General features: G+C 39.8%; 3 protein-coding genes across 5 annotated transcripts; 1 reads left to right on the top strand and 2 right to left on the bottom strand.

The window, feature by feature from the left end:
- Positions 1-1,734: 1,734 nt before the first annotated feature.
- On the bottom strand, positions 1,735-3,834 carry zmp:0000001268 (CYTL1 domain-containing protein). Its single transcript, XM_041052148.1, has 4 exons — positions 3,682-3,834; positions 3,307-3,351; positions 2,809-2,955; positions 1,735-1,848 (listed from the first exon to the last, which is right to left on the bottom strand). Exons 1-4 carry the CDS (start codon positions 3,832-3,834, stop codon positions 1,789-1,791), a joined length of 405 nt encoding a protein of 134 aa, XP_040908082.1. The 3' UTR covers positions 1,735-1,788.
- A 9,513-nt stretch (positions 3,835-13,347) lies between these two features.
- Positions 13,348-66,116, top strand: stk32a (serine/threonine kinase 32A). 2 transcript variants are annotated; one of them, XM_041051740.1, is made up of 11 exons: positions 13,348-13,400; positions 15,402-15,553; positions 28,278-28,451; positions 42,830-42,867; positions 48,558-48,647; positions 49,633-49,736; positions 52,228-52,344; positions 54,523-54,648; positions 56,494-56,622; positions 64,621-64,685; positions 65,682-66,116. In XM_041051740.1, the coding sequence occupies exons 2-11, from the start codon at positions 15,435-15,437 to the stop codon at positions 65,797-65,799; spliced, it is 1,080 nt and encodes a 359-aa protein (XP_040907674.1). In that variant the 5' UTR covers positions 13,348-13,400; positions 15,402-15,434; the 3' UTR covers positions 65,800-66,116. The 2 variants fall into 2 exon arrangements, with proteins under 2 accessions (XP_040907674.1, XP_040907675.1); XM_041051741.1 differs by having other exon boundaries at positions 65,664-66,116.
- A 5,670-nt stretch (positions 66,117-71,786) lies between these two features.
- dpysl3 (dihydropyrimidinase like 3) lies at positions 71,787-104,497 on the bottom strand. 2 transcript variants are annotated; one of them, XM_041051529.1, is made up of 14 exons: positions 104,343-104,497; positions 93,716-93,804; positions 92,121-92,305; positions 90,259-90,423; positions 89,871-89,932; positions 88,948-89,028; positions 86,512-86,580; positions 85,071-85,191; positions 84,003-84,159; positions 82,975-83,116; positions 81,727-81,897; positions 78,412-78,591; positions 76,546-76,717; positions 71,787-73,646 (listed from the first exon to the last, which is right to left on the bottom strand). In XM_041051529.1, exons 1-14 carry the CDS (start codon positions 104,379-104,381, stop codon positions 73,552-73,554), a joined length of 1,728 nt encoding a protein of 575 aa, XP_040907463.1. In that variant the 5' UTR covers positions 104,382-104,497; the 3' UTR covers positions 71,787-73,551. The 2 variants fall into 2 exon arrangements, with proteins under 2 accessions (XP_040907463.1, XP_040907464.1); XM_041051530.1 differs by having other exon boundaries at positions 76,564-76,717.
- Between the last annotated feature and the right edge of the window lie 9,996 nt (positions 104,498-114,493).

Here is a 114,493-nt window from a genome sequence, read left to right as displayed (position 1 = left end):
TGACAGATTCTTTGACTGTGGAATCATTGTTTAAGTCATTTATGAAACATATTTACATATTTATCAAACGTTTTCCTCAGGGCCCAGTGATCCAGGTCAGAACCTTTAGTGTGTGTTGATAATTGTTAGGTATCTATGCTGCTGTGATCTTATGTAATGTTACTGTTCGTCTGACACCTTAAGTTGATCATGTCAGCAGGCTCTTAAATGTCATCTTGACCAGCATCATTACCTGTCACGCAGCAAAGGCGTGTAAGTATAAAACAATCTAATCTAATCTAACTTGTGTTATTAACCTCAGGTGGACTCTGACTTGGTGTTTGAGGAAAATGTGAATGCTTTTAGGAGAAAGAGTAAAGTCTGAGGAGCCAGTTTCTGAAAAGTGACTGATCCATTGTTCCATGTCCAAATGATTGTTGTCATTGAAACAGAACTCAGATCTCATGACTACTGATCTATGACATAACACAATAACAGACACGCATTCATGAAGCATGTAAACACTGCTAATTCTGAAATGTTAGGCAGTGAACTTGAGGTAACATTTCCCCTCAGAATGTATAAAGCATTTCAGAGTGAAACTCACTGACCTTCATTTACCGTCTCATTTGCATGAGTGATTTTCTCCCTGAATTCTGTGGAACGATTAGCCAAACAATTAACTGCTGAATTACCACTTATGGACAGGAAGACTGCTGGAAGAGGGGTGATGTAATGCTTTGCTTGCTCATCAGATAGGCACTGAGCTGTTTAAATGGGCTGGAAAATGTAATTTCTCATGTTGTGTTTCAACCTCATTCTGTTTCAAGGTTTTGTTTTTTGTTTTTTTTATTGAAATGAGAGGTGGTTCCACATGTTTTATCCATTCCAGGGTAAATTAAGCATGATTATCTTGGTTGTCCAAACTTAATACAAAGCCAACAATTCTCTAATGAATCTTTGCATTCTCGATACATTGTGAAAGAGAGATCTGATGACATCTCCCCAAAGGACAATTAGCCTACAGTAAAGAGACAAGCTCATACAAGTCCATACAAGTCCACAGAGGTTTCTACTAACCCCATCACAATAATGACTTTTCGTAATTATGTGTTTATTTTGTACAGTTCCTATGACTACCAAACTCTCCAACTCAGTTTGAAAGCTCCAGCGTGTTGATTTTTAGCACTTTCACTCCATTCACACAACAACAAAAGATGGGTGCTGATGATTTGAAAATACCTAGAAATGCCTCAAATCCAAACAACAGGCCTTTTTCACAGGAGACATTTGGACATGTCACAGTAGAAAAAGCACAGGTGTAAATAATAAAATGAATGACGGCTGAATTTTAATTGATTTTAATGGAAGAGTGAAGAAGAATTTTAGTAAGATATTGCAATGTATGAAGTGTCTAACCATAATTCTTTGTACAGTCACCTATATTTGACTTAAATTACATTTCTTCTTTACAGGAAGAAAGAGTGACAAATGTGAATAACAAGTCCAATGGATTACATTTGTTTTTCCTCCATCATCACATTAAAACAGAACAGCAAAAAGCTTTTTAATATAGTTTATTATATGAAATGTTTCCTTAGTAAGAAAAATGTATTATTCAGTGGCGATAACATCCATTATATTCAGAAAACAGATGATTAAAGTACATTTTTGTAGTTTCACAACCATTTAGTTACCATAGATTTAAACTTAAAATGAGTCTTGTGTTTTTCAGACATTGCAGACTTGCACATAGGGACTATACTGCTGTGTCTCTTTGCTGTCTGATCAGATGGTAATATTGTGATTTCAGGATCCAGTGTGTTTTCGCTCCAGCGCACGGCAGTCATAGATCGTGAACACCAAGTCCTATACGAAACAAGAAAGGTGAAACAGACGTCTTTGGATAAAGCATGTGTGACTTTGATTAAGATTTACTCAAGATTTTAAATTACATGTTTTGTAAGCAGCACAATTTCATGTGCCCTTCATACATACCCCTTAAATACATCATTATTTGGATTGAACTGCATGTAGAAATAAAGCAGCAGCAAGCAGACAAGACTCTAGAGTCTATGACTGACCTTAATTAGAGCTCAATCTTTTTCTGTTATTGAAGCTTACTGAAATGACTTCACTGAAACTGAATGAACTCTTAACTCTCTGTCGAGACCAGGTCAGCACAGACAGGTTCTGTCAGTCTGTCATGGGATACAAACCGCAGACCCACATCTGTCTCATTCTCAGTTCAGGGCAGCAGAATCAAACATCCACTGAACACTTTATTTTTTTAATAATCTGCATCATAAACCCTGTTTAATCCTGTGAAATGACCCACTGAGTGACCCATTAAACAACAGTCAGTCTGAATGTGTCTCATCTGTTTTATTCCTTTTCCCATTTTCTGTTTCAAGTTTGGCTAAGTGGATATAGAGAATCCATAATGGGAGGTTAGTTGCAGACTCTCTGTACAGAACACTAGATAAACCTCAGTGCAGGATTACAACTGTATTTTGCAAACAACCTGTAGCTCAGTTTGTGAATGAAAACAATTGGGAACAGTCATTCAAAAAGTTGGTCACAATGCTGAATCTTGGCTGACATTAATGTACTGTACAATAGAGGGGGTTGGCTATGAAATGGTGAAACTATTATCTCAGTAAAAACAGTTTGTGGTCATCACACAACAAGTTTAGGGCCACTGGAACACATTGTGCTCCACCAAATTTAATTCTACTTAACCGCTTTCTGGCACAAATCGACATCCCTTCTTGATATAATTTGAATCTGATTGTGTTACACTTATTTAGACAGTTTGTCTTGTCTTACCCCATGACATTTCTCTGACATGATGATGAAGAGCTGCATCATAGTGACACCCAGCTTCCTCACTTCTCTGGTGTAAGCACAACGGCTCTCTCGCAGGCCTTCCACTAGGGAGATGTAGGTCCACATTTTGTGCATCACGCAACCATTCTGACGGCATGAGTAGCAATTAGTGTCCCTTTGCATAATTTACAGAAGCTGAGGTTTGCAGTCAAAATACCACAGAGGTAGCACTGAAAATGTTATGACAGCCAGATTACTCCAAACAGTGACAAAGATAAACAACAACTACATGCACGGATCAGAAAACAGGTTTTCTTTTGATAATGGTTCTTTAACTGAGGGGTTTAATTATGACTTTTATCTTTAAAAATAACTCTATTTACCTTTCAGATATGCCACTTAGATTATGGCAATTACAAACAAAAACAAAGTAAATCTAGTAACATTCAGATTCACAACAAATTAGTCTAATCATTGGGAGTTCAAAGTCATACTTACATGGACATCAAGGTAGAGATTTGGCATGTGTGCCATGCAATAACTCTGGATGAAAAGAACAATACAAATTTAATATAACATAATTTTTCAAAATTCAAAATTGGTACAATACACCCTTTATATCCACCCAAACACGTGTCCTTCATCACTAAATACAACCATGCTCACGTTTAGCCTGTTGGGCTCTGATGTCTGATGTTAAAGATGCTAAGTTAAAGATGCGTATCTATGTAAAGATAACAAAGGAATTAAATAGCTAAAATGTCTACCACACAGAGCATATGAAAAAAGCAAACACTAAATAATGTCACCAAAAAAAACCCATTCAAGAATTGTTAAAAAGCTCATTTCTATGTGGAGCAAAAACTGACTTACAGTAACAGGGTCCTCCTTCAGCTCTGCTGCCATCTGGGTGAGCTCTCGTGCCATGGTGAGAACTTTGGTGTAACATGTTGGTGGGTAGAAAGGGTAGCTCAGCACCAGCGGCAACAAAGATGAAACAAGCAACAAGTGGTTCAAGATCGCCATGACTCGCAGTCACCTACAGCACTCACGGAGCCTTTTGTTTGTTTGTGTCAATGCACACATGCAGCCACGTATGCATGTGGACAGTTTTTATCACACCCTTCTGTTTACTGTCTCCTCAAAATAATTATGCAGCCACAGAGCAATGACAGGCAATGACCCACTGGATCAGATAAGACAGCACTTTTCTTTACGGAAGGACCAAAGCAACGTCGAGAGGATCACTGTGATTTTTGTCTGAGACTTTATCTACTGAGATGACATAAATTAGAGTAGGGCAGCTGGGGATTAGGGGTTTTAGTCTGGTCTTTCTTAAGTCTTTCTTAATAAATTTCTTAAATCAAATTGATAAAAGTACATTTTGGACTTAAGTGGAAGTTTTTACGGTGGAAGAAGTAGTCACATCTTTTACTTAAGTTAGCGTAAGAATACCACAGTGTAGAAAAAAAATCTAATTTTACTTAAGTAAAGGTATTAGCAGCAAAAATATTTAATGTACCAAAAGTAAAGGTATATGCATAATGGATCATTTCAAAATCAGGCATATTACATGACAGGACTGATGCATTATTGTGTACATCGCAACGGGTCTTCATTACTTCAGTCTCATCTTTATAGCAAAAACAATGGCAAAATGTTTTGATTTACACAGAAAAAGAAAGCAAAGCAGTTACAATGAACTTTGCTGTCATGGTGTCGTCTTTTTTCCTCCACTAGATGGCGCTAACTTCACAGACAGCATCCGTAAGCTTTAAGTTTAAGTTCCGCAAAAAATTCCTTACTTCAAATCTAAATCTAATATAAACAGGATGTAAGTGTGACTGATTCTTTTTACAAGCACAAATCTAGGACAACACTGGTACATGCTGAGGTCTGCTGCATGTTAAGTAGCTTTACTTGGTCTCTGTCCAGGTGTGATATGATACTGTCATCACTCATCTCATCTAAAAAGAGCAGCACACTTCCTGATGCTGCCAAACGGCCGATCGGGGATTGTTCTGATTTTGAGTGATGCGCGTTACATCTCACTGAGCGTTGAGAGTTGGAGGTCTGTTCTCTCCCTCTGTATGAAGATGGATGGCCCACACTGAGTGTGTCTTGGCATGACGGACATAAAGAGGAAGAAAATGCGCAGTCTGCACTGTAAGCATATCTCTGGTCCCAAAGTCCCACCACTCAGCCATTCTCCTCTCGACCTTGGCCTTCTCAATTAACAGGGGACACAGGTGACCTGGCAGTCCTTATAATGGATGGATGTGTTTTACAGTTAGTAGTTAATGGCTGCAGAAGTTAATGTATGATGAGAGATTGCACTGGGTAAATCTACCCAAAAGGCAGCAAATTCTAATGCGGCAAACATATATTCTGGTTTTAAAGCCCTGGATATTCTCTGGATATGAGTCATAAAGCCGACATACATACTGTGAAGTATGATTTCACTCACTTGTGAGGACTTTGAGACCATCACAGACTGCATAAATTTGACAGTATTTTTATCCATTTTATTAATAAAAATGATTGATTTTTCCCCCCCTTTTTTTCCCAACTATTCTGCTGTCCTCAAACAAGCTTGGCTGAGGTCATCTCCTCCCCTGGACACAGAAATGTTAGCGGCTCCCCGTCCCTCCTACATACAATCAGGACACACACAGATTGAAAGGGATGCAAAAACACAACAAACCATTGCATAGCGTTATTTTTTTTTTTTTTAGCCATTTTTGTATTTGTTTTTCACCTTTTCACCCTCGTCTTTTTATGTCTTTATAGTTGTTTTACGCCTGGTTTTGCATTTCTTTGTGGTTGTTTTTTGGTTCTTTTTGGTTGTTTGACAGACTTATCAACAAGAAATGCTAAAAGTCACTTCACAAAAAGGTTCTTGTTCAGGGGACCTGGGTCTGTACCTGGTAGGTCTGTTCAGTTATCCATCTGTGATACTAACAAGCCAAGTATATAACTGCTCTCAGGCTACTCTAACAAAAAAAGCAGACCCATTCTCGGACCTATAAGATATACTGTGCATTTCACCATTTAAGAATATTAAACGGGACATTATATTGATACCTAAGGAGATTTTTTTTAAATCAGTGACATAAAACACAATAAGGTCAGTACAGACACAATGAAACACCAGAGAGACATTACATGCCCATTATTCTCCCTCTATAATAACGACTTCCATATAACATTAAAGGCTATTATGAGGCAACAGCCCCAGCTCGTCTATAAAGAGACTGTACACTGTCCCTCACCTGGGAGCCCCATGTTGAAATAGCACTGTCGACAACCTGCCTTACAGAAATGCCTTTAAGCAAGGTAGCAATCCAATTTCATCTCTGGGGGGCGCTGTTCTAAAGCTGACCATGACCTCTGACTCTACTGTGGCAACAAAGGGAAAAAAAAAAATTACCTGAAGGCATTAATAAAGCAGAGTATTCTAAGGCAGTTTTATAGTGATACTTTATAGTAAAAGGTCTGCATTAGGTCATTTTAACACTAGATACAAGTAAAGACACTTTGGTAATGGGCGATTAATATACTGAGACGATAACATTAACCTCATAATTTTGGACTAAACTTCTAAAGAACAGCTTAACAGGTGCTGTCTATTGAGTCTGCGGTGCTTAACCGACTTCACAGTGAACTTGTAATTATTACACAGCGCAATGGTCTCACTGCAATATTGCTGAAATACAATATGCCAGTAAAGATTTTAAGGTGTAATCTATTTGGTGTTTCTCTGAAAATGTATAAGGGGGACACATATTTAGTTGTTTATTTATTTTGTTTTTCTGAAGATGAGTGAATGGCAACGACAGGGAAACCTCGGTCCCACAGCGGATCAGCCTGACAGCCTATGAAACGTGCCTCTCCAGACGCACGGTGGTAGCCAGCCCATTACACAGTCGGCGATGTGGAGGTCAGTCGCTCATCAGAGCAACGCGCCGAGCAGTTTCCCCCCTTTACATCCCTTCTCTGTTCCCACTGTCCTCTGTCCTCTTGTCCTCTAGGAACAATTGTTGTTCTCCTGTCGCTCTCCGTCGGCGCATCCCGCAAGTCACGTCTCGCTGTGTGCTTCTTTTTTTTTTTTTTTTTTTTTTTTTTTTTGGGGTGGCAGGTGTCCCGCTGCGTCGTCGTCCGAACACCGGACAAGTGATGCTTTGAGCTGCGCTGTTGCTCCGCTGTCGCTTCACATCTCTGCAGCAAACCGGGCTGGAAATGATCCTATGCTCAACTAACCACCTTCGTTCAGAGGTAGGTGCCCACAACTGCCCTGCATGGATGCTGGAGCAATTGGGTGGGGGGGTTACTTTCTATTCAGCGCATGTTTCTCTCATTTGATCAGATAAGGACTCCGAGCACAATGTCCTCTGCGGGGAGCTCAGCAATGCGGCTTCCCGCACTAGTTTTTGAATATTTCATTCAACCCGAGAGGGATATTCAAATTCTCCTGTGGTGACCTTATCATGCAGTCTGGGAATGACATTCATGAAAGGGTTTCCCCTAGCGGATTGAATATTGCCTCAATGACTCGAAGTTTGCCTGTTTAGTCCACAAATGCATCTCATGACTCACTTCAGTCAGTCATTATCCTGAAAGATATTACTACGGGACGAGCTGACATTCAGTATTAAAGGACACCAGAGCAAAAGCACACTCCGGTAAAGCTGTAATATGAGGACTGTAGTGATGTGCCTTGAATAAACTTACTTTTTGACTCCTCATCCTATTTCCTGACACCAGGACGAGGCTATTGCAGAAATATCATGTTGTAAGATGCAAACATGATGTATTAACATGAATGTGCCTCAATAAAATTTCCATATTTGCATTTACTTGTTTCTTTTTTGTTGTTGTCTGCTGCTAGTGGAACAAAATGTAGTTAACTCATGAAAATCTCCTGTCCTGGGGAGGGCAGCCTGAGGGATTCCATTTACAGTACGTTCCACCAGCAAACTATAAATCAAAAGCCACCAATTTTTTGCTCTTAATGGGAAAATGGATCATACCATTTATCACACATGAATGGTAGATGGTGCTCCTGGTGGGTCGTGTTCTGATTAAAATATAAGGATTTAATAATTGATAATGGACAGATGAGGGAAAGATGGGCTTCTGCTCTACTGCTACTACTAAGTTTTCAAGCAATGTTTTTTTTTTCTTTTATTACCTAAGAGTCTTTAATCTTTAATGTGTCCATTGATCATTAGATGCTGCTTGTGTCTCAGAAGTTCTACCTTTTTAACTGTTTTTTCCTCCCTCTCTCTGTCTTTCCTCTCCTCACTGTGCTGGTGGTGTCCTGTTTTCCTGCCTCACCTCACAGGTTAGACTCTCAGTCAACAGAGGGCCACAGCCACAAACACATCACCCACCCTCTTTGTAGCTGCCAAGAGTCGTCAGTCTGCCTGCATTCATCTAAACAGCAGCGAGGACAGACAGGGCTGGTCCAGCACGTGAGACTGTATGTGTGTGTGTGTGTGCGTGCGTGTGTGTGTGTGAGGGGCTAGCGTTGACCAGGCTATGAGAGCGCCTCAGAGGGAGAGCCGTTCGATGCTGAGTTGAGCAAAGGCAGCAGAAGAGGAGAAACCGTAAGAGGAGCAGCCATGGGGCTTGGACAGTCCAGCAAGGCTCCGATCACTGATGACACAGATGAGGGTGAGTGCTAAAACATCCAAAATTCTTATTTGGCAACTCTTCTTTTTGTCTGTCAATATATCTAGCTCAAACAGGGAAGGTGGCTAAGACAAACCTGAAATTTCATAAGTTGTGAGAAGTATTTAACACCGCTGATTTAACCCAGGATGTCCACCTTTTCTACAGCCTTATTAATGGGTTAAATTATTCTTATTAAGTGCACTTAAAGTAAATGGTTCGACTGATGTAATGCTGATTAGGTCTGCCACTAGTCTTCCTCAGCAGAGGAAGCGAGGAATACCCCTTGCTGTGGCCACAGTTTGACTTTGCTGTTGATATGGTCACAGCTTTGAATATTTATGCAAAGATACACATAGTTAAGGGAATGGAAAAGAATAGAACAGCAAGTTGTTTTCTAAAACCAAAAGATAGTCACAGAAACCTTCTGGACATTTTTTTTCTAATTCTGTTAAAGTCATCACATCTATGATTATTTTAAAAAATTGCTTGAATCTTGCCAATCTATTAGCTTCAATTTTTTCAGACTGCTCACCATCAAGGTCAGTTCCGAAAGGAGTTATTACTTTGATTGGCAAAGCTCTCGGTTTGAATGTATTTCCCTTTTCCTTTGTGACCTGAGTAGATAATACAATGTGAATTTATTGATCTGAGTCGGTCTGAAATTAATTCCACCCTGGCTGTGCCCCAAGGACTTCAAATAAGTCAGAGTTACATGAGTCAGTGATTTAGTCAGAAGTGAAGTGGCTTTCCTGGGTTTTTCCTTACTGTAGAAGAAATAGGTGCTTCTGTATATCTGGTATCGGATGGTGCATTTGCTTCTTTTTATAAAGTTGCAAACTAGACATGTAATACCTGTTTTCAGTTAGAAGCCATTTGATGGGATAATACTCCATTAGTTGTCATTAGGATTTTTTTTAAAGAATTTGTTTGTGTGTTTTGGGATATGAATTTCATTACTGTGTGTCAAACCAAAATTATTTTTTCAACCTGACTGTGTCAAATTACCGCATCCCATCCTCTAATGAAATTCTCATCTGTGGCTTTCTCTTTTTCACTGGAGGGAACCTCTATCAAAGAGGAAATCATTATTCATGGTTAACCTTGCAGCTTAGTCATCTAGCTTACTGTTCTGGAAATGTCACTCACAACAGAGCGTCTCTGAACTCTTGAGTTAATGGAACAGTGCACCTTCTCTCTCACTAAACAGCGTGGGCGATTTCACTGAGGGCAGGAGAATAATAAACACAGATACACAGCGTTTTGAATTGGAAAAAAAAAAAAAAAAATCCCGGCTCACTGGAAACAAAGTAATCCCCTCGCTGATGAAACTCACGTCAGAGACAGGCAGGGTTCTCCTTTTGAGGTCGGAGTAACCAGATGGGTGTTCCTTGACTTTGTTGTTATTGCTTGACATTGTAGAATGGCTGTTAAACTCCCAAGATACCTGGGAAACACAGTGCATGATCAGGGGAGAGGGGGAGACAAGACGTGAGAGAAAAGGAGGGGGGATGAGGAGAGATAATTGGAGCTGGAGATAGAGAAGTAAAAAGTGCAAAAGTGGAGAGATGCAACAAATGAGTGGAAATACTGGACTGATGATTTATTTGTAGATTGTTGCACTTCACATGATTATAGCCATCAAATTAAAAAAAATCAAGACTCCTTACAAGGAAAAAAAAAAAAAACAAATTCTGAGGTGAAACCAAAACAAGGACCCTAAAGTTGTTATTTTGAACATGGATCGGTTGTTATGGAAAGCACTGGTCGCAGTGTTACTGTATCTCTCGCTGTTACGAGAATCTCCAGTTTTAATCTTATGATGAGGGTTAGTGGTCACTGCACGTTGAGTATGCATCATGCGCACACTCCTTTGAGTGGCAATAAAGATGCAAATTGAGTTTTCCACTTTACACTTCAGGAGCGTCAAAGGTCGCTGCAAGGCCACAAACGTGGAATTTATGTTTGTTTGTTAATTTAGCAGTGAACATTAATAAATGCTGGCATTTCAAAAATATATTATTAATGTACATAAAGGCTGTGAGGCTTGCTCATGCACGTGGAATTTATGTTTGCTTGTTAATTCAACAGTGACCATTAATAAATGGTGAAAAAAGCCCTTTTCAGCTTCAGTTAAGAATGTGTACTGTAAAAATATGTCCAATCACAGTCTGTCATCATCTGTGATGTCAGAGGGCAGACTGTGTTGCACACTATAGGCACAAACAATCCAGACATAAAATTTCTTTTACATCTAATGCAGCAGAAAATGTGAAAAATTGTGATTACATTTCAAAATAATGTTTCTGCATGGAAGTAGATTTTCAAAATTAATTTTCTCAATGCAAAGAATCAATTTATTTGCAGAATACATTCACAGACTGTTTTTCTTGCTGGCGTCAGTGCAGAGACAGATGCATATTTTATAGTTCATACTCAGCCCATATTAGTTGATTTACAGAGAGGTGTGTGCATGAAGGTGAACTCTGTCAAGACATGTTTATCTCCTCTGAGAATGATGTGGGTCCCTTATGTGCCACATACGTTTTCCACTTTGTGTAACTGGGAGACTCTAGTTAATGGACAGGCCTGGGTCTATTCACATTGCAGTGGCACGTGGACCCATGGGTTCTGTTTCAGACGTCAGAGCAACAGCGTGAGCACTGATGTACCCACGTTGATGGGTCCTTAAGTCATTTACAGGCTTCTGTGTGAGAGGTGGGAATCAGAAGAGGAGAGAGAGCGAGAGTGAGACAGTACGTCCACACAGAGCTGGCTAATTCTGAAATGTCATTCACATTTACTAAATGATAAAAGTCTGCATTACAGCCACCATCTGTTAAGAAGTGAAACAGACCTGTCCTGTTTGCCATTTTGCATCTTTGCTGGTTAAACTCTTCACTTCCCTCCTACCTACTGTCATCACCTATACTGAGTTTTAATGCAGCCTAACTCATGATGATTTAGTTGTTTTCATTTACATGTTTTTCTGTTTTAACTATCAGCTATTAAAAAAATTTGATTTGATTGATGGTCATACATAACCAGGTGTGAGTCTGCCTGAAGTAAAATTTGTCATCTGCCCATCTGAGTACAAAGGTCTGTTTGGGCATCTCTGGGGACATCCACCAAAGTCCCAAAGTCCATCCAAAATGTATGACTGCACGTGTGAACACGTCACCCAGTGTAGTAAAAATAGAACCACCTGCGTGTCCATTTTGGAGTACATGAGTGCGGAGAGGGTAAATGGATGGGGAAAACAAAGAGAGAAAGAGCTACTGTCAAATTTAGCCTACTTAGTGAGGACATACTCAGGGATGAAGACAAGTTCTGGCAGACAGAGAAAGAAAGGCACAGACATACTGTACAGTACAGTCATACAGAGAGCGCGAGAGACTCAAACTGAACAAGTGTGATTACTTCAGTCCAGACTGATTAGCATGTGCCAGTCAAATTCAAATTGACTAGCAGATGAGTTCCTCAGTCAGATGATTTCCTCACTTAGTCTAAGCCATGGAAAAGCTGTCAATGTGTGTCAATGTGTCAATTCCACTCATGCAGATTTTGATCATTACACGCTCTGTTACTGGTGTGTCCATCATTTCATACAGCGCATTAAACCATTCAAAGTTCTGCTGGTAAAGTATGACAACCCCCCCCTCTCTCTTTCTGTCTGTCTCTCTCTCTCCCTGCAATCACAGATCTCTCTGCCCTCTCATCCACAACCACAGCTGTCTCTCTGAAAAACCCATCAGAGCAGAATCTCCAAGTAGCTCAGCAGGAAAATGACCATGTTTATCTGAAATGTGTGTATGCTGAGTATATACACTGGCATCTTTAAGTCTGTGAATATGTGTGGGCGCATTATAAAGCGGGCCTCATATGGCCCCTATCACAGTTGGTCGTGTAAACACTCCAACACAGATAGTGTGAGAGGGGAAAGCGCCAGTGATATGTGACTAACAGAGCATAACATTAACTGTCACATCCAATAGATCTAGTGACTGCAGGCAAAATGTGTGAGTGTGTACGTATGTGCACACTGTGCCGTTGCAAGAGAGACAGGTAATGCTTTAAAGTCAGCACTATGTTTGTGTATTTTTGAGAAAGACTGAATTGCTTTGTGAATAAATGTGAGTGTGGTCAGACGAGTGCAGGGAGTGGGCAGCAGCTGTTCCATCCTCGGGGAAATGGCAGAGAGGGAAAACCTTATGTCCTGGTTGTCATGGCAGCAAGAAACAAACAGCTCCATCCGGTTCCAATTGGCGATAAATGTTGCTGATAGATGGAGGAGAGTGAGAAGGGTTAGTTCTCTGCTCTGGTCTAGGTTGCGTGTGTGTGTCTGTGTGCTCGTGTGTGAGTGAGATAGAAAGAGAGTGAGACCAAGTGTGCAGAGGAGAGAATGACACAAAGGCTGGGGAGGATACAAAAAAGACAGCTAAAAATATGTCTATTGTTGAGAGGAAAAAACATGCAACGCTCATAAAAGATGCCTTTGTGCTGAGGCTTATTTCAATTCTCTGCTATATAATGTCAGTGACCTCTGGTTGCCCTGGAGACCTCCATCTGCTTCAGCCTGACTGTCACATTGTTCAAATGAGCCCAAAGCAAACCTCACAGTGAAGCTACTGTAACTGTAGTCCTGATTTCCACGTTAAAAAAGGGTGAAAATGCCTTGTTTTGTGCCTATATACATTTCTATCTACCTGTAACACATTTTCATATAATGCATATTTTCTCCTTCAGAAGCAAGCATGTATACTTCATGTATTTAAAGTTGAAATCCAAAACTTTTAAGCTACAGCGAATGTGTTTTGCATTTCATATAAGGTAACAGTTTTTTTCTACTCTTCTTTCCCACAGTCAATTTCGACCACTTCCAGATCTTGAGGGCAATAGGGAAAGGAAGTTTCGGAAAGGTAAGTTCATATAAGTGTTTTCTGTTCAGGCTGGAGAAAAAAAAAGATGTACCCATGCTACTCAGGTATTAGTTCAGTTGGAATAAGGTTTTAGCCCATTTCAGTTTCATGACAGATAGATAGCATACTAACACAGCAAAACTAGCACTGCCACACAAACTAACCCATATTCCAAAAAAAAGACAAAACAATTCACAGTTCCTAAAGCCGAAGGTGACTCCACATTACTTGTTTAGTCTGACTCCAGAACCTAAAGATACTCAGTTTGCTATCCCATTAGACATTAAAAATACAGGAAATCCTCACAATCAAGTAGTCAGTCAACTACTTGTTTTAGCCCTACACAATCCCCTTTGATTTCCTTGCAGAGACCATGTCCTCTCTCTGACAGTACAATATTATCATATACAGTCTGGTAAAGCCTTCAGGTTTAATTTGATCGACACCAACCAGCAGCATCCGTGGAAACAAATCTGGGGTGACAGCAGTCATGTCTCCTCTTGCAGATAAGCCATATAGTGAAGAATAATTCACATCAGCACTTACAGTACATGTAAGCACATATAGACCCTCACATGTACATGTATACACACAACACACACTGCATCAACACTGTCCAGCAACAGATAAGCAGACTAATCACAGTAGATGGCAAGCTGTTCAATGGGAGGAGTGATGCGATCAGGGTTTGGCTGATTAACTGTGCCAGCTGGTCCACAGATCACTCTCTTAGATAGCAGTAATCACTGGCTTATTGACGCTTATAGCACAGACAAGCAAGACTACAAATAAATATGTGGCATTACACCGCTGCATATTGAAAATACTGACTATTCTAAGACACATTGTCAAAAGGGGGTAATCATGCACAGTTTTATGTATACATGCAACAGAGCTACCCATATTGCACCAGGTGTTATGGTCTGCATTTTGCTGCATCACATCAGAGTCATACTATTTATTTCCACTGATGTAAGTGCACTAAGTGGTGTTTGAAAGCTTTTTTTTTTTGAAAGAAACGACTACATTCCCTACTGACGTGCACTTTCAATTCTAATGAATGGTAGCATGATGTGTCACCTCATTGAAACGTAAAACATACTGGTGTGAAAAGTTTAACCTCTTAAGAGAGGATTAAATTCATGATCACAGAGATTAAAGAGAAATCCTGAAGTTTCCTTCCAACCTTGTTAGATGGCCAACATTTCTGGTTATTGCAGTGATGTTACTAACACTCCATGTGTGAATGTGTCACACGCAATAAAGCTTTAGACAAACATGGGTTAAAGATGGAAAAACGCACTACTGTGCAGAACAAAACTACACTGGTTTTCAGTATATCAAACAGAATATTCAGAATTCTGTTTTAATGTGGTGAAATAATGTCACGCACACACACATTTTTAAAAGTAAACTAATTAGCAAATGATAAGGGGGCATTACACTGTTGTTTTTTTTACGCTGTTCACCCCTGGTATCAACATGCATTTTGGGTGATCCATTCAAAAGTGGACAGCTCTATGTACAGGTGTGAATGCACCAGAGACACACTGAGAACGCATCGAGATCCGATCACTCAGACCACACTCGATGAACTCCTACACTGAAAGACCCTTTTATGTGTCTTGCAACATTATTAACCAATGGAAACACAGGCCCCAAGCTTGAAAAGTCCTATACAAAAAAATGATTACTATATGAAAAAACACAGAAACATGATGCATCTGACTACTTTGGGGCTAAATTTTAAAAATCTGAATATTTTGCTGAAAAGATATGGAAAGACATATTCATCATATTTGAGCAAGATGTTATCTATCATACTGGCAGTGGGGATTAGATCACCATTTGTATGGACAATATGGTTGCAGAAAGCAATATATGACTATTTTTTTACTGCCTTGAAAATACTGAAGTATAAGAGATACACAAGCACCAAAATATTCTGGCTGCTTTGACTACTTTGCCTACTACTGCTTTACCCTTCTGCGATCTTATCAGGTCTGCATTGTGCAGAAGAAGGACACTAAGAAGATGTACGCCATGAAGTACATGAACAAGCTCAAATGCGTGGAGCGGAACGAAGTGAGAAATGTCCTGAAAGAGCTGCAGATCATGCAGAACCTTGAACATCCATTCCTGGTCAACTTTTGGTAAGCCACCATGCTTTAGCATTTAACTGTTTGAATGTGTGGTTGCATATCTTGAGGTATAAATTAGGTCTGTAAAGTTTCCTGTGAATGATATAGCAAATAACACTGGGTCATTTCTTAAAAGAGAGTTTAAGAAATTACTTTTCTTACCGAATTCACAGTCAGAGTGCCTTAAACTTAGCACTGAGTGACTCTGACACAGTGCACTTCTCCATTCCTTAAATATGTACACAAAAAGCTGCCGTGTTAAATCTTCAGCACATTATGAATGATTTCCACTTCAGCAAGTCATCTCCACAAAGACTTGTGTTTCACACTGGTTATTACATCAGCCATAATAGCCATTTGAGTGGTCCTGTCATGCACTCTGTGTCACCCGTTTGATTTTTATGGTGATTATACCCTCTCCATTAAATCAGTGAATGCACAGACATAGAAAAAGAACATCACCCTTTCACGCAGTCTTGGCTTGAGTCTGCAGATGCATGCAGAAAGGTGTTGGCCAGTGAAGAACACCCACAAGTCTGGAGCTACATCTTCTCACCCTTTGAAGTTGCTAAAAGGAAAATGTAGTTTGCTCACTGATCCAAGCTCAGCTTTTATGGACACAACTCTCCTCTCTTGGCAGCTTCTTGTTTGCCTCACCACATCTGGGGGCTGATGAAGTCCTTTCCTCCACACATTATAAACTGATTCAAACTGAGTGCTAAACTAAGATGACTCATCAGGTACTTTTAAGAAACTCATTCATCATAATTTTAAAGCCCCAGCTTATTGAGCACCAGGAATCGTAGTTTGGAGAGGCCTGATAAGTATGGCTTGTTAACTTTCCATCTAAAAGGCATCATTAATTCTTGATAAGAAATCCCACTCTGCAGTGTTTGAGAGGAAGCCACCCTGATTTTCTGTCAAGCAGAACGGCAGAGAGGAGGGGAGGTCTGTCGTCCAAACACAGCCAAAGTCCCTGCAGTCCAGTTTTTAAATATAAAAGCATATTTATGTTATTTATTTATTAATAGCATTATGTATTATTCCACTCTTTGATTTACAGGTTTGGTTTCCCTTTTTGAGTTTTTTATTGTTCCCTATGAAAACACTGAAAATCTGAACAATTAAATTAGACAATTTGACTTGTGGCAGCAATGCTCTCCATTTAGGTTTTTTCTCCCTCTACCCTTGATCCTCTGTCCTACATTTCCTCTCTTCACCTCGTTCAATCTTTTTTCATTTCAATTCTACATATTTCTGAAAGCACTACTCTGGCAGAAGCTAGCTGTCTTTTAATTTCTAAAATTGAGAGAAACAAAACTAAATCCTCCCACGGTGGGAATGAATAAGTAGAGAGACAGAAGCACATTAAAAAAGGGAGGGGGGGTAGGGAAGGACAGAAAGGCGCAGGAAAAAGGGAGAATAGCCACAGAGTAGAGAGCAGAGGTAGAGAAGGAAAACAAGAGCTGAATAGAGAGAAGTGCAGCATACCGACTCATCAGACAAACAATGCCAGTGCTTGCTTTCTTGCTTGATTGCCTGCTGTGTTGGACAAAAAAAAAAGAGGTTGGAAGTTAATGCTTTTGGCAGCGTAAACCCCCCTGGGTGGGGGTGATTTCCTCTGGAGATGTGCTTCGGTCAGCGCTGTGCCCACTCGCCCACCCTCTCTCTCTTTCTGTCTCTCTCGCTGTTGTTGAGTTGGCGTAAGTTATGATTGTCCTGAGGTAAGCGCTCAAGGTCAGAGACGGGAGAGATTACCTGCAGGCATATGAACTGCTCTGAGCCAGCAACATGCAGAAAACCAAGCTTTATTTTTCCTCTGTCCCCTGCCCTGTCTTCTCATCTTCTTCTGTCCTCTTTTCATTCACCTCTTCTTCATCTTCTCTCACCTTCCTTTTTTTTTTGCCTCCTCTCCCCTCACCACCTGCTTCATCTCCTTTTCTTTCCTCTTGCTGTCACTGCACTTGCTACTGGGCATGACCTCAGGCGTCTGAGCACAGTGTGCAGCCAAGCAACAATGGAACACTTGGAAGACAGGAGCAAAAAAACATATCAACCCCTGAACCAATTACTTTCCTTCCATGCAAACTATTAAGGATAATAGTACTTATTTTGAAGAATCTTAACCTTGGGCATCAAGTCTATGGTACGGTCAGTTTAGTGATGTGCCAGCACTGATTGGGCAGTCTGTTGTGCCTGCACTGCACTAAGTCCTACTGTGTAAGGGGAGCCCTTACTGGCAATGCACTGCTTTGACACAAGGGCCAGGGATCCGCTCACACAGATTCAGAGACAGACAGAGAGGAGGGGAAGGGAGATGGCAGCCAGCATTAGATGCAGCTGTATTCACTTTTCAATCTTGCTGCCTCTTTAAAAGCAGATTTTGCAGTTGATTTGTTTGTTGATGGAGGAAATGTCACAGAGGAAGAACTTCTCCAAACTACCTGCTTGCTGTGCGGTGTGATGGATGTGTTGAGCACAGGCTGTGTAATGTGTTCCTTGTGAGCAATACGTTTGTTCAGGGCGTCAAGCAGAGGGAAAACAGGTGTGCAGCAAAATTTCCCCACACTGCAAATAATGTCCTTTGTTAACTTAGTGGCTTGTTTTTATGTTCCAGAAATGGTATTACAACATCACCTAGTAAAACTGTTTGCATCTTGAGGGAGACAACTGCATCTTTATACGTTCCCATACAATTTACAAAGATATTTTAGAACTGCAATCCTCTGTGGAGTGCTTTGAGTCCTTCAGTTCCTCAAAATTCAGTCTGTTGAGCTGCAAAATTTTTGGAAAGTGAAGGCTCAAAATGAAAAAAAAGATGAACTAGTGTTAGAACATGTTATTCAAAATAATTTCATGCAAATTTCAATGTTTGATACCACCTAAAAAGACTGGCTAGGATTTAAGAAGTTACATCATCACAAATCTTCAATATGTGTTCTGTTTTCCTTCACCAGCTTGGCCACAGAATGCTAATGTTCACTGGCAACTTTGTTTGACTGTATGGTTAAGATTTCACAACTAAACCAGCTTTAAACAAAGTCTATAGGACAGTTCATTCTATGACATCCTCCATGTCTAACCTCTATAACAAAAGGCAGCTATGATGTAACATACTAATGTAGAAATAAAGTAATTGCGTAACTGTCAAAGGAAAAGAAGCGGTACATTAGCAAAAGTCTGAAACATTGTGGAGTAAAAGCTTCACTTGCTTCAGGGAGACACTCTTTTGCTCTTTTGCTTTTTGTTATGTAATCTTACTAATGCATTTCATCTCAATGCAGAGCAAGATATCCTTCAGTGTTACTCCCCATTCATGTGCATTGTTTCCTTTACAAACCCAAACAGTGATGACATAATATCCCAAAAAAGGCAACGATGAGTATTCCTCCAAGCAACCTAATATAAAAGCCCTAGTGCACGAGATATATTGCATTGTACAGGCACAAGAGTCTGCTTAGATATAAGCTACATTTTGAATGAATGGAAGGAGCGAAGATAAGCTCAATTCCAGACTCAAACATTATAAGTAAGCAATAGTTAGATCTGCTTGCACCCAAGGTACAAATCCTTGCGTATGTGCAAAATGTGCACATTCTCATTTTACTTTTAACACTGCAGGCATTGCTGAACACTAGAAAGCGGCATGTCAAGTATCTGGCCTGATGTCAAGGTGACCTGGTGAAATGCAAGATTACAGAATCACGGGTGGTAAGAATAAAACAATATCCCGATCAAGTACTCAGCCTAAATGTTACTTTGTGGAAGTAAAAATTTAAGTGGAAAGATTTGTTTAAGTAAAAGCACAAAGTAGTTACATATATGCTCTCTTGCTAAGACTTCACTCAATAACAGTGGAATTTTAGCGTTATATTTAACATGTGACTACATTAAACTCCCATGTGCTTTGTTGTAAAGGATGTGTGTATGTATTTTCGCATGAGAATGCATGCAAGCATGTGTGCCCAGGGAGAATTAGACACATAATGATAGGAGCTGTCAGTCAAAAGGAGGTGTTTGGAGATGGGGTGGGAGGGAGGTCAGATGGCTGTCAGCATCGATCCAACATGTCACAGTCTGAGCGGCTGGCCGCCTGTGTCCATTTCAGCAAGGGGCTTTCGCCAGTTGGCGTGTATGTGTGTTTGTGTGTGTGTGTGTGCATGCGTGGATGGGCAGTATGTATGTCTAATCACTGTAATTGCAACACCTTGAGCTGAACAACAAAGTCATGATTAGCCTTTTTACCTCTGAGAGTCACTGATGTGGTTTTTATGCTGTGGGAATTTGATAGATAGATGTTGATTAACAAAAATGGCTTGACAGTTTAGACTGAAGAGGTTTCGTTCACTTACTTAAAGTAACTTACTTAAAGTAACTTACATAAAGACGTTCAGGTTATCCCTCTAGGAATATAGCCAATATTGCAATTACTTTTATAGAAGGAAAAGAAGTGTTTATTTAGGCACACACTGTAATATAATTAAACAATTTGATTTTTTTTGCTGAATGTTGCAGTATGAAGACCTGTCTCTCTTGATTTAAGGGCCATAATCTACTTGAAACAGGAATAATTTATTTTAAGAAACACAAATCTAACCAAATTTGGAAATTATAGCAGGTTTAGTACTGTTTTGTTTAACTGCATGGCTTCACATGTCAAAACTGTTACCTTTGAAAGAGAGAAAGGAAGACTATTTGTAAAGACACGTAACCATTAGCCTCTGAGCCCCCGTGGTTTCTGGAGACTTCCATTACTGATGTGGCCTGAGGTGCCTCTGCCTCTAAAAGCTCCATGCAAGATGCTCTCCCATCAGACCGACTGCCTGGAGGCCACCAAGGGGTCACATTGAAATGCATGTGTATCAGAGCAGAGACAGACACCAAAAGGAAGTCAGAATGAGAAGGAGAAAAAGACGGAGGGGGCGCGACAAAAGTACATGCAGGGAGAACATGCAGGCTAGGGAGAACGCAGGCTTGATGTCAGGAAGGCTGATGAAAAATCGGCACCATTTCAACATAATGTACAGGTGCTAATCTGCAGCCTGAATGCTGTTCTCTGCTCTCTACCAAAAATGCTGGTCGAGGCATCAAGCAACAGCTGCTAATGGATTCTTGAGAGCTTGTTCTTTCTATTCTGTCGCTGTCTTTTTCAGCCCACAGCAGCTGCAAAATACATAATAATAAATATTCTCACTGGTGCACAGTGAACAGTGATTATTTTCGACTCCATACTTGTAAATCTATTGCCAGTTCTTTCTTCCTTTTACTTTCTATGGTTATTATTTTTTGCTTGGATAATGTAGTGGATAATGTTCTTTATTAGTTATAAAGGCAATGAAACATTTCGTATGCTGCTAATAACAATGTAAAACACAGGCCATAAAACCCTCACAAAAGCTTGTATGTTTTTCATGTGCATAACGCGGCTGTGGAAAACTAGTATGCCACCATATGCTGGTAATCTGGGTATCAGTTGTTCATTCTTAATGCTTAATTATCATGTGTGTTCAAAGAAAAGTGAATGACACCAACAAAGTGTTAATTGGATCCCTTGGTCACAGCTGCTCAATGATGCCACTATTTTGCTGCCTTACTTTCTTTTTTGTCTTTTTTTAAACTTATTTCTCAGGAGGTGAGTTCTCAAATGATTATAAAAGACTGTTTTCAGTTACATTTTCAACATCTAACTATAAATGCCAATTCACACTTTAAATATGAAACAGGCTCTTTTAAATCATATTAGTCATACAAGTAGTCCCGTTAATGGTAACTTGGGTAACTTTTGTGACCCAGAGCATACCTGTGACGAACAACTTAATGAGTACCATTTCTAATTCATTTTGACAGCAGTGGCAGGAAGCCAGAGGAGACTTCATTCATATTCAAGCACCTTCTAAGTACCATGTCACCATGTCAGAGAGAGAGACAGAGAGAGAGCAGACTTGGTTCTAGAAGAAAGGTGCTTTTATTGTCATAGGAGACCAATTTACACTCTAAGTAGAGTGGAGATATTGCTGGAAAAGCGTAAAATAGAAAGCTCAATTAGCACCAGGTCAGTCAGCCCCAGAGGGATGTTGTTGATTTGCAGCTTTAATACCTAACACACTGGATGTATTGCAAAAGAAACATTTATCAAGTGCAATAATGTGCACTTATGCAGATAATCAAGTGCTGAAACAGTAAAAAAGAAAAAGTTGACTTTGTGCCATGTATCTGCAGAATACAAATTTCAGTGGAATCTGTACTATATATGTGTTTTTACTTGTGTACAAGTCATTGCATATGTGGAGGTTTATGCCTGTGAGTAAGTACGTTATTATTTGGGAATTCATTAAAACAAGATTTCAGCAGTTGTAATATTAAGAAAAAGGCTGCTGGGTGGCAGTAAGTATATTTGGGTGTGTCTGCACCTGTAACAACCATACCAGGCTATTGGCCTTCTTTATGGCACCTTTGTTCCAGACCAACCATGTGAGAGAATGCAGTGAGTCAGTCAGCCTTGTTTGCTTAGAAGACATAACGCACCCCCCCAGCTCTCCACCACCTTGGCTTTCTGAAGCAAAGACTTGTGGGACAGAAAACACGGGATCCTCAGCCAAGCATGACAGCTGGTTTTCTGCTCGATTAAACTGGTTTCATGGAGGTCTCGAGTGTAAAATCCATTGACTTGATGGACTTTGTGCCCCTCTTTAATACCGACCCAACCTCCTCACCTACGTTGTGAAAAGTCTGTCAATTAATATTCTAAAGAGAAGTTGATCCAAATGCTGTTAGATTACATTTCTTTTCTTACAACCCAATGAGGTGGGTTTTCCAAAGTGAAAAAATTTGTAGTTTACAGAAAGTGATCCATTAAGCACCAGCAGCAGTTTGGCATCGCTGAGAAGTGATTTTTGGTCAGTGCAGAGCAACAAAGAGCAAATGGCAATCAAATCATAGGTAAAGCTTAGGTGTGTCCTGATAAAGTTTTTTTGGCCCCAAATTTCAATCCAAATCTTTAATACAGGATATAAATACTGGCTGGATTTCTGGACCCTGCTTTATTTTAGCAGGTACCAATCCACTGAAATGATGAAATAACCAAATAATAACATGATTAAATTGTAAATAATCAATACCAATAATTAACAAAATAATAATTACCAAATCAATACAAGTAATTCATGAAGAAAGAGGAATAGTTGAACTAAGTATAAATAAACTAACCATGATAAAGTTGAAGATTAAAGCCCCGAAAATTCAATGAATTCACTACATGAGAGTAAATTGTCTCATTGTATCCATTACAAACAACAGTAATTAAATAAATGAACTGCTGTATCCTTGGAAGAAGCCAGTGTTTCTCTGCCAAGAAAAAGAGCAATTAAATTCAAGTTTGTGTCTCCTAAATGCTTGTGACAGCAGCCACTTGGATTCCTTATCACCTTAGCTAACTCTGCTGGATTCAAGGTATTCACTCTTAAAAGTGTAAATACCTTGAACCCATCAGATGTTTGAGTGTGTGTGTGTGTGTGTAACAGATTGAGGGTGTTAGAGAGACAATGAGGTAAATGAAAGGAGAGAAAAAGAGTGAGAGAAACAGGCCAGGAAAGAGAATGAGCGACAAAGACACTTAATCAGATGATGAATAGACTAGGGGTAAAATTGAGTCCATCCAGCAAACACAGACTGCTGTCTAGCTCATACTTTAAACCACTGAAAAGCTTGTTCCCCTTGTCTGTGTTTACAGTTTTTAGCTAGCCTCATTTTTAGCTTTGCTTAACACATTTTGGGTCATGAATATTTCACACACATTCTGCTTAGCTTTTTTTTTTTTTTTTAATGCACACTTTTTTGCATGCTTGGTCTCACAATATTGCACTTAATGAACTTGATGAATGTTTATTTCCTGTATCAAGCTTTTCCCCTTGACAGTATTTTTTATAATGTTTTCTCTACTGGCCATACAAGCACTTTACAGTTATTTCTATTCTACAATGAAAGCTTCAGTCATGTAACAAGAGTTTCCATTTGCGACTGAGGAGTTCTTCACGTACCCATGCACGTCCACAGAAACAGAGCAGGATGATTGTGGAGAAATATTTTGACCATCTGTGAACTCAGTCAGATTTGTGTCAGTCCCGAAACCTACAAATCCTCTATCAAAGTGAAGCTTTGCTTTGATATTTAAGAGAATGTGATGTTAATATGACGCCTGTTTGATCTGTGCTTCCTCTCTCTCTGTGCCGGACTCAAGTGTTGTATCATTTTCCAACACACACACACACACACTCTCTCTCTTTCATATGTATGCACACACCCAAGCACACACACGCTGATACCCACTCTCGTCACTTCAGTTATCAGTCCCTTACATCTAACGGCAGCAGCTGGAACTTTGATATTTTCCAGATTCAAGTCTTTGTAAACTCCCCACGGAAGCCCACTCTTCCCAGTATGTGTTTCTTTTAAGCAATTTTGTCTCCTTATTCATGAGGCTTCAGCTGACATTTTTGCTTTAAAAAATGCATAATTGATAGGATTTAACATATTACACAAGCAAGGATACAAAAATTGAAAATTTTATGAACACGCTTTTCAGTCCAGGCAATAAGTAATCATACTTAAGCACATGGATACATATACGGATACATATACAGACACAGACACAGACACACACACACACACACACACACACACACACACACATATCTCAATGTAGGAACTTTGGATATAAGAACATTAGAGTCACATGGGAATGGGAAGTCAAACACATGGACACGGACATTACTCTTGTATATGCACAGTTTTACGCAGTCATGTTCAGTTGATTTTTATGTGCTTCATACATGACTTGTGCAATGCTATAATCCATCAGATCATTACATTTTAGTGTTTGCAGTTTTATTATAATGGTATTCTTTAATGATCTGATCTGGTGATAATTCTTATGACTAAGCAGTACTTATACAGAGCAGTTGATTTTGATGCTTTTGATTTTGCTTTCTGGCATTCAGTAAATTCATCAAGAATGGCACCCATAGATGCTTCCAATGTCTTTATTATTTCCTCTTATTTTAACATCTGTAATAACTACACAATTTCACAAACTGTTTTACTTACACAGGGATAACTTACTGATTTCTTTACTAATTTCACTTCTCTTTTATCTGTACCCAGCACACTATTTAAAATCTCTGCTCCTGTTATGTGGTTCCCCACACACATACATACAAACTTTGCCAAAAACTCTGGAGAACTCTGGTGTCTGTAGGTGTATTAAGTCATTGCTGCTCATATGAGTGACTGATAACATTGCTGCTGATCCTCATCCATTGAGCTGTACTGTATTATACACTTTAAGTGGGCAGACCTGGCCTTTTCTCACTTCTTTTTATGCCTCTGCACCAGCAACAGTTGTGGCCAGAGGCATTATGTTGTCGGGTTGTCCATCCATCCGCCTGTCCATCCCATTCTCGAGAGCGCAATGAGGGAACGCCTTGAGGGAATTTCTTTAAATTTGGCACAGATGTACACTTGGACTCAAGGATGAATTGATGAGAATTTGGTGGTCAATGGTCAAAGGTCAAGGTCACTGTGACCAGACAAAACATATTGTTGACCATGACCCAAGAATTCATATGCAAATTATGGCAAAATTTCACACAAATGTCTCACAGGATAAAATGATGAAGTGATGACATTTTATATCCAAAAGTCAAAGGTCAACTTCACTGCACCTACATCATAAAGTTCTGCAAAAACACTTTTGCAGAACTTTAGGGCAGATTGTGACCATATTTATGCGCAGGCATACAACCACAAGGCAGTATTTCTTGTTTTCCTTAAAACTGATATTGATTAGTAGATAATTGTTTACTGATGTGCTGCAATGTAATTTTTGTTAGTGCAAATTTTTTTTATAACAGCACATAACATTTAATGATGCATGCACGTTTTCACTGAAATATGGAGTTGAGAAAGAAGGACAGTACTGTGCGAGTGTGTACGCGCGCACGCATCTTCATGCGACTCTTTGTGACTTTGGCAAATGTGTGTGCGTATTTAGGACGGGCATCTCGCAGATAGTCTTTCCACACTCTGAGGCAATCAGATGTTAAGTGGTCTCAGCATTATCTGAGCCTTAGCAGACAAGTTGGAGTCAGCTCAATCAATTCCCATCCATCCAGCGCAGAAAAGCACTAACTCCAGTTTATTGGAGAAGGGCCCCGAGGAAGGGACTTCACCAACGTGGCAAAAAACTGCACACGGTCATTTAGTTTGAGCCAAGATGATGGTCTTTACCTGCCAGTAGAAACCCCTAGGCAACAATCAAAATTCTCAGAAGTTCTTGGTGAAATTGTAGCCTCTTTGTCTCAGATCAGGAATATACTGAAGGACTTAAGAAGGGCGATAATGTTCTCCAAATTTATGGAAGATCTGAAGTTGCAGATGTAGAACATTGTGTTGCACAAAGTACACTGGGCAACGCTTTCGGCGAGCCAGGAAATTTGGGCTGCTGGAATCTTTTTCATATTATTTTTGCATAAATTTGTTTCTTGTGAGAGAGAAACTAATTAGCTCATTGTTTGAGGGGGGTGGGGGGTGGTTGCAGTAGCCCCAGTAGGATGCTCAACATGTAAAATCACTGATGATTTGTGCAACAGCTTCTTAAATGGCAATGCAGCAGGCGGCATGCTGATATAGGCTTGCTCTGCATGCCAGTGCTTGATTGATGGATGAATTGATGAATGACTACAAGTTGCATTTCCACAAAACATCCTTCTCATACAAATGCATACAAATGGAAGACTGAAGCATACACAAATAAAAGGAACAGTATGTACTAAACAAAACATAAAAAGCACGATTGAGCAAACACACAAAAACATGAAATAATTCATATCAGATGTTACTTCCCTCATTAAAAAGAAAGTAACCTTTTGTGTGACTTTGGAACTTTCCACATAAGCAGACAGTTTAGTTTTCCCTGCCAAATCTTTAGACTGCACACAGACATAAAGATTATTTAATAGGTGCTATAGTCTGCTTTAATGAAATGTCACCAGTCTGATGGAAAAACCTTCTCGCCCTAAAGAGAGAGACAGGCAGGACGGACAGAGCCATCTGAGAAGACAATGTTGCTGAGTAGGTGCAGATTTTTGCTAAATTATTGAGGCATAATTAAAGATTTTCATACTGCCAGAGTTGATGGGATAGGAAACATAGAATTGCTCAATGCCACTTCAAACTTCACTTCACATAATGTTAAAAAAAAAAAAAAAAGGCTGGAATAATCTGTTTGTTAGGGTTAGGGTTAGGATCACTAATGTAATCAGAGCAGAGATTATGTTCTCTGTGGTGACTGTCCTCATTTGCTTTTTGCTCTTTGGTACGCAACACAATATTTTGGTGCCAAATGTACAGTTTCGCTCCTCTGTCCTTCAAAATTTGCACTGATGAAATCATCATTAATATTATTATTATTATTATTATTGTTTTTGTTGGTGTTGTTGTTATTAATAATAATAAGGAGAATGTAATATTACTAATAATAAATGCAGGCATGAAACCTTACTTATGTAGTTCTAAAATTAAAAAAAATGTTTCTGCAGGCATAAAAATATTCATAATAAGTTTTTAAAAAGGAAAGTGGGAGAAAAAACCTACACAGAAAAAAAGAAGAGACAAATGGCGAAGAATAAAAGATTTTTTTTTCATTTTTACACACTTTGCAAAGACTACATCCTGTCAAGCTGTGGTTTTAGTCTTTTCAAGCTGTCAAAAATGTGTTCAATGGAACACTGATACCTGTCGCACCTGTGTTCAAACTATCATAACCACCTCTGTATAAGATAATAAAGGATTTTCTTAGTCTTCAATACATGATAATGAGCAATGCTTCAAGCATGACTCAGCCAATGTGTAGGAGCTCCCCCTGCAAATTGAAGGAGTGTGATGAGTGTTTTCCTTCTGCTTGGTTTATGTTATAAAGAGCAGAGCAGCATCTACCCTCAAAGACCCCAGCAGGCTCCAGAGATTGTGTTTTCAGACATCATGGGGTTGAAATGCTGATGGCTAATTTAGTGTCATTTGTTCTTCTCAAAACCTTTTGTACTGAGGTATTTACTGTCTTATAAAGGCTGATTTGCCTGAGGAGCACTAGGCTGACATGAGCTCAGTTTGCACTTATCATCCTCTTTTATTACTAATGGGTAAAAAAGTTGAATTGTCAATGTTACAGCAGTCCAGAGTCAGAGAAAAAAACTGCTCAGCTAGATAACCTACATTTCTCTAGTATGGTTTCCCACATCTTAAAATAAAAAGGGTTTTATGCTATTTTCATCATTTGGGATCCCTTCTTGTACACTGCTTTATGGTAAATATGTGATTCTTCTTTGTGGCTGTCACTCTTGGAATCTTCCCCTCCCTCTGTCACTTCTTATTCTCATCCCTCATTTCCCTCCTCTGCCGCTTCTCCTGCAACTTCCACATCTCCATATTTACCTTCCGTTCAAACCTCCCCCTCTGCTGACCAACTGTTTTTTCCTCATTTCTCATCCTTTCCATTACCACTGTTATTTCCACTTTCATCTCCGATTTCTTCTGCCCCCCAATTCTGATTGCATTACTCTCTCTTCCTTCTACCGCCCTTGTGTGCATCTACCCGAATCCCCTCCATCGTCTCTTTTCCAAATCTCCCTGCACCCCCAATCTGGCCTTGTCACTCCTCACTCCTGCCAACTTTCCTCTATAGGTATTCCTTCCAGGATGAGGAGGACATGTTTATGGTGGTGGACTTGCTCCTGGGCGGAGACCTGCGCTACCACCTCCAACAGAACGTCCACTTCTCAGAGAGCACCGTCAAACTCTACATCTGTGAATTGGCCCTGGCTCTGGGATACCTCCGCAGCAAGCGCATCATACACAGGTGAGACATTTTTTCATAATTTCCCTTCTCTGAACTTTTTTGTAGCTTAATATATTATTATTTATTTAATAACCTTTCACTAATGCAGCAAACGGCTCCCTGTTTTTAAACAAAGCATATGAGAGAAATAGTCTGTCTGCCCCATTATTTCTCTTCCTGCTACAGTATGTGTTCCCCTTCTCTCTCTCTCCTGTGTTTTTCCACCACCACCACCAGTTTCAACATCATGCACCCCTGTGTTCTTTTCTCCTTGCCTGTCCACTTACATATTATTTTCTAATATGACTGCTCCACCGCTGTGCAGAAAGGTCAAGCTGTCTTGACATGAAGGTCACACCTGACACAACAGTTTACCCTGAGCTGCAGACTATGGCCGTCACGGAATGCACCAGTTCATATGCTGCTGTGTCGATGCCTTATCTAATTTGTAAAATGCAGGTTAAGTGCTTTTTAGGCAGAAATATCTGCTGCTATGGCAGAGCCACAGACTTGCAAGGCCAAGAAAGACATGGCTACAGCCCAGTGTTATTATATTAAGTTGTTGAGTGACTCAAAGAGCTTGTTGAGTTGACTCAAAGAGCTTGGGATATCCTGTGAAAAGCCACTGGTGCTGTCAGTGAAAGTCAAAAACTGCTCCTCTTTTTGCTTTCATTCAACACATTCATTGCTTTTTTCCCCAGTCCAGGTGGTGCGTCATTGTTAGACTGCAAACAAGTGAAACAGAGGTCGTCAGTGATGGTGGTTGTGCAAAGCACTGGATTTTAACTCCAGAGTCTAGGATTTGGGTCTAATGTCCCATGTCATGTTAAAACAGCTTCTCAAGTAGTGGATTTATTTATTACAGTGGCCTTTATTTCAAACAGGCTTGCATCAGATAATTTTATTCCTAATGTCATCCTATTTTCTTGTTTGTGTAAACTTTTCCTTAATCTTAATGAAATGCTTTAGGTTTCCCCAACATAACCATAAAATCACGCCTTGTTTACCAGGGGTGTATTCTATGGAGAGGGGAAAAAAGCAAGCAAATGCACTGATACAAAACAGAACCTGGGTGGAGTTACGTTTCTTACAAAATGTATTTGCTGATGCAATTTGTGATCATTTATAGGACACTGTTAGACCAAAAACCACTTACTTCGACCACTGCAGGCTACCAAAACACAACATAATATCTATTTTTTGCCTTTTAATGACTCTTAAAGTACTGTGAGTGCATGCATTTTTAGCTTGGACAACCCGAGTAGTGCACGAGTAGTGCTTTTCTCCAATCTCTGAGGCACTGTCCATATTCCATCCGCTGCTTAGACTTACTCCTCCACTCTGGTGACTGAGCAAAGAGGAAAACATAGAAAGAGAGGTCTTACCAAATCGTGACTAACAAGATACATCACTGCAGAACACTAAGTTATCAACACCCCCTGATAACAAATTACACCATTTAACTTAAGGTTGACTACTTGTCCATGCTCTTAGACCTCCACAGGAAAGAGAAAGAGAAATAAATGGGATAGATTATTAATTTGCTTATTCACTCAGTCCATAGAGGGATATGAATATTTAAATTATGTTTTCTATTTTAGAGCTGGAGAGGACAGACTTGCCACTTGATGTGCAGGTGTTGGGGGCGTTTGTTTAGACGGAATCAACATCTTTTCAATCTGCATTCATTAGCTTCAAATAGGAAGAGGAGCTGAAAGTAACTCTCAGCTCATCTCTATGGAAATTGAATATATAATTTCCTTCCTCAGACACGGACGTGCTGACTTTGGTGCAGCTAGTGAATGCACTTAATGCCCTGAGAATGTGTGTGTGTGTGTGTATGCACCTGTATGCGTGTGTATATGCAGGATGTACATATTCTTGTTCCATTGGTCTTTCATGATTTTGATGATAATGAGGGGAGTAATGATAATAACATTAATCTCATGCAACCTGATGATGGTAATTATGTTATTTGCAAGTTTGATCATGGCTATGACAGAATATGGTTGACAGTCGTTTGGTTCAGGATGATGGCAAGATGTCCACATTAGTTGAGCTAGGCTTTACTTATTCAAGAAGTGTCAGTGAGATAAAGATCTCCTTTGAAAGAGAGACTTGAGAACAAATTCTTAAGTAGATCAATGCAGAACTGAATTGATTACATTTCTGCTGATGGCATGGGTTAGGATGAGGACCATCAGTCTGTGCTCTTGTGAAGTGCATGCATGTTGAGCATTTACAACAATCTTCAATCAAATTAATAATAAGACGTCAGGGGGTCATTAAAAGCAGACTGCAATCAGGAGAGGGGCTTGTTTGTGGTGGAGACCATGGCATAAATGACAGTATCATCGGCATAAAAACTGACATGGCTTCATTTATGTTAACAGTAAATAGCAGGGGCCCAAATATTTATCCCAGAGGGAAAGCTTTATCAACCATGTTTAGATATCATGGTTGAGAACAGGGTAAAGATATGGAAGTTTCCTGTAACTATATTGGGATCTATAATAACACAGCGGCAATGACAATAACAGACATCTCTGTGTTTAGCACTGTTAATTATTTTCAATAATTAGCTCTTGCACTGTATGCAACTGAATGACAAATATGAACAATCTCAGGGGAGTGAGAGGGGTTAACAACATGAGTTCAGCTCATCTTGAAGGAGTCTGGACGGAAAATAAAAGAGGGCAGCGTCATAATGGGATATACAGGAGCCTCTGAGCATATGATGCAAGAGGAAATTAATTTAATTCCTCCATGTAATCAAGTGGAAAGGGATTTCACATGAAACCTAAAAAGTAGGGAAAAAAAACTTTGAAAGTGTTTATAATGTCTGGGGCATGTTAATGTTGGAGATAAAGTTATACACCAAGATAATTAAAAAGTTAAATGATAATTTAGGTCTATTACAACTTGGGTCTAATTTTTATTGTTTTATCCATTATTTTTATTGGTTATGACACCATATTCTCAGCAAAGTAATTGTTGAGATTTGGGAGCACTGCAGAATCATTACAATGAAGTGTGAAAACTTATGTCAGACTATCTAAACGAATTCATTTAGAGGTACAACTGAAAGAGAGAGCATCTGAAATGTGGGTGGTCATCACTCATTTCACAAGAAAACTGTGCACACAGTTATAGCAAGCATGGGAAGCCACAATTAAAGCAGGTAGTCAGTCTGTAAACAGTTTGGATAAGAATTTCTAATAAATTGCCATGTTTTCTCTCTGGCTACGCTGGGGGTCAGTTCAAAACTTGTATAAATGTTTGACTGCTCATGTTTCATGCTCTCACAGATTTCTTTTTTAAACATTCTGCAATATTCAAAGATCTAAGCAATTAGTAGGGTTATGCTTTAAATTATATATATATTTTTTCTCTTACTTAACTAAGAAAGAAAAAGAGACTGTTAAACTTCTTATCACAAGTTGAAAACTTAACCCATTTTTCCATGGATACCTTCCACCACACACTATGTAACCATGAAATTACTTTTATACATAATAAGCTGCAGCATCAAATACATTTTGTAGGTAATGTAATCGTTCACTTTTAGAGGCAACTTTTTTCTTTTGTTTTTTCCATGAATGAAGCCACACAGTTATTAAAAGCAACAGATTCACATGGCAGTGGTTGGAGTGGATAGTGGGTGTACAAAGCGCACGACTGTCACACCAGGGACTGTACTTAGTTGCCCCACATGCACAGTGCTGTCCGTGGGACTGTGGATGCAACAAAAGCACTTGAGTCATGAGTTGGGTAAGACTGTAGTTTTGGATAAATTTAGATAAACACATTTTGTCTGAAATCATTGTGAACTTTTTTTCTGCATTAAACCAGACAACGATCTTTCCTTAACCTTAACCAAGTGCTGAGTGAGTAAACATAACCATAGGGAAGTTGAATAGCCAAATGGATATTATATTTATAAGACTGGATACTGTGGCAGAAAACAAATACGTCTGTCTGGGATTGCAGTTACATTTCCTATAAAACATATTTACTGCTGCAGTTTAGTTGTGCATAAAAGTAATTTCTAGGATTTGCATTTTATGTCAACCCAATCCTTTTCTAGTCTTGTCTAAATAAGCATTTTGTGGTGGGGAAAATATATTTTTGCGACTGGAGTATGTAATTGCATTTTGAGACATCATGCTCAGAATATGATCAACCTCAGGGGTGTCATATATCTGGTTCAATGCAATTCAGCGTTGGTTAGTCAGTGTTTTTAACCCTGAACTCTCTGAGGAGCTTGAATTACTAACAACAGAATGAGTCTCAATTAGATGACATCTTCAGAGACTTGATGAGTCTCTCCAAACAAGTGGAAAGATAAATGGCAAATGTGTGACACCGGAAGGTGTGTGTGTGTGTGTTTTGTGGTTGTGGGGGTTGTGCATAGGTTTACCTCACCACAGCCCCTTTGACATCAACACCACTTATCTCTGGCTGAATCCTCAGGTGCATTTTAGTGCCTCCTGGAATCCTCGTAATGGAAAGGCTTGCATGTTGTCAGCCAGACGCTCTTAACGAGTCAGTATGCCTCTGTGTTTCATTTAGGGAATATACTGCCCATTAAAGTGGTTAAGGGACTAACTGTTTTGCTTTTATCAGCTTGACAGAGATGGATAGTGATCCTGCTGACACACAGAGCTAAAGTTGCAATGTTGAACATCTTCATTTAAATAAATGTCTGTTAAGTCACTGTCGTTGAATGAGGTAACACAATGGTGACTGAGCCTAAAGACCACAGAGAGAAGTACTGCAGCATTTATATATCAGCAGTTTTACAAACTGAGTCTGTGGCGACATTCCCAGGAAAAAAAATGCTATTAACCTACTACTAATGCAAACTGAACATTTCCTACTGCTGCAGATTCACATTAAAAGCATTTAGCTGGCGAAAATAAGCTGACTTTTACTATGAAGTAGTCACAGGAAATGCAATGTGTCAGTTGTCAGTGAGCTTAGCACTTCCCGCGATCATTCATGAAAAATGCATCTACAAAACATGACAATGGTCATTTTCAGCGTTTTCAGACTGTGGATTGGTTTGAAATATTGCACTGAGTAACAGAACAAGAAGAAGCAGCCACCGTGAACTGCAGGCGACAGGTTGCACATCTCCAGCTTCTCAACGAGGTAACCAGCCCCTTTCCCCGTGCCCTGCTGTTCGCAGACTCATGCTGCATGTAGCATAAAATCAGATCACGGTTGCTCACAGAATGATGGAGAAAAAAAGAAAAAAGACAATAGTTTGTTTTGCTGCTCCCAGTCCCCGTCCCCCGTCCTTCCACCAGTGGCTACAAGTGAAATCAACCAGAACAGAAATCTTAGAGATTACCACTCGGCAACTCACCACAAGGTATAAGCTCATATTGTGAATCATAACTGTCACAGTGAAACATTTAAAGAATCTGATGATGGGCATTTATAAGCTACTTCGTCAAGAATATTATACTTAGTTGTCCTTTTAATCTGTTGCTAGGTGGCTGTGTCACTTTGACTCTTTGAAGTTGCTGCTGAATCTACATTTGCTAAATATAAGACTATATATGTGCGACACATTTTTAAAGGTATTTATCAGTTAAAAACAAATGGGCTTGAATGCCACAAACAGGATGAGGAAGTTCGGACTGAGACAGACGAACACATGGTTGGCTTGCCATTGTCCAGTCTATTTATTCAGATTCCTGTTTCTTATGAAATGAACTAAAGCATACTGAGACCCAGCTGTTGCAGCAGTTAAGCCTATTTCAACTGAGGAGGATTCTCTTTTGCGAGCTCTGATCTCTTTCCTCATCTATTCTCCTCTACCTCTTGCTCCCTCTCTCTCTTTCTATCTCACACACACACACACACACACACACACACACACACACACAGTATAAAGCACGTTTCCCTCATAATCTCACTCAGTATCACTCCCCCTTTTTTTCCCCTCTTGTGCTATTTTCTCTGCCTACTGTACTTTTATTTCTTTCCCATGCTCTTCTCTCCCTCGTCCTCATTTCTTAGTCTGAGGTGGTTCAGGGTCTGACTATTTCTCTGAGGGAGTGGCACAACACATATCTCTGCTTCAAATAATTTATTTGCTGCTTGATCCCCTTCTCCTCTAGAGGCCTTTTGCCAAGCTGCCAAAAGGGAGTATGGTCTTAATTCACCTATCTGGTTAATTGAAGGTGAAAGAACAGTCTCAGTGGGTCTTCTCATGGATGGTTCTTAAAATGAAGAGATATTATATAGTTCTGCAGATTGCATAGAGGCAGGCCAAGTCATTACTCTTACTCTCCATCAGCTCCTTGAAATGGCGAGCGTTTGTCATGTCTTCAAGTGAGGTATTCTTTATTCATGGAGTGTGTGTTAATGTTTTATTTCCCAGCAGAAGAAGAAAAAGAAGGACCATGAGGGAGCAGAGGGAGGGTTGGAGAAATTATACGCTCATATTTCAGAAATGCAGATTAAGGTGCCAGCTGGTGCCAGCTCTCTGATTTCCACTACGAAACGGTGAATTAAGCATTATCATTGTTGAAAATCTCCCACAGCTCAACCCAGCTCACAACAGCAGATTAGCTGATGGGAGGAGGTTTACGCTCTGAACATGATAGAATGTTTACCATCAACTCTGCTCCAAAAAAAAAAAAAGAAAAAGAGAAAAAAGAAAAGAAAATCACTAATTGCCTGCTTGCGGATCTAACTCACGTGCCTGCCTCCAGGAGAAAGGAGGAGAGAGATTTTGGCAGAAAGCAGCGTATTCAAGCAGTCAGAGAGGCAGACTGGTAGAACACAGAAAGAAGGAGATAAAGGGAGAGATACAGAGTCAAAGAGCCCGGCAAGGAGAGGGCGGAGAGAGCTGACATTTTTTTGTAAGGCTCCCTGAATGTTTCTGACGCCGTGAATTTTTAGTGCCGACCGGCTGCTTTCAGCGTCTGCTCGGCGCTCTCCGTCTCCCCTAAATCAGCTCCAAATGAGACTGGGGACTTGTCAAAGCCCAACTTTGTCAACCAGTCACACTTAGTATGTGTCAATGAATAAAGAATGAACATCCCTCAGCTCAAAAGCTGCTACTGTCTCTCTCTCTCTCTTTCACACACACACACACACACACACAGAATGATTACCCATGTGAGTAAACAAAGCGACACACACACACACGCCTGTACACCTGTGCCATTCTCACACTTGTCAGAGCTGCTTTTCTTTAACAGAGAGAAGAAAGTGTGAGTGAGAGACACAGCAGTTTGTTGGGTTGGAGCTGTTAGCCTCTGTGGATGTCGTTGGGCTTTCAATTCACGTTCAAAGGCAGTGGCTGTCTGACTCGCTCTTCAGTGGCTGGTGGGCGTGGGCACTTAGAACTGAGAGATTCTGACAGTGTTTCTATGTATATCTATGCACAAACTGTGTGTTACTGTGTTCATTTGTGTGTATGTGTGCACTGCTTGTTTTGAGTGTGTGATGTAGCTGAGCTTTGGGCTTTCTGGGGCTTCCAGAGTTCCTCCACTCTCCTTTGTGACAGAGAGGCAGAGGCACAAACTCCAACAGCTCTCTGCTTTTACTGTGGAGTGGAGAACAGAGCTACTAAAACAGCAGAGCCACAAAAGAGCCTCTGATTAAACTGCCAGCAATCTATGCCCAGAACACCAGCAACACCAATTTCACTGTAGCAGCTGTAGCAATTTTTTTTTTTATTTTGAAATGAAATTTAAGTGGAAAGCAACTAAATTAAAGATTTGATATGGCTGAGAACAACACATTATTTTTTCTATGTGCCCAAAGCCAGAAAAGAGAAAAATGTCAGATATAACATACACATAATATAACTATGTCCATAGCACAGAGTATCAAAAACAATCCAATAGATCTCAGACAATTAACTGATGAATAGTCAGATAAAACAAGTAATTTGATGACATAACATTGCCATTGGGGAACTTGTTACAGGCATTTTTCCATATTTGACATTTCAAAGACTAAACAATTATTTGAATAGAGGAAAAAACTAAATTTCATATAAATCAGTAATGAAAATAATGGTTAACTGCCGCCATACTATCAAGCTGCACCTAAAGCTGGCTATGGATGGCTGGTAAGATTTTGCAATTTTAAAAATTTTAGGCCAAATCTTTCTTGATTTAACTAAAATGTTCTTCTGCACTTGCTAGTGCAGAAAACATTTGAGAACTAAGGCTTCTTTTATTAAACGATTGGTGATGATGAATTCCTTAAATGGAACTAGGTAAAGGGAAACAGAATGTGCTCCACTGAAAACAACTGGGACAACAACTAACACAATGTGTCTTAGTGTTTTGATCATTAAATGTGATTAATTATCTGACACCATCATCAGAACAGGCTGCTCACGGTTTACACCTAACAGAAGGAAATGGTGCCTCACTTTACAGATATGTGTGTGTGTGTATGTGTGTGTTTGTGTGGTCTTATTTGGTCTCTGCATATGTGTGTGTGCGTATGTACGCTTTCGTGAGCTCTTTGAATGATCTGAGTATGTGGCTGTGTGGTTGTATGACCTGTGTGTGTAAGTATAAGCCTCCATTCTCAGGTGTGTTGGCCTGCTCCAGTATCAGTGCAGTATCATATGAGCAGGTACAGGGTTCAGTTACCCCTCTGCCTCTGATAGCAGGCTGTAATGAGGCCATTAGATCCTGCTAATAGCTTGTAGGGCCAGTCAACCGAGAGAAAAGCCGAGGGGATCAGCTTGCACCAAGCTCTCCCGGCCTTCATCTCTGTCTTCACTCAGAAAAGCCCCCACTTTTTTTTTTTAACCTCCATTCTTCCCTTTTTTCTATTGCTCACTTCATCCCTTTTACCCAGCTTGCTCAACTTGGTCTTTCTACTCTCTGTCTATCCCTCTTCATTTACTCTATGCTCTCTCTCTTTCTTTTTCAGGCCTAAGTCATCTCATTGGCTCTCCACTTCATTTTCTCAGTTTATCTGTGTAGAATAGCACAATACATTGTTTTCTCTAAACTTATCACTCTACCCCATCTCTCTCCCATTTCATTCCCATAACTCCTTATCTCTCTTATTCAATAAATGCATAACTCAGCTCACCTCCTCTCTCTCAGTCTGGCCTGTACATCTCCAAATATTTTATCCTATTCACCCATTTTATGTTTCAACCTTCTCTCGCTACCTTAGTTTATGTTTATATATTTTATACATGTACTTCATAGTTCCCTCCTAGCCACTCTGTCTCTCATCTATTTCTTTTGGTTTTTCTTTTGGCCAAGTGAGTCATACATATACAAGTGAGTCAATTCATATGTAAAGTGCTTTGGATTATCATGATGTTTCTTCGCTTTTTACTCCCAGAGGGAAAGAAAACTGGGGGAATAAAAAAAATCAGAAAATCAGTCTTGGAAATGTGCACCTAAACGAGCCACAATTTCATGTACGTCAGAGACAAAGAATGACTGATGATTACAAATTGCAACCTCTTAGTTTAGTGATTGTCAGTATATGATGCAGGTTCTGGCTTTAGAAGCTGCAGTAATACAGTTTGTCCAAACCTAGGTGACCACACAGTCACACACTCCTACAAGCTTACTGATTCAAGTATTTCCCAAAATTATTTTTTTCTTTTTTTGTCACATTTCATCTGAATCAGTTTATAGAGGAGTGTAACTGCTTCATCTCATAAGCCTTTTTGTTGTGTCACCTCTGAAAGCAAGCCATTCAAAGTGGCAAACGCTTGCAGATGGTTGAGGTGTCACCTAGCCAAGCAGTCCCGTCTTCACACAGCCCTGGTGTGACCGGGGCTGCAAGGGACCCATCTGGTTCTCAACACTAATATATGATACATAGCAGTTACCCAAGCTAATTCACAAACAGGGAAAAACTACCAGTTGCAATGAGCAATTGAGGACTTAAAGGTTTCTAGTTCATTTAAAAACATTTAAGTCACCAGATCTAAAACATACTGCATGAAAAGAAAGTGAGATTATTTCAGTGGTAATATGTATCAATGGAACTCCTCACTAAGATGAATGAACAGGTTTCTAATGTTTTCTAACAACTCGTATAATCTAAATCACAGCCTCCTGTGGCTACAGTGATGTAGTCTTAAAAAAACAGCAGTGGGTGGATAACAGGGTAAGTCTCATTCAATGCTGAGTTCAGGAAAAAAAATCCTGTGAATATTAGCAGGGCTCTTTCCCTAGACATCATAATTACAGAGGCGTCTGACCTACTTTTCATTATCACTTTATTTTTGAGAGGAAGACTTTAGTTGGTAATTGCTGGGTAATTCTTTTATGTCAGTATGTATGAAAGGGAAACAGAGTTTAATTCATGGATCATTAAACTGAATGCAACTGAGAAACTGTGAGTATTGATTGTGACTGTTAGAATAGGCATCATAAGTCTCTGAGGTTTATAAAATATTGACTATTTTAGTGAGGAACCCCTATTTATACAGAGTTGGGCTCATTGAGGATGGCTGACACTATTCATTTGTTCTGTTTTGTCTTAAACAAATCTCATTATTTCAGATTTTTTAAAATATATATCTTGAAAGAAAGTGCTCTTTTACTGTATTTAAGCTATTGGTGCCAAACCCTAGTTACAATATTACAGTTTAATAGTTTTAGAAAAGATGATGAGTATGCCGTATGTTGTCACTGTAATAATTTTCCAGAAAACAAATGTTAAATTTGACCTGTAATTATGGTTTATTTTCTTTAATGGTTTTATTAAGCTTATGTTGACAAGCAGCTTTCAAACACATACAAAGATAACCTATAAAAACAAATTATGTATTCTAAGGACATCATGCAACTCACATCTCACTTAAAAAGTAACACGAAATCCACTTTTTAGATTTAGTTACTTTAGTAATCTATCAATTGATTCTGGTCCCAGTTTAGTCCCAGTTTAGTGTTAATTTCAACAACAGGTATTTGATTAAAGAAAATCAAATATTGTGACCACACTGACAAAAAGAAAAAAAGAAAAAGAAACCTTTGGGTGTTATGTATGTGCCTTTGAACGCAATCTATTGAAGCCTTGCTAATGTTAGCTAGTGTTTCAAACAAGTACAGCTGTGGGCAGTATGTGAAAATGTGAAGGGGGGGTTAAGTTGCTCTTTAATGTCCACTGTCAGAGGAACAAGTCAGTCATGGTCATCATCATCACCTTTACCTCGACAGTTTGGCTTTTACCACGCGCCACACTCCTAATGAGGCTCGCTGCTTTGCTTTATCTCTTGAGCCAGCTGTCTCGGCCCCTTCTTGTCCTGTGGCTTCACAATGGCAGTGTGGCCTTTGGCTATGAAAGAGGCTTCCTTGTTCTCACTTACAGCCTGGTTTTTCAGCAGCCACACATGCCCCTCCTCTCTCCCTCAGTGCCAGCCTTTGAGGCAAATGTCAGCTAATTAAGGGTTACATGGTCGACCTTTCTCACCCCCACCTGAGCCTGCGCCACTCGATCCGAAAGCACCCAAGAGCCGAGTTCCATGCTACAGGTTGTCCTTGTCTAAAAGGGTGTGCTGCAGAAACACACATATGCACACAAAACACAGGTCAGCGTGGCCTTTGATATGCTAAATACTGCTGGGCTCCTACGGGGCAGTGGACTTAATTAGAGGAGACACTCACTGTCTAACACTGAGAATGTACGATGAGTTGGCTGACAGCTGAGACTACCACAAAGATTATGTGTGTGTGTTTCAGTCTTCATACTGATTCACCAAAACCCATGAATGTCTTCTTGTCTTCTTGTTTTTACTGCACATTTATTATCAGTATTAGCGATTTCTGTTGCTGCTATTACCCATGCTGTTTCTGTGTGGTGTCTCCAAAAAAAGGTCATCTAAAATGCAACACCCTCCTCACCTTGGTCAAATCAACCCATAAGTCACCTAAGAAAACCATTGTGACTTCAGCATCCCTGCTAATGTACACATAATAGGTGCCCTCTCAAATGTCTTCATTCGGTAACACTGATGTCAAATTCAGAGCGTGGAAATTCACTGATCATCAAGCACAAATGGAACATTTGAGAAGGGCGGTGAATATTGAATATCGTCTCTCCAGTTCAAAGCATTTTTAAAGCTGTGGGGATACATTCCAGAGATGAGAGAACAGAGAGAAGCTGAGAACGTTCTGTACCCTTCCACTCTTTTAGTTTTAGTCTGCAGCTGCCCTTAGTCTGTATCACAAAATGCACTGTTCAAATGAAAGGAAAAAAAACACTCGTACGTCTTAGGAGAAGGTGGTAATTATCAGAATCTGACACTGTCCAACAGTGCGTAAGGTTGTGCGTAAGGTTGTGCGTGTGTGTGTGTGTGTGTGTGAGAGAGAATCTATGTCGCTGTGATTGAACAGCCACGTTGGCGAAAAGGGCGAAATGCACAAAGTTATATTTCTGGGGTAATGGTTTAAGTGACACAGACAGTGTTATGGTATAAACGAGAGAGAGAGAGATAGTGGTGTCAAGGACAAATAAAGATAAGTGAAAATGAGGAGAATTATGTTGCTTTGAATTTAAAAAAATGGACAGCAGTGACGACATCGGGTACTGAACTGTTCTTTGAAGTAGCTGATTGTCATCAGGGGCCTTTGTATTGTTACTGCTGCCTTTACGTAATTGTGTAATAACTTGGGAATCCACAGTCTGTGTTCCTCTGAAATCTGCTGTTACAGTTCATTCTCCTCTACATAACATTAATTTTCTATGGTTGCAGAATATTCAGTGGACCATCCACAATGCATTACTTTCATGAGAAGGGTTGGTGATTTGGAAAAATGCATTTGAAGACAAATGTGTGTCATCAAAAAAAAAAAAAAGACATGAGAAGCTGAATGGAAAATGTCACTCTGTTGCAAAAATAAAGAAATACAGTGCATCAAAATACATTCTGGGCTGACTAATGGCTCAGTTTCCTGGCTAAAACCCCTTAAAAACATCATTGATTTGGTTAATGTTTGTAAAGAAACTGTTGTAGGAAAAACACAAAGAGAATCTATTATTCACTATACCCAATAATAAAGTATAATTTTGCTTGTGTGCTTTATTTCATGTAATAGATTCTCCTCTTGAATTTTATCTAGTTTAAACTTTTGTGGCCTTACGACCCCATTTGTCTTAAGGATACAAGTAGTTCTTTTTTTACTGCCAAGTACAGACTCAAGCTTCCAGCACAAGGTGGAGTAACTGTTTGCCTCTGGATGTCATTTGGATTTATGTGGCATCAAAGAGAAAGAAAAAAAAAGTAGTAGAGAAACAAACAGATGCTGGAAAATAAAAGAAAAACAGTAAACACAACAGAGGATGACAAACAAGCAGAATCTGTGGGAAGAGCTTCAGCTTACACCTGTTCCTCTTCTCAGGTGTCTCAGCTACTCCCACACCTTAACCTGCTGTCCCTTCTTCCCCCTCAAAAGTATTAGATATTCATTTGTTTTCATCACACACCTGGTATACACTGGTGCAATACAATGCCATTTTAAAGTGACGATCTGAGGTATTACATGTCCATTTTTTGTCACTCACTGAAGCGAAATGATTCAATGCAACAGTGAGTCAGCCCACTGTCTAGTCACCTATGGGTTTCACATTGGATGATCTGTGCACGCAATTTTACGTATTGCTGTGGCACACAGGAAATGTTTTAAGACTTCACTTGCAGAAAAAGCAGTTTGTTTACAATGAGTAGAAGAAGAAACAAGGTAATTAATATGAGAGATGCAGCCCTCCCTCATAGGGCAGACAAAGAGGAGAGTGCCACCTACAGAAACTTGAACGTCATCAGAAGCAAATATGACAGCAGAGTACCACCCACACTGTTTTATTTACAGGTGAACTGTGGGAAGTGCAATGCAGGAACATCAAAGCCAAGTTGGCTTATTACAACAAACCAAAGTCAAGCATTTTGTAGATTACTACTCTAAAGTAGACAGGGACAGTACATGTGACGATGTGATGAGAGTGGGGTGACTAATGTTCACAGGTAGAGGGATCATTTCAGCCTGACAGCACTGGTCTGATTGCATACATGATGATGCTGTGTTAAATATTTCCTCTCAGTAGTCTAATGAAGTCACTATAGTTGAAAGACAAATGTTATTTACTTGTCTAATGCGAACAAAAGTTCACATTAGATTGATGCATGATGAATAACGTAGGGACATTTCCTGTACCTAAACAATGAAGCAGGTTGTTTGGTAATGCATTCAGTGTGTTCATGATCTGCCTCTGAAGCTTTCCACATTTCCACATGTCCTACTTTAACTAACTGAGTTCCGATTTCCGATCTGTAGATTTTATATAAAGAACTTGCATGCAAATACGTGAATATGATTTTACAACACATATATATACAAAAAGCCATACTAATCCCACTGTACTGTTTGTGTTTTCCCTTCCAGAGACATCAAACCTGACAACATACTGCTGGATGAGCATGGTAAGACCCCTTTTCTAATTATATTTTTAAGTAATTCATATAAAAGGGTTGGAACTCAAAATCCAAAAACTGTACAGTAAGATTTTGTTTGGTTTTGTAATTTTTTAACATAATAACTTGGCACATAACTTGGTGACCTAACTTGACTTAGTGTCCTAACGTCACGACTTAGCTGCTTCTGACTAAGGACTTTACCAAACCTCCAACCTCTGGGATCACTGCTACACAGATCAAAGGAGTTGCAATGCTCAGAGGCAGGTTTCACAGTCATTGCCTAAATAGGCCTTGCAGCATAAAGACATAAAATACCTCATAGATTAATTTATTTTAACAAACAGCACAGAGAAGGAGAGCACAAGCTCATTTTCATTTTCTGGCCACATTGTAAGTCTGCGTTGGTCTAACATTGTTACATTTTTGTCTGAAGTGTGGGATAAAATAAAATAAAATAAAATCCTGTTCTGAATGATTGATTAAGTCTTATCATAGGTTTTAGTGCCTGTTTCAGGTTCACTCAAATAGGTATACACATACACGGACAGATATAATTAGACAGAAGGAGCCGTGTGTGTGTGTGTGTGTGTGTGTGTGTGTGTCAGAGGGAGGGGAACAATTGTAAATCAAGCCAACATGAAGAGAGACTGTAAATTTCTTCATCATTATGTTAATCAAAGGGAATATTAAAGTACTTCATCTTATGATTCATCCTAAAGAAACCCACAGACATCCTCAGATAGGCATGATGGTACATGACACATTACACTGATAAGACAAAGCCATGGGCTAAAACATCCTCCACTCTTCTAGGAGGGATTCCCAAAAGATTTTTGAACCTGGCATACACCCCCATCAGCATTACTGAAGTTGAGCACTGATGTTGCGTGATAGGATTTCTGAAAATGTTAGAATGTGATCATGTTGTGTAGTAATGTTACTTATGAGCTAACACAATTGCATTGTAAATGGAATATTGTGACATTTAAAGTCAATGAATAATTAACTAACGAACTATGCTGTAGCACTGAGATTTCCCTCAACGGGAAATAAGGTGTTTAGTCATAACCATGAAAAACAGCCAGAGACCAAAAGTGTCCATTTACTGTACACACATACACAAACAGAGACACACACACACACAAAAGTCCTGAATTTCAGAGGGCACTGGGCAGCTGCTCAAGGGAGCTGAGGGTATATGTGGGATGGCAGCCCGGCTGTCGCTACAAACTGGAAGCAGACAAAGAGGGGGAGGGGGCTGTGGTACAGCGGAAGAAAGAGCGAGACAAAAAGGGAGAGCCACAAGAAAAAGACAAGAAGGAGGGAAGTGATGAGCAAACATTTCTGGAAAGGAAGATTTGTCAAAGGAAAAAGAACCGTGTAGACAAAGGTAGAGGGAGATATGGGAAGAAGATAGTTAAGGAGAACAGAACAAACAGATTGAGGGAGGAGAAGGAAAGCGGCGGCTTTTTCATCCTCGGCCTGATTTCCACAGGACAACACACGTTCACCTGTGGTTTTTCTCTCTCTGTATTCATGCAAGTCCTTTCAAACTCAGTAAGCACTTCTCTACTCCTCATGTGTTCTACCCACACTCAGCCTTTTGCTGTGCAAACCTGTAGTTTACCTCTCCACTTAAGTCTAAAACAACATGAAGTATTAGACGGGGGCCAGCGGGCTGTTTGCTTCTGCACACCACGTCAATTTTGCAAAATGGAATTGCCCTGTGCTCCTCTGGGAGCTGTTTCATATACAGAAAAACAATTTACTCATGCATGTGAGATGGGGCTTTGTTAAACGGCATAGCCTCGGGATCCTGAGAGAACCTCCAGGAGGGTTGCTGTTTAGGTTATCCACTGTGAGCACGCACACATGCTACCTATGAAAGCAGACGGTACAGTAAATGGATATCGTGAGGGGAAACCACAGGTCTCTCCTCTTCCAAACAAACATACGTAAGCACTCAGACTCTTTAGCTTTCTGGATACCTGCAAGCTACTACGGTATTGATAGTATATTAAATTTTATGTCCTGCCTTGTAGTACACCTGTACTTGTAGTCATTATTCTGTCATGGTGGCGTCCGTTTGTCTGTGTCAGTGTCAACAAGCAATCTTGAAACACAATACATTCACAAAAGTTATTAAAATGACAGAAACTCAAGATTTACATAACAAGCATGTTTCCATGGAAATATCAGCTAAGTAATGCATTCATTCATTTAATTGATGACTTCATTAGCATAATTGAGAATGCTTAAATTTTAAGGTGATTATTTCATTATTATGATTCAGCAGCTCAAGTGCCTCTTGTTAACTGTGGCATCATGATATCTAAATCAAAACCCACAGTAGTGATTAGGTACTTACAGATGTTAACACATCATCTGTCTCCAGTATTTGTGAAGACTGAAGTAAAACCACCCAGATGCTCGTGTAACAAAGCAGGAACACTACATCAGCTACATAACTGTACTGAGTGACTACAACCTGGAGCCAGTTTTGTTACGTTACATGTTTTGGTTTTGTTGAGGTCAGTTAAACAATGAGAGATTTGCAAGATGATAAATAAATATTTATTTATAATTATATGATCATCAAAAATAAAGCTCTGTCATGGCTCAAATATTTTTTATGTAATAAGTGAAGTTATGCAGTTAAAATAAGTGTTAAATTAACTATAGAGCACCACTGTCAACTAACAGTTGGTAGCCATTGGTACCGTGCCTAAAGGGACATTTAGACTGAAAATGGAGGTGTAATTAAAAATGCAAGAGCATGATATTCCAGGTACCAGTGAAAGAATTAAGAAGGATCCAGCAAACGCAGTTTGAGTCACATATCCATCAGATGGCAAAACACTGCACAGTGGTTTACCCACATTACGAGGAGACTTTTTCAACTCCGGAAACTTGGCTATCATTTTATCTTTTTCACAAAGATCACACGGTAGAAATACAGGATTTACGTTACAACGTGATCTACCAGGAAAACGCATTGGCACCATGAGTAAACTCATTTGTATGTGTGCAGCATGTGTCATGTAGTTGTCATCAGTGGTGAGGGTGTTGTGAGGTAGTGGTAAGCAAACGGAAATAAAAAATAGAAGAGATGCGCAGCAGCGTGACATAATCTAAGGGTCAAACCACAACAGTTGTGGAGGTAATCCTAGCAAACAGCAACACATTAGACAACTAAGCCATCAGGAGACCTGCCACACCATTGTTCAGCCATCACACATTTCTACATTCACAGTGGCAGGGAACAGTTTAACTACAGACAAACAAGGGTTAATGTCATTTACCGACAACAGATTTTCGAGCAAGAGATTTTATTTGAATTCAAGGAAATAGTATTGTTCTGGACTACATGTATTATTTTAAATTCAAATTTGGCGTATTCTCTTCATTTAATGCACACACGTGAGCAGAGTGAAATGGCCATCTCACAAAAAGTGCAATAGCAGCTTAAAATCCAAAGGACAAAATGCAACGAGGAACCGTAATTAAGGCTTAAAAAAAAAAACAAAAAAACAATTACACTGAAAGCTTTGCAACAGCAGCTAATTCAGTCAAATTCAATGCAATTCAATGAATGAAAAATGAGAGGCAAAGTCATTTTCAAGCTAGATTGGCTTGTTATGTTTGGTAATTTAAACATATTACGTCACAAAGGCTGATTAGCTTCCTCTCCATCTCTTCAACAAGCAAACTCCTGCTCGTCTCTCTACAGTAGGACACAGTACTGAAAAGCACTCAGAAATACCCCTTTTTTTTCTCCCAAGCATCCACTTTTGATTCATTCACAGCAGACCTCACCAGGTGGGAACCACTTCTTTATAATACCCATTCAATGTATTCCGCAGACAGCAATGTGGTGACAAAGATCTATTACCCAAAAGCAACCTACTTTTCCATGCATGGATTTGAAAACCATGTAATAATTTACCTATTACCCCTCTAAGAATCAACTCTATGCAGTGTTTGACCAGTCTTACCTTTTTGACAGTTGTGATCAGCTGTCATATCTGCCCTACCACTGAAAAAACTGCACTCCAAATGACTTAGTTAATATCCAAAACATAACAATGAATAATGAAAACCCCTGAGTCTAAAAGCATGTGAGGCTGTACAGCTTCATACACCAGACTGAACCAAAGCAGTTTGACCTCACCAAGCGATGGACCACCACTGCCATCACTGGAGCTCATCTCTTTGGTTGAATTTTGACTCTTTTTTTGGCTAAAAGATACATTTGGCCCAGCAGCCATTATGATAATGGTTGATTTCTTCTTGCTGGCTACTGTGTAAAACTCCTGGCCTAGATCTGTCTTCTACAAAGCTATGAGAGAGGAAGACAGAAAAGAAAAAAAAAAGAGGTAAGTATGAGACAGAGACATGAGGCAACATTAAATATGAAAAAATGAAAGCTACAGTTTGTGTGTTTTTCCAACTGTGAAGGGCACTAAGGGATAAAGAAGTAAAAGCATAAAGTAGCAGGAAAAAAGACAGGAGTTTTGTGGAGGACAAAGAAAATTAAAACCTGCAAAAAAGGACAGGGAAAAGAAAAGGGGGATTTTTTTTTTTTAACGTGGACAGCTTTGTTCTGGCAGTTCTCTTATCTTTAAGGCCCAGTATCTTTGTGTAAATAAACTCTCTCTGGCCAGCTTCTGCCTGCTTTATATTCACATACAGTTATCCATTTGTGCATGATTTTATATATTTTATATAAATATATATATAATTTTTTTCAATTTTCTGTACAGTATAGCTATGTAGCCTTTGTGTATGTGGTCTTACTGTAGGTGTTCGTGGGGTTACTGGGGACATCCATTCATCCAAACAATCACTCTGCGGCAAAAACTCCCTTGCTCTGTCTTGCTCTCTCACTCACTATGACACGCACACACGAACACACACACACACACAAATTTCTACCCTACCCTAACCTTAACCATCACAACTAAGCTAAACCTAAATATAACCTGGACCCTAAAGCCAAGTCTTAACCCTCAAACAACCCTTTGAACATATGTCAGAAAATGAGGACAGGACAAAATGTCCTCACTCTATAGGTCTGTAACTCAAACTGGTCCTCACAAAGAGAGCATTACACACATGCAAGTACACACACACGCATATAGATTCAGCTCATTAGTGTGTGCTCAGTGTGCATGGCAAAGACTCTGGGCCATCTTGCAGCACAGTGAGACACAGGTCAATGGTTTGACTTTGGAAACCACTGAGTTTGCTCCTCCACCTCTGTCCCCATTTCAGAACATACAACTTTAATTCTATCAAGAAAGCCTCAGTTCATTTACAACTGATACCTTTAAATAATTTCAGTGTAAGAGCATTATGATCACAAGAGTACATAAAGAAAAAAAGGATTATTTTAGAGGGTTGTGTAGCATATTAAAATTCATTTGATCCTCATTTTTGCATATCTAACACTCACATAAGCAGCATACAAAGTAGAACACCTGCTATCTGTAAGCTGTGGTTAAATTTAATTCCAAATGAAAAAAGTTAAAACTTGAAAACAAAACACAGTCTGTGCTGATGCCGTAAACCGAGCTCTGCGGTCTTACAGCTCCGTGCCATTAGGATGTGCAGAGTTCACACAAGTAAGATACTGTAAATGTGTATCAAAAGCGTGCTGTGTCACTTTGATGTAATTCAGTTCTGATGTTCTACAGGGCACGTCCATCTAACAGACTTCAACATTGCAGCCATTGTAAAAGAAGACCTAAAAGCAACGTCCATCGCTGGGACCAAGCCATACATGGGTAAGACAGTACATGTCCGCCCAGTTCATTATAAAGAGGTTTTAACACTGAGGAGTTCAAGCAGACGCTCAAGAAAATAGTTTGAAACTATGAGCTTTAAATCACAGATACCATATATCACATACATACACACACAGACACACTCCAGACAGAATGTTCATGTTTTCTAACACCAATTAAGAGTGATAACTGATGAAGGGATTTTAAGAAAGTACATGAAGTAATCTTGAAGTGTTATTTTATTTTGATGCAAAACCTGAGAGTAGTTTTTATCTGTTTCAGTACAGCTACAGTCGTCCTCCTTATGACTCTTACGCACAGTAGTGATTAGACCGATGTGGATTCAGCAGCCGAGCTAACGATTTCAGGGGGAAATGAATGAAGAGACAGCACTTGTGTTGCTTGTGTATGAGTGTGTGTGTATGTTCTCAAGGTGGGTTTGTGTGTGTGTCTTTTTTTCCTTATAAAGTGTTATGTTTAAGATGGAGAATGATCTTGCAACCACATGTGACTAGATTCAGGCGAATACCTCAGTATAGCAGATAATTCACAGCTACTCTAGGAAAAAGATAAACCCATCCTCTCTCTCTCTGGGGCTCCAGTAGATAAACAGCACTTTCTCCTCCTCAGCAAGAAGGCAGAGGAAACCCGTTCTATGATGAGTGATGGAAATTCATCTTGACCATTTTGAACCAGATTACAGCTGAACAACCATTTCCCTAGAATAGATTATTAACTTCCACAGGAGCTGGGAAAAAAAAACATAACTAAGTGTTTAGTCAATTATTTATCACAAGATGTTGTGTGATGCAACAGAAGCACATTGCATTCCCAAAAGAAAACTGTCCCCGATCAAAATATAAAAACAAGAAAAAGGGATCAAAATACACCAACACACATGCCAGAAAAATTCTCTAATCTAGGAAAGATACAAGTGTGATCCCACACCATACCTCTATTTAATTTTGATTATTTCTTCTAACAGCTCCTGAGCTTTTTCAGAGCTTTGAGGGGTCTCACCCTGGCTACTCCTTCTCTGTGGACTGGTGGTCGCTGGGCATCACAGCCTATGAGCTACTAAGAGGACAGGTAATGTAGACACACACACACACACACACAGAGTACCGTCACCATGTCCACATCTCTACTCACTTCAGCGTGGCCTGGCACACTTTACTGCAGTGAATAATACATATGACACCTACAAGAGTGCGCTAGAAAAGTCCTGTCGGTGGGAAAGCAGATATACAGCAAGTCCTCAGCCTCCACAGAACAAAAGGAGGGTGAGGCTATAATTGAATTTTACATTTAGGCTGGCCTCACTGGGGAAGATGTTTAAATGTTTAGTCATGGTGCGAGACGAATCACTGCAGGCGAATGAAAAAAAAAAAGAATCTGAGTTATTTCAAGAGACACATAATTGGAATTGATTTTTAAAATATTATTTATTTAATTCTTTACTGGCCCCATCTGGAAGAGTTTGATTCTGATGTCATGGAAATAAACACGGGACATTATGTTTATACTCAATCTCCTTACTCTATCAGGCCAAGCCTTAGAGCTTACAGCAGTCTGTTCGCTGTTTGCTCTCAAGTCAGACTGCAGCTGCAGAATTTCCACTCATATTTCAGGATGATGATTACGCAAACTACAGTAACCTCTGTCTTCGCTGACAAGGACTCAAAACACCTGAAACTGATCTGGAGCTGTCATGAAGTGTTGCTGAAATCACTCCCTAACACTTAAGTGCTATCCTTCTGCATAAAAGGGTTAGGGTAAGGGTTAGCCATTTTATCTCATCACTTTTCCATTATGATCTCTGAATTTTTTTTTTTTTTTTACCTCAACACCTCCTTTAACCCCTTCTAAAATATGTTTTGTCCTCTGATCTCAAAGTGACATCTTACCTGTCCCAAAATACCTTAAGTCTTTTCTCATCCCTCACACCTGTGTCCTGTGATTTTTAAGTATTCTTCAACCTTCACTCATTCGGGAGAGGGTTGCTGAGCACACCCAGAAATTACTTTGAGTGACATACTGTAGACCTTTACCCATTTCTCTTTTCTCATACTCCACTTTTTGGAAGTTTCTCTATAATCCCTGTCCCAGACTTGTTTCCACCTCTCTTTCTTCACACCACCTTCACCCTCTCCCCGACAATTCATTTTCACATCATCTCTCTGTCTCTTAAGGGTTTTCTTCTACATTTTTCTCTGACTGCCACATTTCAAAACCATCTATAAAGCATAAATCACTCTCAGGGTGTTAAAAACTGGGCTGTTGGATGTGCAGAATTATTTGCCTTTTGGAAATGGAGAGCCAGCTCGCTATTATCCAGCTCCAGGCACCTTTCAATCCCTTCTCAGCCTTTGCTTCATCTTATCTCTCTCTTAACCTCTGACCACGTCTTACTTCATTCATGCTTCACTTTCAGACAAGGTCGGCCTGGCCATCAGGCATACTGGGACAAATCCCAGTGGGCCGCCGCGCCGGTGGGTTTGGTGAACCGTCAAAAAATCCATAAAGTTTTTACGGGCCCTGTCAATCTCTTTACCGGCCCCTCTCTGTATGCCTGTCATTCTAACCCCACCTCCAGGGGCCGGTCACAGTGGATCAGTCCAGGGCTGAATTTCCTTCACAGTTCAACTCTGCCTTCAGATCATTTAACTCCTCTCTCACTAAGCATGCTTTCCTGCTGGTCCTCACCACTGGTTGCAGGTACAGATCCAGGCAACTCAGCATCCCTCCACAACTACAAATCAATCACTGTCACTGAGTTTCTCCTCCTCCAGCTTCTGTTTCTTCTAAATTACACAAAACAGCTCCAAGCCCAAGGGACGAAACACTGAGACCACATTGTAAATTTACAAAAGAATGTAAATATATTGTAATACATGAGCCAATTTCACCCTCATCCACCATCTGACTTTGAACATCTGAGTCCAAAAGAATATATCACTGTTTATCTGACACCTCATATGTGCCCTGTATGGGGAACATCTGCAAAATTGGAATACAATTGCTATCATCCACCTACGTTGCGTGCTGCTCCCATTTCTCTTTCCTGTTTCTCTTTTCTCTAAACTGACAAAGCAGAAATAACATTAAAACTGTCAGTGCCCATCTATGCCTTTGCTCTTCTATAAACAAACAATCCGATAGAAAGAGGTAAAGGAGAGGACTGCCCACCTCTAAACAGCCTGATCCAACTGTCATTCTACAGCTCAAATGAAAGGAGACTCTCTGTCCTTGATGAAGCCCAGAGGGTGTACAAGGACAGGTGTAAAGAACTCTCAACAGGCTTTTCTTTGTTTTCTGACCCGCAGAAAGCACTCTCACACTGAGAGGCGGTTGTGTTTTGAGATTTGTCCCGTATTTTCTGTTTCCTCTGTCATTTGTCGCCATCAGCGCAGGAAATAGGTTCACAGAAGGTGAGCCTGAGAAGAGAAGGAGTGAGAGAGAGTAGAGAGGGCCAAACTTTAAGACACATACTTTATCAAAGAAACCGCAGGCAGTGCATGACTTTGAATACAAGCTGTTTGTTACATATTGCCTCCTCTCCTTTATCTGTTCTCCCCAGAGACCATATGTGATGAGATCCAGCACACCAGCTAATGAGATCCTTCAGACCTTCCACAAGGTCCATCCTAGCTACCCAGCAGGCTGGTCTTTGGAGATGAAGTCTCTCCTCAGAAAGGTAAATGAGTAGCATGTGCATAACACAGAATATACTGTAGGAGCAGAGGTATAGTGGGTATGCATTTACAGTATGTCACTTTTTCATGTAATACTATGCTCTATACCAGTGGCTCCCAAATATTTTTGGCTGGTGACCCCTTAAACTCAAAACAAATGAAAATTGTCACAGGTTGCAAATGTCCACCAGAGAGTGATTTCCCCTCTAAACGTCTTAGATTGTGTCATTTGAATAACTGTTGAGAGACCTGAAGGGGTTCAACTAATCCATATTTCACAAAAAGCAAAGATTAAAAAAAAAAAAAAAAAAAAACAATGTCTGTAGCACAACATTATTCCTTTCTATCCCATTAATCCTTTTGGGACCCTTCAGATTAATCTTGTGATGCACTGGAGGGGTCCGGAGCTCTCGGCTGGGTGCCACTGTCCTACATCACCACTGAGTGGCAAAACACATCAACTAAGCTTCGATGAAGTTTCATATTTGTAAAAACATTTTGGTTTTATTGAATTCTTCATTCATAAAACCGTGTTCTTTGTTTACTGACATTACACAATCCCTAGAAAGTATGGCCTCACAAAAACTTGTGAATCTACGTATAGGCAATCAACTCCACAACTACTCTACTACCATTTTAGAGCAGTGTTTTTGGTGGCAGATGCTGACTGTCGTATATGCCACTCCTGAGAAGTGAACATGACATCTTCAGTGTACAGTGACGCTCACGCTCACTCTATCTAACAGTGACACTCACTAGCACTAAGGATCTGAAACTACTATCCGCCTTGTAATTTTGAGTGTATGCCAAACCTCTCTCAAACGTGGTTGGGTGAGAGTGTCACCTTGAACAGTTCTAGCACACCAGAATGTACTGTAGTCATTTATTTAAGCCTGCACCTGCCAACTTCTCATAGCGGTGGAGGCTGTTGGCAAAATTGAACCATAACACCACAATACTCGGCTGTAACATGACATCAGTAAACACCATACACACACACTGGCAAGTTTGAATGCCAAGTGATTCTGTTGTTATACATAATTGATAATAGAAGCAAGGATCTAAAGTTTGTAAGTTTAGCTTTTTTTGATAGACCACTTCCAATTTTGTAAAAGTTTGGATTTTACTCTCATGTCTGAATTCTTTATTTCCTGTGGGAAGACAATTATCCATAACTGACATCAGCACTTCATTTGGGCAAACACGGTGCATGTAAAGAATCTTAATTATGGGGTTAGTTTTGTTGTTGCAGCCCTACTTTGTATACAAGCTGTTTGTTTGTTCATGAAAATCTTGCAGTGAGCAGTGTGCCTTTAGAATTATAATTTTTCAAACCAGGGAATTGTCTTGGTGGTGAAGAAAGGTGACTCAGTGTAACTGTTGCTCAGTACATAGGCAAATAAATCTAAAGGTACAAAGTCAACATGATCTTAACAAACTGTGCAAACTGTACATCAGAATTAAGACTACTCATATCATTTATTCGTTAAAACAATTTGTATGTGCATTTTTTCCCCATTTAGTGTAATTAGCCTATTCTTAAGTCTCAACAGTCTATCCATAATTAACTGTCAGACATCGTCTTACATCACAATTAAACCACTTGCAAAGCCAGCAGATACACTGTTGCTGTAGCATTTGGGTTTTGTCTTGGCAGCAATCCACTGCAGTCAAACTGTTGCATTGCTTCGTGCTCAGACTCCTTGTACCTCATTGGCATTCCAGTCGCATTTGTAAGTGTGTGTGTGTGTGTGTGTGTGTGTGTGTGTGTGTGTGTGTGTGTGTGTGTGTGTGAGGGAGAGAAATGGAGTGTGTGTGTGTGTGTGAGAGAGAGAGAATGTAAGAGCAGGATTCCATGCTCAGGATAATTGTTGTTCATATAACCTGCTGATTTCCCCTCACAATTTCTCATCACCATTTTCTTTGTATATATATGTCATTTTCTTTTCCTCTCCTTCTGTCCCCTCCCCCTTTCGCTCTTTATCTCCCTATCCCTCCACCCTCTCCTGTCCTTTCCTCAACATCTTCCACCTCCAACCTCATAGTCCCTGTATCCTCATTCTCAGACACATCCTTAAGGGCAAACATGTGCTCGTGTCTTAGTGGGACTCTGCTTCTAACTTTTCAGCCATGCCTCCCCATGGACAACTGTTTTATTCTAATTCTGTTGTCTCCTTCAGTTGCTGTGCATAGATGTCCAGAAGCGCATTTCCTGTCTAGCAGAGCTACAGGATCTGGACTACATGTCAGACGTCAACTGGGACGCTGTTCTCAGCAAACAGCTTCCTCCAGGCTTTATTCCCAACGTGAGTATCAGAAATAAACTGAGCACTGCTTTGGTATGCTACCCAACAAAATGCTCACATCTGAATAGAACAGAATAGAATATTTTTCTGACATTGTCCTGCTATATTGTATTGCTAATCAGATCCACCACGCTTTCTCCAATCAACCCTCTGTTTCCCTAAAACATTTGGCACAAAAATACAGCACCATCCAATGCTTTAAAAACAAACTGACAATCAGTAACAAAAATGAGCAAATACCATATGATGAATGAGCCATCTGTGGATGCCTTAATCCAAACTACCTTACAGCTTTGCCAGAGTATAATAGCAGGATTTTGAGATTTTAAAACATTTCAGAATAATACCATCTCTAGCCCTGAAATCTCTCCTCCCTTATGCCGCTTCCCAATACCAATCCTGATAGTCGTAATTCCCCTAAAGAGACAAAGATGTAAGGGAAAAAAGATCTAGCCAGAACTACCCAATCTTCATCCAATTTTTTCTTGTCAAGCTGTAGACACCGCCCCCTGCTGGGCTGAGCTGGATCTCCCACTGAGTGTGTAGATTACCAGATAAAATGGACAGAATGCAGAATGAGACTAAGCAATACACATGCATGTGCCTTAGGCGCCTTAGGTACAGACAATGGCTGAGAAAGTCTGAAGGTCTGCAGATGGGCTCTGGATCATTATAACTAGTTGGGTGGATATAGTGCTCTCGTGTAATAAAATCATCACACTTCTTGCCTCCAACCTGCTTGGTTGGTGAGCTGATATGCTGTGCTTCCTCTGTAGTGTCAGGTTCTTGAAGAAGCTGCTCTGCTTTACTGTACCCTGTTTCAAAGCTGGCAAATGTACAGCAGAAAAGACCACACAAGGTCTGAATGAGACCCTGCAGTGTTCACATTTTGCCTAACATTTTGATTCAGTCTCAGACAACTGCCAACAGAAAAAAAAACTGTAATTAACAATAGGTGTCATTGGAGTACTTTAATCAAACAACATCTATAACTCCTTTAAAAATGCTGTAACCACATAGCCAGTCTGCTAGCTTTTATGTGTACAGATTTGATGGATTGATTCAGGTGAAGTCATGACAAATTTCATAATTACAGCTGTCAGCTGTTTTGGTCAATCACTCCAACTCAGTGATGAAGAAGCACAAAAACCAACCTGTACTGTTTTAGTGAAGCACCAAGACGACAATACCTGTCACTGCTTAGTGCCAGAACTGAATAAATGCAGAATAATGACTGTTGCAAGTAAACAGATGACTACATGTCTTTATCTAACTCCAGTAAAAGTCTGCAGAACAGTGGGTATCCCAAGCAGCCAGGCTGGCACAGCAGAGGAAAAACACAGAGGATCGATGGGGAATTGACAGTGTCTCTCTATCTAATTATAAGCTCCACCTCTGTCTTTAGTCCCTTACACACTATTAATGTTTGAACATGAAGGGAGAATTCAGCCCTTATGTTTTGTTTTCTAACTCTACTTTCTGCTTTGTCTGTATTGGCTTGCTGCCATTCGAGCCTTGATCTTTTATGTAAAATCATATCATATCCTATCGTAGGATATGATAGGATATGATCAAATTTAATGACTGCATATTAATTTATGTAATGCAAATGTCAGACACATTAGCGGTGGGAGTTTTCCTCTTCTTCTTTTTATATTGCAAGTATTGTTTCCAACACTGATAGAGAAGCATACGTCGACAAATGTTCTGTACACACCACCACAACACAATAGCAGTTGAAACACAATGAATGAAAGTGCTTAAATTTTCTGAGGCATTAAGTGACTCAATATTTGATCTAGTGAATCTTTTTTATAATAGTTGCCTGTCTGTGTGTTTTTATAGAGACGGAGACTAAACTGTGACCCTACATTTGAGCTGGAGGAAATGATCCTGGAGTCTAAACCGCTTCACAAGAAGAAGAAAAGGCTTGCTAGAAAGACCAAGGACCAGGGGTCTGATGGTTCGCCACAGGTAAGGCTTTCTATTAGAAACATTAAACACAGTAATTACCCATTACATTAGAAGCATGAAAAGGGTTTGTTCCGAAATGAGACACCTACCACTTGAGAGAAATACTGGTCAAGAGACTTAACATAGGTTTGATTTTTATCAAATTAACTTTACAGATCATATTTAATTTTAGACCCTATGCACTTTTTAACTACCAGTGTTCCTCATAAAAGTAGGTTTAAACATATATCTCACTCATTTTTAGGTTGGTTTATCCTGTCCTTAGTAGATCACGCATGCCTCTTGGAAGTGTCTCTTCCTCTTAGGGCTCATCATTATTCATTAAAGAAAGCTGGTTTCATTTGGCCCATTTACAGGTGACAACTTGCTCCTTAGTTTGTCTTTTAAATGTGTCTGGAGTGCTATTAAGAACACTGAGGACACATTTCAGAGCTCTGTCCTCCCTCACCTTCATCAGAATAAATGTGCCACCTGCCAGAGCTGCGTGTACAGGGAAGGCAAAGAACACAATCACCTAGCTCTTTTTAAATTTTGTGTCCAGTCGTTCACTCCGTCCACATAAATCAACTGTTATCCTCTGGGTGTTTATACAAAAGAGAGAGGCAAGCACTGAAAGGTTAATTTGATCACCCAGTCAAGTGAGACGTGGGAGGAACACACACATATGCACACTCATAAACGCTTTTATTGTGAAAGCAGTTAGGCAGCTATGACCAACAGGAGTGATATTTATTTTTGGTCTAGTGCAGTGGTGGGAGCTGATCTGTGCCACTGTCTTTGTTTCAAGGCTGACTGTAGCTTAAAAGACCTCACGTCATTTGTGTTTACTTGCATCTCAAGTCCAAGCATGACCTACAATGTTAAAAAGCTTGGAGAAAACCTTAAAAACACAGTATGACAAGGAAGGTCAGGTAAACATGCTCTTCTGCAAGGTTTTCTTCTGGGTGTATGCACAAAACTGGTATTTCGAAGCAAAAAGATTTTGTTGTTAACAGTTCCAGTCTTTCTGAAAGAAAAAAAAATATGTGAAAACAGTTTCAGATGAATCTTTGGCCTGCTGCTTGTGGACAATGTTTTTCTGTGAGATGGATTTTGATATTTAAATCTCAACTTAAAATTGTCATTTGTCACAAGTGACACACGTGCAATTTCACTGTTTATTACCCTCTCTCTGCTCTCTAAACAACATAGGACATGCCTTTGTCACATACTATTTTTAATAAATCTGTTCTTATATGTGACCCTAAAGGTTAAAGAACTACATCATGTCAGTACCTGTCCTGAGTCACTCTTTACTGATATATCAGTGCATAAGAGATACAGTAAATGGCAGAATCACTGTTCCTCCAATAAAGACTGAGGCCAGTTTTCAACACTAAAACACTTTTCTGGCAGTTGTCCTGTCCCTAGTCGTAGTAAATCTACTTTAAAACACGTATCCAGGCCCATTTATCAGAAGAAATGTATTTACAGTAGAAGAGTCAATTGATCAGTACAACAGGGAAGTTCCACATTGAATTCTAGGCTTCTGTCCAATTTTGAATCCTTAGATTTTTTTCACTGAGATGGTGAAAGTTCAGAGAGACCAGGTAATGAGCACTCTAACATGAATCAAAAAGATCATGATTTTACTTTGTGTACTTTCATCAGCGATAGTGCAGTAGTGTGTGTTGGGTCAGACTCTATCCCCAAATAATGTGCCACACCACTGAAACATGCCCTCACACGTGCAGTATGCATACACACACACACATACAATCTATGCTATTGCACAGTCAGTAAGCTTGGCTCTTCCCCCAGTCTTTGGCAAATTAGAACAGTTTGTGGGACTCCTTTCTAATAGAAGTGAAGCAATTTGTTTGGTCTAGAGGCTGGAGCACATACCTTGGCAGCATGCAATAAGAAATCAGAGCTGGACCAAAGTGCACCATGTTTTATAAAAGCTGACAACTGCTTGTGGAGACCTGTCCATGTGTTGTATATATCAGTGATGTCTCACTGTGCTGCCAGACAACATTCATCATCCCCTGGCTCATGTAGACAAAGAGAAAGACTCCTATTCTAATGAAATAATGATAGTAGCCTTTCAGGGAAACATTTGTTATGTTTATGGAGACAGGTGAAATAACACTGTATGGTCCGACTAAGGGAAACTAACATGAAGTCAGTGAAATTGCTTTGAACTCTTGTAGTTTGCATTTCCTAATTAAATCACTTAATTTGTTCTTGTAACACGCAATATTTGATTAATGCGCCTTAACCAAATTCAGGGTTAATAATATTCAGCTGTATTTGTTTGACAGGTCTTTCACATGACAAGGAAGATGGTCATTCTAACATTATTTGAACAAACATCTACATACAATAAAATCAGTCTGGGGCAATTGTCTTTTCTCTTTTATCCTCTCATCCTATTTGGGCATCCTAGCATTATTTCCTGGCTTGTTGCTGAATTGACTTCAATGTACTTCAAATTTGACTTGATTTTAGCCAAGATGTAGGTGGAAACTTGGTGGAAGTGGCTTACATGTTAACAACAGTGAATGTTATCCAGCTAATCAGCTAAATACATCTCCTTCACACCTCAGCAGGAGTCTTGTAGTCAAAAAATCTTCTAAGAAGGATAGTTAACTCAAATATACACTGCAAAATACAATACTGACATTTTCCACCGGTCTCTCAAAGTGATTTATTCAATGTGTCATCTTTTATTCATTTCAAGTAGTGATATTTTGCAGCAGCATGTGCTGGTCTGTCTGTCAAGGAGAATACTGTCAATAAGTATTAGTTTGTGTTGGTGCAATGCTTTAGTATATCCTTTTACAATAGACCTATGGGGCCACTTATGATGGATGCACGTGAGACAGAGAGTAGGGAAGAAAGTGAGTGCTTTGTGTGTGTGTGTGTATGTGTGTGTGTGAGAGAGAGAGAGAGAGGAGATGCTCTGAGCAGCATTTCTGAAGCACAGCAGATCAATATTGAATGAAGAAAGCTGTCCCAACCTGCTTCTTACTCATTACCCTGAGGCTACTCCGTATTCTTTTTGCATATTTCTCTTCTTACCTCATTTTCTTCTTCTCCTCTCCTACCTGCTTTCACCTCCCTTGTCCTCAGACCCCCTTCTTGCTGTCTACATGTCACTCTCACTGCGCCCCCCCCCACCACCACCACCACCCATACAGTATGTCCCCTTGCTCATCCATTTTTCTAGCTCATTTTTTATCTCTCTGCCTCTGCCTCCCTGTAGCTGCTACGCTCATAATGTAGCATGGAATTATCTCAATTAATTCACTGATAATATACAGCAGAAAATTGGACTCGCTTTGAGAACAAAAAAAATGGCGTGCTCCCATCACACACAGACACACACATATCTCCTAATCAAAGATGTCACTCAAGTTTATTATTTACTGCATGTGTGTCTGGGTAGAATTCAGTGTCCAGATTAGCCATCTTAATGAGCCTACTGTGATAACAGTAGCAGTATTTGCGCTTTTTTAGTCTATAGTTAGTGATTACCGTAACAAAAAAATATTATCATTTCCAACTAGGGTACTGCCTGGTTGATAAGGCGTTGCAAAGCAGTTGCATCGTAATTGCTGGAGTTTTGCTCAGCACCAAACAGACACAGTTAGCGACTAGCTGGTGAATGTAGTGGAGCATTTTGCCGCTCAAGAGCCAAATATGTCCTTCACAAGTTGGTAGAGACCAAAATTAGAGCTAAAAGGTGAATCAGTATTGGACTTTAGATTTAGCAAATGGCCAAAATCACAATGAATAAATGTTACTGTTTCTTTATGCAGTAAGGGCTGAATGTGAACATAAGCAACTGCTTGCTAACAAGTTGGCTAAATGCAGTAACAAGAGGAATAATTTATGCCTACAGCAAGCCACTCTGTTTTATTGCACCTGCTAGTGAGGAGGATAAGGTAAAACAATAATAATAATATGAATTTGATGTTGATTCTTATTTTTGCATGAAAATTCCAATGCATAAAAAGAGCGGTGATGCTCAAAGTGGTTTAAAACATTTAGTTTAAAAAGTTTGTAGCTTTAAGCATGAAAAAGTTGTAGGACAGGGTTTTTGCATCTTTCCAACCCTTTCCAATTACTCACTACATGAAAAATTTAAATTTGATGAAAATGTATGTGTGCTTGCTACTGAGCAAACAGGTGCTGCATAGGAGTAATATCAAATCACCCAATTAGTATTAGAGTCAGGTAAATCAAAGGGCCACTAAAAGAGATGGAGAGAGCTGCATGTGCATCTGGAGTTACAGCTTCATGCCACTAATTAAAAGTGAGGACTCACTGTAGAGTATAAAGTCAAGCAGTAGTAGCTCAGAAAGTAAAACTTTATCCGCATAGTTTTATTTATTTATTTATTTATTTAACAATGACAAGCTAAGCAGAAAGTAAAATATGTCTCTGGACAATTCAAATTATGGTTTCATTACAATTCACAGTTTTTCACAAGAACAACATACGCCAGACTGCTCTTCTAAAATCTAAAATTGTATATATTTGGTGTCAGTACTCTGGTAAAACATACGATTTATATCACTCCTTCTAAAAGAGAGGTATACAAAAAGTGACCTGATTTTTTTGAAGCTGTGGGGTATATTTCACTTAGCGTCCATGCTCTCTCATTTCCACTCCATTTTGCTACATAATTCCTGTTTCAACTACTGTATACATTAGCAGTCACATTAAAAACAAAAGTCGGCCACAACTTCAAGCAAAAACACAGCAAGCCCATACAAGGATGTTGAGAAATGTCCCTAATTGGCTGTCATCCAGCAGAGCACTTCCTGTTGGCTTGTCTCATTAAATGGAAAGTTTAATCTAACAGTTGGAGCAATTAGCTTTGGAACTGTCTTTTTAAGCATCTAAAAAAAGAGAGGGAGAGGTAGAGGGAGAGAGAAACAAGTGGTGAACTGTTCACAGAAATGTTACTGTTAACTCTGTAAGGCCAAGCTTTTTTCGATCAGTCCATCTGTCCATCTAAACATCCTTACAATCCCAAAGGGAAGGAATCAACAAACTCCATCTGACCCTCAATAATCAAAGCACATCATAGCAAGGAGATGCAAAACACATGGATTCAGTAACTGTAGAAGCCCTGACAAGGTCTGTTTTACACAGTGGAGAGGTGGTGAAGGACAAAACAAGTGTGAGAGAGAAAAACAAGTATGATATCAAAACTTTTCACAGCCTGGGTTGAAAGCCAAAATGTAGATACACAAAGTTTGAATCAGAAGCCTTTCTGGCATCATAGTTAAATTAGCAGTGACATGTAGTTGCAGTCGCTTGCTTTGTATTCAAAGTACAGATAAAGAGTAACTGTAAAATCTTATTACAGTTAATCCAGTGTGTTTTGTAATTTTTCTAAGGCTCGTATTCTTGCATTTGGGGATGTTAGTTTGGGAAACTTGCTGTAAAGCTTTGTAAAGTATACAAAAATTAAGTGAGGTTACAAAAACCTTGGAAAAAAGTGCAGTGACGAGTATGTGACATTACTGTGGAGTTGTGCTTAAATATAACGTAAATTAGAGGACTGAACAACTTTGCTAAAAGAGCAGAGAGCTAAAGAGCAAAGTGATATTTTGACAGGTTTATAACAGACCTTATCTATTTACTTAGCCACCTCAGATGGTTTGAGACGCATTTCAGCAAGATGTGTTTTACAAATGTGGAAGCTTTACTGCTCTCAAGTGTAAATGACTAACTGTAAGATGATAAGCCTGTTGTACTGCTTGTAGTCAGTGCATGCCTGTCAGCTATAGTTGTTAGAATAGCTAAACTGCTATTGTTTACAGATGCACTGTACCATTCTTAAGATTGGAGAAGAACCTACACTGACTTATATGTAGCATGATGAAACCAAGCTTGAGTCAAACAGATTCATGTACTGGCCAATGCAGATGCAAATTTGAGGCCAAGAGTACATTTAGGTTTATTAAATCATATAGAGAGATTTTATCCAGACAGGGGACACTTGCAATGACAAGTGTAAATAGGGCCATAGATGCTCTGAAAAGAAAGGTGCACAACAAGATAACAGAACAAAAATAAGATAAAAGTCAGGCCTCAGGCAGCGAAGAGTCCAAAGTATGCCTTTAAATCACTAGTGTAAGTACCTCAAAAGTTTAGCTTGCATGAAGTTAGAAACCTCTAGCATATTTAGTACAGTTTAACAGGCACTGAACCCTGACTGCACTGGAGAGAAAATCCATTGCAAGCATTTCAGCAGTGTGGTTGGTGTTCAGCTTCCCCCTGCACCTAATGACCAATGCTACTGCTGTAAATAACAAAGTCTCTTTTTGGTCCTTTGAATCAAGGTTGAAAAGAGTGGCATGAGAAACCAGGGATTGCTTTGTAAATGAACTGGTATGTACGGAATGGGGAACAGTTATACAAAGGTGGTGTTTTTATTGTCAGGTTCTGTCATGCCTTCAGAGCTAAGAATATTTCATTATGACAGCATCAGAGAGACACTATATCATACCCCGTGCCTCATCTGTCTTATATCTTTTCTGGATCACATCTATCACTGATGTTTGACAAATGACGCACAGCATGGCTCCTCTGTCTCCGGCTGCCTGTTTGTTTCTTTGTCCTCTCTGTAGTCTGTATCACCCACACACTAGCACACCCTCTTCTGTTTGGTGGTTGTCTAGATACAGTCCTTCTGTGTTCATGAGAATCTGCTGTTTTGCTCTTTGATACTGCTGTGACAGGGTCCCTTAACCATAAACCCACAGGTAAAAGAAACTCTTAATTTTTAATTAAAATATGTGCTAATCACAGACCCGCTTCTTTTTTCTTCACCCTCTCCCCCTCTCTCTAGCATGCATGCAAAATCCTCACAAAACATACACTCTACACCTTTTGTTCTTTTTAAAAGTACATACACAGCCCCCTCTTCGCTCTCTTTCCTTTTCTATGTTCCTGCCCTAATTTAATTGATGGACTGCCAGTGGCTGCTCCCCCCACTGTGACAGCACCTGTACAGATCCTCTCTGCTGGGCTGTGTGACTGACAACTCTGGGCAGAAAGTCAGCCATTTCTCTCTTGAAGATGCTTCTAAGAGCCTGAGCTTGGGGTTTTGAGGGCCAATCTAATTGGTGGAGTTTGTGGGGAAGCAGCTTGTATGCGCATGTGGGACGTCATGTGTGGATGATGCACGCCCTTAGAGGCCATAATTTTAAAAGGTCGAGAAAGTCCTTTGAAGTGAAGAAATTTTGAAGATCCCCAGTGGCCAGTTATGGGTTAAGGCCTTTGTAAATGGTTAATACTGGAGTTTGAATAACATTTAGGTAAGAGTTAGCTGCACATATGTAGGAGTGCTACAGGTAAGACATAATGTCAACAACAGTACTCCTGTTACACAATCTGCAGAAGCAAATGAACACACACTTCTGAATGTGTTCTTTTCCTAGCTTTTGTGTTCTTGTGCCTCTGCTAGTTTGTGCCTGTATCACACAAACACACACATAGTGCAGTGTTGTAATGATGATGTATCTCTACGATCGCTCTCCTCGCTGTCTTCGTGGGAGATTGAGAAAGCACCTGTCTACTTGTCTTGGCACTACAGAAGTGTGAGGACAGCCCGGCATGGAAGATCGTGTTCTCACATGATTAAGTAGGCCAAATATGTATGAGTTCATGGCACAGGTGGAGACATCAGAGCATAAGAGTCCTCTAAAGTTAGGTCAGTTTCCCCTACTGGCATCTGATTAAAGGGGAAGTAACTGATATGAGGAAAGTAATGTGTACAGCAAACATGCACTATACTGTGTGTGAGGTCCTGTATGCCACCAGGTACTATTTTTTTTTTTTTTTTGTTGTTGCATCTCTAACCAGTGACTTGAAAACAATTTTAAGTGTATTTATAATAATGACTAATGACAGGCCTTGATTTTGATGTTGCTTTTTTTTAATAGAATTGCCAGTGGTTAAGTTGCTGATGTTGTTCTTTGTTTGCCTCTCCTCCAGAACGGTCAGTTGCAGCAGAGATTGGACAATGTTCAGAGAGACTTCATTGTCTTCAACAGAGAAAAGTAAGGAGCCGCCACTACCTGCCATACACATTCTGTACAATCAATACTGTACATCTTTCTGTGACATAACGGCCATGGCAGAGACATAACAACTGTCATTGTTGTGGAACTAATGATGTTTGAGATATAATGTCTCTTTTTCAAATCTGACGAAGTCTTTTTAAATATTTTATGTTCTTTTCTTCTGTTTATGTTCTTATCTTTAATTAATACTCTTTTTGGTTTACTGCATATACGGTTAATAAAATGTTCTGTAGTTTGTCGACTGTAGCCAGGCATAGTTTAAAAGTGAGGGGGAAAAGTAACTGTTTTCCTTGCTGGCTGGTGAAAGCATGTAGGATGGTGTGAAAGGACAGTAATGTGGCTATTTGTGGCAGAGGATCTGGTCCATAAATGTGGGTGTGTGATTAAGACAGAAACACAGTGACTGGTAAAGAAGAGTGTCCCCCCTGTGTTGACTCTATACTGTAAAATGAGAATCCAAAATTGAATAAATTAAAGACAAGTAAAGGAATAATATTCACCACTGATTTTCAGAAGTAAATGTGAGAAAAGATATGATCTTTACTTAAGCAATTGGGAGCCAAGACTAATAGGACTAAATAAAAAAGACTAGAACAGAAGATATTAATAAGTTGATTCACAAGAACAGAAACTGATGCTCCCATGGTCAGGCTGGTTATAGTCTAGTGTAATCTGTCTAAATCATTAATCAATCTTAGCCTTTTCAAAAGTAGTAACAAAAGATTTAGAACTCTCCAAGTAAAAGCTTTGGCCATCACACGGCTATGGGAAAGGTAAAATGATAGGATGTGTAAAATTAGTTGGTATCTTTAGCCATCGCAGGGCAAAAGTTAAAGTAAAATAAAATGTGCAAGCAGAGTAAAGAGTACACAAGCAGAATCACAAATAAATGTGAACTGTCTAGTTTTGTCATACTTTCTTTTGGTTCTGGCATCTGTTCAATATTAACGAGAGATGTTCTTTACTCAACAGGTCAAGGAAAGCAGTGGTGGACTCAGAGTCTTCTGAGCTTTCCATGAGTGAAAAGAACAAGGCAATAGAGGACGGACAGAATAACAATGTTGAGCCGGCGGCCTACTTATCAGGATAGATTTACGACCCAAGATCCCTACTTACTTATCACTTGCGCCTGCCCACAGCTTGTAGATCAGCAATTTACACATAGACACCTATTGTTCTATCAGCACAGGCACTCAGAACTGGTCTCCAGTGCCCTTGCACCACTATTTCATCTATACAAAAATAAATGCAACACTGTATGCACCTGTTCACCCACAAAAAAAGTCCCAGAGCTCCAGAACTGAGGGAGTGAAAAGGACTCATGGAGCAGCAGCCATTGCTACAACCGGGCTTTTTGCTTTCCTGTCACCGAGATGAATGACCCTCTGCAGACTGTCACTCATATCACGCTCCCTTACATCACTCTGGTGCTCTAAGGTCTGCTCAACCTCTACTCTAGGCTGTGTGCTGAAGTGAAAAGGAGGTCACTTCCCTGCCAAAAAGGAGACAGTGCCACACCTGCTCAGCTGTTACAGGAAATAAAGTCTGATGTGGTCAACTATGGCTGAAAGCCATTTCTGATGCTGCTGTCTTGGGCAGGCAATTTCTGGTTAATTACAGTCATTTAAATATAACATTGGCTCTCCAGTGCTACACTGAATGGCATGGCACATGGAGCTGGGTTGGTGACATACACTGAAAAACAAACAGTTGGGTGCATGGCTTTGTTCCATGTGATCTACAGGACTTGAGATTTGAGCATGACACTAAGAGTACAAAACATTACAATGGAGAGGTTAATAAGGTAAAACGAGGCCTTTGTTTTTACCACAGCAACCACAGATTCCTCTAAGATAGAAATTAAAGAGCTGAGCTTTATCATAGCAGCAGATACATGGTTGTAGTGGTCATAATGCTTAGCTTTGCTAGTTAAGCTAACAAAGATGGTAGGACTGCAACATTTGGTACAATGAACCAGCTCCACTGGCTGCAGATATAGGCAATACATGCTCCAAGTTTGACTTCTGTATGGTTTAAGTTGCTATTGAGCAAATATAGAATTTAGAAGTGCAGTTAACAAACAGCAGTTTGTTAACAGTAGTAAAATTAGGCTTGAAGGTCTATTCTTGACCTTGGACGTTTATATGGAGTTTTTTAGTTAAGGCCACCAGATGTGGCTGAAAGCTTTGACCACACCAAGTATGTGGACTTGCTAGTGAAAGGTTTTTGTCAGATTGGTTTTAAAATTATTTAAAACACTGACAATTTGGACTAACCTTTCCCTCAATCTGCAAGTGACCAGCTGGCTTTTCAAATGAAGCTATGAAAACACAGAAAAGGTAGATGGTAGATGTTATATGTTCTTCACTGAACCTTGCTTTGCACACGCTTCTTCATCAACTGTAGCATTTATGCACAGAGAGACAAAAAAAAAAAAAATCTTTAAGCTGTGAGTGAATACTTATTCCCTTAGGGATGGTTTTATAGAAAAGGATTAAGCTGAGTCCTAGATAAGATTCATTTTTCAGTTACAGTCTGCATTGAAATTTTTTTTTGTGAAATAATTTTTTAATGTCCTCCCTCTTTTGTGTGGGATACAATCAATTACATCTGTGCCACCAGATAAGTCTGTAAATTTGTTTTGCAATTAATTACTCCCACAAAAGAATACATTTGTCACGTGCAGATAGTATTCAACAGTAATTCAGCACCAGCTGGATAACAAAGGGGAGGGGGGATCTCAATATTCATTTTCACAACTCTTCACATTCAGTTGTTCACAAAAAACAATGATGGAAACAAACAAACACAAGGCAAGGCAATACCCCTCATTCATACTGTAAGATTTACTGTAGACTTAGCGAAAACCATGTTGAAAAATCCACACCTGCCTCTGAAGTTTGCAGAGGGATGCCTTATAGTAGATATGGCACACAGTTGGTTCCCTTAAACTGTATGTGAAGGTAGTTTTTTTCACAATCAGTAAGTAAATGTGATTTCTACTAACACCTAGTCATACTAGTGACCTTGAACTTATCTATCTGCAATATGACTCAATCCTTTCCAAGTCTATAATACTTGTAATTATGTTTAAAACATATTAAAATCCAAACTCTTGGCACTTTTCTATCAAAAATTGGTACAATGTTTTGACTTACCTTTGTGTTGTTGTTGTTGTTGTCGTTGTCACTGATGTAATTTTACAGATCCAAAGGTGGCTCCCTGTAAAAGCTGTAAGATATAGTGGGATAGTTAAACAGATGGACTAACTGTGAGTAAACCCAGAGTAAATTATATTTGTGCATGATTATTTTAATTTATTTTTAAACCCAACCCATGTGGTGCTCCTGTTATATATGATAACAGGAGCACCACATGGGTTGGATTTATTGCATCAAGTTAGAGAATGGTAATCATCTGATGTGGCCCTTTCACTAAGTGAAGGTATGAAATAATCATAGACAAATTGTATTTGACCTGGGTAATACAACTGTTCAACAAACTGTCTAAAAAAAAATAAGTTAGTCTGGGAACAGAACTGTTCCACACTTGTGAATTTCATCCTTATTAAGGTTTTGTTGTCCTTTAGTTGTCACTGTATGTTTACTGTATTTAAATGTGATGGAGTTTCAAACTATTAAGGTGTGCCTTAAATAATGACTTTCTTTTTCTGAACCAATCTGATTATGTCTAGTGTTTTATTTCACACTGTCTTTCTGAATTACCATATTTTATTTATTGAGGCTTATAAGTAAAATGGGACAAAGGATGGCATTGGTAATAGAAGCTGTTTATCAATATCAAGAATAGTTCAAGGATATAAAGAGGGAAAAGGGTGTTAGTCACGCTAAATTAAACTTTGCCATACGATACATATTCTTAATATATGCAGGTGATGATAGCTCTCCACTATTCTAAATATAATGCTGCCCCCCAGTGTTAATTGACTAGAAGTACAATTAGTAACCTACAGTCAGGTAGTGAGTCTTTATATGAATACGTATGGTTAACATGCAAACATTTAAGTCACCCAAAAGAAGCAAGCATTGAACACATTTTAAATATAACAGAAGGAGAAGCGGAAACAAAAAGCATTCCATATTCCTAACTTCAATGGCCACTCTCTATATTCACATGAATCAAGTATTAGGATACTCTTTTTACTCTCCTTGAAAATGTATCCCCGGCATTAGACATGCACCATATGCTTTTCGTAGTCTCTCTCTCACCCACACACATCCACAGTTTATAGATTTGAATCCACCCCTTCCCAAGGTCATCTAGAAGGCACAGTCCCTCCTCTCCTTCACAGTGAGCTGAGCTGAGGCAGCACTTTTCCACATTAATGGCTGATCTGAGGGGCAGTTTCAGCTGATAAATGCCCCCCCACCCCCTCCCAATCTGCCTGATATCACCACAGATAAAAGCAGCAAAGCTCAGTATATCAAATAAATGTTGAAAAATATTTACTACTATCTAATCACTGTACACATACATAAGGACACAATCTTTCTTATTTATGAAAGGAAAGGACTGGATAAAAACAACTACTATGCATTACCTTCTCCTGAAATATTTTCTAATTTCAGTCAGATATATTCTCATTTTGTAACTTGCAACACTAACATGCAGCCAACACACACCACTCCTGTTAAGACTGAGCTTGCTGACTCATGTCTCTATGCAGACCTAGTCTGCATTTTACAATCGTCATCTCTTTCATCTGACACGATTACTGTGATGTCACGAGACATTTACTCACTATTAAACAATGCACGTGGGACCTTGCAGAAATTTTACTGCTGGACCTCACGGTGAGGGTGAGTGTGCGTACTCAGAAACACAATGGTTCTGAGGGGATGCTTTATTCAGCTTATATTAGATTTTGTCTGCAGAACATCTGGAATTATGCAATGGATTTTTTTCTTTCTTTTCTCAAAAAACTTCACAGTGAAAGTGTCATGAACGTGTCCTTTTGTTAAATTATGTTCATAGCAGGCACCCCTTAGCAGTAAAATAAAATGTAGGATTAAATATTAAAAAACAGCAAAACATGACAAAACAAAAACAACAAACAAAAACACTCAAAATATAGGCATATGTGTAAAATAAACATGACATTACAGAAGCTAACAGCAAGATGTAGATTGTTATCATAAAAATGCCTGTCACTATAGAAGAGACTAGAGAAGGGGACTTGACAGTGGTGAGTCTGAATTCCTCTGGCAAGGCCTTTCAGAGTCTGGGAGCTTTGACAGCAAAGGCTTTGTCACCTCTAGTTACCAACCCTGATCTGGGAACAGCCTGAGACTGCAGTTTGGCTCATAGGGGGTGATGAGCTCAGAAATATAATTTGAAGCAAGACCCCATTTAGTCTGCGACAGTATTAGAGAAACCAACAAGTTGCAGTAGTTAAGTTGAATTAGCCAACACGGCACCTTTTCTGGACCCTTGTATGTAGGTTATCAGAGTCACTGCAGTGACTTAAATCACGTTTTTTGCCTATATTAGTTTATATTTCGGGAAAATATATACTCTCAGTTTCTTGTTTGCTATGTACTTATGTACCAACAGCTATCAATCACTTTGATACTGGGCTTATGGACGTTTATTTAGCGACTGACATATTATTTTACCCACAGAAAGTTAAGTCAAACTAATTCATAAATATTATGTCTGTGTGCTGAGACATGACTGAGTCATGACGCTAACGGTTTTAAAGTAGCCTACCTTGGTGAGCATCATGGCCTCTGCTGTTACTGTTACTGCTACTACTGCTTCAGCAGCATTGCTGCTAAGTTGGCCAAACAGATGTAACTCTTCCTGTTGTTTTAATGACACCTGAATGCACCTGTCCCTCACAGCTTTTTCCGCCTCAGGTCCCACCCCCACCTCTCTTACAGTTTATCCAATATAATCTAACTTTTCTTAGGTGGACACCTAATGACACCAGAAGTAGCCCACAACATAGCCCAACTACCCAAATCAACTTTTACCGAAAGAAAACTAACTGCGCGGAAAACCGCCAAATCTGGCAACACCGCAGGTCTCGTATGGAAGTCTGTTCCCCTTTCAAATTGCCGGGAGTTTCCGGTAAAAGTATGTTTCCCATAGCGTCCCCATCAGTGGATGGGGTTAAGTCGTAGTTTAAGGTGTGGCTAAGCGCAGCAGAGATAAACGGTTATGGTTACGTATCAGTGAGGTTCAGGATAAGGTAAGCGGAAACACTAATCGATGGAGAAACATACTTCACTTCGCCCAGAACCCAAAGCCAATCAGCCGCTAGAGCAGTGTGGTGTGGTCATATGAAAGTTTGGGGTTTTTTTTTTTTTTTTTTTTTTGCCTTGTTTGCTTCAAGGACACAGTTTTTATCCTCTCATTAAGCTTTTCCTTTTTTTTTGCTAAATTATTACAATTGTAATAGATCTGACATCTGATGTGTCTGTGGCTGAATCACCCCAGTGGAAGGAAGTTAAGTGTTCAGAGATGGTGCTGATGTTAACAATATTTAATCTCATCCAGTGTTGCTTACATTATTCATGTTACTCATCAAGTGTAAACCTTTCAGCTCTGTCTGAATACACAAAAATACAGGTCCAGATAATGTGGAAGCTACAAACACAAAGAAAATATGTTGAAGCAGACCTATACTGTATTGCTGCAAGCAACTCTTATTGAGAGACAAGTAATGACATTTTCTACAAATTTTAGACGTGAAGACATGAAGTCCATCTGCCTGGATTGAGTTGCAAATACAAAGCTACTTGTACAAAGTTTATCTGTAGTCTATAGGCTATGCATCAACAGTACCATCACTTTGAATACTATTATTCAAAATAAATATGTAAATTTGTCAGTATATTGTTATATTAGAGGGAAAAAAATCCCCTACTTTTACACTTAGGATGAAATGATAGTGAACTCTGTGAGTTTGACTATCTTTCCAGAGGGAACAATTCTATTTATTAATAAAGTCTTTTTATATAAGGCTTACTTTTATGCCAACATTTGGTGAATATGTCTTAATGTGAGTTGATTAATAATATTAAAAAAAAAAGAGAGAGAGATCTCAGTCAATCAGTTGCAACTCATGTTTATTCAGGAAACAAATCATACCTCCACAACACACCTTATTTTTGACCTGCCATCTCTGGGTTTTGATACAACAGTAAAAAAGAAACAACATAAAAACAATAACAAAGGTTGTCAAACTAACATAAATACAACAAACCACCACTTGTGCCTGCCTCAAAATCTGCCACACCACTGCCAAATAAAAACGCCATCTCCTTCCCTCCCTCCCCCACAGTGGGACAGTGACAAAAATAAAGGCTTCCCTTACTGCACCGCAATCCTCTGCCTTATCAGAAAAACAGCAGAGACATAAAAAAGAGCTCTGAGGCCCCTGCACCCCTGACACAATCAGATCCAGAGTGTTTCAGGTCGTATTCAGGCTGATGTTGAATTAGTATAGGTCAAGATTGCATTATAGGGGGCTATGTTGGGATGACAAGGGCATGATGGTCTTCCTCTTGTCCTAAAATGAGAGCCCAGTCTGTCAGGAATGAAAACGTAAAGCCAGAGGTGAAGTGCTGTTATCTGAAAGCAGGTTTTTGTTACTTAATCATTTCATTGCATCTGTTTTTTTTTTTTTTTTTTTTTTTGTAGTTGTCCTCAATTACTAAGCTCTTCTTTGCAAGTTATGGCTGAGCTACAAGGAACTGTTGAGTTTACTTCTTGTTGTTCTTGTTCAGGTTTTTATCTTTTTCTTCTGTTGTCCTTCTCAAGATGATATCAGGGTGACGGAAGCAGGCAATAAGCTAGAAGCAAATGCAAAGGACGGATTTTTACAATGTTCTTTTTTATACAGCAATGATGGTGTGCAAAAAAAAAAAAACCTGACATAAACCTTTGGGGGGGTAAAGAATAGTAAAACCCTTTCTAATATTTATTTTTTTCTATTATTTTGTCTTCACAAAATCTTTCCTTAAGCAGATGTGTCTATCTTCCTTTTTTAACATCAATAATAATGTAATCAATATATCATGGGGATGGTATTGATCAAGAACCTCAGAGGAGGGGGGCAAAAGGATCATGGATCACGTCACCCATGTTAATGTGGCCCATGCAGCTCCATGTCCAACAGCACTCCTGCTCTAAGATTTGATAAACACCTTTTTACTTGGTCCAGTAAACCCAAACTGGCTGCAACATCATTCACAAAGCTACATTACATCTACTGTATATACAATGCCACCTAGAGCTAATCAACGGTACTGCATGGTAATACATGGCTAATGTGGGATCTAGTGTTATGTTTTGCTGACTATGGAGAAAGCAGGCTACTGAAAAGGGGGTGACATTGAAAGCCAAACAGGATGAAAGAACCATAGCATCATTCTGAGAAAAGCAGTATCCGTTTTCCTTTGTGAATGCAGTTTGTTTTCTTGGTTGAACGTGATACTATGCAGTTTTACTGGTGTATTTTCAAATGACCAAAGCATCAAGTGGACATGTTTTCACCATATGTGTAGTGTATTCTGTACTGAGAAGATGTGAGGCTAAGACAGGTTATGTGGACTGTGCTTTGGTGGTGACTTCATCCTTTAGTTGCAATTTCAAACCATTTCAGTGCTCTGATCTGGTCCAAATTGCCCAGGAAAAGGGATACTGTTCTCATCTGAGCAAGGTAGCATTGTGACAGGTAAGGCATGAGGATTCAGTGTTTTGCTCTTTTAAATTTTAACTAATCATGGTCCTCTGCATCCCCCCCCTCTCCCTCCCTCCCCCTGCACTCTGGCTTCTGCCGTTTTCTGGATGCGTCCCCTCCTCTTCCAGCTATTTAACTCAGGGATGTGATGTTGGAACGACCACCAGGGGGCACTACAATACGCCGGCCAGCAGGCCTGATGGGGATGTCATCTGGAGTAGGGGGACCTGAACAGAGAAGAAAGGAGAGAAAAATGAAGTGAGTTACAAAGAGATAGGGCAAAGAGCATTCATTTCAGTAGGAAGAAAGAACAAAGAGCGGGGAAGAAGGCCAAACCCATGCTGGTCTGAAAAAAAAAGACCAAAAAGAAAATCAGTAAAACTGACCTCAACTCTCACAGCAGGATTTACATTTCAAATAAATGCTACAAACCAGATTTCCATACATTTCTTGGACACAATGACAAGAAATGAAGCACATACAGTACATAAAACCTTCCAAATTTAGATCCAGTGTTCACATGATTTAGCATTTACTCAAAGATACCTTAAAACTTACAACAAAAATTTCTGCCATTTTATTACAACTTGGGCAAATATTTATCATAGTTCAGCAGATAAAATGTCAAAAACTTTGCAGGTTCATGTAAACCGTGGTTGGAGGGACTGCTTCGGTAGAAATAAGGGAGAGTTTGCTGTGCTGTAAAGTTCTTTTAATAGGAGGAAAATTTGAAAAATGCAGCAAAGTTGTGTCTTTCTCCTCAGACTCCCTGTGACAGAGAAGGACCAGCTGCTATAGAAAATGAGAAACCAAAAACGGATTTGATAAATCATAGAGGAGACCTGTGGGAATACACAGATGCTGATGATGTGATTTACTCCTTTGCTCTCCTCTGAAAACTAGTACTGCTTCATTTGTCAACTTTTTCAGACTTACTCTACACAGAACAGCTTTAATGCCATCATAGCACACAAAAAAAATGCTGTCATACACTCACATTATTACTTTCCAGGCACTAGAGGTTTTTCGAGACACATTATTATTGGCTATGATATATGTTATATGTCATTGAGATGAAAAAGGAATGCAAATTTCAGCAGACTGTATTCTGTATGAGTGCTGCTGAAACATTAACACAGAAAGCTACAGTCTGATATAAAGCATGGTTTTTCCAAAGGATGAGCCAGTGCATCTGCTGCAACAAATTATCAGTGAGTATATATAAATGGAAAGTAGAATGATGTCAGACTATGATACACTGCATCTAAGCAAACAATCCTTCACATCTCCTTTCCAGACAAGAAATCAACTCTGCAGGTGGTGGCTCTGGAAAAACTAAAATAGATAGGAGACTGACTCATTCTGAGAGTACACACACACATTCACATGCACACATTCACAGATACACACATACTTAAACACATAACTATTACAAGGCCTGGGAAACCAGGAGCTGCCCTACTCCCCTTTACAGTAAATTCATGTTCTCAAATGTGGAAATTCTTTCCAGCGGAGGTCACCTTCTTTTTTCATGGATGAGGTATCACACATCAGCCACGCTTGTAAAAACAGGTTTCTCAATACAGCCAAACACCATTCTGTAGACTTTTCCTTCAAAATGAGATACCAATTTTAAAATAGTTTGTGTATTCACAAAGACAGCCAGTACCATGGCGGATACAGCTGCAGTCTCCACAGGTTAAACAGGGTTGCTCTCATTGACTGAGTTACACATGGACACATTTAGTCTGTCAGAGAGGACAGAATGACCAGCTAATAGCTACGGTTTCTCTGTTTGATTATAAAACAGTGGAAACACTGACTATCTGGTTCGTGATTTTACCATGTGTACAAAGTCTCACTGTTTGGTAGCCTGACAAAAACAATTTCTCACATTTGTTTTCTAAATCTAAGCTAATCCAGTGCTGACCTTACATATGGGCACAATCAAACTGACACTCAGTAGTTCTGCATAAATGGAACAGATGTCAAACGTGAATGCATAGTGTCTTGATCTCTCATATTAGACAGGCTTTCATAACAGACCATGTCCAAATGCCTGGACTGAAATCTGGTACACTGTACAATTTAAGCTTTGAGCCAATACTCGTATCCAGTGTCACTTACAGTAAGTGCAACTTTGGAGAAAATTTAATTTCCTACTGTGGCTTAACATATGAAGGAGGCTGTAGTTAGAGGTCTCAGTGTCCTAAAGAGCCCTCAAAAGTAATTTTTTGAGAGGTGTGAGATACTTTAAGAGAGCAATTCAGTGGGAGAAAGGGATTTAAGGTGCATTCTTTGGATATGAGTCATTAAAGAGAACGACTGATATGTTAGAAAGATTAATAAGTTACTGAGTAGTGCAAAATACATGTTCCATATGTATTTATATTTGTATGCATGTTGGCTATAAAATACAAAAAATATGAATACCAGTATCCTAAAGTACATGCATGAATGAAGGATAATAGAAACCATCATTTGTTTAGTATAATATACACAATACACAAAAGTAATTCAAATAAAAAAGTAAAGTATGGCTCACATCATGGGTGAGTATGGGTCAAAAGTACAGTTTGCATGGTTTTAATTTAGGGTAATGCTGACTTCATGTCAAACCCACACCAAAGCAAAATCAGAAAAACAGCCAACTCTAACTGCCTGTACATAAATTTAACTTAATGCTGTCTGCATTGTGACTCATTAAAACTCAAAGAAGCTAAGGCAGCCAAGTTAATGACATGCATAAACAGACAAATTGTAATATAAACACTGTATAACCACTTTTAGTGGTTATAGAGTGATATACTGCAGACAAATACATGCCATACTATGCATCAAAACACTGGAAAAAGGATAATGAGAGACTATTAAGTTTCTCTTCAGGCTGTAAATGCATCATTCATGAAGAGCAACAACATGCTAAAAATCATATGACTGTCACAGTTCACAGCAGGAAGTAGAAGCTAAGTTGAGATAAAAGCAGTGTGTGATGGTGGATCGACTGATGCTCATGCATGCTCCTCTGATATTACCACATACAGTAAAAATCAAAGCAGACCGGGAACATGTGAGGAAGGACTGGGTGATAGAGGGTTGGGGGTTGTATTAAGAAGCTGGGCTCACCGCATGGTGCAGGGTTACCTGCTAGACTAAATCCAGACTGGTGCAGGTTTCTGACGGGCTGTTTGGTGGGAGAGGTACGTGCCGAGGCAGAAGGGGTACCACCACGGGACATGGAGAATTCAGACACAGGGCCGTCGTACATTCCCCTGGGCACTGCCCTCAGGACCGCCAGCTACAGGACAAACAAAAAGAGCAGAGATGGAGGTGGTGAGAACCAGTTCCAGATTTACACATTTACACACACAAATACAAACACAGGGACACATATACAAGCAAACTCTTTTACAGACCAGAGCAGAAAAAACACACCATACAGATTAGTATGCTAACTTGTTCGTGAACAAGTCATTGTCTGTCTGTCAGTGGCGTGATTCAGTGGAATCTTGGAAGCTCTGTCAAGAGTTAAAAAGAGACATCTGTGAATGAAGAAAGCATAACAGTGACTGCTACCAAGATAAACAGCACACTGTTACTACAGCTCCATTTTCTCATCAGCAGCCAGCTGCAAATTAGGAAACTGTTGAACAGTGAGATTTCTAGGGCCATAAGAAAGATGGCAAAAGAGCAGAAAGCGGGGTCTGCTTTCACTTTACGCTGCTATAAATGAAATGGTTAAACGGGGCCACTTGTCATATTTTTAATGAATTCTTAATACTCTAGAGGGGCTAGTGGTGTCCCTTTTAATTCATCTCTTTCTAACAAGGTACAGAAGCTTAACAATGGCCCTATTGCTCTCTGGGTTGTTACATATGTGGTGCACAGGAACACTACAGAGTGCAAAGTAATATATTTCATCCAGCTGTCTATTCATTTGGATTCTTTAAAGTCTGATGCGAGGGTTTCAATCAATTTAACAGCACACTTCACTCTTACAATGTGATTTCTCTCCACATATTCTCATCAGTCTTCTATTTGTGTCCATTTTATTTAAAATAGAAAAAAAACATTTTGGAAAATACACTTAACCTCTTTCTTCCAAAGAGTAACATGATAAGATTGATAACACTCTCTTGTGTAGGCTAAATACAAAGCTACCTCCAGTGGATGGTTTAGCTTAGCATAAAGACTGGAACTTCTCGTCTTCATCTTGTGGCTAAGAAAACAGCAGACAAGTTTTTACACTTTGGTTTTCGTAAGGATTAAACAAACTTGATACAGCACTTTAATCAGAGACCTTTAAAGGTGTTGGTAGATGGATCTTCTTACTTCTTCTTACAGAGTCTGGCCAGTTGTTTGCCCCTGTTTTTTTAGACGCAATAGTCTTGCAAAACTACAGTAAACTGTAAATATGGGACTCATTTTAACTGCAGAATTTGGTAACTCTTTGACTGTGTGTGGTAAGTCTCTTTGGAAAATGATCCAAAACCAAACTCACTATATCCATTTCAAAAACATGATGACGAAGCCTCGACCACCCTCACTGCACGGACCTTTTACACAAATGTAAAAGCGCAGCCGTTGCCCTGTGGCTGAACCTAGGCGGCTGATGTCAGACTTACCCTATCTCCCCCACATCCCACTTCACTGCCTCCATCTCTCCCACTCGCTTTTCTATTACCAGGTCAATTGCAATTCAACACTGTGGTGAATACTATGATGGCTAAACCTTCTGTTGAGAAAGATTCTTGTATGGATTATTTTTGTCTTTATGAGACAGAATTCAGCATTTCAACTTAATTTTGTATTAAAATTGTATCTTAATTGTAACAAATGTATCTTAACACTGTACAATCTATAGTATGAGAGTTTGCCTTTAAAAAAGGACATACCATTAACAAACCGTTTAAATATGACATCTGCCTCAGCAAAATGTTTCTTATATAAAGTGCACATAGCAGGCTCGACAGTTGTAAGACCTGTATTTACCTGCTTCCTGGCTTTAACACGCTTGTAGGCAAAGTCAGGGAAGGGGGAGCAGGGGATGAAGCGGCCCACACCAGAGGTGACATGCAGGTTCCCATCTTCCAGAACAATCTTCCCCTGGCAAATCACCACGAGTGGGGCTCCACGCAGCTCCATGCCCTCAAAGATATTGTACTCAGCAGCCTAAAGAAATTCAAAAAACAAATTCAATTTAAGCATAATAAGCAGTTACAGGGCTCTGACACAAACAAAATTTACATGCTTATTATGGCGACACTCCAGCAAACATTCAAACAAATAATTCCACTGATAATGTGAATTAAAAGAGCAGGGTTTTCAGTTAATCTGTCATGTGGATTTATGAAAACATTCTTCAATTTGAATCATGGTTTGAAAATTAAATTACATCTAATTTTTTATCTCAAATTTGAGACAAACAAAAGCAACAAAAGAAAACCTCCTTAACAGTCCTGATGAAATAAGGGATGGAGGAGATGAAGAAGACAACAACAGGGGGAGCTGTGGGAGACATGCATTCTGTTTCTTCTCTACTCTCTCTCTCTTAATCCCTCACTCTCTTCATATTCTTTATCATTCATCACCTTGTTTCTTACACTTGTCTGTTTGGCATGTACAAACACCCACCATGATCACGCTGGTGTCTCATGCCTCTTTACTAATTCTCTCTCTCTTTCCCTCCTGCTCACTCTCTCCTTTGTTCTCTCACTCTCTTCACGTTTCTTTTCCCAGCTGTCTATCTCCTTCACTCACTTAGCCCTCTTTCTGTCTGTTTTTCGTCCTCTGTCTTTCTCTCCCTTACCCATTCTTCCTTGACTTATGCAATCCCTTGCATTTTTTCAACCTTGCACACTATTCATCCTCATCCAGTTTCCCATCTGCCAACTTTCTTTTCTCGACATGTTTGTGATCTGTGATGGTCCCCTCCCCTCATTCCATTGTTGCTTATTTCCTCTGCACACGGCCCTGTTTTCTGCTGCCGTCCAAATTCAGGCCAGAACAGGACATAACTAAGACTTACTGTAAGCCAAACATGATGTCATGACTAAGCCGAGTGTGTCTAAGAAAGTGTGTGTGTGTTTCCTGTCTGTTCTTGTCTATGTGTCAGAATATCCTTATGCGCATCTATGTATTTTTTTGTTGACAAAAACAAGCAATCCAGACCAGATGTGGGCCTACAGATAACAAACTAAGACACACCACAGGCTAAGTTACATTTACTGTGCAGGGAAAGGCATTCCCCAACACAGTGTGCTGGTAAACACGGCCACTGCTGTTTGGCCTAGCCTTCAGACTATCCATTAAGGTAGATTTATTGGAGCTGGGAGCTGCAACGCTCCGGTCTTCTGCTCTCTTGTGTTATTTTATCTGGAAGGACAAGCACCAGGAAATGAAAGGGTGACATCATTATGTAAGAACCCACGGATCCTCAGTGGATGTACTCCACATTTGGAGAAGACATATTATTAGTCCACTTCTCTCTGTCTCTTTCCATTCCTCCATCTGGAGACAGAGCAAGGTTCTTTCTCTTCTACTAAACAACCGTCATTAGGCATTTAAGCAAGGGAAATTAAAATTTACAAGCTTCACTTCATCATTCTTATGACCAGCCCACGCACATTGTTAGTAAAAGCATTTTTCCGTCACTCATGTATTTCAGTGAAAGCAGGATTTGTGCTCGGCTGGTAAAATCTTAATTTCCTGCCTGCACACTTCCTCTGCTGCTGAGTGGCCTGTTTGGGATCCTCTAATGTCTGTGTACTGGTATGTGAGTTTACACACACTGTGTGTGTGTGTGTGTGTGTGTCTTGTGAGGCCCTTTTCTTTGACCTTCAGAGTGAGGACAAAAAAAAATCTCTAATGGGATAATACAGTCTCACATGTTTCTAATGTAGTTTCACTTTCTTCTTATCAATATCTAATTCTTAACACATGACATTGGTCTGTGTTTTGGGTTTTATAGTCATTTTATAAGAAATGAGTATAAAACTCATTTTCTATAAGAAAAAAAATGTGATACACCAGTTCCATTATGAAGCAACTTCATAAACTGGTGTTTTGTTGCAACTAATGGTCCAGAACTTTAATAAAATAAAACACTTAAGTGTATTTACACAAACTAGATAGGCCTTGGAAAAAAAAGTAACACAGCAGGAGGATTCATTTATTTTCACTGTGATGTACTTTGTAAAAAGAAAGGCACAACAGCTGCCAATAGCTTGTCTATTACTTATGCCGTCAAACTGCAGCCAGGTCAATAGATTTTTCCAAATATTAATTTATGAAAATTAGGTAATCTTCCAGCTGCAAATCATGGGCGGCACCTAAAACCCCTCGGCCCACAAGGCTAACCCGAACTGCAACAAAATCTTAGTAAAAGAAAAGCAAAGCAGATCCCAAAGGAGGGGGATGGAGTAAATGGTGATTAAGCTACACTACCGGTTCTGATTCAGATTGCATGTTTAGTGAGATGTTTCCCATGAAAACAAACGTCTCCTGACCAAAGCTGTTTTCTACTAATGAGAGGAGATGAGGCCAACAAGCAGTGTGTACAGATGTTGCAAATCTCTGGGGTTTATGAAAGTATTTGAAATATTGGTATTTACTGTAACATAATCCTGTGCAAAGGATGACATTCTTTAAACCCATTGAGGCTGTCCAATCATGAAAATATTTCGGTTTATCTCTAAAAATGAATGTGATATAGAGGAAGGAATTGATTATACAGCACATAGATTCCCTGTGGATTATGTCTAGATGGATTGTATGGAGCATTGTGGAAAATGTCTGCATCACTGACAGAATGCATTTTGTATTTGGATAAACCCGTTGTACTTAAATAATATTTATTACTTAAGTCATTGCTGAGGCTTTTTGGATTTAGTGAGGCTCCACTTTACATTGAGAGATGGTCATGTGGTAAGTGCAGCGTGAGTTGCATTAGTAGTGAACATCCACTGAGACTTCATTTCCTTTCAGAGGAACTGAGAGCTCTCTGGAAGCTGCTCAAAAATGATCTCTCTCTCTCTCTCTCTCTCTCTCTCTCTCTCTCTCTCTCCATCTCTTGCACACAGTCATGCACAGATGTAGACAGTTATCTCGTACAGACAGGCGACAAATTTAAGGAACAACCAACATGAAATGTCCTACTAAGGTGTTAGGCCACACCACATGCTGCCAAAACAGCTTCAGTGTGCCTTTGCAAGTCATCCACTCTATCCAGCTGGGTGCTGGATTTGACTGAACCTTCAAACAAACAAACACAAATACAAACTCCTGTGCTGTCTACGTTGTACGTACCGAGTTGTGTGTCTTGGCAGTGATGGTACGGATGGAGTCTGTGTCCCAGATGACCAGGTCAGCATCGGAGCCCACAGCGATCCGACCCTTACGGGGGTACAGGTTCAGGATCTTAGCTGCGTTGGTGCTGGTCACTGCCACAAACATGTTCTCATCCATCTTACCTGTAGTCTGTGAAGAAAAAGAGGGATTTGTTACAAAAGAGTGACTGGACACTGGATAAATGTCACAGTAGAACCCCTTTCACCTCAAATAGATATTAATTTTGCTTCTGCATATAGATGGATTACCTATATGCATATGCTGTATTTTGGGAGATAAACTTATTTGGCTTTATGCCGAGAGTTAGATGATAAGATTTGTACCGTGCTCGTGTCTGTGCATTACGTATGGAGCTGTCATCAGGAGACAATTAGCTCAGGTTTGCATAAAGGCTGGAGATGGGGAGGGGGGGGGGGGGGGGGGGTAGCAACCCTGGCTCTGTGCAAAATCAAAGTAAACTATGCTTACCAGCACCTAAAAAGGCTGCATTCAGTCCAAGTGTGCTTAAATTTTAAGTTACTGCCCTCAGGAAATGGATTTAGTTTAAATTTTTAAAAGCCCATCCACATTTTACAGGCAGCACAGCACTCCACAGCTGTCTAAAGCTACATGCTGCGTGTCTGTTTGCAGTACACTGATGCAGTGATAACAAGAAAGAAGGAAGGGAAAAAAATAGGGCAGTGTGCTGAGTCCAAGGGTGAAGGAAAGGACAGATGTTGAGATACAAAAGTAAAAAATGATAAAGAGCAAGGCAGAGACAGTGACAACAAGACAGTGAAATAAAGTTGGAGAGAGGAGGGAGGGAGAGAGAGAGTAATATCTTTGAAGAACTATGTAGGGAAAAATAGTGAAAGCCTAATAATAGAAAGTAGGGATACAGAGAACAAGAATATCCTTAAAAATAAATAAATAACTAGAAACCACAGAGATGAGAAAGATGTGGAATTTACAGCGGAGCAGCAACGGCTCAAACTGAGCATCACAGAACAAAGGCTTGAGATGACAGTTTAAAACAAAGATAAGGTTTAGAAAATTGATAGTTTTCCTTGGGGACAAGGGTAGAGAGCAAGCGATTCAAGATAAAAAATAAAAATTCTAGAATAAGTCTTCATGTGCCTCTCTTGCTGTTTGTTTGCTTTTCATCCTTCTTCTTCTTCCAAAGTAAAAAAAAAACTTAGAGAAGGAAAAAGCCTAACTAGTCCTCACCACAGCTTTATCCCAGATGAGGGCCATTCGCTCCTCCACTCCGTTGACACCCTCTGGGATCTGAGTGAAGTCATCCTTACCAATGGCTTTCTGGGCCACGCTGAAGGTACAGTGAGCGCTGCCAGTCACACTCAGGTCTCCACTGGAAGACGAAGAAACACAAAAATACAGAGTTAAAATGATATTACACCAGCACGGCGCAATCTGTGTACATGTGAAGTTCTGCTTTCACAAGGAAAGGTGAGCATTTACTTGAGCAGAACAGACACAACAACACAGAACAAGGACTGAGAGTAATTGAAATGTGGCTGGTGTTTGTTCTTCCAGCACAAACCGTTACTAATGTTTCCTGTTTCCATATAATGCTCTAACTCACTTACCAGTCCACCAGTTGTGTAACAAATTGTACCTTAGGTTATTTTACATCAGACAGCCTTTTCTAATTTTTCAGACAAAGGTAACATTTGCACATGTGTATACATGCAACAGAACCTATAAACAAGTAAACAGTGGCAAAGTCAAAAACTGGCTCTTGCACACTGTCGACACTTACGGCAGATTTATTTTAAGTCACACATACTTATAAGCTTCTGTCCTTCATTAGGCACAGTGCCTGTTTGTGAGAGCTTCTTTTTGGCTTTTTTATTCTTACATTTCCAAATTTATAATAATGGCCTGGCCAAAGGAGATGAAGGGTGGAGATTAATGGTTTTTACTTCAGCTAAGCACTGCAATTAAATTAGTTGTGGTTTATTGTTTATTGTATGGTAACCATGGAGCAGCTTGTTAATCCTTCTATTTTCATGTGTCTATAGAACTTTTAAAAACTTTTCAGCTGGTGCACATGCAAATTGAATGTTTAAATGTCGTTCACTAACAAGCAGTGTGCGGTTTGGATAGGAAGTTATGTATGAGACAAGTGACTACTGCATGCATTGTATCCTGCTTTGCCTTTTATTACATTATGTCTTCCATCATGTCTCAAACAAGCATAAGATGAACAACATTACCAGAGTTGTGACATGTACCTTGAGAGCAGTGTGTTCAGATAGTCTGGAGTGGTGGGGTCAGGGCTAAGAGGGGGTGATGTTACAAAGGAAGCCGCCTTGGCCCAATTCTTACTCCAGTAATGTGTCCCATCAGTCCCCAGGCTGGCTGTGATTGGCTCCCCAAACACAACATTTCCTGGGAAAGAAATAATTGTAAAAATCTGTTAAAGTATCAAATGTAAAGTGTTTCAAATTGATTTATTTGAGCGATTCTTGGCATTTTGGAAATCATGAGTTGCATCAATCAAGACTGATTAATTTGTCAGCAGCTTAATCTCGCTAAAAGCTTTGGTAATTCATCAGTGTGTTTGCAGGAGAGGAACCATGCCTAATCTCTGGAAAGCCAAACACCACTCTTGGCAATGTAGAAATTTCACTTTGGCTCAATTATAGCTGAGCCTGTACTTCCATGACGAGGTTTGATTCCTGTCACGAACACCTGTCTGCTCTCACACTTCACTGTTCCATGTCCTTCCTGGTTTTCATGTTCAAGCAAAGGTGTCAAACTCTAAAATCCCCTAATGGATGTACATGAGTGAATGAAGAAGGCCTTCTGAGGTCAGCACTCTTCCTATTAAAACCTTTTCCTGGTCCATACTCAAAAATTGTATATTTTACAATCCATCACGGCCAGGGAGCCCCTTGGTTCACCTCTGCTCTTTACTGGGACTGTGAGGAATGGTCTGTGTGACAGTTGAACCACACAAAAGACTGTTTTAGCAGAAAATTCCTCTGAGAATAGAATAGCATCTTTTTTCATTATGATAAAAGTCAAAGTCAATGACTGTGTACATCTGCAACCTCAGGAAAGTAAAATCATCTTATAAGGGCATATATGCAGTGAGACTGGTACGTGCATTCCAAACGTTTAAGAAATCAGACAGAAAAATGGAAACCTATGAGCAGAGGTGGAATACTAAAGAAATATTCAGAGAGATAAAATGGGCAACACATCATTATGTACCTTCTCTTGTCTAGATGTGCAAACAGTAACATTTCAGACAATCACTTTGCACTGGGAAGTGGAGTTTAAATGCTGCTCCTTACCTTTTTTCCGGGCCTGTGAGATGATGTCAGCGGCACTCTTGCTCATGACCCGGGTCACATAGAGAGGACAGTTGGTTTGGCTGGCAATGGTGATGGCACGAAACACCGCCTCTGCCTCCAGCTACAGAAGGGACAGGACATTGTGGTTGTCTTGGAAATGGTTTTACCATTAGGATTTTCTCAAATAAACTTAAAATATCTGAACCACAGCAAAGTCCATTTTTTCTGTTTTTTTTTCAAGCCATATTATTTGAATAATCCTTTTTTTAAACCAAAATGACAGGTGGAAGCTTGTAATTTTAACATCATTAACTGGTGAGGTTAGGGATTTATTCAGTTACATAGAATTAGGGTAGGTAAAATTAAATTCATGAGATGAGCAAACAAACGCTACAATAAACTGAAGGGCCGAAATGTACCCCTTTTTCTAAAGTAGAAGGATTTGAAATATTCACAAACTAGTCTATAATATCTATTTAAAGCAAACATCTCTGGACCCAATTTGAAGGCACATGTCTGTGTTGGCAGTTTTGGGCAGCACCTGGCAGTTTATTGTGATTATTAAGTTGTCAGTGAGCCGGAACAACAAACAACTTTTCATAAGAAATGGTACAAAAGTTGCCAGTATAAAGTCAAGCATGCCTCCAGATGTGACAACTGTCTCTCTCCTACATATGTTTTCTAGTTTGCAAGATGACGCAAGCAATGTTGATAACTGTGCTCTATTCCACAAAACTCACCCTGGGTCCAGTGACTAATAAATTAAAGCCAAACACCAGACTCTGATAAAACACAAATCCAACTTGGCCTCTGCTCAATTACATTATGTGTCCAAGCTTTTGATACTTAAGGCTCCACTTCACTGCATGACACTATGAGACTGGTGGGACACTGTGCTTGCACTATGGAGAATATGCCTGTCAAGCTAAAGGCTGCTGAATTGAGAGCATGGCTTTCATATTGCTGTTTGTTGAAGAAACATTAGCCGCAACAACTGGGGGAACCAGACAATTTTCACCCAACACTTATAATGTGTCTGAAACCACATGTGTATAACATAAAAAATGTGTGTATGAAGAGAAGTCAGCGTGGAGAGTTTAAGTGTGTGTATGTGTGGCCAGGTTTGCATTGTGATAGGTTGGTTGTACTTTTTTATATCAGGATGGTATCTTGAGATTGAAATCTCAGTTTTGAGAGAGTCTTGGCCAAAATGGCAGCACATTTATATTTATGTTATTTACAAATACTAACAAAGGGCTAACATTTACTGGAGGAAGATCATTGAAAAAGCACAGGCATTAAAACGCATCAAAACACACAATATTTCAATAAAAACTAAGGCTATATATTAAAGTAAATATACTTGGCCATTTCAGTCTTTATGCTTAAAATCATTTAGCATAATTAGTATATAGGGATATGTATAGTGTGTGTGTTGTACCTCTTCTGGCCTGCTCAGCACATGTCCCTCTGGTCCAGTGATACCCATCTGCAGCATGCGGGCCTGCTCCTGTAGAACAAACACACAAAAAGCAGGCTGTTAGCTGCTCAGGCTGATGTAAAGTTTTGGTCACGCTTTAAAATTGCATTCTGTTCCTGCTTCTTTCTGCTTGTGTGATGGATAGGATGAGCAGTTTTATCACCTGGGTCAGGCCACACACAGAGGACTGTGGGAATCCACAGGCTGTTGAGGGGCTTCGTACACATGCAATGTACCTCCCAAAAAATTCTGCCTACTACATGTGTGGGTCACCATGTCAATTTACCGTATGGAAATATGCTAAGTAGAGAAGCAGTAAAAAACAAAACATGGTTTGCTTACATTTTGGATTTTTCTAGGAAATTTAACCCTGTTAAACCGACGGGAGCGCCGGCGATCTCTTTTGCATATCAATTTTTAAATGCCGGTAAAACTGCAACCACATAAGATAGAGCAATAATTCTTTTTGCATATTAAACCGGAGGAGTAACACTTACATATCAAACTTTAAACATGTCTCAGAGAGCTGTTCTCTTCCACGAGTGGGTGTGCAGAAAACCAGTAAAAAGTCGCAAAAAATCCATAAACAGCGCACACAATAAAACTAGTATAATCCAGATAGCGGGTGTTCGTTTTGTTTTTGTCTTAGTTTATAAATTTGAGTGTATCTCAAAGACTAGCCAGTGAATACACTCAAATTTATTGTGGTTTAAAGTTATTTTGTGCAATTTTTTTATATTTCTAATTTTGAGGGATACAGCTAAGACATCTCTGTATTTAGAAAAATATGTGGCACCACAGCAGGTAAAAATGTAAAATATGTTCTGGAGGATTTGGTTCTATGGCAGGTTTAAAAGGGTTAAGAAAAACTAGAGTAATGGCGGGTTATCCAGTGGCCAGCCATATTTCTTCCAATCAGAGCGCAGAGACAAGACGATGAATCTAATGGATGATGAAGGCAGGAATGGAGGCAGAGTGGCAGCTAGGAAACCGTCCCTCAAGACAACTCGTAACTCAAGAAACCAGTAGTGTTCCTGCGGTCACTGCACTCCAAAGCTGTCTGAGGAGGAAAACTTTGCTGCTAGGAGCGGGGACCTGCTAATGACAGACTAGACGTGTCTACAGATGAGAGTGATCCCAGATGTGTTACTACATGAGGCAAATTTGCAGCTATGATCAACATTGCTGTGCTGGAGACTGTTCCACTACCCAGAGAATCAGCTAGAAGAGGCCAGCTGGACGCATGTGGTAAGAAACAGCGATTAGAACACTTAAACAGCAATTAAGTCTTTCAGGACATTTCTGTAATCCCTATAATACCTATGTTGTTGGAACAAATTGTGCAATATATTAAACTATTAGTATTAAATGATATTACTGAAGATTAACAGCAGCTGCTTTGGTTAAGCAGTAAGTTTCCCATGAAGCAGATGCCTTTGTAGGTAGCTACCAGGTCGATAAATACTGGAATTTTCTTGATGAATTTTTTTATTTATGCAGGGAAATTGAAATTAAAGTCATGGTTTTCCTCAAGCAAATATCTAGTGGCCATAAAAAGAACTGTAGCTTGAGGCATCTAGGCAGTGGCTTCAGCACTGATGTATGGCTATTGTCACTTGGTCACAATTATGAGTAGCCATGTGCACATCCACCACACGTGAGTGGGATAGGTGCTGGATACCGAAAAAGTACAATACAAAGAGTACCCTGCACACTGGATTCACAGCTCCCTTAAACTGGGTCCTCTTTGTGTTGTACTGTCACTTGGCTATACAACATGTGTTCTGTACCAACAGTAACAACATTTATCACACACAGGTCTGGACAAGGCCTCTCTATCTAAGGAGCTTGAAAGGAAAGTCAGGTCATGACATAATCTGGGGGTTTAGACATTTTTTATCTTAAAGCTGATGGAAATCAGACTCCCTCAGAGTCCTAGTTTAAGACTGGATAGGAGAGCTGGGATTTGCGATGAATCAGATCCAACACACACATACACACACAGTGACAGAATCCAGGCATGGTCTGGAGCTCTGACTAATACCAACCCTCTCAATCCACCAACTATTATGGTTCATTCACTTTCATTTGTCCACAATACGGCACAGCCCTGTATAAACTACACCCACACATTACTGTTCTGCACGAAACACATTCTCTCCCTCATCTGTGACTGTGTGTTTAGTCTGTAGGTAGTGAGATGTGCAGTGATAAGGCTCATCAAGGCAGGTGTACTGAAGTGAACTAAACTGCAATAAATCACACTAAAATAAAACAGATCACAGATTTGGACCAGAGACAAGTACTTAAAGAGAGTGTAGTAAAGAAAATGAGGAAAGGAAAAACAAAGAAAAATAAATGTTTAAGATGTGTCAGTTTATCCATCTTTATTGTTACCTCTGCAATGATCTCCCCATTTTCAGCATGAACCTGAGCAATGCCTCCCCTCTCTGCCAAGAAGGTGAAGACCTCATAGAGCTGGTGGAGAAACACACAGAAACAGTGAAATTACAGTGGCCCTGTATTTATATTTAAAATCCTGCCTAGCTGTTTATACAAGAATCAGACACTCCTTTTAAACTCGGGGGTCAACCTTAAGCCACAATTTAAAATGAAGCCCACAATTTACATGATGCCTACCACGACACACTGCAATTATTGTGTGTGGTCTCCAGAAATGGTTAAACTCATGTGGGATGAGCTGCCGTTGTTGTTATGTTGCTGCGCCACAGTTCCTCAGCGAGCTGCATGACATCACTTTTTCAAGCTGGACTATTTCAGTTGCCTCATGTGCTCCTCTGAGCAGCCGAATTAGCTACAGCTGCATGAGAACCACGAAGAGTCCTCAACCTCACACAGTCTGGACTTACACTTTGTGTTTTTTACATGTACCAGCGTTACAGAGTAGGAACTCACAATATACATCACAGGCTACAGGTTACATAAGGACACGGTATTTCAAGGGAGAAAAAAAGATTAATGCTTAGCTAAAACTATATTTGAAGTTGGAATTGATTATTATGGTGAATACCAACTGCAGGTCATAATTTACTCACTTTTTTAGACGCTGTATCACCACTTTGAGCCAAACCATTTCCATGTTTTCATGCCTTGTGACCATCCAGTTTCAAAGCAAGTGAGCAAGGCTATATTTGCGATTACATTTGCTCTTAACTGACTGGTTAAATACAATAATGATATATAAATTTCACACTAAGTGAAATCAAGATATTACATGTCTATAATGCAGACACACATACTGTACCACACATGTATTGTATGTGCATGTTTAAGCATGCATTAGATTTAAGCTTTTGTACCTCACTGTTGCTCATCTGGTAGTAGTCCTTGTAAGCCATGTAGACCTGGAATGAGTTCACGCCTGTAAAAAAAAAAGGGGGATGCAACATAATGAAAACAATGTGAAATATGATACTAAAAGGCCAAAGGTTAATGTGAAAATGGCCACAGGATGCAAAATGTTATCTGACAATGATGATTTGTCTCTTTCCCCAACATATCATATCATTAGTTACATTTTGAATTACCACTGTTAAACTCTTTATTATAACTGTTTCCTTCATCCTGAAAACACTGTCTCTCTTTGTCTTTAATGTTTTATTAAAATTAAAGCTGAATTAGCAAAATGAATTGTTAAGTTAAATTGCAGCTCGGGAAACCAAAGACAAGTCCACAGCCACAGCCTACCTTTCTCCTTAATGAGGTTATCCACTTCCTGCTTTACGCTGTCGTTCCAGTGAGTGACATCCACGTGGAGGGAGTAGTCGCAGCAGGCCTTCTCATCGGCCCACTGCCTCCACTGGTCATAGGCCTCCATCAGGCTGCTACCGGGATCTGGGATCACATGGTCCACTGGAGGAGATGGATGACAGAGGAGAGAGGATACAGGCATGAAAGGATGAGGGGAGAAGAAGTTTGTAGGGAGAAAGGGGTTTTAGGAGAGGAGGAAGGTGAGGGATGCAAAGAGGAGGGGGGGCAGGTGACATGAAATGAATAGACAGACCAAGAAGTGACAGAATGGGGTGGGGATGGCCACACATAGGAAGATGAGGACAGGGTGATGTCGGGATTTGTCTGCTGGTGTTTCTACTTTCTCCCTCTATTGTTTATCTTGCATAATCAGCTGTCTGTCTGGGTTCCTGCAGTGCTCAGCCAGTGGGGACCAACCTTGTCAGATGTCACATTACATTTTGAACATCTTTGTCTGGGTGCGGGTGTCCTTGAAAAAATTTGGGGCCACTTCAGTTGTGGATATTTTCAGACATTTGTTTATTTGTTATGTAACCACAATCAATTTAACAGGTTAGAATTTGGCACCAAAGGGCGGTGGATTTTTCTCAATGGGACCGCCCATTCTAAAAATATATTCAGCAGTGCAGTAAGGTGCCTTTGGGGACTGTGTTGGGACACAACATATGCAACTTCTTGTGTTACAGCATTTAGTGTATCTTATACACTGACTGGAGAGTATGAACATAATATTTCCAGTAGTGTTTGTCTAAACAAATAACAAAGAAAAATCATATTCTTTCATACAAAATTGACAAATTAAAAAAAAAATGGTTCAATGGTTCTGATGAATTCGAACAATTTACTGTACACATTTGCCTCAGTGCATGTCTTTAAGATGAAGATTTACCGTCTGCTTTCAAAATTATTCATGGGCAAAGTAAATCCTTTTTGTACACAACAGTATCACAGTGCACAAAATATCCTGCTCCATCTTACTCAGCTGTAATGAAATAAGGTCTCCTGCTGGCTCGCCACCTGACCGGCTTCTTTATCTCATTACAGAGGACCCAATCTGCTTATCTAGTCTTTGCATGTTAATAGGATAGCGCTGGAAATGGCAGTCACAAAACAAAACATTGTCTTTACTCATCTGAACCACTTTTTTTGTTCACTTTTTTGTTCACCATCTCACAAATGCAGCATAATCTGTTAGTGGAGAAAGACATATACAGTATACAATACACGTCGGCAGATACAAACCAAAATACATGTTTTCACTTTCTCTCTCACACTTCACACACGGGAATATAATCCCTCCGTGAATGGAGGCCATGAATAGAGCTTACTACAGTAGCTCGCTTGTTAGTGACTGTGTCTGTCTTAACACGGAGCCACACTGGCAGGCAAGCAGCAGAGTAGCAGCCAGCACAAAAGAAGTTAATGGTATTAATGAGACTCTGGTATCTACCAGCTGTTGGCTGTGATAGCATCTGGTCTGTAAACTACATGAAATGCACAAACGCATACAAACTCGTACTGTACGCAAACAAGCATGAAGACACACATTGGTGCCCTATTTCTATGGGAGTAGTGTTTCACTCCATGCCCCCCTCCACGAAGCGACCCCCCCTTATATTTAGTCTTTTGAATGGTCCTCTTTTGGAGAGCTGCCCAACAACAGACTTCCCATCCCTTTCTCTTTTTCTCTGTCGGGGTCTCTGCCCTCCCTCCCCTCCTTTTTTTCCCCTCTCTTTAGCTTTCGTCTCTGTCTGAAACTCATCCTTCACTGTGTGGATGACCTTTCCTACAGCCCTTACCGATCATGGTCGTGCCCCCGGCAAGAGCAGCCTTTGATCCCTGAGCAAAGTCATCCACGGTTGTGGTTCCACGGTACGGCATCTGGAAGTGGGTGTGGATGTCAATGCCACCTGGGATCACCATCTTTCCTTGGGCCTCGATGGTCTTCACGCCACCGGGAACGATCAGGTTGTCACCGATCTGCCTGTCAAGGGCAGATGACGTCATCATAATTATATGATATGATATGACAGATATGATTGCATATCATACAAAAAGTAATGTTTATTTTTTCACTGGGCCTATTACTACTTCTATTGTGCAATGACAACAAACTGAAACCAAATCTGAAAATGCTGCTACACAAAAATTATGATGTATTTTCAAGTAAATTAAGCATTAAACATTTATTTTAACACATTTAAAACAATTTTGTACTGGTCCAACTTGGCACTTGCCAATAGATAGATAGAAATCTTTCTAATACATTTAATGAAAAGCAAAAACATTTTCTGACTTTAAAATGACCCCAAAACAAAATCAGACAAGCTCGAAGCAGCACACTGTCACCATGTCAACACATCAACATTTCAACCTTGTTAAAAAAAAACAAAAAACCCTGTTGTTCAGACTTTACAGAGGAGCCAGACAGACAGGCAGGCAGAAGCCTGTGAGTTTGCCAGCAGCTCAATGGTCCCGCAGGCATCTGGGCGTTTATTATGCAACACCAGGCTTTCTGTGGGTTCCTCTCTCTGAGCTGCCTGACTGAGGGGTGGTGGGGACAAAGGGTCTATAATTGGAAAATCAAGTGGGAACAGGACGGGGAGGGGAGCAGAGAGTAAGGGAGAGGACAGATTGATTCAGGGAAATACGGAGAAAGGCATTCACCCAAACTACCCCGACCTCATCTGGTGGGGCAGAAACAATACTGGGGAACATAGTGGCTGTTACCACCCTAACTATAAACCCACTAAGGTGTGAGTGTTAGGGTTAGTTTTCTTTAACCTATCCCCTTCTACAAATTCTAATCACAATGAATCACATTAACACATTAATAAATCTTTTAACATTCAAGCTGTTACTCTCCTGTTTTTGTCCACCGCAACTACTGGAGACAGAGACACTTTATTTACCACTTCTGTTAGAGATATTTGAGAAACAGAGATTCCAGGGAGCTACTATCTGCATTTACTTTCCCTAAGACAGTTATTTCTGTAACACTGACATTTTTGGAAAGCTGTAGGAGGCTTGTTTTCTTTGCCCCAGTTTAAGTCATTCTTTGTGGATGTCCCAAATCTGTCCAACAATGACTGCAAGTAAAATCACAATGGACAAAAATATGATGATAAGAAACTGGAATTTCCCTTTAACATTTACACAACTTACCTGACCAACCCATATGACGGAATAATCAAGATGTCTCACTTAACATTTGCATTTCTATTAGATTCTATTAGATATTTGAATGATGCAGTTAAATATAAAGAGGAGGGAACATAAGAGGTACAAATAAACTTGACTAAAAGACAGTACATGGATGTTCAGCCAGTTGAGGAATGAAAGCAAATGGGAATAGATAAGAGCAGAGCAGAAATGAGGGCAGCGGAGGACTTACTTAATGAGGCCATCCTCCATGTAGATATCAGCATGGAAAGACTGGTCATCGTTCACGATCCTCCCTCCTTTGATCAGAAGCCTGTCGCTCTGCAGAGAGAATGACAGGATAAGAGATAAGTTATGATTGAATGCAGATTTTCTTCCAACAAAGACCCAGTTTTGGTTTTTACAATATCTCACTGGAGGAAGATCAGTCAGAACATTTGTGTTCTATATTTGGAATTGTACAATGCTTCACTTTTTCTCTGTAGTTACACTATATTCTTCATTTTCCACTCAGAGGAGATGAACAATGTTTCATTCATTCATTCATTCATTCATGGCTGGGAGGAGACAGGGCATGTCTGTCACTCTTGTCCCATGTAAACATATCACACACAGTTTAGCTATGGACCACACTGTGGGTGCCCCTGCCCTGCTCTCAGTGCTGTGGTCTTGTGCAGTAAAGTGGTTTGATTCCCACTGCAAGCAGCCCATATTTGCAGCAAAGCTTTCTTGACACCCTTCAGAGTATGGTGCTGTTTTTGAGTAGCCCTGAAACAGAATTTGTCACTCAAGTGCTTCTTTCATCAAAGGCTTTAAGTGTTTCACTACTTTTATCTCCATTTCTTGTCTGGTCTGTGTTCAGTGTGCCTATTTAATTCTAACTTAATACAGTAACTAATATGAGGTCACTGGTGCGCAAAGCAATCCTCGTGATGGTCATCATTGTGGCCATCATCACAGCAGCTGCCTCCAAGTTTGCAAGGACAAAGTTTACTAGTATAAATACAAACTAGTTAAATCTGGGGAAGCCAGTCTGATCACATGTATGCTCTACAAAATCATCAACTACTTCTGAGGTGCTCCTCAGAAAGCCATGGAAAACAAAATGCATCATTATGACAAATTATGAACATTAAATCCAACTCCAGGTGAATATAGGTAGACGCAGAAGGTTTCACTACAACTTATATTCTCCTGCTTTAAAATGACCTGGACTAGATATGGTGATAACATTGGAGAAGGTGGGAGTTTGAGGCAGGACATGGAGATGAAGCTGTTTTTAAGGACTGATCGTGGATTAACATCTTAACCATGTTTATCCAGATTTTGTTATGCAACAATACTAGCTTTGGATGTTATTTTATAACATCCAAAGCTATATAATCCATTTATTCAGCAGAACAAGTGCATTTGCCAATATTGATTATTCATCATGACATGAGACAGGATATTCTTAATCTGCGTGAGAAAATAACAATCTTTATCACTGAATGTGACGCACACATCCAACTTTGGTGGATAAAAATGAAATTATAAAGTACTGTCAAGTCTGAGGAACCCTTCAACCTTACATCTCGTAATATGGTCTGATCTGGGCGTTGCCATGACACCACACAGTCAGACATCAAATCTGCTGTTGCTGCTGCTGCTGCAGCACCACAGACTAACTCTAGAAGGCTGTTGTCATGGTGACGGGTTGACTGCAGGGAGAGAGACTCAAGAGGAGGGGAGACTGTGCGCCTGGTTTTGCTGACTTATTGGATAACTGGTTGAGTGTGGGACTGGCTGTAGAATAGGGTGGAGGGTACATGGATAGTGGGGAGTTGGTTGGTTGGGTGATCTGCGGGCAAACTGTTTAAGGTGGTGGTTGATCAACTGGCCACGTGAAGACAAGGCAGTGGAGCCAAGTGTCTAAAGCTGAAACAACTTGTCAATTAATCAACTAGTTGAAAATGATTCTGAGGTTATTTAGATAATCTTGCTGGTTCGAGCTTCTCAAATAAGAGGACCTGTTTTTCACTGTTTTCTGATATTTCATAAATCAAACAATTTACTGATAAAGTAATCATAACTTGGCAGATAAATCAGATAACTAATATCTTTTCATATTCATACAGATTTATAGTGCGGCCTTTACATAAATTCAATGTGAAAACATTAGTGATCTGTCTTCTATGTAGAGGACAGTTCCTTCGAAGCAAAACAAACCATGCACTATCCTGGAGAAACAAATGTCCCTAATTTAAGTCCAACTTTATGACATAACTAGTTCTTGTGAAAAACAACAATATCAGGGTGTACCTCAAACAAGTGTAGCCTCAGGAATAATTCACATTCTGCAAAATGGCAGGACTCAGTTCCTGCAAAGAGGAACAGACTTCCCTATTTTCCCATCAGCACATGTGTGAAGTGATTTACACCCCTGGCTGCGGACCCAGCGTTTCATCACTGTAATGAACTGCAGCCACTCCTTCATACAAAAAAGCATAATACAGTTTTGTCTGTAGCTCAAATGACACAAGCTCCATATCTGCTGAGCTCACAAACACATGCAAGGTGTGTATTCTTGCGTCTTTTTGTTTGTGTGTATGCGATGGTGATGAAGTAGTGCGAAACAGAACCCAGAACCTCGCCAGGCAACCACACCCTGAAGCAACACATTACAACACACAGTCATCAGCGGCTGGAACATAGCACCAGCATAGATCATACTGCAGAGCACACTGCCCTAAAACTGTCGCTCATTAGCTCAGACAGTTCCTTCCAAAGTAGAGCACTACTCAGCTGCTTTAACGCCCTGCATTCATTTGGAGCTTCAATAGTGAGTGCATACTCATGGCTTCGTTCTGATGTGGATAAAAAAACACTTCAGATATAATTTAACTCTGCAGCTTAAAATCTATAAACTACCAGGATTGACAATACTTGATCAGATGGTTGGCAGAGTATTCTAATACTCAGCAGAAAAGGCCAACATTTAAATAGTATACCAATGAAACAATTAGCAGATTTATCTATTTGTCAATAAATAAAAAATGAACTGACAGCAAGTTTGATATTAGATCAACTGCTTAAGTCATTTATCAAGCAAAAGTTCCCAGCATTCACTGTTTGTTTTCAGCCTCTAACATTCCCTCAGTTTATCTATTTATTTATTTATTTTTGTAAAGTGAATGTCTGGGAATATCTATTACTCTGCTGATTATTTTCTCAATCGATCAGTTAATCACTGGTTTTATCAGACAAACCTTCCAAAACCTAAATGCACTGCATTTACTGGCATACATGAAAAAAGAACGGCAGCAAATCCCCACATATGAGAAGCCAGCATTAATTGATAATGAAAATATTTGCTGATTCATTTTCTGTTAATCGATTAATGGCTCACTGTTGCTGCTCTAAAGCAACTGACAGATTAGTCGCTAACTTCCTGCATTCATTCAGGTTAAAAGCTGATTAAAAGCAAAAAAGAATGAGCCATAGCAAACAGCTCGTCTCACTCAAATTGATAATAGCAGAGTGCATGTGCAGAAAATTAATGATTCTGATAACTGATTAATCGTTTCAGTCATTTAATGAGCACATGAAAGAAAAATGATAAACATTTGCTGCTTCCAGCTTCTCACATGTTGAGGATTTATTGTTTTCCTCTGTTTTGTATCCCTGTCAACTGAACAGCTCTCGGTTTTGGACAGTTGGTCGGACAAAATTTAAAACAGAAGCTTTTTTTCTATTTTCTGACATTTTATAGAAGAAACCATTCATTAATGAATGAAAAAAGAAACAGGTAATGAAAATAACTGTCACTTGCAGCCTTTATAAACTAATAATGGATGACTCAGCAGTACAGACTTGCCTTCATCAGCTGCATCAGACGAGTAAAGAGTTTTTTATCTGATTTATAATACTGCAGTCAGGGGTGTGCCCTCATGCATGGGTGCCTTACTGAAGTGCTTCAGCAATCTCTCTCTCTCTCTCTCTCTCTCTCTCTCACAAACACACACACATGCACACGCAAACACACACACTCATATTCCCCTTTGTCAGGTACTGCCCACTCTCCCCACTAGCCTGTAACAGCATGCAGGAGACCACAATCATTTGACACCAATAGTTTTCCATTTCCATTACAACACAGCAACTGTCAGTTTGTTGATTTCAATATTCCTCACTTGGTGCATCTGTCAGTGAAATACATAATGAACTTTGTATAACTGTGGACTGCATTTGGTATTAGTCTTCAGTTTTTCCTGTCAGAACTAGAAGTTGAAACAGCTCAAATCATTACGAAAAAAAACAAAGCACATCTTCCAAATGGAAACAAACATGTCCAAAGTGTCACAGAATTTCAAGAACATATAACTGGTAGAACTGTTTGGCACTATGGGTGACCAAACTGTCAAGTCTTTTTAAAGACACATAATCTGAAATGGGAGTTCTTTCATTAACACTTCTTAAACCCACTTCATAAATCTCAAATGCAGACGACATTTATTGTTGGTTTTCTTGCATTTTTTAACAAAAAGCCTCAAAATGTCACATTCACCAGAACTCAGGTCATTCAACCACAAACAGCAAAATGTTACACTTCAATATTTCATAGTAAATATAGCGAGTGACAGCTTGCTCTTTCCCAACGTTGCCACAGTTATGTGGTCAGCGTGTGCAACAGGCCTGTTTATTGTGTCAGAATTTGTCCAGGCTTCTTTCATATGCCCCAAATATGATTTCTCAGCATTTCTGGACTGTTTTTGACTATATGGGGAAAAGAGGGATTTGGACAAGCTGCAAATTATAATTTTACTGAAAATGGGGCTATCATTATAGGTCCTATGCACCCTAGCCAATCGTGCCACCAGGAAGTTCTTCCATCAATTTAGTTCGTTAACTTTTTACGATTTTCTCCTTCTCACTCTTGCGACATTGCTGGAGTTAAACCATCTGTGCTATTTGGAGGTGATGGGAAAAAACCTAACCATTTGTTACAACGTTAACGAGACAGCACTATCCACATGATGAACAGATACTGCAGTCATAATGCTGTTTGGATTTAAGTTGCAGCCCCGACTTTGGCATGGATGTTCTAATGGATGGCATTGATTGGATGGTGTATGCCCTGAGTGAGTCCTGAATCTGAGATGGGACTGTGAGACCACAGCTGTTTCAAGATGGTAGATTCAGGTGAGCACAACATCATAGCGTACATATTAGTGATGTGCAGCTCATGTCAGACTATGATCCAATTAAGCCTTGACGAGAAACAAGAGTAAACACAGTGTAATAAATCCTTATCGGGCTGTTATTACAGTGTATATCCCCATCCTAAATATTGACATTCAGGTTCGTTTTATAATGTTGCCTGTTTGCACACATGTGCTGTGGTAAGCACATGTTCTGACCACAGATACCGAAGACTCGCTGCAGCTTTATCTGCCAACACTGATTTCTGTTCACTCTTGCCCATACTTCTCCGTAAAGCCTTGTTGGAAAATAATTTTGATTGTTTCAAATTCCCTGCCTTGTTTTGAAACTTTAGTATTTAACTAGTTTACCATCCCCCACAATAAAATCAAAGACATGGACAAATATTGGTCATAGTCTGCCTACTGAAGAAACTCTGTCTTAGATGCCACAGATCAGAATTTCATTATGCTACCTAGCTTATGCAACTAGTTAGATTTTTGAATAACTTTAAGGCACAATGCATCTCTGTTCTTGTATTCTGAAGTGATCCGTCTTGTGAAAAGGACTCAGTTTATAATAACTCAGTTTTTGTGTGATTTTTTTTCTACCCTGTGTGATGTAGATATGCTAGATATTTGTTTCAGGTGAATATACATGGCTGAAAACATAATTAGGAATATTATATTCAATTTCTGCCAATAGAACCCCCCCAAATCCGACACACCTTTGAGTAATTCTGTAATTTGATTTGCTCTATGATTATATTATGTTGATTTCGTGTCAAAATAACACAGAGAAATATAGACACAGTATGTTACAGTACTAACTGACCTTGCTTTCATGATCTCATTTTCATATATATCCAGCCATGTGTTCTCAGAGACAGAGATGTTTGTTTTGTTTTTTGTTTTTTTAAACTAAATTCTGGTAGCTTATATTTCACTTAACAAGTGAAAAATCTATTCCTGGTCAAATGCATTTGATCCTGGATTAGAACATTTACACAAGGCATCAGTGAAGTTGATCCTGATTTGCTCTGACCTTCCAAGGTCACTGACCATGTCCTCGTTTGTCAGTCATGTCACTGTTACACCACTCAGAGTCTGGAAGGGAAAAACATCTCAGTGGATGAGCTATACACAAATATTGGTATCTGTAGCCATTCTGCCAACAGTTTGTAGACATGTCTATAGTTCCTTTCACCATGTGTGACAATTTGTTGGTGCAAAAAATTCAACAAATAAATGTTAGCAGAGACCTCTATAGCTTCAACAATCACAAATGTTTCTGACTCATCTTCACTTCCATATGTGTACTTGTTTATTGTGTGTATGTGTGTGTGGCTGTGACCTACTCTCAACACTTTGGCGCTGGGTGAACAGTACTACTCAGTCACTGAGCACAGGATTTCTTCAGCTGTCTGAGTCGACAAATTAGGACAGTTGGAGGATTATCAGACATCATGCAAACATTACAACTGAACAACAAATCCTTATATGCTGAAAATGCTCAATATGCTGAAATCAAAGAAATGTATAGTAATGTCTATCAATAGTCTAAATAGATCACATGAAAATACGAAATCTGTAAGGTTTAGTAATGTGAGTCAAGCTACTTTATTCCTCTGATGCCCTGTAAGGTTTGAAGTCATTGGAAAAAGTCATTAAGTCCTTTTTACCTTCCAAAAGGCCTTAGTTCTAGTGCTGACAAGCTCATCTATGAAATTTCTGGCAACCAAGAAGAGTAAAGTTTCGAGTGGAAAAAATATGTTGTCATTTAGCTCTTTAAAAAAAAAGTGAAACAAAGCACCAAAAATAAAGCACCTCTCGCTGCACTGCACAGGAAACTGTCATTTTCTGTTACACAAGCCAGCAGCCATCAAAAATAGACGGCAGGATGTTGTTCTTGTACTACTACACCGATATCCAGTGACAACTTTTTTCCACTTCCACCACACTGGAGGGAGAAGCACTCATAAACTGCGATGCAAATTAATAATAACCACTCCTCAGTGCTTAATAAGTGGGAACAGTCCTGGAAAAATTCCATGGCTAAAAAACAGGCCAAAAGGTCTGAGAGGACATTCGAGGAGACCTCCATTAGCAGTGACAGAGACCGTTGTGTGGGTGGAGAGAGCAGCAGGGAGGCAGGCAGGGACCATTGGAAGAGGGAAGTCATCCTGAATGTTCACCAGTGCTTCTGCTTCAGCGCTGTTGCCTAGCAAGCAAAAATATTTACTCTTTACCCAAAACTGCATGGGATTTTTTTTTTCACATTCTGGAAAAGTGAAAACAATGAGACTTATCAATCTAAATTATTAACAGGGGCTGCTGCCAGCCACAGTCTTCAAAAAATCTTACTTGACTGGAATGTTGATCTTGTGATAGGCTGGAGTAGTGTAACCATGTAACCATGTAACCATGGAAATTAAAAAAAAAAAAAAAAAAAAAAAAACGCAGTCTGGATCTGATTGGGTCAAGAAGTGTCTGTTTGTGTGTGTGACTGAATCTAAGTGTGTATCAAATCACATCCCCACACGACAAACCAAACAGGGGTTGTATTTTCCTGCCACCACAACTGTATATTGGTTGTCATGGTGAGTCGCACGGCAACGTCTGGCAGGCCACAGGGTATTTTGTTTGCACTAAAGCCCACTTTGCTGCAGCCCGCATGGCGATGGCATAGTCTAGTGTGGCGGGGCCCCGTTTTGTGGTGCGTCAACATGGGGAACGGGTTTCGTTTCCCGTGTAGAGCCACTGTCTGCCGGCCCCTGTTTCATGCCCACAGATGCTCATTCCAGCTGGAGGGGATTACTGATGACATGTACCAGCCTGGAACAACACTGAGGCTGCTGTGAGAGGGTATGAGGGAAGGGAAGAACCACACCTAGAAATCTGACAGAGCCACTCTTGGCAGAGAGCAGACATAAGGAAACAGCTGGAATAGAACAGACAGGCATTGAAACACAGAAGGAAAGTCTGGGAAGGGAAGAGGGTTATGGTCCTTCTGTTTAAGTATCTACGTTTATACTCTGATGAGACTGTGGGGTGTCCAAAACCGTTAATTTTACTTAAATTGGTAAGAGAAATACAACAGCTTCTGTGTTGTGCAATGGAGTAAGCTGCAAACTTTTAAAAAACATATTTTGAAACTGTGAGCATTTGATACTCAGAAGACAGATTTCACCTCTGATCACTGTATATTGTGTTTCTGATGTATAAGGCCATCACAAATATACACTTTTATCTCTATGAAAAATAAAAAACACTGGTTGCTGTATTTTTTAATCAAATGTTACTTAAAGAGGAGTGAAGGAGTGTAGTGGTGTGGCTCACTGATGTGTTTTTAATAGTTTTTTAATAAGAGTGGAGGTTTCTAGCATAGAAGAAAAAGACGCATTCAATTCTGGTTACACAGACAACACTTGTTAAAAGGATCAACTTATTTTTGGTTCTGGTCTTTTTATGGGACATGTTGAAGAAAAGGAAAAATTAGAATATCACCAGATGTATCATTTTAGTTTTATCTAAATGATCAGTCCCCATCTCATCATGCTATTTAAGGCTACTATTTTTTCAGCAATATCCATTCAGTGTATTTGCATTGTGTAACTGTTTATAAAGTAGTTCTCACTGTTACTGGTGCAATCCGCCTATCTCAAGGAATCCACAGGAAACGCTTGCCAGCTGGTGTGGCTGTAATTCAATCATGAAGAAGGTTTTATTGTGCTGGATGACATTGTTTACTGTCCTCTTTATTAAAACAACATGGTGGGATGAACGATTTGTTCCTGAGTAGCTGCTCAAGGCGTGTTTGCTTCTTTCAGTGGTTGATACAGGTATCATTTCGAACAGATTTCTGTGTCATGTAACAAAACGCACTAGCCATTACCATAAATAACCACAGTGGCCGCCACATCAACCAGGAATAAAATTTTAAGAATTGCAACCTTAATCTACTGGAAGAAAGACTGACCCACTATGAGATGATGAGAACAAATACTGAGTACAAACAGCACGGAAACTGTGCTTCATTGCATCATGTCTGAAAGCCAATGAATTAGTCACCTTTGAAATGAAGTGGTGTGAAGCCACCTTATTGCTGTTCTAGGTCAAGTTATAAGAAACACCCAACCTCCCTGTCGGGGGTTGGTAAAATTAAAATTTCCATCCCTATGATGACTTGGAAAATTCTTGCTTACCTTAACACACAGCGAGATGCCCTACTTTAAGAGTAATGGCATCAAGAGACTGCTCAAGATAGGGATATAGAATACACAACCTCAACAGGCTAAAGCTACCCCTGTCTTCCCCCAAGTCCCCTCTTTGGTGTACAATCAGCTGAGGAGACAAAGGCTGTGTCTCCCACAGCTGGGCAGCACACCCCTGACTGCAGCCTGAGCTGCAACAATGAAAACTGGAAGGCAGGCATTTCAGACCCACACACACACACAGAGAAGGAGAGGGAGTGGGAGAGGTTTCTCTGCAGTTGTAACACCAACACCCAGCTGGCTGGCTGTGTAACACCAGCAATCCACACCAATGGCTGTGCAACACTAGTTCAACCTCCACCCTAGATGCTCTGACAAGAGTCGGAATCTTTCTCCTCCCGGTGATGCAGGAATACAAACGCCCCATTACAAGGCCGGCTCATCACAGCCCATCACAAATGGGCGTGTATTTCACCCACCTCTCCTTTTCCTCCTCTCCCGCTCTCCCACTCTCCTCTGCACCAGCCCGCAACATGAACAGAAGCCCATGTCTGTAGGCTGCAGGAGACAGATGAATTTTTACCATTAAAATAAATAAGGCCCTTTGTGGAGACAATGAGCTGATGCACAAGAACTGCAAAATTGTTTTGCACTGCTCACTTTTGTTCAGTCATTTACTAACAGTCACAAGGCAATATAAATTGGCTATAATATCATTAGGATACTTTGAAGTATGTCACTAAAAAACACTGTGCATTAAAATGGCAAGAAGAGATCACTGACAATAAGGCCACTGTTCAATAGATTACCGTGTAAGTGATCGGTTGGGCCCATAATAATCTCCATAAGAGAGAAAGGGCTTAACACATTCTCGTCAAAAAGGCTAAACATGATTTTAATCGTTTCACTGAAACTGAAAAAACATTGTTATTCTTTTTTTCTCTTTATTTTATTTTTATATTTAATAAAAAGTAAGAACGGCGATGAAGGGGGAAATGAATATGCAAGAACGCACATTAATGCAAGGTAATAATGATATGCTACCAAAGCACATTTAAAAATTATCATCACCATCAACTCAAAGCTATGCGCTCCGGACAGCACAAAGTCCCTGCAGAAACGTTACAGTGATTTTTAAGGGCGAGCCGGCTCGCCTCACACATGGATCCCCTCAACAAAGGAGATGCAGGACACCTTTAAGAAAACGCCTTATCTCCCTGCCTGACTGTCACTATGGCAGCCAGTCATGCCACTTCATTGTGCGCATTTTTCCAGATCGGCTTCCTGCAGTCAAGCGTGACAATGGAGAGAAAAATTTACAAGCTGGCACGAGTCGCGCTGGTGCCAGCGTTATATGTTCATGATACACCGTCGTGGCGCTGGGAAAACGGCAGCGCAGTGATTTGCAACAGCAAGGCATCAAAGTTCCCACAGCCAACGAAGCATAAATAACTCTTTTACTCACCGTGATCTTTGGGATGTTCTTTTTTCCTTGATAAGACATTTTTCGTTCGATTCCACCTTCAAAATCAAGCTTTTAAAAAACGATATTCCCTCTTTACGGATGCTGCAGCGGCCCTCGCCTGGATGGGAGCTTCAGGGAATGGTCGCCCCTCTGTCAGTGCGATGTAAAGTGCGTCTCTGGTCCAGTCACCCGGCCCCTCCCTCAATGAGCTCAATGGGAAAAAGAAGCAGTGCGACAATCTTTCCGCTAGAGGGCGCAGTGGAGCAGCTGGTAAACAGCCTGCAGCCTCCAGCCACCATCCAGTTGTCTGCATTACTGAGCTGACACACATTTCTTTCTCGCACATATACAGCATATATCCCATATACTAGTAATTACTAACCCATCAGAGGTTATTCTTCTTTCATAAATATCAAATCAACATGAACTAGCTGGTTTAAAAATTCGCCAACATGTGGTCTGTTCTCTATGTCACTACCACAGTCACTAAAGAGCTTAACTGATCAGAGGAGAAGGCCAGCAATGAGTGATAACAACACAATAAGTTGCACTATATAGACAAAAGGAAGAAGCAAAAGCAAAACTCTCTAATCCCTGCTGGGTATAAATCCCCATCATCATATGAATTCTCATTATCAACATTAGGGGATTAAATAATTTAAAATCTCATTGTATCATTGCAATACTGTTCACTATATGGATATATACAAAATGAATAAACTTTTATTCCCAGTTTGCCACACAGTTTGCAATACAAATTCACTTAACTGATTCAAGGAAGGAAATTATTTATGCCCTGCAGCCACAAATAATGTTTTTAGGGGATTTTTTTTTTTTAGGGAAAACACACATTTATATATTACATTTTCAAATGTTCAGATACCTTATTCAATAATCACAATCAAATCAAATCTAGTTAGTGGTACAAACTCAGGATCACTTGAACTGGTAAATCTTTACATGTTATGACCTACAGATTTTGTGGTTTTGTTTTTCTGAAAACTGAGTGGGGGCAAAATGGTGGAGCAGCTGTCACAGAGCCTGTCAACCACATTACACACCCCACATGTCCACTCACCATGGCACACACACACACACACACACACACACACACACACACACACACACACACACACACACACACACACACACACAGACTCTCTCCCTCTCTCTGCATGTCCCCACCCAGCCATGTGTCTCTATTGTTTGGACCTGAAGTGGACCCTCCTTCACTGCCAGTTGTTTCCTCCAACGCTCCTCAGCACTAATGCACTCATACTGATGTGCATGTGATTAACAACTCAGAAGATTTGACGTTTCATGGTTATAGACAGTACTCTCTCTTTGTTGTATATTTATGTAACAGTTACATTTAACAGTGACTTAAAGGAAATAAACCAAAATGAAAAATCATCTTACAAAATGCAGATTTTGTCAACATTTTGTTAAAATGCTCCATATTACTTACAGAATTACAAACAATAATGATAATAATAAACATTTTAACATCATTTAGTTTTAAGTTATTCAAAGGTTATTAAAAAATATATCATTTCATAACTGGCTCATGTAATGAATGATAGCATATACCTATTTAAAGTGTTGATACTTAAAGAACATACACGTGGGAGTCTCTAAGACTAGACTATTCAATGCAGTGTGTAGATATAGACACAACCTTGTGTTCATGTATTCAAGTGCACATAGTTAATAGTGAAGTAATAAAAATGATATACACATAACACATTTGCCAGTTTACTACATTTATTTTGAAAATATCTCATCTTTTAAATATTTAAATGTAGCATCTCACCCTTTTTCCCTACAGTCACACACTTTATATACTGAGAGGAGATAAATGTCCCAAACAGATATGTTTTTTAAATAGATACATAATAATTAATAACAAATGAACAGCCACTGATTGCTTCCCTCCTGCTTTTGGTTGTGAAAGGACACAGCTCTTGCCTGCTGACATGTCCTTTCATGGCAGTGAGGCAGGGAAGCATTACCTCAGCATTCCCAGGCCTTGGAGAATGCATCAACAACACACTTGAAGTTTGCAGGCCTGCTACCTCTGCAGAGCACATTAACCAGCTGACAGTGACAGACAGATCAGGGGGCAGACAGATCAAGGATGCAGAAAAGACTCTGTCAGGTCATCAAAGCTGTACCAGCAGACTTTGCACCTTGGTGGCCCCCAAATGCAAAAGAGAGCTGATATATGTTCACTTTAATACCAAGTAATAATCTTACATTCCTATAATGCAACTTGTTCTTCAAAACTGCAACACTGCAAGATGCAACATTGGCAAGACAGCAAGGTGAAAGTAAGTAAGTAACCACGGTAACATAGTCACTGGGCTCCTTGCTGCTTTCTACTTTTTACTAATCCTGTTTTCCAGCATATTCATGATGTCGAATGTGACACACCAGATAAAAAAAAAGGCAGACAAGGCAAAAAGGCAAACTCGTCTATTGGCAAAAGGAAAGGAGGCAATCCCACATTTAAAAACCTCTCATATACACACTCATTTTAGTTTTAAAGGGTATTTCTGTTATAAATCTGAAGTCTCCAAGCCCAAGCAGACATAACCTTGATGACTTACTGTAGGTAGATGTGTGCATATGGACAAACTTAAATGTGTTGGTGCCTGTATGTGTGGGCATGTACGTTTACTGCATGTGTGCATGAGTGTAGTTGTAAGTGTGTAAAGTGCCCCTCCCAGTCTAGTCTGACTTCCACCCTGTAGGACAACAAAGGGAAGGGGGTTTCATCCCCAAACCAGCTCCTCTGGACATCTGGTTTACCACTCCCCATTACTCACTCCATTACTGCAGTTGATTGCACTAATTAGCTCACCAGACAGACAGACAGACAGACAGACAGACAGACAGAAACCGGTAGCACCTACAACTATAATCATTACTGTTTACTGTTACTACAACATCAACCAAAGGTTATTCAATATTTAAATGATTTTACTATAGCCATAAAATAATCAAGAACCTAACAGATAACAGACTTCAAAACTATAGCATTATAATGTTAGTTACATTCTGAATGAAATCAAATGACACTGAAATTGTGAAAAGAGACACTGGGCTGTCAAACGTCATACACAGGCAGCTTTTCCACTTGTCATTAGTTTGCATACAAAGTGGCATTCAGAATGTACTAAATAATGTCAGAAGAGTAAGCACGGCCTGTCTCTGTTGTCAGTCTGATGTCTTCAAACAATTTCTGAACAAAGCAAAAACGCACACAGCCTAACTCTGTCTGTTGATTTCTGCTGAATCATCTTTTACCTCAGGAGGTGCAATATTGCAGTTCAGTCTCAGGCCACAAGGGGGGAAATTGGCTGCCTGCCATACTGAAGATGTCTTCATTAATGCTTAGAGGAAAAAATATAATAATAAATAATTTTGTGCCATAATGGACAGTGACAGTAAAGGCGGTTAAAGGCAGGATGCAGTTTACATTTATGGTTTAGAAGAGAGGAATTCAAAATGTAATAATTTCATAATATTGTTAGAATGATGTGCGAATTCAAACACAGACACAAAAAGGTTAGTCAGAGTGCGTGCAGCAGCCTAGTCCCAAACTGTCTGCTGTCTGGCAGAGAATCAATAAACAGCACAGGAATCACTGAGGCATAAATGATAAGGACAAACTGTTCAACCAAAACAAAGAAAAGTATTTACAAGAAAACTTCTGTCATTTCTACCATAGATAATTTATCAGTTTTCTCAATGAGACAGAGTCTTATGGCTTTATAGCATTGGTCTTGGCGTCTCACGACACTGTCACACTCCTGCTAACTGCTGAGTCTACAGTGAATCATTGTTAGGAGACAACAGAGAGAGATGAGAGATCTGCCACCACAGCATAAACATCAACAGGCCGTATACACTATGTGATTAAACTTGGACCAAGCAGTATTCAAGTTGTAGAAACAATAAATGGGACTTGCTTCACAGGGCGATGAGATGCATATCAGAGCATTCGCACATTCATAAGAATTTACTTTAAATAAATAATAGAGGACTTTTATAATTAATTTGTCTAATTTTTGTCAGATTTGTATAATTTTTGTCAGATTTGTATAATTTTTGTCAGATTTTTCTGCTAACATCACAAAAGACTGCATGTTTTTCTGGGTATCCTCACAAAGGATATGTTGTCTTTCAAAGAAATTCAAAGAGAAAGAACACGCAGTACTGAACATGCTGTTTGCTAATTAAGAGACATGGCCCAAACCAGAATTTCACTGATTACTTCTTTGAATATCTGATACTGCATTGTCATTGGTATCCTAAAGCAATATACACCATTTAGTGGCATTATTACAGGAAACACAGTCACTGCTGCTGATGATTTCAGACCAGAGCTGACATCAGGTTGATAATACCTCTATGCATTTAAGCAGACAGTTCAATTTTATTAGATTCTATCTGATTGTAATCAATGACATATGGTATTATGTTGAATAATATTGTAATCTTTAACTATTTCCTGATCCCTCGGATTTGAACTTTACTGCCTTGAATCACTATTTCAAAATATCCTAAAAATATTCTTGATTTCATCAAGAAAAGATTGAAAAACACATTTTCTTCAGCAAAAACGAAATAGACACTTGAGGAAAAATCCTTTTGTTTTTTGTCTTTGTAACTGTTCTGCCACTGCTCTAATTACTGAATTTGATTTATAGAAGATGGCACTTGCTTCACTTTGCTCTGCTTCATTCTGTGGCACTGAAAATTTCAAACACTGCCTCTCTTTGTGCTTCTCTCCCCATGGCACTGAAACAGTGAAGCCCAGGCTCACCTTGAACGTCTCGCCATGGTGCCACATACACGTACAACATTATTAAAACATGCAGCTCACTGAGGACACCTATGATTTCTAGCAAAAAACAGGCCTTTTTCACTGAAGACGTTTTGACATATGACAGAGAGGAAAGCACAGGTGCAAATAGTAAAATCAGTGATGGCTGAATTCCAGTTAGCTGCAGGGTCCAGGTATTGTGCTTTCGCTCACTGTGTGACACTGTTATGGCTTCCTGGGACACTTGAACAAAATGGAGCTAATCGATTTTTATCCAGATATTTTCTAGTCAGGTACCTTTAAACGGCTGTAGAAGTAAGGGGCGCAATGAGATGATGAAATGGTGGAGAACAATGTGAGAAAACACAATGGAAATATGGCATTACTGTTTGTTTCATGTGTCATTTTGAGGAATGTTCATCTCCACACAGATCTGGTGTTTTATCTTTTGTCTCTTGAGTGGACACATGCTTACATGCTTCACGTATGTATACACTAAATCTATTTCCAGTGTAACAATTTGCTTTGATTGACAGCCAATCATATTTATTGTGATATTTAAATTTTTTAAAAATCAATTTTCAGAATTTCAGAATTTTCTAATAAGAAACTTGAAACTTGTGCATAAAAAAACAGGTGGTTGGAAATCCGCTTATTGTTAATGCTGTGCCTACGCTTTTTGTACTATGATAAGTTAAAATGTCTGACGTGAAAAAGGCCTGTCCAGCAACTTAATGTCTCTAGATAAAGGAACTTTCTGTTGCTACTACAAATCACACTAAGACTAATGGTGTTTTTGCATCACTAAATCTGCTTGAATTACCTCTAACAGTGCACCCTACAGACCATGCATTTCCATCATACACCATAGCAACTATCCAAAACACCCACTAAGAGCACCACTGCAACCATAACAACTACCTGAAAACACCCTAGCAACAATGCAGGACATGTTAGCAAGTATTCACTCAAAACGAGGCAAAACAAAACATTGCTGCTTCACTGAAATCAGTGTTTCTAATGAGCACACTCCCGCTATTACATCAATCACATGCACACAGCAACAAAATAAAAACCTGGATTTAGCTGTCACTCAGTGCCTTCTGTCTCCTAAGGCTACAGTATGTCACTGGCTTGCATCTGAGCTTCTTGCTTTTATGGACCTACAGTTGTCGTATAAAAATAGCAAGTCAGTATGTTACTGAATGTGTGGCCAACACTTGTTGCATTTTCTCTTTGGCAAAATATTTAGCATCATAGCAGCTCAGCTCTGTGGTTTCACTTAAACAGAAGTAATGTCTGCAGTGGCCCAGGCCTTTAGCGATGACAGACATTTTCATTTGTCCAGCCATGAAGCTTTCCAGTCATGCTCTGTGGCCTTGGTTGCTTGAGTTTTTTTTCCCTCTTCTTCTTTCTGTTGTCTTAATATATTCACTGAATTTTTCCTACAGTATTCTTCAAGGGTTTGAGAATAATAATAGCCAAGCCACTGGCTGTGGATGGTAAGTCTGTCTCATCTCCCTGCCATTTTGGCAGGCAGTGTATATTTTCTCTCCGCATACCTTAAAAACCAATTTTGTTAGCTGAGAAATTAAATTTGAAAAATCCTAACTCCAAACTCCATTTGTTTCCTAATGTAATGTACTTTATCTATTCTGCAATGCTGTTAAATTTTCTCTGCAGTCTCTTCAGGAAGCTTTGTCTTTATAGTCAGTTAGGTCATATAGTGATGAGGCAGAATGACACATCCAATATGAAGATGAGGGACAGATTTTGAGTTTTCTTAAGGTGTGGCCCACAGCTTGACAACATCAGTGTCAGTGACCATTCATGAGTCAGTTATTTGTGTTCAAAATTAGTAGTTTCAGAAGGTTGTGAGCCTACAGTATGCTTCTCCATAATAATATTATGGAGCATTGAACCATAATAAAACACCACCTATTAAATGAATAAGGTACCAGAAGAGAGAAAGTAAAATTAACAGGCACAGCAGTGACACACAGTGTGGAAACACCCCTGTCATATACACATGCTGCAGCATTCTGGTGCCAGTCACGCAAAAGTTACAGTCTCCTTACCTTTTCATCCTCCAGGTTCTGCAACACTTCTTTACCACCGCAGGTTCTAATCTCAACCTGAGGTGAGTCTTTTCCTCCTTGTCTGCTGGCTGCGGGACTTTCCACACCAGGGGAGCTTTTCTTATCACTCGACGGGTTTCTCGCCTCCTGATCGGTCTCTCGTTTCGCGGTCCTCGGGGTGCGGGAGCCCCTCTGGCCAACGCTCAGAGCATCAAAGTCTATGGTTTTACTCTCAAACGCGCCCTCGACGCTGCAAAACAAGCCGCCGTGTTTCTGCCGGGGGACCTGGTCGGCCGTGCCGGGTCGGGCGAGATAAACCGGCAAGTCGTCCTCTGCCTTGTCCCAGTTTCCCCTGCGCTCTGCCATGGTGGAGCCCTGCAAAAGTGACCGAGAAAGACGGTGAAACTAGTGCTGAAGTGGCGTGTGTGTGTATGTGTGTGTCACTGCTGTGAGGAAGCCAGAGTAGACAGGCAGGCAGGAGTTGAGTTAAAGCCAGAGGTGGCACTGTGGTGGTGGTGGTGTTGGCGCCAGTTGCAAAGGTAGCATATGGTTTTTTTATCAGATGAGTTTCATTGAATTGTCGCTATATGAGTTTGTTGTTTAAAGTCAAAAACATCTGTAGTAGACGGCCAGTGTCGTGGCCAAGGAACCTTTCCATATGGACACAGGGTATCTAATTTAAGAGTATCTCTATTTACACAAACATACACACATATCTTATTGTAAAAACCCAGACAAATGCCCACCTCTTCTTTAGGATGCTCCTGGTTTTTTTTTGTTTTTTGTTTTTTTTTTAGTTGGATAGAAGTCCTAAGTCCAAATATAATTCAGCAGTTTCATTAGTCAGTGACCTTGTATCGGAATTAACTAAGTGGACACAGGTGAGCATTCAGCAGGTAACACAGTGTGAAAGGAGCTGTCCATTTTGTCGCTGTCCTTTCAGCACCACTGACAGGACAGCGTGATGCCTACACCTGCGCTTCTCCTTCAAACCTATTGTTCACAGGCGAAAAAAAAACAACACCACTTCAAATGAAAGCGGGATTGAATCTGATGTTTCTTAAAGTGTTGGTCTGGGCCTTCAGCGGCGACACCCCGGGGCGATGACTTACGCCAGCACAAATGAGACAGGGTCGTGTCAGCACCGCTGGAGACAAGCAGCTTTCAGGCAGCAGGTCTCAGACTGAGAGAGACTGCTGAGTCGAGAGCGCAACAAAAGGTAAACAGGGATGCAATTATGTAACGGCCATATATCAGCATGTTTCACAAGTCTGTGCGGGGGTCCGTTTGTTGACTTCTTCCTCTTCCTTTTCCCTTCAGAAGCAATGGTGCCTTTTCACAGACAGTACTGACAGAGGTCAGAATGAGAGGAGAAATACAAGAGCAAGAGAGAGCAGGAGGAAAAAGAACATAGAGAATGAAAATGAGAAGACGGACAATGATGAGAAGACAAGAATAGGACTACCAACAGAACTAATAATAAGACTAACAGTAACAATAGAAAAACTAATGATGATAAGGCTAATTACTAGGACTAGTAATAATAATTACTGAAACTAATATTTTGCCTACTGTGCTTGATCTTCCAATTATCAAGTATAACACTGATTAACTTTCGTGAGAAGGAATCCCATTAACATTATAATTCATTACCTTGTTAATTGTTAAAATCCCACTCAGAATTGTTGATACTGATTTTTTTAAAAAAGGAAGGAATCGTGATTTAATGTTTGACTTTGTCACAGTAAAAGAACGGCTTTGGTTTAAATGTGAGGTGAAAGGCTTGGTGGAAATTTTCATCAGCTGGATTAGAAATGACATGTGGCTGCGTTGGAGATCCCATGGAAGTGCTAAGTGTGTGTGAGAGAGGGAGAGAGGACAGAAAGCACACAGTCCACAGAGATGGGAAAGAATCTCAAGGTCAGTCACACTGTAGGCTTCAGTGAAGTCAAACAGGGCACATGCTCAAGTCTCATCTAACAGGTTGTCATCACTGAAATGAATCCTTCGTTGTTTTTCAGGCAGGGAGCCACTTCATGGGGCACGGCAGTCACGCCAGCATCCAGTGCTTTCCTGCCTAGACTCCCTGCGGAAAAAAAACTAGTATTTGTAAGTTTGAGAGCCAGAGGAGAACATCTAACCAGCCAAAACTGTCCTGAAATCAACATTAGAAAAAATATACTATATATATAATATATAGGATCAGGCAGATTACAAAACAGAAACATTATAACCAAAACTCAAAGCTGCCACCATTTTCCCACTGGTTCAACTTCTGGTTGATCTGAAGGCGTACATGTGTTTTTGTTGCTATCTTGTTTAACAGCAGCAGATCCATAAAATATCTGCAGACTTTTTTCACTAACACTCAGAGGACGCCATGAGCTGAAATGCATAGGAGGGAAAAGAAAAAAAGAGTGATCAAGCACTAAATTCTGAAAAAGATGGCTTTGAGGAGATTTTGTCTGAAGCTGAGTAAAATATGATAAGTGGCTCTATTTCCACACATTCCTTGCTGAATACCACTGTCGCAGTTCCCGTGGCTCTTTTGGCATCTAGTGCAGCAACTTGTCAGGCCAGCAGAAATTTCCACTCACATGAATGTGATTAAAGCATCAAGGTTTGTGGTGATGCCAGGAACCCACTAAAATTTCCTGCCTCTGTAATTCTATGGTAACTTTCTGAATTTGTGTTTCTTGGGCTGTCTGTCCTGTTCTCCTCTCCTCCAGCATGTTACTGGTGTTTAGACATTAAATAAAGCTGAGAGAAGGAGGACAAAACAAAACCGACAGCATCCTTAAGATTTTCACCCACGCAACAGCTCTGTGTTTTGGCTGGCCGACCACTGACACCAACCAGTTCAGATGACTTGAAAAGAATCAAATATCATGTGAGGGAACAAGGGCATCGCTCAGAGGCTCGTGCAGAGTATGTTTGTACTAAACTGTGCCCTGTGGTCAGGACAGAGCAGACTGACTGGGAGGCAGTGGAGCCATCAGCTCACACTGGCTTTCAATGTCAGTGATGTCATGATAGCTGCAAACCATAATAACCAAACAGCCAGTCAGTTGTTTATTGCATTCGGGCGCAACAGAATTTTTAGTGTCACCGTCAAAGTAAACCCCTGTGATCATAAAGAAAGAAGATACATTCAGAGTAAATGATGGGTTGTCTGGTATTTTCCAGTAAATAATGACCAGAGATTTGGCTCCACACCTTTCGACATGACATGTAAACCCTGT

This window comes from Toxotes jaculatrix, chromosome 12 (assembly GCF_017976425.1).
Source record: "Toxotes jaculatrix isolate fToxJac2 chromosome 12, fToxJac2.pri, whole genome shotgun sequence".
Taxonomy (NCBI): domain Eukaryota; kingdom Metazoa; phylum Chordata; class Actinopteri; family Toxotidae; genus Toxotes; species Toxotes jaculatrix.
This window is presented reverse-complemented; position numbering and strand designations above follow the sequence as displayed.

Coding starts and splice junctions, on each gene's coding strand:
- stk32a (XM_041051741.1), top strand. CDS start 15,435: ATGTACGCCATGAAGTACATGAACAAGCTCAAATGCGTGGAGCGGAAC. Junction 42,868..48,557: donor CATACTGCTGGATGAGCATG/GTAAGACCCCTT, acceptor GATGTTCTACAG/GGCACGTCCATCTAACAGAC. Junction 48,648..49,632: donor TGGGACCAAGCCATACATGG/GTAAGACAGTAC, acceptor TTCTTCTAACAG/CTCCTGAGCTTTTTCAGAGC.
- zmp:0000001268 (XM_041052148.1), bottom strand. CDS start 3,834: ATGGCGATCTTGAACCACTTGTTGCTTGTTTCATCTTTGTTGCCGCTG. Junction 2,956..3,306: donor ATCTCTACCTTGATGTCCAT/GTAAGTATGACT, acceptor TCATGCCGTCAG/AATGGTTGCGTGATGCACAA. Junction 1,849..2,808: donor TGTCAGAGAAATGTCATGGG/GTAAGACAAGAC, acceptor TGTTTCGTATAG/GACTTGGTGTTCACGATCTA.
- dpysl3 (XM_041051529.1), bottom strand. CDS start 104,381: ATGTCTTATCAAGGAAAAAAGAACATCCCAAAGATCACG. Junction 89,029..89,870: donor ACCAGATGAGCAACAGTGAG/GTACAAAAGCTT, acceptor TTTCTCCACCAG/CTCTATGAGGTCTTCACCTT. Junction 83,117..84,002: donor CTGAACACACTGCTCTCAAG/GTACATGTCACA, acceptor TTCGTCTTCCAG/TGGAGACCTGAGTGTGACTG.